General features: G+C 44.7%; 1 protein-coding gene, 1 long non-coding RNA gene and 2 gene segments (V, D, J or C); 2 read left to right on the top strand and 2 right to left on the bottom strand.

Moving 5' to 3' along the window:
* Positions 1-14,944: 14,944 nt before the first annotated feature.
* On the top strand, positions 14,945-30,515 carry LOC129563264 (T cell receptor delta constant-like). The segment is given in 5 exon segments: positions 14,945-15,074; positions 27,232-27,510; positions 28,099-28,170; positions 28,537-28,650; positions 30,056-30,515. Coding segments are annotated over 4 exon segments (579 nt in total).
* A 1,576-nt stretch (positions 30,516-32,091) lies between these two features.
* Positions 32,092-34,929, bottom strand: LOC129563265 (uncharacterized). The gene is made up of 2 exons (XR_016038298.1): positions 33,914-34,929; positions 32,092-33,674 (listed from the first exon to the last, which is right to left on the bottom strand). It is a non-coding gene; the product is annotated as an uncharacterized LOC129563265 (long non-coding RNA).
* Positions 34,930-63,962: 29,033 nt separating this feature from the next.
* On the top strand, positions 63,963-119,150 carry LOC129563263 (T cell receptor alpha chain constant-like). The segment is given in 5 exon segments: positions 63,963-64,080; positions 114,077-114,349; positions 116,374-116,418; positions 117,839-117,946; positions 118,603-119,150. Coding segments are annotated over 4 exon segments (540 nt in total).
* A 12,074-nt stretch (positions 119,151-131,224) lies between these two features.
* Positions 131,225-144,179, bottom strand: part of DAD1 (defender against cell death 1) — a 22,723-nt gene continuing 9,768 nt past the window's right edge. The window contains exons 2-4 of one of the 2 annotated variants that reach the window (XR_016038297.1): positions 142,980-143,154; positions 134,206-142,161; positions 131,225-131,464 (exon numbers count right to left, since the gene is read on the bottom strand). Coding sequence is in view for 1 of the 2 variants with exons in the window: in XM_055436292.2 (XP_055292267.1) it covers positions 143,024-143,154 (131 nt within the window). In the remaining variant the exon portion in view is untranslated. The remainder of the gene's footprint in view (positions 131,465-134,205; positions 142,162-142,979; positions 143,155-144,179) is intronic. The other variant, XM_055436292.2, reaches the window with a different exon arrangement.

Raw genomic sequence — 144,179 nt, 5'->3', positions numbered from 1 at the left:
TGAATATATGAAGCTCCAAGACAAAGGCTGGGATACATGAGTTCTGTGGACTGTGATGAGAACTGTCCAGGTCATAGGTCTTCAGTGGTAGAAGGAAGCATTATCTCCTGAGAAACTTCAACTCTCTCATCTCCTTGTGTTGTCTGATACCACAGCTCATTCTATGATAGATCGCATCTACCCAAAAATAGCCTGCAAGTGAACACAGTCTTCATTACTCTCCAGGCTCAACGTGAAGTAAATGAACCTGACTGCAGAGTGAAATCTCTCCCTCTCTGCAATGCAGACTCAAGAGCTATGTGTAAGGCAGGTCTCTAATCGTCCCATTTTTGCATTTGGACATATTTCTCCCGCTTCCTGTACATAGTTTCCGCACACACATAATTCTGTGATGAAAATTGAGACTCCATCCTACATACACTAATCAACTCAATTATCAGTGCAGATCGAGTGTATGGAGGGAGGACAATATTGTACTGAAATTATTTAACCTCTATTTACAGAAGAAAAATCATACACACCTTCTTCCTACAATGGCTTTCTCTCTGAGAGAGGTTTTGCCATAAGGGGTTAATGGATGGTTCTCCCATTGGTTTTTGGCTCCACACCCCAAGCCATCTGGTCTCCACCACATCTGGAGGAAGATCTCCTTGTTCAGCATTTTTTATGCCATCACATTGATCCCAGAAGTCAGACTGTACACACTGGCTAATAATCCTCGAAAAACCTATATTCTACGAGAGAAGTGGAAAGTAATAGGATGCATGGGACCTGGATGCTGAGAAATTCCTCAAGTCCCCTGATGACTCAGGCTTCTAACCAACCACCTAACCCAACAGATGAGTCTTCCTGATGAGGCACCAGAGACCCAGACTGTCCACATTCTGCGGTTCTTGTACTCCCTAACACCCCACATTTGAGTTCCTTTCCTCTTCAGAGAAGAAAAGCTGCTGGCTTTCAGCCAGTTCACAACAGATGTGGGGCACAACCACCAACTACCCAGGAAGCATGCCCCAGGGCAGGGCATGAGAATCTGCTTCTCAGAAATTCCCATACTTCTGATCCCATCCATTATCTGACACCTGCCCAAAGAGAGATGCTGGGAAACTTGCTCCTGAGCATCTTCAGGGATTTAATGCTTCTTGTTGGGAACGGAGACATCTGAGTTAGAGCTAAGTTTTTAAGAGAATGGGAGTTAAGGAAATTATTAAAAAGGAAGTGTTACAACTTTACATGTACTTTAGGCATGCCGGCAAATCTATCCAAAACTTGGACAGAATGCCTTCCTAAATCACTGACCTTGCCCATCTTACTCTCTGAATCCAAATAGTCATCACACACTGGACAGGCTTTCAAAGCCGTGAGCAGCAGGACCTTTCCTTTCTCCACATGGAGGACAGTGGGGCTGGGGATTCTGCTCATCAGACTGTTACTACTAGTTTGTGTCCTATCTTGCAAGGATGTCCTTGAACCCCAACTGTCTGTGATAGATGGTTCACTGGCTTTCCCTAAGTCCACAGATTTCTTTTGCTACCTTTGTGACCTAAGAAAGTGGTCCCTTCTGCGCACTGCCTACGTGGTAGAGCTAAGGAAAATAGGAAGCACGGGGCCGAAGTACAAGGCAAGACACAAAGACATGAGCACCAAGGAAAACACTGACGTGAACTCAGAGTGCTCATCACTTCAACGGACATTAACCTGAGCTTCCTAGAAAAGAAAATTGTCAATATTACAACGCATATTTTCTTAGTGTCTCTGAAAGAAAGTCTGAGAGTTCAAGGAATCCTTGAACCCCCAAATCCTGCAGATATTACAAAAGAAGTGTTAAGCTGTGGCTGGAATAATCCAAAGTCTAAAGTAGGTCATCCATGGCTCCCCATTCTCATCTTTCTGGGCCCTTTGGACCCTCCCTACAACATCCTTCATATGATTTTATTCTGTTCCCATCAAAACCTGGTATCAAGAAATTACCAGAACCCAGTTCACACTAATTTAATGAACAATGGAAACAGCTGGAGGCTTTAGGTTTTCTGAGGTTGGGGTGAGAGGGAGCATTGTATTTAATAGAGATAAGAGCCATGAACGTGAAAGTCGCATCCAACTCTTTGCGACCCCATGAACTATACAGTCCATAGAATTCTCCAGGCCAGAATACTGGAGTGGGTAGCCTTTCCCTTCTCCTGGGGATCTTCCCAATCCAGGGATCGAACTCTGATCTCCCGTGTTGCAGGCGGATTCTTTACCAGCTAAGCCACTGGGGAAGCCCAGGAATACTGGAGTGGGTAGCCTATCCCTTCTCCAGTGGATCTTCTTGATCCAGGAGTCGAACTGGGGTCTCTGCATTGCAGATGGATTCTTTACCAGCTGAGCCCTAAGAATCATGAGCTAAAGACTAAAGCAACCATGGCAGAATTTTCAAAGCTTTGGGTACTGTCCAAAATGAAAGATTGAAGTTTGTTCCCTCTTATTTGGAGACTCAGCATGGATCAGACAAGGAGGGTCTAAAGTCTTCAAGCAGGCAATTCTCTTCTTATATTCATGAGGAAGCCCAGAATTGAGACCAATTAAAAAAACAAAATTTAAATGTGTTATTTAATTTAATAGCAGGAATATGTTTGCATAGTTGCCATTTTTCAACCGTGAAAGAAACATCCACGTCAGAGAGTAAATTCAGGTGGGCAGATTGTCTGTGTGGTTGGGAGCAAGAACTCAATGACCTGGGTTCTTCCTTTCCTAAAATTCATTACAGTATCCATATTGAAAAAACTCAACTGACACCAAAAAACAACTACAGTTACTATTTAGGTATATTCCTTCCTAGTTTTCTTTTTTGATGTATAGATTATTACATACTGTGTATATGGAATCATACTCCATATACACATGTCATCATTTTTTACATTATAAAATCAGTTCTATGTTATTAGATACTTATACTGATCACTATCTTTAATGATCTACATTAATACTATACTTAGAAACTTGCTATATAGCAATCAGTTCCTGTATGATGGAGAATTTGGGCAACTTCTACATTTCTCCAATGGTAAAAATTGTTTTAAGGACTATATCCATATGTAACATTTCCATTACTTAAAATTGTGATATGTAATATGAGGTACACTTTATATATATGTAACTACATACACACAACTATATTATTTACAAATGCATACATATACAGTATATATATATGAAGTAAGTTCCCACTTTTCCTCAATTAGAAGATTTAAATAAAGTTTAAAATAAACCTGAATATATAAATATATTAAGGTTGTAAATAAAATTGTGAAATTTTACTTTAAATGTTTAATATGTCAATTCAATTACACTACTTAATTTAAATCCCATATTACATAGTTTATTGATTTTGAAATAAACTTTTTTCCATTCTTAGTTCATAAAATTTGTTTTAATTTCTTTAGTAGCAACTTAAGCTGATGTATTTATCATCACTAGAACTGTTTTTTATCTTCAAACATTTTCCAAGCATATCATGTGTCTACATGTGCCTACAATGTACCTGCTGCTGCTGCTAAGTCACTCAGTCATGTCCGACTCTGTGCGACCCCATAGATGGCAGCCCACCAGGCTCCCCCGTCCCTGGGATTCTCCAGGCAAGAACATTGGAGTGGGTTGCCATTTCCTTCTCCAATGCATGAAAGTGAAAAGTGAAAGTGAAGTCGCTTAGTCGTGTCCAACTCTTAGCGTCCCCATGGACTGCAGCCTACACGGCTCCTCCGTCCATGGGATTTTCCAGGCAAGAGTACTGGAGTGGGGTGCCATTGCCTTCTCCAACAATGTACCTACATTATTTAAATTAAGCACATTGGGAATCCATGTATGAAGTCATCACTAAAACATTTCTAAACCACAGAACTAATTCACAAAATATTACAACTATTGCTTTTCCACTTAGCCTGTAATTGAGTATTCATGATCTCAGTAACAAAACATTCATTTTAAAAGATTTGTTTAAACAATATTGAACACATAATTTAAAAAGCATAATCCCAAGAAAAGCAGTTAAGTTTTACTAAATTATATCTATCTTTTTCACTAACCTCTTCAGTTGACTTCCAGAGTATTGTAGAACCTGCCTTGATGAAGATCATTCCTGGCAAAAGGATCTTCACTAAACTGTACTTAACTGTGCAAAATCAAACAATTGTGTGAAAGCATTATAATATTGCTTTTTGTAATTTATGCAAAGAATCAAATATAAGGGGACTCTCCCTTCTCTGAGAATAATGAGTTTGACTTTTCATTTAAACATATATGGTATTTTCTCACAGGGAATTTCCCAAAGTGAAGATATTTGTTCAAACTAGTATTAGTATCTTCACCCTTTTGATATTAACTAATCGGCCTCCAATAAATATATAGCAATTTATAGTGTTACCAACATCTTACCAGCATTGGGAACATAACTTTTTCTAAGAAAACATAGCTTAAATTAAAATATTAATTCTGTTTTTAAAAATTGTTCAATTGATGCTTTATTTACCCAATGAGTGACTTTCTTCATTTGTCCTTTGCCAATTTATCTTTTAGCTTCATACTGTATTACTTATGAATTTGTATGATTATAACAGTTTTTACATGAGTTTCATAGCATTCAACACAATAACAACATTGGAGAAAGGATATTTCAAAGATATTCTAGATGGCAGAGGGTGGTGATGGCAAGATGCCAAGGAAAAGATAAAAGGAAGAGGAGGGTTATTGTAAAGTTATGCTTCACTGTGACTACGTACCACAGAGGTTGAAGTGTATTAAATCCTTGTTCAAAAACCACAGTTATGCTCCGCTACATATGTCTCAGCATCAGGAACCAACCTCTGAGTGTCAGGGGAAAATAATATAGGAGCTTAATACCCACTTGCCCCCGACTCCTTTCTTTAGAGATGTACCCCACATGTCTACTTGCAATAGTTCAGAATGTGAACAAGTATCACCAAAGTCATCAAAATAAATAATTTCCCCACATTTTAACAAAATTTATTAAACATATACTCATGGCCATATAAAAGAGAACATCACGGAAGAAGTATAGGATGTGGAATTAATAAAGACTCTGAGTCTGTGTGGGCTTCCCAGGTGGCACTAGTGATAAGGAGCCAGCCTGCCAATGCAGGAAACATAAGAGCCACAGGTTCAGTCCCTGGGTCAGGAAGATCCCCTGGAGGATATGACAACTTCTTGCCTGGAGAATCCCATGGACAGAAGAGCCTGGAAGGCTACCATCCATAGGGTCTCAAAAAGTCGGACACGACTGAAGCAACTTAGCAGCATGCATGCATGCACACACATTAGCCTGAGTACTGGGTCACTCAGGAGTATATGATGAGGCAAGAAGTTGAACCCACGTCTGTCTGATTTACATAATTCCTCTTTTCATAAGCTCAGTGTGAAACAAAGCGAGTATTTGCAAAGTGGTTGTTGTGAACTGAATTTTACTGATTGAAATAGACAGCTTTTGTAACACATTTCTAAAGTCCATAACTAAAAGCAGTTCTGCAAGGTGAAAATATAACACTAAATCCTCAAACCCTGACAGTTCATGTGTCTCGTTCTATAAGAAAACTGTCAAATGAGGGAGTAGAGATAGCAAGAAGGTAGTTATTAGATAACACTAGAGAAATGAAGAGTACAGACCCTTCAAAGGACAACCTGAGTTACCACAAGGTAAGTAAAGAGACGTGGCAGGTAAATTATTTTTTTGTGCAGAGTTTGCTGGGAAGAAATCTTGGAGATGAGCCTTAAATGGGTCCTTGAAGATTCCACAAGACCTACCCCGACTGGGAATGTTATTTCAGAGTGAAGGAATCTTCTTTCTCCTCATCCCAGAGCAAATGCACCACTTATCCCCACCCACTTACACTATGTGTTTTTGAAAGATATTTCTTGGGAACTCAGAAAAATTTCTGATCAGTCAGAAGATAAATCAATCAATGTGAATCCCATGGGTCTAAGAGCTGACTAGTCCTGTCCATCACTCTTCTGACCCTGCTAGTGTTTGATCCTAGAGCACAGGGATTAACCCTTTCATCCTGGGATTATAATACCCGTTACCATACCACTCTGCTCTTTGTGAGTTTATAACAGAAAAATAAATTCATGGAGGAAGGAAACTATACCTAGGCTTCCTCTTAGTTTGTTCAAAATGACTGAGCTCATGGCTTGCAGGGGTCCCCAGCTTCCAGGATCTAATGCCTGATGGTCTGAGGTAGAGCTGATATAATAATAGAAATTAAGTATGCAATAAATATAATGTGCTTTAATCATCCCTTAAACCATCTGCCCTTGTCCTAGGAAAAATTGTTTTCCATGAAACCAGTCTCAGGTGCCAAAAAAGCTGAGGACCCCTGCCTCAAAAAATACAATACATCAGCTCAATAAAAATTTTTAAAAGAACTTATTTGCAGTTCACAGATATCACACTTTTAATTAAATTCTCATTTATAGAGCAGATATGGAACATATCATCCTTGGGTTACAAATTCTGAAAAAGCAAACTCTTTTAGATATTAATGTTTCAGTATTTAGTGATGAGTTTATAACATCTCTTTCTGGTGTTATAGGGATTCACAGTTGTAGGAAGAAAAAACGTGAACTAACACCCTGCTTCACGCAAACGATCTTGCGGGAAAAATTATTTCAAGCCCAATAAAGAAAAAGTTTTAAAACCTTGTGATGTCTCAAATTATTTGCTGGTTGCAATGGGAATATAAAACTTTACAAAAGATAGATTTTTCTGCCACCATCTTATCCTAGTGATGGCTCTTAGCCTCATCAAGTCATTATGTCTATCCTGACATGATATCATACTCAGGACATGACCTCCCCTACACAGTATTCCTGCCAAAAATAAGAAAATAAATGAAGCTTAATCCAGCCTTTAGTTCTATCAGGAGGCAAGGGAGCCAGAAGAACAATAAGTCAGATTCCAAAAAAACAACTAGACAAGTCCAGAAAGTGAGATATTCTTCAGGACAAAAGGCCCAGCCCCTTCAAAAATCAATGTGATGGAACAAAACACAAGTACAGTGGAGGGAAAGCAATGGAAGGAGAATTATTACAGATTGAAGAAACTTAAGTTAGTAACCTAATTACATGCACAGTATTTGACTGAACTCTTGTTTCTAAAATCCATCCATAAAAGACAGAATCTGCCTTCCAATGCAGGGGTTGCAGTTTTGATCCTCAGTCTGGCTAAGATACCACATTGTTGTTTTCACAACCCATGGTCTGTAGCCCGCCAGGTTCCTCTGTCCATAGGATTTCTCAGGCAAGAATACAAGAATTCCACCTTGTAAATAAGTTCATTTGTACCCTTTTTTATTTTTTTTTTTTTTCTTTTTTTCTTTCTGGCTGCATCTAGCAGTATGTGGGACCTTGGTTGCCTGGCCAGGGAATGAACCTGGGCCCTCTGCAGTGGAAACATAGAGGCTTAACCACTGGGCTGTGGGGGAAGTCCCCATTTGTACCCTTTTTTAAAGCATGCTTTCTTAAAGAATACTGCTTGTCTCAAAGAAACCCTGAATCCAATGATGTTTCAAGAAACTGAAACTGTATGTTCATGTGACATATTTCTAAGACAACAAGGACTCTGTCAGTGAATACACAGGTAAAATTAATGAGAAAACTGCCAGGGATGATGTTGCAGATCTTGAATCATTCTAATTCAAGAAATAGGCATAAATGCTGCTGCTGCTGCTGCTGCTAAGTCGCTTCAGTCGTATCCGACTCTGTGCGACCCCGTAGACGGCAGCCCACCAGGCTCCCCCGTCCCTGGGATTCTCCAGGCAAGAACACTGGAGTGGGTTGCCATTTCCTTCTCCAATGCATGAAAGTGAAAAGTGAAAGTGAAGTCGCCCAGTCGTGTCTGACTCTTAGCGACCCCATGGACTACAGCCCACCAGGCTCCTCCATCCATGGGATTTTCCAGGCAAGAACACTGGAGTGGGTTGCCATTGCCTTCTCCAATAGGCATAAATAGTATATCTTAAAATCACTGTCTTTCAAGATCTGAGATAATGACTATAGCTCAAATCCAGTCTTCCACTTGCGTGGGGGTGGGGCAGTGCCAGGCCTCTACAGATGCCCCAAGGACTCCAAGCAGTGGACTCTCAAGCTTACTTCCCTGCACAAGGTGGGCGTCACAGAGAAGGTAGGCGAAGATAAAGTGTGTTGGGGGCTCCCTGACTGAGGAGAACTTGACCAGGTTTATCCATTCTGGGGACTTCCGATGGGTCTCAGTTCAAAACCCTGGCCCTTTTTATTTGCTGTCCAGCTGCCAAGTGTGTTGCTTGATCCATTGACCATGAAAGCCAATTCAGGATATTCCTCCCCTTTAAGGTTTTGCCAAAAATTCAAGTTGCCATCCTAACTACCTGTCATTTAAAGACATAAATAACGTTGTTAATGGAAAGTTTGAAATATTGCTGCAGACATGTAGTATGGGTACTGAAAGCCTGGGTTACAGTTGATAGGCTAATCGCCAGTAAGCAAGTTAGAGAGTGGCGAAGCAGTAGAGGAAGCCTGGGTTGACTGCTGCCATCGCAGCTTTGGCAGCACAGACCACGTAGACTAGGGGAGTGGTTCTCAAAGGGTATTCCATGAACCACAAAACACCCAAAGACCTTTTCAGGGATTCCATGAGGTCAGACCAAGTTTCATAATAATATCAAAACAATATTTGCCTTTTTCTCTGTCTTGACATTTGCCCTAATGGTGCAAAAGCAATGGTGGATAAAACTCCTGGTCCCTCAACATGAAACAAGACAGAAGTCTTAATTCTATATTGGAGGTCATTGTATCCTTCATTTCTATATTTGCGGGGGAGGGGGTGATGCTAAAGCTGAAACTCCAATACTTTGGCCACCTTATGCGATGAGTTGACTCACTGGAAAAGAGTCTGATGCTGGGAGGGATTGGGGGTGGGAGGAGACGGGGACGACAGAGAATGAGATGGCTGGATGGCATCACCAACTCGATGGACATGAGTTTGAGTGAACTCTGGGAGTTGGTGATGGACAGGGAGGCCTGGCCTGCTGTGATTCATGGGGTCACGAAGAGTCGGACACGACTGAGCAACTGAACTGAACTGAACTGAAAAAGCTAGTTTCACTTTAAAATGTTATTGACTATATTAATTGACTAGGTTGCCATAACAAAATTCCACAGACTTGGTGGTTTAAACAATAGAAACTTATTTTCTCACAGTTCTGAGGCTAGAAATCCAGGATCAACACAGTTGGCTTCTCCTGAATCCTCCTTTCTTGACTTGGAGATGGCCACCTTCTCCCTGTGTCCCCATATGGACTTTCCTCTGTGCATGCAAATCCCTTGTGTCTCTTCTCTTTGTTTGCTCAAATTTCCTCATTGTACACCAGTCAGACTGGATTAGGGTCCACTCTAATCCAGTGTAAATGGCCCATTTTACCTTATTTTTAAAGGCCTTATCTCTAAAGGCCTTATCTCCAAAGAAGGATACATTCTGAGGTATGAGGGATAAGGACTTCAGTATATGAATTTGGGAAGGGTACAGTTCAGGCTGTAACGTTGAAAAACTATTAGTTCTATTAAATCTCCACTCTTGAGTATACGTCTTTTTAGTATTATGTGTGACAAAAGTGGAAGCACACACAGAGCACTTCTACTGCATTCCAAATTATTAGATTGTTTCAAGGGAAAACATGTGAGCAATTGTTTTAGTCACAAGCCGAACTAGCCACTTTTTCATGGCTGAACAAGCTATTTTGCTTGACAGAATAACTGGCAGAGAAACCATGGTTAATCAGATCTTGGTAGTTGTCAGGTATTTTCTTGGAAATGAATTGAGCCTGCACATCAAGAAAAACAATGGACCGTTGTTGCTGATGATAAAAATCTAAGTGTTCAGGCAAAAATTATAATTTGAGGGCTTCCCTGGTGGCTCAGCGGAGAAGGCAATGGCAAGCCACTCCAGTACTCTTGCCTAGAAAATCCCATGGACGGTAGAGCCTGGTAGGCTGCAGTCCGTGGGGTCGCTAAGGGTCGGACACGACTGAGCGACTTCACTTTCACTTTTCACTTTCACACATTGGAGAAGGAAATGGCAACCCACTCCAGTGTTCTTGCCTGGAGAATCCCAAGGACGGGGGAGCCTGGTGGGCTTCCGTCTATGGGGTCACACAGAGTCGGACACGACTGAAGTGACTCAGCAGCAGCAGCAGCAGCAGCTGGTGGCTCAGTGGTAAAGAATCTGCCTGCCAATGCAGGAGACACAGGTTCTATCCCTGATCTGGGAGCTCCCACATGCCGCAGAGCAACTAGGCCCAGAGTGCTACAACTATTGAGCCTGTGCTCAAGAGCCCAGGAGCTGCAACTACTGTAGATGGAACACCTAGAACCCACACTCTGCAACGAGAAGTCACTGAAATGAGAAGTCCGCACACCACAACTAGAAGCTAGCCCCACTCTCCACAACTCACAAAAAGCTGGCACAATAAACAAAGATCCAGCATAGCCAAAAATAAATAACTAAATAAAAAATTTTTAATATATATATAAAAACAGAATTTGGGAAACTTGTATCTGCCATATGAGCTGTATGGTTCCCTAGTGTTAAACACTGTTCTGATTTTAAAATATTGGTGGTCATATTAACTACTGTGATACATTTGATATTGTATAATGAAATATGCCAACATGCAGAAATCGCCTAACTCAGTGAACCAATTATATTGCAAAAAGACTAATGGATAATGTTACAAAACCATGCATGGGTGAAAGTTCCAACCAAAATGCAGGCTAGACCAGAGGATTTTAATGAAAGGAATAAGAAAAGTTCATTAGCACATTTTCAGATTTCAAATTGCAACTAACCTACTTTTTTGGACAACATGTTTGTCTGTATAGGGCCAAATTTGCTCATATACTTCAACCATACTAAAATATTGCAATAGATAGAAGGCATACGTATACAAGTAAACCCAGCTGTCTTCTAATAAGCCAGCTCTACCCTGATGGTTCTCTGAAGGACTATGATCAAACAAACACCTCCAGAATCTCCCAAGCTGTTCCTGTCTGTATGTGGTTGGAAGTCTTTTCAATAGCCTAGTATTCAGCTTTGAATACACTGCAGTTTGTCTATAACCTTCAAAGAGTACATGTCAATATCAGGAGCAGGGGGTGGAGATAAATAAAGCAAGTTCAGAGTCCGCAATTGCAAAATTAAAAGCTCTAGGATGCCCCAGTTCAATCCCCATTTCTTTTCTTGGCCCGGCACCTCATAAATTTTCTCCAAGTGCTCTGAGTCTCCAGCAGGAAACCTGATCCCACCCAGTACTGGAGAAACCGTGATAAACTCAGGACCCTCAGACCATCCCTGTCCTTTGATCCCCTCTGAGAATGCACTTCTCTGACAGTGAGAATGACCCAACCTCCTACCAGGAAGCGGAGGGTTCAGGATGAACCCACTCTGGGCCTGACCCTCTCCTTTCCCACAGAAGAGCATCTCCTCCAATAATGAAAAGCTACATAAAGAAAGAAAACACCAGGCTGCCCAGGCCATTCTAAGAGCACTCCAGGGAAAAAGATCAGCTGGAAGACTGAGCAGATGCTAAGACACTTTCAAATAACAAATGTCAGAATAAAAAACCAAAGACCAAAATAAAAGACCAAAGTTTAAGTGTACCAAAAACTATCACTGGACTAAGAATTGGGATACTTGATTTCTTGTACGTTCTTTTCAAGTTGAGTACCTTGGCCGGTTGTGAAACCTGTCTGTATCTTTCTAGATTCTTTCCTCTGAACACATAAGGAAGTGAACATACGATCCTTAAAGACTGTCTTATCTATGACATTCTCGGATGCTTCTCCAGAGGCACAGTTCGTCCTTGATTACTCATGTTAGTGGAAAGAAAATAATTTTAATACTCCAAATATGTAGACAACACAGAACTCATTTCTCTTTGGCTTTGCAATATATTTCATGAAGTGGAGCAAAGTACAACAAATTTATCTTCTCAGTGATGCCTGTGCTGTGCTGTGCTCAGTCGCTCAGTTGTGTCTGACTTCTTGCAACCCCATGGACTGTAAGGCTCTTCTCTCTGTGGAATTCTCCAGGCAACAAAACTGGAGTGGGTTGCCATGCCCTCCTCTAGGGGATCTTCCCAGCCCAGATATCGAATCCAGGTCTACTGCATTGCAAGCGGATTCTTTACTGTCTGAGCCACCAGAGAAGCCAATGATGCTTAACTCAGGCTAATGTTTAAAACCCAGATATTTACAACTAATGGTGAAAATAACTGGGCACAGTTATTTTCAGATAACTGTGCTCAGATAGACAAATGTAAGACAGTATTTCATCGAGCACCCAGGGTCAGAGAGAGCAGGGGACCAGGAGTGGGTTCTGGCCCTGGTTCTGTCACCTCAAGCTTATCCTTTCTCAATACAAGATACCACATCTCTAAAATAGTTTCTGAAGGCACTGTCAGAGCACTCAATCAGTAAGGCACTGTGCTGGAACAGAGGACACAGAGATGAGCCAGAGAAATCTCTTCTCTCAAGGGTCTTTACCTAATGAAGATGAAAGGAATGGGGTTTTGAGAGCAATGATAAGGATCAGCACTGGATGCAAGAAGATTCAGGGAAAGGGGTACATCTAACACAGTCCAGTCTTAAGCAGTCATTTAGGACTTCCCAGGGACATCCACAGCTAAGCTCAGACCAGCAACTCAATAGGATCTAAGGAAGTGAGTAAGGGACCAAACTGGAGAACTAAAAAAAGAAAGGGCATTTCAGACAAAAGCAATCACAGGGCAAAGCAAAGAAGAATGAAAGAACGTGGCCCTTTCAGGAGGCAAGTAGTCTGAGGCAGGTGAGTTTAAGGGAGCATGTGGTAAGGTATAAGATATAGGACTAAAAGGGTAAGCAAAAGCCTGTGTTCCAAACTATCTTATTCTGAACTAAGTGAGGAGCCACCATAAGTTCTGGAAGGCAATTTCATAATTGGGGTCCCTCCAAGGCTTAGCATCTATATTAATCAGCTCTTGGCCTAGGGGACAAGTAGGGTTAAAATTCAGCTTGAGTTCTGCCGGCTGAGCCAAGATCCTGGTGTGGAGCTGCATCAGCTGAAGAAAGGGAAGCCTTTAAGAAAGCTCACAAAGCAGCCCTCTGCTCACCACATTGAACCCAAGGGCTACCTCTGCATTCGCCTAGCAGGTCACCCTTTCCAAGTCACACGAAGTAGTATATGGGCTGCTGCTGCTGCTGCTGCTAAGTCGCTTCAGTCATGTCCGACCCTGTGCAACCCCATAGACAGTCGCCCACCAGGCCCCTCTGTCCCTGGGATTCTCCAGGCAAGAACACTGGAGTGGGTTGCCATTTCCTTCTCCAATGCATGAAAGTGGAAAGTGAAAATTGAAAGTGAAGTCACTCAGTCATGTCCGACTCTTAGCAACCCCATGGACTGCAGCCTACCAGGCTGCTCCGTCCATGGGATTTTCCAGGCAAGAGTACTGGAGTGGGGTGCCATTGCCTTCTCCAAGTATATGGGCTACTGGCCCTGAATTTAGCACCAGAGAGTCAATGGAGAAGATAAAATTCTAAGTTTATGTGAAAGTCCTTTGTCGGTTGTATGATCCTCCCCATGTGCAAAGTGGAGTAAAGAGAATTAATTTGAGAGCTGAGCAAGATAAAGAAGAAATCATATTAGCCACAGACAGTTTTTGCCTACCTACCGCTTGTAGAATCCACTTGAGACATTCAGGTCAGGCAAACTCTTCTGGGGAAACTGTCTAGAGTAGACTAGCCAGAAGGCATAGTGGGAGTAGACATCATGATTTAATCTGTTCTACTCACAAACTCCAAGACAGATCTAGCCAGGGGTTCAGAAGAGCCTCAGACAGAAGCAACCGGGGAGCCGGCCCTGACCTAAGCCAAATCCTTTTGATCTTGCTGGAGCATGCCTTGGAGAAAACACCTGGCCCTATAGTTCTAAGAGGCCACGTTGAGCAAAACCGTAGGGGAGGTTTTTGTAAAGGACTGTAGCATTGTGGGTGGGATACACACAGTGATACAAAACCCACAGTGACCTGTACAAAAACTGCAGGAGCCCAAAAGACGTTTCCCTGGGAAACCCATAGCCTGGTTACCCTGCCCTAGGGAAGTAACACAGCAAATAGCTGTCCTTCCTTCCTCTGTGACCCAGAAGGGATGCCAGAAAACTGTCCGAACCAGGAGAGGTGACACCCCAACTCCCACCCCCAACCCCCAACTGCCCCTGCCAGCTGCTACTGCTAGTCTCTCTCTCACTGCTGTTTTCTCTTGGATTTTCTCTTGGTATTTCACCATATTTGAGGAATACAAAAAAGGTGATCCTTGAAAACTATCCTTGTCTTGGTTTCTACTGTAAAAGAGTCATATGGAATTTCTGAACCCAAATTCCTAGAGACATTTGCCTGTGTGCTTTGCTATGCAGTTTGGAAAGATTAATTTAAAGACAGGGATTTGGTTTTAGGCCATCACCAGTAGTAGCTGCTCATTCTAACACTGAATATACTGTAAATCCCCAGTACAGGACTGGTGCTTCATGCTGTCACTGTTATCTGACTTAAAGCAACTCTGGTGTCTGTGCAGCCCTTGACTCTGGAATAGTTGTGGATCGAAGACCCAACCCCTGGGCAGCACTGATCTTCTAAGACTGAGAGTTAAGTGTGCAACTAGGAAATGAGAAAATTTTTAAATAACAGAAAGCAACCATTCCAAGAACTTCACAAAATGTCCTGTACAGGAAATGTCCACCATAAGGACTCTGTGTTCTTACCTTCTCTTCAGACAGTAACCTTCCAGAAGCAAACCCCAAAGCAACTGTGATTCTGCAATTGACTAAACGAGCATGAACCAGTTGGATGAGCATCAAGTGCCGTCTTTCAAAGAGCCAAACCCTTAAGATCTTCCCATCCTCAAGATGATAGGAAGAAGAAAGGTGGGAGCACTGCTGAGGTTTTTGGAAAGCCCTCAAGCTCTGTGTGAGACTGACAAGCTCATCTTCGGAAAAGGGACCCGCCTCATCGTGGAACCAAGTAAGTAATCCATTTATCTGTTCTTTGTAAGGTAATTCTCCATCTCGGGGTGGAAATATCAGGGACTGTGAAATGGGTAGTAATAGCAACAATATTGCGTCGAGGAGGGGTTTGGGGAAGATATGAACTACCGTTAAGTTCCTCCATAGGAATTGGGAGGGGGTTGTTTTTTAAAAAAGTAGATTAGGGGGTTGTAAAAGACCCTCACACAGCTCAGAGAGACTGAAAAAACTTCTGTCCAATGCTTGAGCTTTGGGTCAGGCTGTAGAAACCACACAATCACTGGCTCAACTCCTCCAGGAGAGTCTTAACTGACCAGGTACAAGGTTAGGCTGAGTCTGGGTGACTCTATCAAGCTGGCTCCAGATATAAAGAATTCTGATCTTTAAGCTAAATACTTGCTCTTAGGAGAGCTCAGAACTGCGTCAGCTTCCTGGGCACATAGGCTTAGGCCAGGGTAAGTGGGCTGGTGCCGCTCCATTTTTCTTCAGAAAAAGGGAACAAGTTCCAGAAATCTGTTTCTAATTGTTTGCAAATGGAAGTTAGATGACTAGTGAGGAAGAAAGTGGATGTGCTATGCTTTCTTTAAAGCCTATAGGACATAGCCAGGTGTATCTCCCTAAGGGCTCATGGCGTCCATCTTCCTTACTAAGGGTATGCAGTGCCACTCACTAATTAACTGTTATAAAGGAATCGATGCTAATGTTGTCAAAGGTCTATGTTCAACTCAGAAGGCATCTTCTCGTGTCATTTAAGTGACATTTTAATTCAATTGTGTCTTATTTAAAAAAAGAAAGACTGTAATCTCCAGTGGGCAGCAGCTTCCAATTAGAAAGTTAAGATTAATATTAAGCTAGAAAATGTAATAAACAACACAAAACCCCATTTCAAAGATCCTAGGGAAGTCTGGCAAGGGGGTCTCAAATTTGTTGGGGCCCCCTTGTCTGCAGGAGCTATCTGCTGGAAAAGTAACAGCACAACCTGGCCTGATGCCCTGGTGTTCGTATTGTGTTTTCGAAGGTAAAAGAAGACTACAGAGAAGTGGGGTGAAAGTGTGATGGAGTGGGCTCCTCTCACAGAATGGTTGGGGACAGGACTGTCCTGGGTGCATGAATTGAAGGAGGCATAGAATTGAGATCAGACGAAGGGAAGGGAGAAGTGCAGGCTGGGCACCCCCCAACCTCACACACAAAACGGAGAAGCAGGGCAGGGGCTTTGCATCCAGAAAAAGATGGAAAGCCAAAGCCAGCTAGAAGATTCAGAGCAGAGAAAATCATATATCTATTTTTTAAATCATAGTAAGATTTGAAAATTCAACTAATTAAGGTTCTTGCCTTTAGACCTTGTTGGCTCTAATTTTTCTCACTAAAATAACAGTTCGCCCACATTCCTGACAAAGCCAGCGACTGAGTTCCTTCATCTCCCTTTGCTCACCGAGTTCTTCCTAACGAATTGAGTTCTTCCGTTCACTGACTTACTTGAGCCAGTGTTGCCCTAAGTGTGGAGTGCATAATGTGATTTTCAGTGGTACATAGACAGACATTCTTTTCATTTGAATTGCATTATCTTTTAATGGTATCAGCATAGTACAACTAGGTTGTCAAACCTATGTGATTTAAAGTTTCCTCTTAATTGTATCTTAAGTTCAAATGTGAGTAAATTTAAAGAAAAGTATTAAGCAAATCTTATGACTAATGGAAATGACCCAAAATAAAAGCCCCGAAAGAGGTATGATTAATTGAAGTTTAAGAAACACTGAGCTGGTGCCTTCCATTGTCCTTTGAGATGAAAAGATAGCAGGCATCCAGAGAAAGCATATCTTTCAGTGTAGCCCAGATCCAGAATATCTTTGTACAGTGACTTCTTTTTAGCCAACACATATTGGTGAAAGAAGGATCACTGAAAACCCAGGTCCTTTATCTTCAGAAGCCTACTTTCTTTTGATGCTCTCTTTCCTCGGGAGCTCCTGTCAAGTTCTTACTTGCAGCATCCCTGGTTGGTTGCACCAAACTAACAGGTCTACACAGACCCACCGTCACAGGTCCACCATAGCTTTCAAGCCTCCAGATGGAAAAAACATAGGGTTGCCACTTAGCTTCATAAAACAGAACCAGAGTAAGGACAAAAGGGCAAGGAATGAAGTACTACAATGTAAATATGTGCTACTGACCACAGCTATGACAGAAGCTTAGAGAGGGCAGTCAGGAACATTTTCATGCCAGTGGGCCACTGGATGGACTTGGAATTATATGCACTATTATATGCTATTCAAATATCATCATCATGTCAACTACCACTTTTTGAGGGCCTACTATGTATTGGGCCACTGGACTAGGCACTTTATTCATGAATGTCATTCTACTTGGTTCTCACATGATTATGCAAAAATTAAGCACTATTACTTGCACTTTTATAGATCAGGAGAGGTTCCCCAAGATCACACAGCTTAGCAAAGTTAAAATTGGTATCATCTGTCAATTCCAAACCCTGTACACTTAAAACACTCTGCTCTTCTAGGGACTTCAGTTGGACGGGGGTACCTGTGGAGGTTTTTTCTGCCTGGCTCTCCCACTCAGGCTCCTAATTAGCTTCTTTCCAAGCTGCCTACAAAGTCAGAAGCAACAGTTAAGCTATTTCCCTTCCAGCTGCCACCCCCACCACAATCCTTCACCAAGGCACAACTCCTGCCCCCCAAACAAAACCAGTTACCCAAAGAGGCATTCTCCAGGCAAGGCTCATCCCCCACATTACACCCCTCAGACTCGAGGGTCCCTAAACTCAGAAAGGTTCAGACAATGATCAGAGCATCACCCTTTCCTTCAAGAAAGAGAAGTCCTCAAAACCCTGGGCTCATCATCAAATGCCAAGAAACAACTTTCCCACTCCCGTCTTTGGCATTCGTTCCCTCTCACTCAGGAGGAGCATCTCCCAGCACAGAGCCTTGACCTGCTGTACTTTCTGCCAGGAACCATTTTCTCTCATGAACTCACCCTAGCCTTCTCCCTCACCTTCTCCAGGTCTTACTCAAACATCAAATCTAGTGAGGGCTTCCTCAACCAACCCCTGTCTTCTGCAGTCTTTGCTTTATTTTACCTTGCTTTATTTTTTTTTAATGTTATTTAATTTTTGGCTGCACTGGGGCTTCATTGCTGCTTGCAGGCTTTCTTTAGTTGTGGCAATCGGGGATACGCTCTAGCTGTGGTGTGTGGGCTCTTCATTGTAGAGCACGGGCTGCACACACCTCGGCTCAGTAGTTGAGGTGCAGAGGCTTATCTTCCTGGACCAGAGGTTGTACCCACGTCCCCTGCATTTTCAGGCGGATTCCTAACCACTGGACCACCAGGGAAGTCTACCTTGCCTTTTTCTTTAAGTGGCATTATTCGTGTTTTACAGGAGATCTTAACTGTCTATATTAGAGACTCTATGATAACCATTATTTAAGGTAAATGTTCCATGGGGTCACAAAGTCAGACACAACGGAGCTACTGAACACATACACGCATAGCTTCACAGGGCTGTCCTAACAAAGGACCACAACCTGGAGGGCTTAAGCCGGAAGCTCATCCTCTTGCAGTCTGGAGTCCACCTTGCTTTATTTTGTATAAAATACACCTGAAACTTTGAATGCTTATCTATCAGCTATCTTCCTTGTTCCACGAGGACAAGGGCTACATTGAAAGTAAATATTTGTTGAATGAATGAATGGATGAGAGAACAAGTCAGCAGTGGTACAAGGCACAAGGAGACAGAAATGTAAGCAAGCTAGGCACTTCGAGAGCCAAGCCTGATCCCAGTTCGCAACCTGTGACAGGTCGCTGGCACTATGCGCGGGGCACTCTTCTAGGTGCCAGGGAATCAGCATGAACAAAACAGACAGAAACCCATGCCTTGTTGGAGCTTGCAGTGTACTGTAAAAGACAGATGATAAACTCACCAAATAAAATATATAATATTTTAGGTGGTGATAAGCCCTGTGAAGGAAAATAAACCACAGAAGAGAAAGAGTATCAATAGAAGGGGGCAGTGTGCGGTTTTTAACAAAGAAGTTATAGAAGGCCTCATTGGAAAATTTACATTTGAGCAGAGACCTGAGGGGGTAACGGAATGAATTGTGCAGATTTCTGAAGGATGAGCACTTCCAGGCAGAGGGGACACAAGCCCTGCCCAGGGTACGTGAAGGATAGCAAGGAAGCCTGGGTGGCTGGAGGAGAATGAGTGACTGGGACAGAGTCTGCAAATGTAGTCAGGTTGATAATGTAGAAAAGATGGCTTGTAAGTCACTGTAAGGACCTGTACTTTTGGATTTAAGAGGAAAGGTTAGAAAAGGGAATGGTGGTCACACCTGACTCTGGTAAGAGACCAAAGAAGACAGAAACCTGAATTCCAGTCCTCACTTTTATCCCAAACACCAAAGAAACAGGATCGTCTCCTCTCTCAGCAACCTCTCCCTACAGGCCCTGGGGAACTCTGAGCTTAGTGTAATTACATTCTCCCGCTTCAAGTAAAACTTTTTACTGAATTTGACCCTAATAAGCATTCTAATACTTACACTGAACATTTACAGAATGCTTTATATATACACCCTTTCACTTAATCTTACAACCTCTCAATACAGAAGACAGTATCCTCATTTTATAAAGGAGGCAAATGAAGTTCAGTGACCTTAAGGAACTTAGCCAAGATTACACACTTAGTAAGTAAGAAACTGAGTGGAATTTGATTTCAGGTTCTCTGATTCCTTTCTACTTCACACAACTGAGAACCACTCTCCATTTTAGTGTTTCTCAAAGTATGATATGCAATCCTGTATGATCTGAAAAATCTGCATATTTTCTCCCTGGATTTTTGTGAGTAACATACAGCGATTTCATAGACTCTGGTTTTTACATATGACAGAAGCTATTTTAACTGTCATATCTTAGTGTAAGTATGCCATTAAAGTTTGCTCAAATTTGAAATTTATGAATATATTATTAAAATAGACTCTAGTTCTATTTTATAACAAGTCTGGCTGCTGCACAATGCTTGTCAATGATACAAAGCTCCGATTGGATAGGAAATGGAATTCTCCTAAACAGTTCTGAGTGAGGCTCATAACTTACTAGATCTTGCCCCACATAAGTATAGCCCAAGGGTTGAGAATCACTATTCTATGACCAACAGGATTCCCCAGTGGCTCAGTGGTAAAGAATCCACTGGCAATGCAGGAGCCACTGGAGATGCTGGTTCATTCTCAGGGTCAGGAAGATCCCCTGGAGGAGGGCATGGCAACCCACTCCAGTATTCTTGCCTGGAGAATCCCATGGACAGAGGAACTTAGCGGGCTACAGTTCATGGGGTCGCAAAGAGTTGGACACGACTGAAGCAACTTAGCATACCCTCATGCACTCTATGACCAATAGCCCACCTTTTTGGCTCCAGACTGGAAATTGTTTTTCAATCTCTTTTATTCAGACCACAAATTCAGACTATAACATGGCAAAAGTCTAGATTTCCATTTGACACAGGAATCACTTCTTGCTCCCAAGACAGAGGAAGAAAGAGGTTAAGCAGATGAGACAGAAAATCTCATCCAATGACTGTCACATGACTTGGCAACTGGGGCCAGGGTTGCGGTAAGGTAAAGGCCAGGCAGTTTTTAGACTGGGTTTATCAGCTGTGCAGAATCCACTAATATTTGGCAAAGGAACCTATCTGAACGTGGAACCAAGTAAGTAACTCGGTTTTCTTCTTTTTCTTCTTCTTCTTTTGCCTACTGTATCTGTCAGTTATCTTTGTTAAATATTTTCCCAATTCATCAGTTTAGGAAACACTTCTCAGGTTGTTGAAAGTCCCTCCAGCAAGTGATTTAGCAAGGGATGATGAAGGAGCAGGAACTGAGTTTCTGACAAAATCCAGGGTGGGAATGCATTGTAGTAGTCTTCTCGGTCCACTCTCTATCCTGGAGTGTCTTTGTGGCCTTCCCTCTACTGACTACCCTTAGAGAACCAGCTTACTTAACACCCACGCATTCGCCAATTTCAGATCTGGGCCATGGCCAGACCTGTATTATAGCACATCTAATAAATGTGAGGAGCAGTGGCAAGCATGTTAGGCCAAGAATTGAAAGACTGAGTTCGAATCCTTCTTTTTGACCAGCTCTATGACTTAACTTCACAGTACTTGAGTTTCCCTCTAGCTGATTCAAATGATTTCCAAGGTGTCTTCCAGCTTGGCATACTAAGATCCTGAATATCAGCCAGACCAATTCTAAGGGACAATATATTAGGAAAAGAAAGAAAGTCCAATGATGTGAATGTCTTATGATCCAGTGGAAATTCTGAGATTTAATGAAAAATGACGCTGAAAATGGAGTCCACTCTCTCTATATGCCCATTACTTAGCCTTTGTGTGGCCAAAGGAATTTTGACAAGTGGCAGCTGAAGCTCCTTTCAGTCCTGTCATCTATTACTCTGGTTCAGTGGATGGGAACTGGGGTCTGGAGACCTAAGAGTCAGACACAGCTCAGTTACTATCTTAACTGCTCTTTAGCTCCAATGACTTCATCTGTAAGACAGATCTAATAATATCACCTCATGGAGCTTGTTACAATAGTGTTTGTTGAGGAAGCGTAAACACAAGCCATCTGGAAGTAGTAAAATACTCACAAAAATGGCAGACATCTGAGAGTATTGGGGTCTTTTTAAAAGACCCCCAGTCTTTTGCAGAAATGACTTTTGGTCCAGCCATCATGTCCTTCCAACTCTGAGACATAGTCCTTTCTGACTGACTTGAACCTTACAACTGTGTTTCTGCTGAAAATAGCCATTTGACATTCTCAGCAAAACCAAATTAATTCCTTTCTCTCTGTGAAAATATGATTGTGAAGCAAGATCTTGGGGTAAGAGATGACAGGTTGAGGAGATAACAGCAGTAAACCCTGGGACTTCCCTAAATGCCAACACTCAGAAGATAACACACATCAAAGAAGCTGCCAAAACGAAAAGCTTAGATCTCAGAAACCCTTGTAGAGCTCTATGTATCCAGCTAACCCATCCACTTCCAAACAGTTGGACTAGGCAGGGAGAAAATAGGTAGTGAGGTTTGGGGTCATGATGTCTGAAATGGTGTGCTGATAACACAACTCTTCTTTGGAAATGAGACTCAACTCATCATGGAACCGAGTGAGTTATGCATTTTATTTAGTGTGTGTATTCCCTTGGAATCGTGGTACAGTCCTGAATAAGCAGAGCTCCTTGAGAAGTTAGGAGGTTCTAAATGGGAAATCCATTGTCATTGCTGTTGTTGCTGTAAAGAGTCAACGTAAAATTGGAGAATAAAATCATTAGATCTCTCTTAAGAACATATTCTGTGTATACTTGGAAACTCTCTTCTGAGGATTAGGATTGATAAATCTTCTGCAACTGCTTAAATAAAGCCCTGGTCATACTTCTGGCCCCTGGTCAGGGACAGGGACTAGGGAAAAGGCAAGCTCTGGATCTTTAGAGTCTTTCCACAGTTATGAGCGAAAAGAGTCATCGTCACAGCATAGGGAGAGGGAAGGTTAGAAGAAGAAATATATTATTAAAGAAGGAGTTACAGCAAAAGCATCTTCTCTGCCTCAGATGTCAATAACCAATCTGCCCTTGTCTCTTTTTTTGCTGAGAACTTGCATTAAATCATCATGCCTGACTCACACTAAATTATTTCCAAGGTCCCATCCTTGTTTGGGTCTGCTGAGAACTGTTTTGTGCTCACCTCCCTTGTTGACCCTGAATCTGAGGATTCTGTAAAAGGTCAGGAGCCTGCACCAAAAGTACAAACACAGCCCCCAACTTCAGGACAATGGGGAAGTAGTGGGCTCTCCTAGGGATATTATCCGTGGGCAGTCCGTTCCACTGTTTGGAAATCTAGGGGCCATTTTCAGGTAGTTTGGCTAGCTGCCAACCATCAGTCAACCGAGAGACCAACAATCTCTCGGAGGCTTTCCAAAATGCCGAGGCCAATGGGGCATTGGTTAGATTCTGATTTTACTTATTTCAGAGGCAATAAAGAAGTGGAGAAATGTACATGAATGTGAGGAGGCAATCTGACAGTCCTGAAAGGGACTGGTAGTGTCAACACAGTCTCTGCCTCTCAGAGGGTAATATAAACATACAGGCATTCTTGATTGCCTCGGGCTTCCAGGGAAATAGTGGAATTTGGTGAGTTTTCTTATCTTTAAGGAGAGGGAGACTAGAGCAATGAAAAGGAGAGAAAACAGATTCACATTGTAACTGATTGCAGTCTGATTGATGTTGGTCAAATTGCATCTGAGCAAAAAGTATTGTGTTTCATTTTCCCTTTAAATCATTTCCACTTGAAATTCAGAGTTATCTGCAGTGTTAGAATCAAATCTCTGAGGCTATGCCTTTGGGAGTCCTAAGGAAGAAGGAAAGAGATGAAACCGAAGCTTAGACCCTCTGCCAAGATGCTGACCCGTGCTCTCCAATGATATCCCAATCGCTTCTCCAGTTTTCTCTTCCTGCAGCGATTGAGTATAATATGATGACATGAGGCTCAGGTAGGGGGTTTAAGAATTTCAAATCAAGCCCCCAATCCTTAAAGTTCTGACAGCAAAGAATGGTCCTTCCCTTTCGCCTAGCTCTAACCCTGGACTCTTGATTTTTTGGTGATAAGACAAAGTAATCTATAGGGTTTTAAGCTCTATTTCACATGATTACCCTGTCCTCTGGAGGCTTGTATCTGGATCCAGAGTCAAGAGAAATTATAAAACAAAAATAACCAATCCAAAGCAAGCTCTGGTTTCCCTGACCTGTGTCCGTGACACGCAGCACCACTGGGTTCCTCTGTCAGCTACCAATTTCTTATTCAACCCTCGGGTCCTTAGAAAGTCTTTCCACGGGCTCAGGGAATCAGAAAGTAGATTTGTTGTTACTGTGAGACTCAGTCTGAGTGATGGGGGAGAAATTAGTTTCTAATCAAAAAGCAGGACTGTGACCCAAGAGAAGGGAAACAGGATATGAGAAAAAGAGCTGTGCCTAAAACTCTCCTCGGCCTAACATTCATTACAAGAAATGTCAATATTCAGTTCCCCATTCCTACTCCCAAGCTAGTGTGTTCTTAGAGAGTCCTTCCAACAGACGGGTGTTAAATCTTCCATCTTGGAGGCAGCTATTGGTCTGCCGTCACCCTCTTCTGCTGCTCTGTCTCAGCCCTGTCCCTTGTCCCAGTACTCCTGGGCTGGGGATTTCATGCTCACCTCCTTACCCAGCAGTTACACTATTCTTAGTTTCAAAGGGAACTGGGACTCTGTGTGCTCAGCCCCCTGATTTCATCAAGTGCAGCTTTGTAGCACTCTGAGCCATGGGGTCTCTAGGCTGGAACCCGAGCTGGGGAGACAGGACACAGATGTTGTAGCCCAGGCCCCAGAGCCGGCCCCAGGCTGGTTCCTTGTCAGGCAGTGTCACAATGTGCTCCTGGGACACCCGACAGATGTTTTTTGGAGCTGGCACCAAACTCTTCGTGGAACCCCGTAAGTTGATTTTTTTTCCATACATTTCTAGGGATAAGTTGACTGCTGGGACTAGGCTTGCCATCCAGTTTAACACCCGTCTGTTGGAAGGACTAGGAGATGGAGTAGTGCAGATGTGGAGTGGGGCACAGGAAAGACACTAGGCTGAGTAGCAAAGTGGCTCTGTAACTATTATTACTGAAAAAAAAAATTCTGAAAAAAGAGCAGCCCAGAAAGCACAGAGAAATCTAGTAGAAGAATTATACTGATATGTTGGAATATCAGATGCAGGAGGGGCAGAGGCCCAAATTCTCCAGGAGGTTGCTTCGTCCTTGCGCATCCCTTTGGCTAAGCTGACTGCTGTGCCTATCTTTGTGCCACCTGAAAAATGTCCTGCAGCTGGAAGACTTAGGAGAGAGACGGTTAACCTGGTGAGAGTAATCAGATAGAGTAAACTTATGTTTCAGTGTTCGAGTTAAAGGCCATCTTGGCAGAGATCTTTGAAATTGTGAGTGACATCTGTTATCCATGTTTCAATGCTTAGGGAACCTGTAAGATGCTCTATAAGAATCTAGAACATAGATGATTTCTAAGTTTATAAATAAAGGAAGACTGTTCAGAGAGGGTATACACTTCTTTTTGTATGTTTACCAGCACATAACCTTAGCATTAGATGGTACTCATTAAAAAAAGGAAGTCGGAAAATAACAATTGCGCAAACAAATAGTACTTTGAAACATGTGCCAAAATGTAGTTATATTTGTGGACCAAGAAGAAAGACTGGAAATTCTCAAAAGACAAGCAATTACATCTTTAAATTTTAGACTACAATGTAGTGCAAATTTTACACAACTTCAAATTTTGGTTTAGGCCTAATATAAAATAGACTGGGTTACATGTGACAACTGTACTGAATGCATTCTATTTTTTAAAAAAGGTTCGGTTCAGTCATATAGCCTTTTTTTTAGTTACCATGATACTAAAGAATGAGTTAAACCCTTTACCTTCAAACAACTGTTTTGAACAGATAGACATTAATTTAGAAAGAGGATCTGAGAAAAAATGTTTTTCAAACCAATGCATCATGCTCTATCTGAAATACTAACAGCTTCAGAGTTCAATGTCCTGAGTGTATGACCTTCTTCAGACATCTGTCTTGTTGGTTATATCAAATTGTTCAAATTATTCAAGCCAGGTCTCTCCATCCCAGAGTGATTATTAACAACTGCCTTTGAATTTAGATTTTTAAATCCCAAGCAAGGCTTAATTTTCCAACTAAATCAGACTAGGATTGGATCATATTTTTAAGTAATGAAGAAAATAGGGATGTTTTGGCTTTGTTTTTTAATAACTAGTTTCCTTTCTCTATAACTCATAGCTCCCTTGAAAATCAACCAGATTCATCTCATCAAATCAGTATTGTGAGCGAGAAATGCCACAGTTCTGAAGGGAGGTGACTGAGCAGAATGTGTGGTTTCCAAGCCGTTACTGCTGGGCTTATCAGTGTCGGTTATCAGCGGCTTCAGCTATGCCAGGAAACAAAACAATAAAGCTTTTCTCATTTTAGGTTCCAGGAGAGCTCTTTGAGAAGAGCTCTCCCAACACCCCACACACACACACACACATTTCTGATTTTAAGGAAAGAAAAAGATGCATACACAGAGTAGCAGATAAATGATTGTCCAAGATGAGGCGTGAAAGGAGAGAAGGCCAGGAGGAGACCCAACTATTGTAACCCATATTCCACAGCTCCGCTTAGAACAAAACAAGATGAAATGGGCTTAAAATGCTTTCATGCTCTTAAGGACTTCTAAAAATGACAGTTATTATTCTCTGATTAAAGACTCAAAAGAAACTCTAGGGTAGTCCCTTACAAGAGAACAAGAGTTCACCTGAAGGCAGAGAGATGGACCATTTAATTTTAGCAGATCCCTTCCAGTCCAAAAAATAGGAATGACACCCTGAAGTGATGTCAACACTAATACCTGCAGAGTGTTGGAACCACTATGGAGCCCTTTCAGACTCTGCTTTGATCTCACTCCAAGGGTTCATGCATTTAAAATAAACCAACTACAGCACAACTTAAGCTTGGTGCTCTGTTATGACCTGGAGGGGTGGGATGGAGGGCGGGTGGGGGTAGGGGGGTTGAGAGGGAAGCTAAGAGGGAGGGGGATATATGTATACTTATAGCCAGTTCAAATTGTTATACAGTAGAAACTAACACAAATTTGTACAGCAATTAACCCCAATTTAAAAATAAATTTAAAATAAATGAAAATGGAGGATATTAAGAAATTAAGAAATTAAATAATTGTACTGATTCAGATAGATATTCAGCCTAACTCAACTGTCCAGAGGATTAACTAATAAAACATAGATAACTGAAACTCAGTTGACCTAGACACTTCTTTGTATTTGTCATTGTCTATCTCTACTCCCAGTCATATCTCTTCACACCTCCTAACTAAGAGTCAAACTGCCTGCCTTTCATTTCTGCTTCCCTTGGTCATCCTTTCATGGAGACGCTAACGAGTTCAGATCACTAACAGGATGCAGGAAAGTCTGGATTGCAGTGACTGACGCCAGAGAAACTGAGGAAAACAGCATTGTTCAATTCCTACATGTGGATAATCATCTCACAAAATAAACTGATTATATTTGCAGAAAGTCAAGCTACTGCCAGTCCATCTGTTTTTGTCATGAAAAATGGGACAAACGTCGCTTGTTTGGTGAAGGAGTTCTACCCCAAAGATTTAACTATAAATCTGCAATCATCCAAGAAAATAATAGAATATGACCCTGCTATTGTCATCTCACCTGGGGGGAAGTACAGTGCTGTCATGCTTGGTCAGTATGAAGATTCCGATTCAGTGACATGTTCGGTTGAACACAACAAAAAAATCTGGCACTCTACTGACTTTGAACCGAAGAAAAATATTTCAGGTAGGTCCTATCTGGCCTCAAGGGGCTGGGGTTGTGGGGAAGAAAAGTTGAGGGAAAGAGAAGTTGGAGATGTAAACTCTTGACCAGATCACATTCAATATGGCATCATGCTGGAAATAAGACTTAGGTTCAGATTTAAGGATTAGGCTTAATTCCCATCCCTGAACAGGAATTAAACTTGTTGCATCTCTGAGCTGGAATCTAGGATAAAATCCATCTTATTTCATCCCCATCTCTCCTCTTCACCAAACTCTGTCTCCTTCATACTAAAGACTCTAGGATTGAACGTTCATGTGGGATCTGATCTAGTCTGAATGCCCCAACCAAGGGCAGCCCAGCTTATCTTGGTGTTCATTATCCCAGTTCTTCCTACAAATTAAGGCATACCTAGATGTTGGCTTCATGGCCTAATGGAAAAAAACCTCAAGACAGGAAACATGCTGACTGTGTCAACAGGTGTAGGATCTTAACCAAGTCACTCCTCTGGTCCTTAGTTTACTTACTTAAAGTCACCTCCAGTTCTAGAACCTGAAAGCCCTTGAGCCTCTCAGTTTTCATTGTAACCCTGACCACTGCTGTTTGTTCCAGAAACTCTAAAACCGAAGGAATCTGAAAACAGGGCAAAACGTGAAGCTCCAGTGACCTGCTATGAGCCCCAAGGTTAGTTGAAGCCGAAGGGCCAACTTCAGAATTGAGGTTAAAGCAAACTCCGTCATTGTCAGATGGGGCCCAAAATCATTCTATTTCAAAAGAAAATAAAAACCATACTTGAGTCCAGTTGGCTCCCTCTAACTCTTCAAGCAGAGTCTTCCTGATATAGGAATGGGTTTTTCCAAAGCTTGCTTTGCTGACTGTGAACAGCAACTTCAGGTCTGTGAAGGCTGTCTGGCACCACGCTGGGCTTCAGACCAGGAAGAATAATGGTGATGCAGGGCAGGCTGGTGTCGGTGCTGTAAGCCAACATCTGGCAGGAAATTTAGTCTCTTGCTAAGTGAGTGAACCATCTTCACTCTCGTTCATCCGCAGTGCAACCCGGGAAGGTGAACATGATGTCCCTCTCAGTGCTGGGGCTCCGAATGCTGTTTGCCAAGAGTGTCGCCGTCAATTTTCTCTTGACTGCCAAGTTATTTTTCTTTTAAGGTAAGAACTAGCTGCTTCTTATTTCTAACTCCACCCAAACTATGCTACACGTGGAACAAAGGAGTTTAGGACTGATAAGAAGCGTTGGGAAAGGAAAAAACACATAGAGACATATTACGATTCAATAAGGTGGACCCTTCTAGACACTTAGCATAACACTCTGTCTCCTGTTGGCCTTTTATTTCAAGTCAGACTCAAAATTCATGTAATGTAATACCAGTCAATAATCCTCACCTGCAACTGAGGAGCTAGAAAAACTGGACCTAAACAGGAAAAATCTTTTTCTTTATCGCTATTTTTGTGTATATGACCAAAGGACCATGGGCTTTTTGAGAGACCATCAGTAAAGGCTCACTTGAAGAATATTCAGGGGAGCAGAACTTGTCTTTGCCAGACAAAGCTGATGCCAGTTCTTGATCCTTAGTCATAGGACTCGATGTGTCGACCAGCCTATCTTTGGGATGAACCTACACTCCTATTCTTAGTGAACAGCTCTCTAATAACCACTCGGGATGCATGCAAATTGAGGATGAGATGTGAACTATTTGCCTGTTACTTGCATTCCCTCTTCTGGTTATCTTGTTATTGTTGTTCAGCCACTAAGTCATGTCTGACTCTTTGAGACTCCAAGGACTGCAGCACAGCCTGCTTCCCTGTCCTTCACTATCTCCCGGAGTTTGCTCAAATTCATGTCCATTGAGTCAATGATGTTATCTAACCATCTCATCCTCTGCCGCCATCTTCTTCTCTTGCCCTCAATCTTTCCCAGCATCAGGGTCTTTTCCAATGAATTAGCTCTTCGCATCAGGTGGCCTAAGTATCTTAGACATGAAATTTGAACCAGAACTTAGGTTTGCCTATAAAGCTCCTTCTCCAATGCCCCCAAACACCCCTCAGTCCCAGCTCCTGATCTAAGGACAATCCTACACTTAGTGCGTTGGACTTACCCAACCTAGTCTGCAAGCATCCTCAATTATTCCCCAACAGGTGAGGGTTTTACCAGCCGACCCAAGGACACAGGCCAAATGGCTACATGAAAAGGACCTTCTGACCTCAGTAGGAATCAGAAGCACTAGATTTTAGTTCCAACTTTGTCACTAACTCACTACATTACCTGAGCCAGTTTGCTCCACCCTGTTGGACCTGGGTTATCACATCTGTAATGCAAAGGGGTGAACAACTAAAGGAGAGCAGATGGGTTTCATGACTGGGGCCAACACCGATACACTGACAGTGACTAGCTGAGCGATCGCCCTGTGTGGAAGGGAAATGTGCCAGGATAGGTTAGTGATGTCTGCACTGGTACAACCACAGCAAGTACGGACCATCCCCATGACTGCTACAATTCCTTCCAGCACTGAAGGTCTATGATTCTATAGCTCTGACAGTTTTCCTTCATTTGCAGGCTGACTGGCATGAGAAGGCTGCATTCCCTGAAAGAAATCAAAAGCCTGCAGAGGAGCTACCTCCTAGGCTTTCAACTTTTTGGTGATTCAATTTGACCCGTCCCAGCCTTGCTTGAATGGCTGCTCCCCAAACTGGTTTTCCTTTAAAGGCAACAAACCCAGCTTATCCTTCAGGCCTGATGAAAGAAAGAAGTCCTGGGGAGTTGGGGCTTATGGCCCCAACTGTTTTATATGCTGCTTTATAAAGGGATAAGAGATATGAAGGTATATAGGACTCATTTTTTTTCCTATGACTGACAAACTTTGAAAGTGGTGTTTTGTTCCTTTGACTTTGCCTCCAGCACTAGAAAGTGGGACCCATCCAGTTCCCAGCTCCATCCTCCAAGAGGAAAAATAGATCCTGGGAAAAGGAGAGCAGGTGTCCTTCTACCTAAACGTAAAAGCCTCTGCTCAACCCAGCACTAGATTTGCCCAAACTAGCATTCTCATCCACAAAGGCATTTTCTGCTTTCCCTAGTACTTGAGAAACAAAACAACACTTGACTCCCTAATACTCTCTGTGTAGGCAATGGGGTTTCTAAAGTCTCATCTAGATACTCTCAGAGCTATTAGCAGAGATCAGAATAAAATGCAGAGGAAATGTGCTTTCCTCAACTTAACAAATGTGAATTATTGCAAGTTCCAGGCACTGTGCTGAGAGTGCAAAAATAAGTAAGACATGGGTCTTGCTTTCAAGCAAATCACTGTGCAAGTATTTTTGGAGGGAGGGATAGGAATGAGTCCCCAATATTTCCCTGTAAAACCAGAGTCTTCCTGACCCCTTGGCTGCCCATCTGTGCATGGGGAATTTGAGGGCATTGGATCTTTGGTGTTGATGGTTTTCTGCCATTCTTCTTTGTCTCTGTTGCATTTATTAAAGTGCATTGTATGTACCTTGCTTCTGGCTTTATTTATTGCGGACCACTGCAGGGGGAAAGTGGGGGGAGGGGGCTGTGAATTCACTAGTAGTCAGACAAAAACCAAACTGAGCTCATAGGTCACACCACAGATTCCTGGGCCCCTAGCCCAGCCCGGGGTTTCCTGCTGTTGTTGCTGCGGCTGCTACAACAAGAACAGCGCCCCTCCCCACATGTGGCCACTGACCTCTGCGCCTCTCACCTCGGCAAGGCAGGAACACAGGTAGCAGAGACCTAGAAACCCAGCACTGTGGGTGCTCAGCACCTATGTGGGGTGTCAGCTGGGGATTCATGAGGTTACAAGTGAAAGAGCAAGGCTCACCCACAACTCCCCCGCCTTTGCCATCTGCAGACTGCCACATCAGGTCCTCACACCCCAAACCAAAGAAAAAAGGCAGCTGCATTCTGAGTCAGCGAGTTTAGGACAATCTAGATGGATAAGTCAGGTCTATCTTGGAAAAACCACTAGAAGATTCCACACATCTTCACCCCATGGGCATCAGGAATGCCTGTTTCCAAAATATGTGCATCTGTTACCTTGGGCCATTCTTAGAATGTTTCTCTGAAGCTGCTAAAAACTAAAAGATCATAGACTCATTTTTCAGATAGAAAAAAAAATGCCCCCAAAAAAGTTGTGTACCTTGTCTGAAGTCATTCAGTGGGGCAGGGATATTTCTGGGAGCAGAACCAAGTTATCCGGGGTGCCAACTCCAAGTTCAAACAGTCCTGCACTTAGCATACGAATGAGCCACCCACTGGCCCACTTTGATCATCAGCAAAATGCAACCTAGCATTTTATAGGACTATGAATTTCTTTCACCAAAAGGACCCTCCAGAAAAGATTTAAGGCTGGAGCCAGAGGGGCCTGTGGCTGCCTTCAGGTGTGGGGACCTTGCTACCACGGATTATAGGTTTCCAGAGCTTTCACATGCAGAATCTCAAGTCCCACAAGGACCCAAAAGGAGTTTACAGAAGAGTGTTACACACACTCAGTAGATGTCAGAATAGAAGCCCCAGAGGCTGAGTCATCTGCCTGAAACTTTGGCTCCCTCACCCACGTTCTTTCCTTCCCTCCCTATAGTGACTGCTCTCCACTTGCCTGTGCTGGAGCCCAGACAAACTACTGCCCAAGCTGCCTGCTGCTACAGCCTCCTAGGGTGCAGCTGCATGGGAGCACCCAGAAATGCAGCCCCGCTCCCTTGGCTCAGTCATTAACCAGCTCAGTGATCTTCTGATTGTCCATCACTTCTCTGGGCTTTCCCTATAAAATAACATCTAACGCTTCTACTAGGGCTTCCTTAGTGGCTCAGCCATAAACAATCCGCCTGCAATGCAGGAGACTGGTTCAATCCCTGGGTCAGGAAGATCTCCTGGAAAAGAAATGGCAACCCACTCCAGTATTCTCGCCTGGAGAATTCCATGGATGAAGGAGTCTGGTGGGCCACAGTCCACAGGATCACAAAAGAGTCCGATATGACTTAGAGACTCAACCACCACCACTAAGACTTCTACTATTTCTAAGGTTACACGCAAGAACTCCAATAGTTGAATTAAGGCAGAAACGTCAGTCGTAGAGGAAGGAGGGGTCCAGTCCCAGGGCTGAGGGTGTAAATATTTTTGACATCACATCTTGGTTTTGCCTGGAGGTAATTCTCTCCCCTGGGGATGCCACTGGGCTCCAGGGTCAGGAACTTTCAAGCTGCGATTCTGGTTTTCACAGACAGCTTTCTGGGAATATCTCAATGCTCTTTGGTGAAAGGAAAATACTCTCCAGTAAAAAGGATGTACCAAAGAACATCCCAGAGAAATAAGGTGACTGCACAAGAAGATGTGCATGAAAGGTAAACTGGGGAAATCTTTTAAAGTAAATAACTTTGTGTCTAATTTGAATCTTAAAAGGGAAACAGACCAGTTCCAACAATGAATATAAATGATGGAGATAAACACACTTCCTATGGGCTCTCCTTAGATTGGTCTCCCACCCACCCCATCTGACTATCCGCCCAGGGCACACAGCACATCCCTGTCAAGCCCTTCTCTGTATCAGACACAACCAGGGCACCAGGGTCCCTCAGACAGGCAGTCTCCCTTCCCCACCATGGGCACCAGGGCAGCAAGGGCCCTCTATGAAGTGGGGCGACATCTCCTCCATTGGAAGTCAGGGTGCTCCCCTGCAAGTGACCAGGCTTTTTCGTATTTGGCAGACATGTTAGGGCACCTCCCAAGGCCAGACTGGACCACAGGATGACGGGGAAGAAGGATGTTCAAGGACATGAGTTGCCCAGAGAAGCAGCTCTGCCAGGCTGTGCCCAGGGGTTTGTGTGCAGACTTCCTGGGTGCCTGCATCACCGTGGGAGCTCTAAAGCACAGTAGTAAGTGGCAGTGTCTTCAGGTCTCACGGAGGAGATCACCAAGTGGAAGGTTTTGTGGCTCACACTATGCTGCACAGTAAATCTACCCCGAGCAAAATCTGCATCACGGGATCTAGTGTTGTCCCTGTACAGGACAAACTGGAAGACACCATCTGGTCTTATTCGGTACCAGTATAAGTCTGGATCTGAATACGTGGTTTGGAAAGTGCAGAGCAATGTCACCTCACTGCCACTCGCCACTCTCTGCTCCAGGGAACTCTGGATCACTTGGTTACACAGCACGCCCTTGTCTGTGAAGACAAAAAATAAGGAAACAGTGAAGTGCTGCAGTCTGCAGGTCCTGGGTCCAGCACAGGCCCACCCAGGGGAACTCAATGGGCAGAGGCAGGGGAAGGACACAGAGAGGAAAATTAAAGGCAGAAACTAACTGGAAAATCTAGTGTGAATGGAAAAGAGCCCAAGCCTTGGAAAATCAGAGACAGGGAAACGGATGGTAGAGTAAGTGGGACATAACAGTGAGTGAACTTACAGAAAAGCAAAAGGCTGAAACCCACAGGGAGAAACATCTTCTTTTTATATCAGGGAGGAGGATATAGAATAAACCCAGGCTCCTTAAACCTCTAAGACCATCTCTGGGGCTTCTGAAGAGAAGGAGATGGGAGGGACATGAAGGGAGTGGAACAGCCCTGACGGTCACGTGCCTGAATTAGCTGTAACTCTCTGAGGCACATGCTTCCAACCCAGGAAACGTCGTTGTTGCTGTTTTTGTACTCCTCAACCCTCTTGAACTAATCCTTTTGTAAAACACAATGAAAATGAATTAGTTTTTTAAAAAGGAAAAAAATAGAAATTACAAGCCCAATGATCACATACTTTAATATCAAACTGCCTTGCATGCTGCATACCCCATTGCTTCAATCATGTCCAACTCTCTGCGACCCTATGGACTATAGTCCCCCAGGCTCCTCTGTCCCTGGGAATCTCCAGGAAAGAATACTGGAGTGGGCTGCTATGCCTTCCTCCAAGGGATCTTCCTGACCCAGGGTTCGAACCCGCATCTCCTATCTCTTCTACATTGCAGGCAGATTCTTTACCCACTGAGCCATCAGGGAAACCCTAAAACTGACTTCTCGTCCATTTCCACATCCTCTGGTCACAGACTGGGTGCCTGTCCAGTATCGCACTTTGAGTAGCACTGTCACACAGCACGAGCCCAGCTGGCCATACCCATGGCACTCGGTACAGGAATAAATGAATGGGGACCTGAACCCAGTATTACATCTTTGTGCAATGAGAAAAGGAAGAGGGTTGAATAAGGTCATTTCTAAAATCTGCTCTAGGGACTTCCCTGGTGCTCCAGTGGCTAAGACTCCATGCTCCCAATAGAGGAGGGGCTTGGGTTTGGCCCGTGGTTCAGGGAACTAGACCCCACATGCCACAACTAAAGGACCTGCATGCTGCAATGAAGGCAGAAGATTCCACATGCTGCGACTAAGACCCGATGCAGCCGAAGAAATAAATACTTTTTAGTAAATAAAATCTGCTCTAGCCCTGAATTCTAGAACTCTTATTTCTTTTGCTGCTATTGTTGTTTATTTATTTTTATACAAGTTTTTAATGTTACACTCTGTTCACGATTATCACAAAATATTGAACTCCTCTATTTATTTTTCCCCCAGTTTTATTTTTTCTTTTTTATTTTTTAAATTCTGAAAGTATGATAAAGTTACCAGAGACTCGTAAAATACAGAACAAAGTAACATATAGTTCCACTCTACATTACAATTATTTTCTTAAGAGCTAAATTAAGATTTTTTGTTGGAGTTTCAGTATCAAACTCTCAAAAATGAATAGAATGAATACACAGAAAAGCAGAAGGATCGATTTCTGATGAATCAGGAGGGCTGCAATTCTGAGATCATTCTTGGACTTCCCGTAGTCTGATTTCCATCTCTCCTGCAGCACACATTTGGCCCCAGCTGGAAAATTCTCCCCTGAAGCAGCACTTCCCAGTGGGTGAGCTGCTGTGAGCAGGTTACAAGGTTGCTGAGATAGTGCTCACAGTGGACCCTGGGACCTGGGGTAGCTGGAGCCTCCTGGGTCAGCCCTTCCTGGCCACACTCAAGTACAAATGTTATCTTCTGTATAAGCCAAGACATGACAACTGCTAGGAGGCGCTGCCCTAACAGAACAGATGACCAACTTGCTCCCCCAAACCTAGGAGTGTTTCTGGGAGTACTCTGGAGTCCCTCTGTTTCCCTGTCCCCCACCTTCGATTCATCAGGAAGGCCTGTCAGCTCCACCAAGAAGTGTGTCTCCAAGTGCCTCCACTTCTCTCCACCCCCAACCCCTCCTGCCGATACCACCCTCTCTTGTCAGGCCCATGGCAGTAACCCCCCAACCGGCCCCCTTGCCTCTGCCCCTGCCCCTGGACAATCCCTCTCCAGGTCTTCATAAAATGCAAGTCTAATGATGTCGGGGGGCCTCCTATCCTGGCCTGTGACCCGCTGCACATGGTGGGACCGCTGCTGTCTGCCAGCCTCCTCGCGTGCCCTCTCCTACACCCACCACTGCCCTGCAGCTGCTGTGGCCTTCCTTCTCCTCTCCCTGCCTCCTTCTTCTAGCTGCCTGAAGCTCTGCTTCCAGCTTTTTACCAGCCTCAGCTCTGAGTCTCTCCCTGGCAAATAAATTAGTCACTCACTTGGGTACCCAGAGTCACCCTCAATTTCATCTCTGTCTTATTTTCACATCTCATCAATGACTATATTTGACACCACTGGGCTTATACATGCTTATATTTGTCTTTCCCTTCTCACCCTGTATGGGCTTCCCTGATAGCTCAGTTGGTAAATAATCCGCCTGCAAAGCAGGAGACCCCAGTTTGATTCCTGGGTCAGGAAGATCCACTGGAGAAGGGATAGGCTACCCACTCCAGGATTCTTGGGCTTTCCGGGTGGCTCAGCTGGTGACAAATCTGCCTGCAATGCGGGAAACCAGGCTTTGATCCCTGGGGTGGGAAGATCCCCTGGAGAAGGGAAAGGCTACCCACTCCAGTACTCTGGCCTGGAGAATTCCATGGACTGTATAGTCCGTGGGGTCACAGAGAGTCAGACATGACTGAGCGACCTTCACTTCACTTTCTCACCCTGTCTACACATACACACACGGCGAGTCCCAGCCCCTAGGACTGTGTCTGCCACGTGTCTGGCAATCAACAAATACTTGCGAACAGCAGAATATAACTTTCTCCACTTAAAAACTCACCATCGGCATGGATAAGTTTGCCAGATTATTTTTATTGAACTATAGTTGATTTACAGTGTTGTATTAGTTTCTGGTGTACGATACAGTGATTGTCATTTATATGTATATATATATTCTTTTTCATATTCTTTTCCATTGTGGATTATTACAGGATATTGAATATAGTTCCCTGTGCTATACAGTAAGCCTTGTTGTTTATCTATTTTATATGTAGTACTTTACACAGTATTTGTCTTTCTCTTTCTAACTTTCTTCACTCAGTATGATAATCCATAGATCCATCTATGTTGCTGAAAATAGCATTATTTCATTCTTTTTTCTGGCTGAGTAGTATTCCATTGTGTATATATACCACATTTTCATTATCCATTCATCTGTTGATGAACATTTAGGTTACCTCCATATCTTGGCTATTGTACATAGTAAAGGTGCCAGATCTAACAAATAAAAATACAGGACACTCAGTTAAGTTTGCATTTCAATGAACAACAACAAAAAATTTTTAGTAATAATTGGGGCTTCCATGGTAGCTCAGCTAGTAAAGAATCCACCTGAAATGCAGGACACCCTGGTTCGATTCCTGGGTCAGGAAGATCCACTGGAGAGGAAAAGGCTACCCATTCCAGTATTCTTGGGCTTCCCTGGTGGCTCAGCTGGTAAAGAATCTGCCTTCAATGCGGGAGACCTGGGTTTGATCCCTGAGTTGGGAAGATCTCCTGGAGAAGAAAAAGACTACCCACTCCAGTATTCTGGCCTGGAGAATTCCATGGACTGTATAGTCCATGGGGTTGCAAAGAGTACGACACAACTGGGCAACTTTCACTAGTAATAATTGGGACATGCCGTATTTGGGATGTATTTATTCTAAAAAGATATTCATTGTTTTTCTGAAATTCACATTTCACTGGACATTTTGCATTTTATCTGGCAATCCTAGTCATGAAGACCACCAAAAGCATATCCCAGAAAGTCTGAAACCCCAATGTGAGCATCCCGGGCCTCCAGGTGTGGAAGAGGGAGGTTCAGCAACCAGGCTGCTTTGTTTGATCAGCTGCCACCAGGCCTGCACTGCCCCCTGCAGGTAGGGGGCCCCTCTCAAAGGCACCAGCCCCTCCGAGAGGGAAGGCCACTTCCAGCTCCTGGCTCTGAGATATTCACAGGCTCTGGCAGCCCCCACTCAGTCTTTGGGAGTCTGTCCCTGTTCTAAAAATGGTGCCAAGCATGATATTTGTGAGAACTGAGTGTTCCCTTCCTGACCTAGGCATTATAACAGTTCACAAATTAAACTGCTGCTCCTCTTCTGACAGCCCAACCTCAGTTACATCTGCCCACACACAAGAATAGAGGAGAGGGCTTCAGAGACCCTCACTCAGGGGCACCTGCCCTCTCCCTAAGCTTTCACATTGAGACATTCTCAGGGTGGCACAATCATAAAACAACCCCCTCCCCACCGTGGTATCCTTCCATCACTCCTTGAGAGGCATCGCTTCAACCAGGGCACTTAGAACAGCAGTGCAGTATCATGGTTAAGGAGTGGGGCTCTGGATTCACACTACTTGGGTTCCTATCAGCTCCAGCATCTACTTGCTGTGAGAACTTAAACACAACCTAACTCCTCCTCAAGCCTCAGTTTCTCCATCTATAAAATGGAGATGAAAATAATAATAGCTTTTTCATGGGACTGCTGGAAAATTAAACGAAATAACACAAGCAATACACCCAGCAAGTGATCTAAGAATGCTAGTTATTGCTGTTGCTACTGTCATTTTTGTGAAATAGACTGATGAATAAATTCCTGAGAGCTTGAGTCTCATCAAAGACATTCAGAGATAAAATGCTGAGTAAATCTAAAAAATAAAGTTGTGAGATCAGGCCAAAAAAATTTTAAAAACCATGTTGTATCGATGGTCAATAAAAAAGGGACTCTCATCTTTCATTTCTGTCACTGCTGTAAGTGTGTCATAGGGCTCTGTGTTCCCCTAAGACCTGAGCCAGCTATGCTTATCCCAAAACCTTAAGAGCACTGGGAGTATGAAATGAATCTGCTAGCTCACTGTCCTATGTCTTCCAAAGGTTTCAACAGGCTTGTTCATAGGTGACCACAATGTACACTAGAGAGTGACCCTCAAAGTTTAGAGCTAAGAGAGACTCAAGGTTTAATGACCTACTACGGACACATTGCCCTTGAACTTTCCTGCCCCATCTCCCTTAAACCTGTGCTTGTCTGCATCTGAGTCCAGGCAGGGAGTACCCTGGACTGCCTTTCTTTAACCCAAAACCACCACTCAACAGAGGCCTTCGGACCTGACGGGGCCCCAGGGATTTGATAAACAAGCCACTCTTGTCCCAGGTTTGGATTTGATCACTCAGTTCAGTTCAGTTCAGTCGCTCAGTTGTGTCTGACTCTTTGCGACCCCATGAATCACAGCACGCCAAGCCTCCCTGTCCATCACCAACTCCCGGAGTTCACTCAAACTCATGGGATTTGATCGCTGCTGCTGCTGCTTCTAAGTCGCTTCAGTCGTGTCCGACTCTGTGCGACCCCATAGACGGCAGCCGACCAGGCTCCGCCGTCCCTGGGATTCTCCAGGCAAGAACACTGGAGCGGGTTGCCATTTCCTTCTCCATCGCTACACTAGCTCAAAAATAGGGGTGATTTTCCTCCCCGCTTCCTTTGAGGCGGGCAGCTCTGTTTTTGACCTTATAGCGCCCTCTGCTGTTCTAATTAACCCATCTCCATAAGTAGGTCACACTGGAAGTTGGCAGAAAAGAGGTCAGGGGAGGAAAATATTCTTTGTTCAGAACTTAGTCAACGTTGCTGCTTCTGTTCCCCAATCCCCTTTCAACCCCGACACTGGCAGCTGCCTCTCTGTTGGGCCAAAGGGCCCATCCTCCCCAGTCACTCAGAGCACTGTCTTCAAGGACATGAGGCAGCACCCCACAAGGGTACACGGGCCATTTCCCTGCCAGACAAAAGTCGAGTGCAACAGTGAAGGACCCAGGGAAATGTCTTTCGATGGACATAGACAAACACATCGCTTTTTAAATGAAAAAACAGAAATGTGATTAAAAGGAAAAGCTTAGAAACATCTGACTGTGATGATGGGAGTGAGTGGTCTAGCGGAAGGGTTTCTGCATCACTTTCTTCCTGTGGCCCATTCCAGGACCCCCAGGACAGACGTGGGCGGATGGATAAGAGGAAGCATGCCAGGAAGGGACTGAGGTCCAGCATACGTCCTCTACCCCCAGGACCTCTGTTTGAGGGGAAGAGCTTGCTGAAGGCTCTTTGGGCCAGAGCAAGCACGAAGAACACTACCATGGTTTGCTGCCCAAGGCCTGTGTTTGAAGGAAAGCTGTGAGGAAGAAGCGACCCTCCATGGCATTACTGTCGTCACCTCTGCAGCAGCCTATGGAAGGAACAGTCTTGGTCCAACCAGGTCAGTGATATCTTTTGTGATGGCGCTGTGTGGGACCTGGCCTGACCCTGACCCAAGCACATCTCTCAAGACATTTGTGGGATCTTCTCTCCAGTTATCCCCCAGGCATGGAGGGCAAGCAGGTGATATCTCAATACTCTTGCCTAGAAAATCCCATGGATGGAGCAGCCTGGTAGGCTGCAGTCCGTGGGGTCGCTAAGGGTCAGACACGACTGAGCGACTTCACTTTCACACATTGGAGAAGGAAATGGCAACCCACTCCAGTGTTCTTGCTTGGAGAATCCCAGGGACGGGGGAGCCTGGTGGGCTTCCATCTATGGGGTCACACAGAGTCGGACACAACTGAAGTGACTTAGCAGCAGCAGCAGCAATTGGTAATAGTTATCTGGAGCACAGTTTTAAGGATTGTGAACTATATGTAACATAGATAAGCAACAAGGATATATTGTATAGCTGAGGGGAATATATTCAATATCTTGGAATAACCTATAATGAAAAATCAGAAATACATTTAATATATTTTATATATTAATAAATATATATATAACTGAATCACTTTGTCATACACCTGAAACTCACATAATATTTTAAATCAACTACACTTCAATTTTTTTTTAAAAAGGACTGAGGCTACACCTAGACCCAGAGGAGCAGAGTGATGTGTCTATTAGCAATACCTGCCACGGGAGCAGGAACAGGAGGTAACACCCCATGGCTTTGTGTTTGCCACCATCCCTGCTTAGATGTCAGTCCTGGTAATGAGTGCCTCAGAGAAAGACTAATCAGAGGCAACTCTCTGTTGGATTATCCTTTTGGTAAAGGGCAAATTTCTAAATCTCTGTCTTTCCCTTGGCTTCCCTGAGACCTCATGGGTCATTTCCCCCACTATCAATTGCTGTTGCCTGCAGCCTAAGAAATAAAATTTTAAAAATGAATTAAGATGCTCTATATCTCTCTTTAAAATTTTAAACCCTGTGCCAAAGCCAAACATCTCCCTTGAGTCACTTATCCACTGCTTAACAGAGATAATCATACCCAGGCTAGCCAGGAGAGCCCCAGAGATGGGGACTGCCAAGGGAAGGTCCCTGTTCTCTTGAGTCACAGGAAGGAAGAAGGCAGGAATGGGACTCAGGTGTTCTGATTTCTAGCCCCACCTCTGTCTGTATCTACTGATGTGACCTTAAGCAACTTTATCCCTCAGGGCTTGGGCTTCTTCATCTTCTGCTTGGTCCCAGCAGTTGCTAAGTTCCCTTCCAGGTCTTGTACTTTAAGATGCTAATGTATGAAGCTGAGAGCTGAACTAAGAGAATTATCGGTTTATATGCCCTGTGTGTGTGCTTAAACTCTGCCATGCCCAGCAAGGGAGGAAAGCAAAGCATGCTTCTTCACTGGAGGGTAGCATCATTTCTTGATTCTGTATGTGTGTGACTCATCAGAACCTGGAGGTTTGTGCCCTTATGCCAACTTGGAATCCAGTAACTATTGCATCTGGGAGAAAGAAAGTGCTGAAAACAGCCTTTGTGGGGAGGGGAAGGAGAAAAAGCATTAATTTGGCAAGAAAAAAAAAAGAAGTCTCTGCATCGTGTGATAACATTTTGATATCTTATTTACCATCTTCATCCCTGAAATCTCCTCAGCCACCTACTATCTCTGTCCTAACAGAGGGAAGAGGGCAGACCTTTCCCAGGAAAGAGGGGGCCCCTGGGGAGGACAGACAGCTATCTCTGTCTAGTGAGGAAGGGGAACAGAGGTGATGCCACATCCCTTTCAACCGTGCTGATGCTTCTAGTTTTTGTAAAGGTGTTCACTCCTGTGGGAATGGGGTTAATAGGAAACTGACATTTTGGAGCCAAGACTAGAGGAATCTTGAATCTCAGTACGTACTATCCGGCAGAATGAAATTTTTTTTCATCTGAAAATTGTCCGAGAGATATTCAAGTGTTCTTTGAGGAAGAGGAACAAAAGATGAATGATTAATACAATTCAATTTAACAAATGTTTATTAAGTGCCCACAGTTTTCCCCAGGGATCACCTGGGCCAGTTCTGGAGGAGGTGGTTTCATTGCCCTAAGGGAGGAAGGGTTTTGTCAATGGATGGACAATGACAACAGATTTACCTTTGAGACTCAGTTAACTGTGGCCCTGGGTGAGTAGCTTATCTTCAGGGGGAAAAAATATGTACACAACAGTATGGATAATCTAAAACATAAGATCATCAAAAGTGGTATCTTATAATTGGTTTTTAGCACACATTTCATCATTTTGTAGGGCCAGTTTCTCTCCCCAACTGTAAGTTTCCTTGATCTATTAAATATATGGGGGAAAAGCTTTTCAAGAATCATAGGTTTCTGAAATTAGGCTCACAGTCAACATAGGAAGAAGTGGTACCTTTTATCTTTCCAATAATGAGGAAGGGGACCTGACATCCCTCATATACTTGATGCCCACAGGGGTCTCCTTCCTGTTGTAGGTCAGAACCAATGGTGAACCACCAGGCAGTTATGATTTTATAGATCTGTACAAGATGGGAATAAGAAATAGCCTACAAGACGTTCAGGATACGGGAGTCTCAGCTGCGCAGGAAGCCAGAGAATTCTGGACCCCTTGACATGATTGGTCCCGGTGTCCTCAGGGCCTGAGTCCTGGGCTGCAAGATAACCCTAAGTGACCTTGCTCACCAAGCTGGCCCCCTAATCACCCCAGAGACAGGCTACATCTGAGAAGAGGAAGTCACAGCCCAGCAGTAAGAGGAAATTTTGGTAAAGGGCCCAGGCACTGTGTGAAGAGCACTGAGAAATTCACCTTTGGGAAAGGGACTCAGTTAATTGTAAGCCTGGGTGAGTACCTCTATTTCAGATGTAGTGTTAGAAAAACCCCCCTCAGCATCCAACACCTAGCAACCAGAGAGCTGGCACTGGTGGCTAGATGATGAATTTCCTTATCCATTGGGAATAGACTATAAATATCAAACCACCTTCCTGTGGATAAGCAAGAGCCTGTAGTTTATGTAAAGGTGTCTGCTCCTGTGGGAATCAAGGCAATTTACATTCAGAACCGAGACTCAAGTAAGAGTGAAACTTAGTAAGTACTAGCTTTAAACCAAAGGTGTCCGTTTATTTGGTTTGGCTTTTGAATTATCTGGAAGCTCCAAAGAAAGAACCCTGAGGATTTGGTTTCAAAATTCTGACTTCAACTTCTAAGAGATCTAACGTTAAGGCAGATGGTAGGCTTGAAAAACTCTATTTCCCTATGTGATAAGTAGAGACCTACCTTTCTTTTCTCTGCTTATTTGTTTTATTTTGTTTAGGAAATGGGGAGGAAGACTAGACACTCTGGGAAGCTGGGGAAATAGATTTGCACGGTATTTTTGGATAGATTAGGTCCAGAGAACCAAATCAAAGAGTAACAGCTCAGAAAGTCCTGAAAGACCACCTAACTCACTTCTTTAATTTTGCAAATGAGGACAGTGAAACTCAGAGAGGTTTGTGAACTTGCTCAAGGTCACACAGCTGAGCCTGGTCTGGGACTAAGCCAAGACACCTCACAGCTCTGACCAGGCCAGACCCAAGAGAAAGAAAACATCATGGTTCTTGACTAAGCAAGTTTATTTGCACCCCAGACATTCTTTTTCCAAGATTTAGTGAGCTCAGAACAGAACCCCAGCGTTCTAAAGAGAGATAAAATCATCACATGCCTGTTTTGTGGGGGAAAGTTGACTAAAGTCAAAACAGCTAAACTTGATCTTAGGGGAAATATTCAGCCATCTGCAAATGGAGGCAGGGATGCAAAAAAGCCCAAATGAAAATGCTGATCTTGTCTTCAGACAATTGACTGTGACCATCAAACACTACCTATAAATTCTGCAGTGCTAATTTCTCTCCCAGTGGGATTTTATATTCTATGATAAATTGCATCAGCTATGCAATTACTCTGGACCACAGAATATGTATATAGAATCGGCTTGCTGAGCCTTCCTGTGTCTTAAAAGTGGCAATCATATCTCTGGACATATCTCTCAGCCCTGAAGCTCTGGGCTACCACCAAGAAAGATACCATCACTTATCCTGTCTGAAAAGCTTGGAGGTTGAAGGAAATTTTTAATTCTTGCGAAGCTCAGCAAAGTTGGGTTCACTGAGTCGACCCCTCCGGTTTTTGCAAAGCCTCGGAGCATTGTGTTCAACAAACCAGTGGCTCTAAGATGATATTTGGGAAAGGCACTCAGCTCACAGTGCAACTCGGTAAGTGGAGAAAGCCCTGAACCCTCTTCTTGAAAATGGTATGAGACCCTTTTACAGCAATTCATAGGTATGTGACTTCTTGGCCCATCTCTGCTCATATGCAAGCTCTGTCTGGCTAAATGATACCCTCTCCATATCCTCCGAGATGGTCCAGTCATGAAGGTGCAGCCATGCAGCTAAATACAGCTTTTGCTAAATTCTCACAAAATCACTTACCCTCCTCATCAAACTGCGGGGTAGTTCTTCTGTTACCCTCATAGCCCTGCTGGTTTACCAATTAGAGGAAGAGAAGTACTCAAGGACTTGGAGATTTTTAGGGCATTGTGAAAACAGCATCACTGCCAGTGTGTTTGGCTTCTGGGGAGGAAAATAATGATGATTTTTAATTGCTTACTATGTGCTAGGCAATGGGCTGCATGTTTTCTATCCATTAGCACAGCAAATCCTTATACCGGCTATGTGGGTTAAGTATTATTATTATCATCATTCTATAGAAGAGAACTTTTTTCATTTTTATATTTTATATTCTTTTGGAAGCTCAGAAAGAGGTTGAATAACTTGTTCAAATTGATTGAGTGAGAAAGAGGAACTAGAATTTAATTCTTGGAACTCAGATTCCAGAGCTTAGTGTTTACTAGTGGGGGAGTAGATTATGTTTGGGGGGAAATCACTGATGCTTTGGTCTCTAAAGTTGCTAAAACAATCCCTAGAGAATTGTGCTCTCAGCTAAGCAAGCCAGGGATTGAGCCCCAGGGCCCGTGCAACACACATACAGATCCTAGTCCTTACAACAACATCACCACGCAGCATCATTCTCCCCGCCTTTCTTCCCACTTTACAGACAGGGAAAGTGGAGTGCAGCAGGTTAAGGAACTTGCCCTTGGTTCCAAACCCAAGTCTCTCTGACCCCAAAACTGAGCTCTTTCAAATTAATTGCAACTGCTGACCAGCTAGGTTAATTAATTCGTTAATGGCAACAATCTAATGTTAGGTAAAGACGGATTAAAGTGTTTCCTTAGCTCTTCCCCCTTTTCAGGAACGACTATACAGTTTCATGATCGAACAACATTGTGTTTCCACCTTTGTGCCCCCTGTGGGAGAGATAGAGGAGCCCCGCCCCCCAGCACCTGGTGGAAGGGTCTTGGCAGTATTTGTAAAGCAGTCTTGGGGGGTGTAACTCAGGGCGGATCTGAAAGACTCCTCTTTGGAAAGGGAACAAAACTGACAGTAAGCCCACGTAAGTTTGAGTAACTAATGCTTTCAGATTTCTCTCTGGAACCCTGATTCTTAAATTTCCCACTCTGTTTTGTAATCAAGTCCAAATCATGGCAGCCCCATTGATGGATTCCAGTTGAAGCAACCGATGATGCATACCTACTCATACGGGACTCTGCTGTTTACCCTCACATGCTAGTTTATCTAATAGACCAGAGTGGGACTGCTAGTGGAGCATTTAAACTAAGGAGTCAGACTGTTAGAAAGTTCAATTTCGTATTACAACTGGTGGAATTTTCCATGAGACTAAGAGAAAATCAGTTAACTCACAGAGCCTCTATTCTCTCCCTCTGTAAAATGTGGGAGGCTGTTCCTACTCCTGTTTTACCAGAGCAGACAGGCTAGGGGGGTGTTGGCACATTTCCAACCAAGTGACAATAGTGCAAGCAAGAAGGGCCCAGATAGTCCATAAACTCAACCACCAGACCCCCATCATAAAAAGCTGGTTTCATCAAGAGAATTCTTGGATGATAAGTAAACATTTAAATAGGTAGTAAAGGGAGTTCGAGCAACTGAGTTTTTGTAGAGTCTCGTGTCATTGTGTGGTACCTCATCCAATAATAAGCTGACATTTGGAAAAGGAACGATCCTGAGTGTTAGACCAGGTATGTTTCAAAGAAGATGACTTGTTTCTAAACATAAGCCTTCACTCTTAGAAATTCTGTGAAAGATCACTGAGTTACTCACTGAGCTACTAGCATCTTTGGGGACCTGGTGTCACCAGTCTTTCTGGCAAGATGCTAATGAGGGCAGCCTCATATGGAGACTCTTTAGGGCTGTTTCTTCTATACCTTTAAGCCCTTGGAGGTGCTATGCTGGTTTTGGTTGTTATTGGAGATGTGTGTGAAATCTGAACTGAAGTTTTTAGTGTGTGGGGCAGAAAGCAGTTAGGAAGAAAGGCCATATTTGACTAAAGCAATGTAGGGTGTGCAATGCAACCTGACCCAAGAAGACAGTGAGATGCAGCCTGTTGATATAAATGGCTGAATGACCACTCTCATTCCCATATCTCAGGTGAGATACTTGCCTTCCTAAGGCCGCCATGTTGGAGAAATTTGGAAAGAAATTGCCTAATCCCTATTATTCTCAAATTCTTGGAGCCACACCAGTTGGGTAAAACCATGTAGGATTTTCTGGTGCTGATATTAATCTCAAGCTGGTATTTAGGGAAGTGGTAAGATTGAAAGCAAATACTCAGATCACGAACTTCTGAAAACATGCCCCAGGATACTGTTAACCACAATGCGCTAACTGGAACTTTTTCATTCTCGCCTTGGCTGAGCTCAGCAGAGAAGCCCCTTTGAATACCCACTCATTTCTGTGCCCTTCAGTGAAAAGGGGCAAGTACGCTGGGAAGTGTGAGGGAAGGATTCTCTATCCCAACATAACAACTCTTCTCTCCATCTTGCAATACTCAGAGGGAGATTTTTGAGTGCTACTTACCACTCCTAAAATAAACCTAATTAATTGACTTGACTGTAGCTGAAATTTTGCTCCATGAGGGAATCTCTATCTACTGCAATAGAAGCTCATTCCAGACAATCGTTTGGGGTTTAATTTTTGCTTACAATTCATAAGAGATACCAACTACCCAGTGGATATCTCAAAGTAAAACTTCCACTTTCATGGCCAAATTCGTGTCCACGTTAGAAAGGCTAGAATCAGGAGGTCCTGATGACCTTCCTGAAGGCCCTTATGCCTAAAACAGCATAAGAATCAAAAAAATTCCCATGCTGACCTGTGCGTCCAACTGCTGACTAGAGCTCAAAACATGGACCACTTGGCTGCCATGTTTCCAAATTGGGTTGGATATTTAGAGTCCTCCAGACACTGGAAATGATAATCAGAAAAAGCACATGCTATTCCATTTTTATTTATAATTCTCATCTCTCCCAGAGAACTGTTATAAATTTTCTCCCAGAGGTGTTATATTCATCCTTCTTTTGGTTCTTTATTTGTAATGTGTACAGAGATGAAATATTGGTTGAGATTCAGAAAACATCTATGAGATTTACCTTAAGCTTTGCCTGTCAGAGAGATTCTAAGAGCTAAAAAGATGGGAAGCTGACATTTGGGAACTAGATTAAAAAGAAAACTCAAATTAATCCCAAGGAGCAACGTTCAGTAGATGGTTATTTAGACATCAGCCCCACAAGCCGAGTTGCTCAGATGGCTGCACTGTCCCTCTCTTGGGCTTGCCTAGAAGAGTAATAATAACGTGTTCACCCCCAGACCTGTTTTCAGAAGAGAGAAATGTCAGCCTCCAGCCTAAAAACTCCTGAATTGGTTCATTTCAATAGAGTTTATCATTACACATGTGTTCTGGAAGTAATAGAAAAAGTGCATTAGAAGCTTCACCAAATGGAAATGAAATGCAAATTTAGATTGTAAATATAGGACTGCAGTAAATAGATAGCAAGAAAAGAAGATGAAGAGATTAGAAACTTACCACATTTCTCTAACCCTAAAGGGGTTGTATCTATGAATAGTTTAAAACTACTGAAGAGGAGGGGGGAGGAGAAAGAGAACAGAAGCAAACAGATTTTCTCCTAATCTTTTTCACTTTGCAAAATCGGAAATTGTTTTTCAATCAAATTTCCCCAAGCAGAAGAAAGAAATGATGTCTGTTTTCAGAGTTCAGGGTGTGTGGGTGGGAGCCTTCTAGAACTGATGCTGAGCAGGGCTCCCTGTTGGTGATGAGAGCTGGCAATGTCCCGGTTGAAGAGAAAAAGAGAATAAGTCCAAAAATAAGTGCAAATAAGAGTGTGAAGACAGGAAGGGCTCACAGGCCAGGATTTCCCTTGGATTTTTCTGCCTTGACTTCTAACCTTTCCTGTCTTAGCCGATGGATCAGGTCCCTGACGAGCAGACCCTAGGATTCAAACCACCAGTTTCAAGGGGGAAGCCAGCTTAACTTCACTCAGGAGACCTTGTTTATTCTGACTTGAAAGATTCTTTTAATCCAGCTGAGTTTAGGGACAGCTCTGTAAAGGCGGAAGGATTTTTTTTTTTTTTAAGTTAAAATTCTATGAGGTGGAAATAAAGATGTGAAATATTTGACTGACAGGGAGAACAAAAATCTGGAACATGCCTGCAACTGCTAAAGGGGACACTGACAAGGAGGAAAAGGACAGCAAGGAGACTCTGTCCTCAAGCTCTCTGCTTTGTGCAATGCGGGGCCCAGCAGGCTGGGGCACTGAGGGCACAGCAGGCTCCTCTTCATGGGAGAGAGAGGGGCCTTGTGGGGAGAGGGGGGCCTTGCATACAGTGTGTGTAAAGCTCTTTGCTGGGGCGTGACTCTGAGAGGTGCAGGCCAGAAGCTGGTATTCGGGCAAGGAACCAGGCTGACCATCAACCCCAGTGAGTATGAACGGATGAAGCCACATAGGGCCCCTGACAGTTCTGTCCTCTCTAGACCACGTCCTGCAGGCTCTCCTGGACAGGCACTGCTTGTTTTGTCTGGTCCATTATAGGGAAGCAGATCGGGAAACACCAAAAAGCCCTCAAACTCCTACCTTTGAATACATCCCTGTAAAATTCCTTCACTCTCCTCCCCTTCTGCCAGGTGTTTCCAGTAAACCAGAGTCTGGGGGTTTGATGTGAACAATTTCCAAAAAACAGAGAAACAGTTAGCCTTGAAGTATAACAAAATAGAGACTGTGTGAGTGCCGACCAGGGTAGACAGTGGGGGAAGAAGAAAAAAAGATTGATTTATCCAAACTAAGGTGGCAGCTCAGACAAAAACTGAAAAAAATTTTAAATTTCTAATAAATAACATATATATTTATCGAGCCTCCCTTGCCCTCTGAAAGCCCAGCTCCCACCTGCAGCAACCAATTTGGGGTATGTTGTTAAATAACCCACAAGCCATGTTGTGGGATCGAGACTATATTGACCCCCGGGGCCCTGCTGCAAAGAACTGCTCCTGTTAGAGTTTTTGTAAAGCCTCCCCTGACTGTGAGACTAGAACTAGCAACAATAAACAGACATTTGGAAAAGGCACTCTCTTAATTGTGAATCCAAGTAAGTTTGAAGGGCCCGGTGGGGAGTGGGAGGGTTTCAAAACATATCTTTCTTCTGACTTAAATTACTTGTCCCCCCAAAAAAACATTCCAGGTTAGTTTCCAAATCTGATGCTTGTGTTGGGAAGATATGGGCCCCATCAGAGAGATTAGAACTCCGTTGTACAAAGACTAAATTACCTTCAGCCAAAACATTCCTATCATCCATCTTCAATGAGATTGTTGGTACAGGGAGAAAAATTGAATACAGGATCCTGAGGGATTCAGCTTAAGCCAGGAAATGTTTGCCAAAAAGATAGAGAGGAAATTGACATATTGTGACTATGCAAATTCAGTAGACCAAATATAAATCTTCCTGATGTAGATACTAAAACTCCCCTAAATTTATCTCCTGAAATAATGAGACCCAGAGATTTCATTAATGAATGCTGGAAATTCTACAGACAGATTTCTTTTCTTCTTTTACCTTCATTTTTCTCTCTCTTAAAGGAACTGTTCTCCATCCTCAGTCCAGTAACTGAGGTCTCTGTGAGTGGAACTGTCAGATTAACAGCTTTTAACCCAACCCCTCTTTTCCCTCTGTTACCAAAATTATTGATTAAGTCACCATCTGATTTAGCTCAACCCAGGAAGGGGTCAAAAATTCATTTGTCCTCTGAATCATAAGAATACAGCACTACATCCTCTCCTTCATATACGCACCCACACATTCATAAGGGTAATAACATGTGTTAAATACTTGGAAACGTTTTAAATGCTATATATGTAAAATACTGAGCAACTGCGGTAGCTACTGGCATTCCTTGAGAATCTGTGTTTCTGGTGGCTGCAGTGAGTGGTCAGAGAAGGCAATGGTAAGCCACTCCAGTACTCTTGCCTAGAAAATACCATGGACGGAGGAGCCTGGTAGGCTGCAGTCCATGGGGTCACTAAGAGTCAGGCACGACTGAGTGACTTCACTTTTCACTTTCACACATTGGAGAAGGAAATGGCAACCCACTCCAGTGTTCTTGCCTGGAGAATCCCAGGGATGGGTGAGCCTAGTAGGCTGCCATCTATGGGGTCACACAGAGTCAGACATGACTGAAGCGACTTAGCAGCAGCAGCAGCAGCAGCAGCAGTGAGTGTGCTTATAAACTAATGCCGGGAAGACTAACTTGTTATAAAATTGGGGTAAATAGGAAAAACATGTTGAAAGCACTCCCAGTCTCCTTTTGACATAAGCTAAGCTCCCTGGTTGCTGAGTTTTATTTATTCAGTTCTGTTTTCTATGATTAGGAGAGGATACAGCACTGGGAGAGGCATACTACAAAATACAGCCCAGGCGAAGCTCTTGCAAGACTGGCTGGGGGGTAGGGGGTGGGAGAGGAAGGGTATAAATGCTTAAGTGATACAGTACATGCAGTGCTAAAGGAGTTATTGCGGCCCTGGTAACAGCCAGCTTGGAATATTCTGGGCTAGGTCCTGCCTGAAAAATAGTCAGTGTGGTTAGCTCAGCGGTGAAGCTGTCACACGCAGAAGTGCCTTGCTCAGCAGGGGCAAAACCAGTACATGCCTGCAGCAACAGAAACAGTGAATAACGTGGAATCCCATGCATTCAGTAGTCTCTGAGGTCCTAGCTAATTAAAGCTTCAAGGGGATTCACATGAGCCTCCTCGGAGACTCAAGGACATCACTTTTCAAAGGGTGGGCAGCCAAAACTGGGGACCAGACTGGTTTCATCTTTGGTGTCTCACTGGAAACACTAGGGAGGGCTCTATGGCGGGTGTTCTAGAATGCACAGAGAAGCTGAGAGTTCCTCTCAGTACTTGGTGGGCCACTCAGGGAAATGAGAGCTGTAACCCCTACACAGTAAAATGTAGAAGCAGACAGCCTCACCTTGCAAAGAAAATACCTGTGCAGAGCGAGAATTTTTCCAAAGCTCCAGACAGTAATTGTAGGCCAAATTTTCCATACAATGGACTCGTCTTCTACAAGGGCTACCAAGGCAAGGCTGGAGTCCAAGGGACCGTAAATACTATTTTCCTTCAGTCATCAGAGGACAGAGATTATTGCTATAGCGACACTTTGGCACCGTCTGTTGGAGAACTTTCGCTGAGGGTAGGCATCTAATTTTGCTTAGGTTCTGAAATTTTAGCAGCTGAAGTATGGTGTGGGGAGCTCTGTAAACTGTGATGCTGGGAAGCAGGAAGAGATGAGAGGGTCATTTGGATCCCTGACTGCTGTCCTTAAAGCAGATGTCACTTCTTCTTTGCTAAATAATAGCCTTTTTTCCTCTCTCCCGTTTCATGCTTCATGTGGACACTTTGTTAATAAATGGTTGCTTGAAGAGATGACTAGAGAGAGTAGCACAAACTCAGTCAAAACAGTTGAAGAGTTTAAAAGTTGAATGCAGATAAGGAGCTAAAATATTTGTGTTTCATCTTCTTTGGGGACAGGGCTTGATCACAATGTGCCAAATAATGAGGTTGCCTGAATTTGGCTCCTCACACAGTCTGTGGCATCCACCAGACACAGCCAAGGAGATCCCAGGGCTTCCTATGGTGTGACTGTCAGCAGTGGAAGCTGTGTTTGATCAAAGGATGCAATTTACAGCAAATCCAAGTAAGCACAGAGCAACTCCAAGTAAACTCCAAGCAACCCTAAGAGAGGCCTCAACTGAACTCTCCCATTACGGCTGCTGGGCTGCTCTGAGGTCAGGACACCACAGATGAGCCTGTAGGGTGACCAGTTGTCCTGGTTTGTCTGCGATTGTAGCTTTCCCAAAACAAAGGTCTTTCTTTCCTGAATCCAAAAGAGTCCACAGGATGGTTGATCACATAACAAAGTTCAGATGTAAACTTTCTGTGAGATACTGCTCTCAGTAATGAGTAATTCAGGTTCAAGACTGACCGGAAGTTCAGTCAAATGTGCGCATCATTTTCATTCCTTATGCTGGGGCGTGAAGGGAAGCTCAGGAGATGGTGTTTCCTGAGGCTGGAGCCTAAACCTCATCAAATTCTAGTCAGCCTCCAGAAAGCTGAACACTCTCCTCCTGTCTCCTTGTAATCAATTCATTGTCATCAGAAATGTGTGACACCTCGAAGGGAGGAGAGGACATGTCTTGAAAACTGATCAGAGAAATTGTCCTGAAAATGATGCTGTAAAATGGAAATGAGACCTTTAGAAAGAGAAATGCTGAACATGAGAAATCAGTAAGCCTCAGGATGGAAACCAGAGGAAATGGACAGAGACAAAACACAGTCCCCCCACCGCCCACCGGGGGGTGGGAGGGATGCAGGAGGTCAGAGTCCCAGGACCAGACGTGCAAATGGTTTTCTGATCTTAGGTGGGAAGAATCTCAGCCTCACAGATTCGGACCCCTTTGGGTGAGTGTCTCCTCCCTGGTGTTCAAGAGGAAGTCGTCTGTGAGCCTTGGGGGTGCCCCCGGGGTTCTTGTAAAGGCTTTCATTACAGTGTTAATACTGGTGCTACTACCTATGGAAAGCTGATGTTTGGACAAGGAACCACTTTGACTGTCCATCCAAGTAAGTGTAATAGGACACAGAAACGTACTGGAAATTCTGGGATTTCAGCCCTGGTGTTAGTTTTGAGAGAAATGTGTGTTGCCTAGAAACCAGATTTTGCCTACACAGTAGCCTCCAGGTCCTGTCTCTTCTTTAATCTCAGCATTCATAGATTCCATTTTGGACTTTGAGTCTCTGGGTCTATCCCACTGCTGTGGAATAAAGCTGACCTTGACCTTGGAAAGACAGAAGTCTGCTGCTTGCAGAGCCTTCTCTAGAGGTGATATCCAACTTTAGGGGTGAGGGTGTCCCTTTTCCAATCGACTCCCCTGAGTAACCCATTCCAACCGTTAGTACCATTCCTCATCAGAAAGTTCTTCCTTATATCAGCCTTAAATTCTTCTTGGTGCAGCCGAGGCCATTTTCTCTGGTATCATCTACAGTGGAGCGGGATAATTGAGAGCAGAGGTTGAATAAGTCTGTGGCATTCAGTTCAGAATGAGTTTCAAATGAAAGCAGAGAGGGAAAAAATGAAAACTGAATGGGAATCTAGGGTCTTATTTCAAATCCCTTTCTGTTCCCTGCATGTCTCCTATGGCTTCTCTAGATGCAAAACTACAAAAAGACAGGAGAGGGGGGAAAGGGGCGGGAAAACACACATATCCACTGTTCCTATCACTGAAACCACCAGGCGAGGGATTACAATTAATTCCAAAGAGTTTCAGATACAAGGCTTAATACCTTTCTCCTCGTGGTGACTTGTATCCTTGCTGATAATTAGAGCAGATAGGAAGATTTGGCTTTGGTGTGTTTGCTGCTGCTCCCCGCTGGGAAGAGTGAGAAACTCTGTTTTTTTAAGATTCATAAAGTTCCTTCTGTCAGTTGTTGTAAAACTCTCCACTGCAGGGAGTAGCACAGCAGCTCTGAGTTAGAAAAAGAAAGAACTTGACTAACCATGACGCCAAGAAGCCAGAAAGACCCAAACTCACAGTGTCCCCCAGGTATTCTTGCATTTTAGGACTTTTGTCCCTTTCTTGCAAGGATGCTAATGGAGTCCAGTGGAAACAGATCATGGAGGCTGGGGTCCTGTGGGTGCTCAGAAACATAAATGGAAGGAATGAGCTATAGGAAGGGGGAAATGTTAAAATATTAAAATGCAGGGATATGTCTTTAACAGCAGCATGGTAAGACTGAGATGGGGAGGAGGCTGTCACGGAGAAGGGTGGCATCACTCTGACTGTTGCAGGCAGTGTTTTCCCAGGCTTTCCACTGAGGGCAAAGTCTTCTGAGGCTAAAGGGATGAGAATCCAGGTCTTGTCTTTGTGCAGGCATAGTCAATCAGGCAGACAGCATGGTCCCTGCTCTGTGTGACGGAGAGGGGAGTGGGGATGGAGGGTTGGGGTTTTCTGATATCATGGTCTCTATCTGCTCTACTGAGGGGCAGCATCAATTCACACCGGGTGGATGTGGCACTACAAGTGCCGCTCTAAAGCTGAATCTTGGCTTGTTATGACCATCTTGAACATCCAAGATGCCTCCAAGAAGAGCCTGGGTCTACTGAACAGGGGGCAGGTTGGACCAGTATTGCCCAATTTTTGTTGAATTTCTCCAAGCCTAGTGTTGTGGGAGCTGAAACTGAGAGGATGACATTTGAGCCTGGGAACCTTTGACTGAAATATGCCAAAGGGGTCTGAAAGGGCAACACTGCCTTCAGAGCTCTGCTTTTGTTGTTAGCTCTTTGGCAGTTGTCATTTCAGCAAAAAAGCATCCACTTAGAAAGGTCAGCTCTTCATTAGCCAGACAAATGAGGAGAACATATTGACCAGCGATCAAGAGTGAGGGGCCCAGATCTCAGCTTCTGAGAGGCTGGCATTTCCAGTCCTTTAATCACGGCCGCCTGTGAATATATGCTGTCTCGGAGAAGGCAGATCAATGGTGCCTGAGGACCTGGAGTCACCAAACAAGGGCTTGGAGATGGAAATGAGATGCAGATGGGGACATGGTGTGGATGGGTGACAACAGAGAAGGGAGAAGACGACAAGGGAACTCACTGGTGTTTTTAAAATCAGCAGCATGTCAGAAGCTGCAATGACCCCAAGGTGAAGAAGCACATGTTCCTAGCAAGTTTTCTACCATCCCCCAAAGAATCTGACCTAACTGTGGTCCCATACTCTCAGATCTGAAGTTACCCGAGATGCCTTTTGAAGTGGCATCAAGAAAGACTGGGATCTGAGATCACAGAGTCACCTGTCAGTTATTGCAAAGTGTTCGATGGCTGTGTGACAACTCCTACAAGTTGATGTTTGGGCAAGGGACAAGCTTATCAGTCATTCCAAGTAAGTTTGCCTGTGACTCTGCCTGTGGAGGGTGGCGGGGATAATTACCACAGGCACGGGGCTCAGATGGCTGTGCTGGTGGCATGGTGGTTGAAAACACAAAGCTAAGGAAATCAAGATGTATTAACTGTGATCAGAAAAGGAGGTCAGAGAATGGCAGATGTGGGTTTAGTGCCTAAAAGTTATTGTAGCGAGCTTGGACCTGAGCATGGCAATTCGAAAAACAAGTCACTAACCTGTGCTCTCCTCACGCCACCCTCTCCTTGCTCATGGGGTACAAGCTCAGGTGGGTGAACAATGGACACTGTAGCAGGGTGTGAGGGAAGTGAGGTAGGTTGGAAAGGAGCAAGTGATCAGAGGCTCATCTGGGTTAATCCCAGGAAAAGGAACTGTTCCAAAAATTTCACAAAGAAATAAAATCCTTCCCAGAGTTAAAAGATGTAATAAAGAGACCCAATGAGAATGAGCTTCAGAATCATGTGATCATCAGGAGAGAAATTAAATCTTCAAAGAAAAAGAATTTTGTAAATATCCACACATAAAACAAATGGGCCCACAACTTTCACTAGACAGTAAGCAGCCCGCAAAGCACTTTAACCTTCCCTTTAACCCCCACTCAGAAGGACTCGGTCCCTCCAGCCACTCCTTGTGGTCACAGCTGCTCTAAGCCCTGAAGCTCCTTTCCATTAATGCCCTGGTCCCTGAGCCTGCACAGGACAAGAGATTGTCCGTCCGTCTGTCTGTCTGTTTTTCTGTCGGGTGGGCCTCCAGGTGTCTGCACCAGTTCTGTCTTCTGCCTGGTTTTTGTTCAGCTTCCTATCACAGTGGAACAGCTACGGCCAGAACTTCTATTTTGGGAGAGGGACAAGTTTGACAGTCATTCCAAGTAAGTCAAAGAAAATTTTCCATCCCCATTGTGTTGAGCAAACCCTTTAAATTCCAGAAAGAAATCATCAAGATTCTGCTACTCTGTTTCTCTAAACTCAGTTCAGTTCAGTCCCTCAGTCATGTCCGATTCTTTGCGACCCCATGGACTGCAGCAAGCCAGGCTTCCCTGTCCTAATTCTCTAAACTAGATAGAATTCTATCTGGAACAGAGCAGAGTCCCTTCCCCTCCACCCCCAAAAGTGATTCATGCTTGGGAACATAAATCCTCACCTGGAAACCCCTGGGAGGAGGGGGACAAATGGTGTCATCCGCAGCTGGGCCACCCCCACCAGCTGGCCCCTCACATCTGCACTGACCAGAGAAGCATGGCCTGTCATGGCACAGGCCACAGGAGCAGAGACTGAGGGGCAAGTTTCAACTGAAAGAAAATGGCCCAGAAGGCTAAAGGAGGGAAAAGAGGCGACTTCAGAGAAAACTGAAACATGGAATGGTTTGAAAAGATGAGAAAGATGGCAGGCTGTCCAGACTCACCCTATGTTTAGACCTGAGGGATTCGCTGATGGCACCTGGAGAGACAAAGAAGATGTCTAGTCCTCTCTCTGAAGAAAATTTGGCAGAAAAATCAAAACAGTTCTCATATGTCAAGCCTCTCCTAATTATAGCCTTTTTTCTACTTTCTCTCAGCTGATCCAGCAGGAAATGGTATGAAGGGGTCACTGACAGCTTTGATGGTGAAGTATTGGGAGAAGGAGGTTCAGAAGAATTGGAGGCGGCACAGTAGGGTTTGGATCACTTAGAGCCTTGGTTTTTGTAATGACTTAGAGCACTGTGTGTCTAACTACCAAGCCAATCAATTAAACTTTGGAACAGGAACTAGACTCACCATCACAGCCAGTAAGTACTTCATTCTTGGTCAGGAAATTAGCTATTCTTTAATTTTTAGGTCACCTAAAAAGAGATTCTGGAGGTCACACTAGATAGAACAGGCTTAGAAGAATTTCCACCTGTCCTTTCTCACAACTGGTAGGAATGGGTGTCAGTCAAATATCTGAGTTTTCTGGGGGGAGCTCCAGTTTTGAATATTTAATTCAAAGCTGAAAATATGATTCACAATTCTGTTTTTGCTGCTGCCATCATGTGCTAATGTGACATGTGAAGAGAATTCAGACAGAATAACTATATCTCCACTTTTATCTTGTATGATAATTTGAACGTTGAGTACTGCAGTCATTTGGAAGAAATGGTTGAAACATAGGCTATCAAAATGACAAGCAAACCATGAGACCCAGAGAAGCAAGCAGACAGAACGCTGGAGAGTATAATTTTACAAAGTTAGTCCCATGTGTTTCTCTTTGCAGATGGTGAAGGTATTTGGGAAGGTGCTAAGAACTGATGCCTTAGGTAGGGCAGAACAATGGGACACTGAGCACTGGTCCCAAGCAGAAGGTTAAACTTGGAAAACTTGGAGGGGGGCAGTCCCCCAGTGGAGTATAGCAGTGTGACAGCACATCTGAGTTTAGTACAGTTCAGTTGCTCAGTCATGTCTAACTCTTTGCCACCCCATGGACTGCAGCAGGCCAGGCTTTCCTGTCCGTCACCAATTCTCATAGTTGATAAATGAGAGAGAGAGAGAAAGAACGAGATAAATCCTGGATATATATACCCAGAGTACAGTAATGCAAAAAGCATGGGGCAAATAAATTTCTCGCATCTAAAATTTAAAGCTGTGGAAAATCTGAACATGTAGATTTTGTAACAAAAGACAACCTCGCAAATACTGGAAGGGCAAGAACTGGATAGATGGAACCTGCCCAAGTCTGGATTTCTCAACCGTCTTAACCACTCAGTTACCTAGAGGAATATTTTTCTCTTTTTTCTGCATTAGAAATTAAAGGCATGAGTATTGAGGACTTGGATGGCTCAGACTATTGTAGTGAAAATTATAAAGCACCTTCCAGCTAGGCTGGATAAAGCACCTTTAGGTTTCAAAGCCTTTTTCTTCTCTGTCTGGAGAAGGTAGGGGAGTGGTACTCTCTCCGCTCTATATCTAGGGAAACAGAGCTTTGAGAGTTACAAATCTAGACAGTGACAAGAGTTGAGCTGTGGGGACCCGTGATGGTCCGTAGCCAGAAGTGTTCAGGGGACTGTCCCCAGGTGAAAACATAACTCAGTCGTGAAAATGTCACTCTCCTCTGTGGCACCAAGAGCAACTCAGTAAAAGTATGCTTTCCCCAGCAGGGGACAGTCAGAGTGGTTCTAAACCAACTCAGAGCCCCGAATACTCAAAACTGTAGGTGGAAGCCAGCTGCGAAGAGTTTGTTTCCAATCAATGCATCTAGAAATTTTTACTAATTGGTGGTTGCTGTGGGTTTTGAAGTTGGAGGACATCACAACAGAGTAGAAATGTTTGTAACAGGGGAGTCTGTCTAGGATTAATGAGATGGAAGAAAATTCTGCTAGAGGGTTAGAAAAGCACCAAGAGAAAAGATGTACTGAATCTCTGGAGTGTCCGTTCCTTCTAGAGAAGAGTCATAGCATTTATCCTACTCGAAGAAGCAAAGAGCAGACACAGGGAAACGCCATACACAATCGAACTTTTCAACTTTGGAAGTTTCTGTGATAACTCCAATATCTTCGGCTTCTGGGCCAAAACCCAGCACATCCTACATGCAGAGAGGAAGAGTTCTGTTTACAAGACCAAGAGTTCTGTTTCCAACCCCACACCACCCCACACGCTAAGACCCACAAGCTGTTTTTGTAGAGGAGTTTGATGCTGTGTGAATTCTGGAAACACACTGATCTTTGGCTCAGGAACCACTTTGACAGTCAAGCCTCGTGAGTATAAAACACACTCTGGCCCACATTAATCCCAACCTGTGTTTCATAACAAGTCAAATAGACTAGTTTAGAAGGTGTTGTTTCTAAGGAAGAAAAAGTGGAATCTCAGTGCAACACAAACACTTTATTAATGTGATTCACTTAAGAAATTCCCATGCAGTTACAAGAAATGCAAGAGTACTCGGTCGGTTCTTTCCTTGTAGTTACTAGTTTGGGAATATTGAATGGTTTCCTAGTTTCCTCCAAAGGTAACCATGGGGTTTTATATAAATTTAATATTATTATAAACTGAAGATTTGTTAATTTTTCAAAGAATTCCCATGCATTGCCTTTGAGAGAGTTAAACACACCAATTAACTGATGTTAAAAGAGAACTTAAATTTTTTAAGGTTTGAAACAGAACTTAAATTTTTTTTAAGTGTCAGTGTCTCTGCGGGACCGCACTGCTTGCTGTTTGGGTGTCTAGACTTGTCAGATAGAAACCTTAGCCTGTTGTTTTGAGCTGAGAAATTTATCCTGAGCCTGTGACTTGGAGAGGTGTGAGGGAAGCTGCGCACTGCTTGGTTTGTAGGGCACTTTGGGATCGGTGTCAGGAGAAAGGCAGCCAGACAGGTTGGTGAGGTGACACTCGTGACAGATGTCTGCCCTGTTTCTGTAAAGCTTCTGACAACAGTGAGAAGAGTGGCAGCGGAGGCAGGCTGACTTTTGGGACCGGGACGCGTTTAGCAGTAAAGTCCAGTAAGTCTGAAAGGAAAGTGAAACATTTATGTCTCTTCCTATTATTTGTTCTAGCATAATTTTTGCATTGTCCTGTTTTACATGCCAGATGTACAAACCATAGCCCCTTTACATGTCTGTGGCTAAGAGCCTCTGTCCTCCCCATCTTCTCCTACGTGACAGGGGTGTGTTTTGTGACCTTGTCTGCTCTCATGAAGAAATCGACAGCAGTGCAGTTGGTAGCCATGTGTTGGCAGTCCCTGCCCTCATCTCCAGTCCCCTTATATCGTTATGTGTTTTGAGTTTTTACGACAGCAACAAGGGAGGGGAAGAAATGACCAGCAGCTTCAGCAGGACTGTGAGCTGTTCCTGGTGTTTGTGGGCTTTGGAGCAGCTGTAGCTAGAAGTTCTTGAGGTTCAGGGCATGGGTCTCTGGCAGAGAGATTTATGTAAAGGGTTGACATGGGGTGTGAATACAGGAGGAAGTAACAGACTCATCTTTGGAAAAGGGACTCAGCTCATCATCCAGCCCCGTAAGTGCTTCTGCCTGAGAGCTGGGGACCTCAGTGCAGACCGCATGGGAACATTCCCACACCCTGCTGATAAGCCTCTGGTCCCATGGGCATATCAGCAAGATCCCAAGCACACAGGCACTTTTGAGATGTGTAGATGTGGGAGGGGATAGTCTGGGGGGGCTCCTGGGTGCTTATTGTGAGCATACCCCCATTACTGGGGATTCTGGATTCTGGCAAACAAAGGATACCACTTGGGATGGAAGCATGAATATATAGCAACCGTTTTGTTATCAGCACCTTTGCAATGAAAATGACTCTCATGGGTGTTGTGGACATGGCTGTGTGGATAGAAGTTTGATTGTTTCTTCTTTTCTGTCTTCATGCCCTCTTCTCCACCTGACTTAGGGACCTTAAGTTAGAACAGTTATTAATCATTTGCTTTCTGAGTCCCATCTCTCATCAAATTCTGACAAGAGAGATTCATTAACATAAAAGCCAGAAAGGGAAAGGACAAGGAGTTCAATTCCCAGTGTCTGGGGAGTTGAACTTGACAACTTCTCAATCTTCATCAGCTATCCAGCACTCCATGATGAGCTGAGGTCAAAGAGGGCCACAACAGGTAGTATCTGGCCAGAGCCCCACCACCCTCCCAGGGTTAACGCTGCAGAGTCTGGGAGATGGATGAAAAGGGATCCCCAAGGGCTTGCCTGGGCAGCCTGCCCACGGGGAGAGCTCTGAGTAACAGAGACAGGATGGAGACCAGTGGCAGGTTTCTGTCATGGAGCATCTCACAGTGTAACACGGGCAGTGGCAGGAAAGTCATATTTGGGACTGGAACGAGACTTCAGGTCACCCTTGGTAGGTAACAGGAACCATAAGGTAACAACTGTGTGTGTGTGTGTTCAGTCGCTCAGTCGCGTCCGACTCTGCGACACTATGGACTGTAGCCTGCCAGGCTCCACTCTCCGTGGGATTTCCCAGACAAGAATACTGGAGTGGGTTGCTGTTTCCTTCTCCAGGGGATCTTCCCGACCCAGGGATCGAAACTGTGTCTTCCACATCTCCTGCATTGGCAGGCATATTCTTTACTGCTGACCCGCCAGGGAAACATTTGCAACAGGAGTGCTCTGGAGGGGATATCCTAGCTGGATGTAGTCCCACCTTTGTTCCAGGGGGAGGTGGTCTCACTGAGGGTACCAGTATTCCATCAGCATTTGTGCTAGTTTTTATTTCTACTACTGAGGCTTTCCTATCCACCAGTGAGAACAGACTTCTCCCTACTTGAAGCTTTTTCAGTCTTTGTTACTCTGTGTGTTTTCTTTGGAGCAGCAGGTTTGGGAAATTATCACCAGGATTATGTCACTCTGAGCAATAGAATGAAAAGGGTTCTCAAATAGAGAGTGGAGAGCTCTGCTCTTCCAGATAACTTTTCAAGGGTGACATGTGCAGACGGGAGGAAGTGGGTTAGAGTGACCTTCTGCTGCTGCTGCTGCTGCTAAGTCACTTCAGTCGTGTCCGACTCTGTGTGACCCCATAGACGGAAGCCCACCAGGCTCCCCCGTCCCTGGGATTCTCCAGGCAAGAACACTGGAGTGGGTTGCCATTTCCTTCTCCAATGTGTGAAAGTGAAAGTGAAGTCGCTCAGTCGTGTCCGACCCTTAGCGACCCCACGGACTGCAGCCTACCAGGCTCCTCCATCCATGGGATTTTCTAGGCAAGAGTACTGGAGTGGCTTGCCATTGCCTTCTCCGAGAGTGACCTTCTAATGACTGTTTTTGAGTGACTCTCAGAAAACTTGCTTAATGTCCTACACACTCAACTTCTGAGAGGAATTGTTTGGGTTAGACCCTTGGTGGAGTAAGACACTCGATCGTCTGAAAACCTAATGAAATGCCAACCCTCTCCCCCAACACACTGCTGTGTTTCATTATTTACCAATTATGAAATAACTACATGATAATTAACGTGAAATTATATAGATGAGCAGTTTGAGTATTTTGAACCCATAATTAAGATGCAAATTATCAACAATCTGGAGCATGCCACCAGGCAGTAACTCATATACAGTGGTCCCTGAAGACACACCATGTGTTTGGGCATGATTTGTTTGTGGCATGGGTTTATACCTAATTTGGGAACCTGTTAGAGAGCTGATTCTATGTCTCAGAGTGCCAATTTGGGTTCTGGATTAGCTGTGCTCAGTGCACTGAGAAGTGCCCACTTGTACAGCCTAGTAGCATGACAAATAGCTCCATTCCTGTGAGAGGAGAGAATGGGACAGTTGTGTTGTGGTCTTAGTTGGTGCCTCTGCTCCCTGCCCCTGCCACACTGGGAGCCTGGCTGCAAGCTTTCCTTGGGAGGTTTTTGTTAGAGGGTGTACTGCTGTGGCAATAATAACAACAACCTACGCTTTGGAGCAGGGACCAGACTGACAGTAAAACCAAGTAAGTGAGGGAAGCGGGTCAGTCTGAAAGGCAGCGCTGTTCTGTGCAATTCAGCAGGATTAGGACACTGCTCCGCCCAAGGGGGTCAATGCACCTGCTTTCTTTGTACCTGAGCTGGTTGGAGTCCGTTCCTTGATGAGTTCTGGCAATCCTAAGAATTAGGTCATGAAGAAGTAGAAATTTTCGTTGGTTTCTTCCTTGGCTCTAATGATAATACGCAAAACCAAATTTAAAAAAACCAAACAACTCAGAAATCAGGTTTTCCTCAAGAAGATCCCTCCTCCTCTCCGAGAGGAGCACAGCCAGCTCCTTTGTTGGGTTTTTATTGGATTTTATGGTTGTTATTCTTTGTAAGAACTATGAAAGTGGCATGGTCCCCAAAATAGCCACTCTCTGACCCCCGTGCTAGATGCCATATCTCTGCCTGACCTTGCAATTGTTCCACGTGTCTCAGGCATGAGTCAGCCATCAGAACTCAGTGTTCTGGGAGCAAAACTGGGGGTTTAAGATCAAGCTCAGATCTATCCGCACAGCCAGCTGTTATTATTAGAGAAATGTCCTATCCCTGCCAAGGTACTGGGAGTTGAGGCTGCAAAGCAGTGAGACTTTCACTATAGGGCAAGTGGTCTCCCTTATTCTGTCTCCCCCTGAATCCTTCCCACCCACTGATTATTGTAAGGTCCCATATGACTGTGTGAATGTTGGCAGCAGCCAAGGAAAGCTCATCTTTGGAAAAGGCACTATGGTCTCTGTTAAACCAAGTAAGTGTTGGGGGATTTCAGAGACTAATCAATGAGCGCAACTAAAGCACAATCCAGGGAGAATGAGAAGAAATGTACCCACCCTGCAGGATGAGCCCACAGAGCTGCCCCGGTCCAGGTGTCTGGCTGTCCTCAGTTCAGACAGGCCTGGCCTCTGCTGGACACAGGGTTTCACAACGTGTAACAGGGCCCCTCCCCAGGTTGGCACTTCTCAGGAGTGATCGCCCACCTCACTGTGGTGAGTGAGCCACCTTCTCAGCAATGGTCTCCTGGAAGGGGGCCCTGGGAGACCCATGGTCTGTGTGACTGCAGGGTGATGGGTGTTTAGACGTTAGATTTAATGGAGGGTCCCATGAGGAAGAGACGGGTTTTTGTTTGGGGAAGGTGCACTGTGGAACTCAACGCCGGCTATGTGCTCCACTTTGGCCAAGGCACCTCAGTGCTGGTCACACCCGGTGAGTTCTTGTGGTTCACTCCTTATCCTTTCTGGAGAGCCATCCAAAGGGACCTGTTGAAACGCAGCTGAACTTAATTGCTTTGTTTAGCATGCAGTTGTTAACTATGTAGGATGTGTGAGTAAGATATGAATACATGTTTCCCTGGAGGCTGGATTTAGTTATCAGTCCTGTGGGCAGTTTGATAAATTGTATTAATACCATAGTCAGTGTTTCTTGAAGGTCCACAAAGCACGTTGAGGCTTTGGGGAAAAAGCAGAGATAAGAGGCAGAGAAGCTCGGTGATAGAGACGGAAACAAACCAATGAAAAGGAAAGCTACCAAAGCAGCAGCGTGTGGCCACAGAAGCGTGTCCTTAACAGATAAGCACTGAGGAGCCGGTTGCACTTAGGCCGTGTCACCTGGTGGAATTGGAAAATCCAGCAGGTGGACTGAGGGCTTGTGTGAGGGGTGGGCAGCAGGAGTGACGAGCTTCTCGTGGCTTTCCTCTGCTGGGAGAACAGTGGAACAATCCAACTTTCTCTGGTGTGAGGGCGGCCCTCAATGGGTCATATCAGTGGACAGCCCCCTCCTTCACTCTGGGGACAAAGGAGTTCCCCACACAGACTTCTCCCATCCCCCAGCCTGGCTGAGTCTACTCTGCGGGAGGGACATAGAATCCCTGTACCCTGGAAGCCTCCCTGTCGCCACTGGATTGCCTGTGATAAAGCAGGGTGTTTATCTGAGTTGTGAAGCTGTCAGGGAGAAGGGAGGAGAGATGTATTACAACAAGCAGTATTGAAAATTTTTATGCTATCTCCACCCTTGCAGAGTTCAGTGCTCTGGGGTTTGGGTTTGGGTTTTTTCTGCTAGAATTATAGAAACTGAGGTGCTTTCCATGCAGGCACACTCTTTGCAGAAATGCCTGCCGTCTCACATTTCAGTTGTATTTTGTCAGCTACCCTCTGTGCCTGAACCAGGTGTGACAATAAGTAACCAGACTGATTTGTTAACAAATAGAGTTTGTACATTTAAATGAGTGGCCCAGTCAATCCACTCAGCCTGAAGTGACACACACTTCAGCCCCCACACACCCTACTATCCATTGCTCACCTCCTCCTTTGAATCTGCCCTCAAAGGGCCTGGAACATTCTTTCTGTAGCAGCCTTGATGGCTTTATCTTTTGAAGGTGAATTTTTATTAATAAGCAAGAGACTTTTGGAGCCATGACTTATAAATAAAGGAGGGATTCAAAATAATTACTGGTACTATCGTGGTTCCAAAAAAGGAGGTATGACTGTAAAATAAAGTCACTGTTATGTATGTGTGGCCCATAAACTGGTCCTAAAGGGAATACTTTGAAGGGTTCAACCATCATTTAGATGTTTAAATCCTGACATGTTTGTTAAAACAGCCTCTTTTCTTAATAAACATACAAGATAAACATAGCCTGAGACTGAGGAAGTTTTGCAAGCCCAGACATAACCAAAGCAAGAAGACGTCAGTATGAACTGAGATGTTATCCCGAGTAAATCCCTTTTAGAAAAACATGAGGGCAAAACCTTCCTATGGACAAAGCGCATACAATATCTTGCTAATTGACTCCAAAGCTACTGTAAGAAAAGGGGAACCCTATGTCGGTTTGTGTAGAGCCACGTAGCACTGTGACTCAGGAAACTACAAATACATCTTCGGAGCAGGCACTAGGCTGCAGGTTTTACCAAGTGAGTATTACAGGCAAGACAGATTATTTTAAATGTTGTTGGTATCTGAGAGGCAAAGGTAACATAAGAGAAATACTTGCCGTAAACTATGGAAGCAAAAATGGCAGCTGCCTGAAGTGGCCATTCTGGGTCCCTCCACTCTGGACGGGAGGGACGAAGGAGAGCTTGGGGCTCACCAACATGAACTTACCACCAATTTCATAAGAATTATATTAATTACTAGAAAATATTTATTGGCTTAAGACTTTGAGAGATTCCTCTAAACATGGGAATTCTTTTCAAAACTGTACTCTTGTTCCACATTTTTCACTTGCTTTTCCTACCCCTCTTTATACCTTTCTCCCTTATCCAATTCAATGCTTTATCTGGGCATTCATGTTTTGAGAAACCATCATGTTCACTTCTTAGCCTGTGACTTAAGTAATTAAGTGATAGTTGCTCAGCCATGTCCGACTCGTGCAACCCCAAAGACTGTAGCCCACCAGGTTCCTCTGTGCATGGAACTCCCCAGGCAAGAATACTGGAGTGGGGATCTTCTTGACCCAGGGATCAAACCTACATTACAGGCAGATTCTTTACTGTCTGAGTCACCAGGAAAGCAGGCTCTCTAAAACCTGGACCCTTTCTGTTCTCCAAATCTCTTTCCAGCTGTTCCCTTTCTCAAATGCTCTGCTCCAGGCAAACTGGACACCTGCTTCCCCTGAATGCTTACAATTGCCCACACCTGAACCTGGTGTCCATAGCTCAGACTCCACGGACCCACCAATGAAAGCAGACTTGCAGACATGAAACAAATTGTTTTTCAGCCAGGAGACCCAGCATAAGTGTCACCAGACTTCATTTCACAGGACAACTTGAGAAACTATATCCCTTCTTCAAAATGACGGAGGCTTGGGTAAGAGATCCAATAGGCAAGTAGCAAAGTAGGAAGGAAGGAGATGCTTCTGTAACAGGTGTGGAGAGGAGGGAAGACATTCTCTGGAGGAGAACAACACTGACTAAACCCAAGTAGGAATGTATAGGCTGTCATATTTCCTGCATGTTTCTTGTTTTCCCTCTGGAGGGGTCCATTCCGGTTTGTTGGTTGTTAAGCCCCCAGTGCCCCCGCCTGCTGCCCAGAGTTAGGGAAGAGGAGGGGACACTTTGCCCTATACTCAACAGTGGAAGTAAAAGGTAAAATCATTCTCAGATTTTCCTTCAAGCTACCTCAAAATTAAGAGAGGCTCAAAAGAATCTCCTTGGCGGAACAGGAGAAGCTACCTTTAAAAGAATGCTTTTAGGTTAGTCCTTGGCTTGTATTATCTCCTGGGAAAGGGACAGTAAGAAAGGAAAAGTCTCCACTAGGACAAAGATAGAAAGTAGTGAAAGTCCTTTTCCTGGTGATTGTCCAAGCTGGGGATGAAAGGTCTGGAGCTGGAGTCAAGGGGGAGCTCCAGGGCTGACCAGTGCCTGCAACTGTCTCTAGTTTGTTGGAATGAGAACAAGACAGGAATCCCCTTACACATTCGAGAGCCTGGGCACCGGAGCCAGGCTCCAGCATCCTGAAAGTGTGGACCAGCGTGCCCACCCCTCTTGCCGGGTGGGCAGTGGCAGCTGCCCTCAGTCTCTACCATTGCGATAACGGCATCTCTGACTGCTTTTGCTTTGGTGCCATCCATGGACAGGAACTGTTCCTGCTTTGTCCAAATGAGTTACATGATCTTCAGAACCTCAGGAAAATTATTATCTAAAGCACCAGAGGATAGCTAGGGTTTTGGCAGTCTGGGCTTTTGTGGGAAAGTATTCTGGGCTTTTGTGGGAAAATTCCTTCTTTAGAATATTTAGAAAGAATACCCTCCATTCATCCAATGTGGAAACAGTTCTGAACTCCAAGCTGGAGCTAGGATTCTGTGCCAGGTTATTACTGTGACAATTACTTAATATTCTCCATGCTCACGGTATCGCTTCTTCCAGAAGATCTTTAGGGAAAACTTAGTTCAGTTTCCAGGAGGTTTTTGCTGAGCTGAAGATCACTGTGTGAATAATAATGCAGGCGGCATGTTCACATTTGGAGGGGGAACAAGGTTAATGGTCAAACCTCGTGAGTATCTCTCCTGAATCCATAATGAATGTTCTGATTTCTAAAGGAAGCCATAGCACTAAACTTCATTTGAGGACTTTCTCCACCCAGTGTTTTTAAAGTTAATTCTAACCATTAATCCTAATGATGATAGAGCATACATATATGTCATATGTACATGTGAAAACGGGCGCATAGGTAATTCTCTGGAACAGAAACAAATAAGCTGGAGGATAACAGATTCTTTGTCCTTTTTGTCTTAACCATTTGCATCAGAGAGTCTGGGTTGAACTCAGGGACGGCGGAGCACTGGAGTGGGAGAAACTTCTCCAGCGACTTTGTGAGGATTTTACCATGCCTTGCTGGCCTGGTGAGAGGACAGCTTGGTCTGGAGCTTGGGAGAGGAAATATAGAACTTCAGAACAGCCTTTGTGTCCCAACCACGCTGTGAACTGGCCTTGATTATGAGCAGTCTTCCCCACTGCTTCTTTGGCCAGGATCCCAGCAGGAGAAGCACGCTGGCTAGATTTGGGGATTGAAAGGGATTTCCTGGTACACATTGGCCTGGTCGGTTTCTGTAAAGCTTTCTATGACTGAGTAATATTGGCAACAACCGTAAGCTCATTTGGGGACTGGGGACAAGTCTGACAGTAAATCCAAGTGAGTCTTCAAATTAACTCTCTCAAACCTGTCTCTGTAGTTTGAAGTATCTGAGAAACTGTCTCCTCTTTAGAGAGACAGTTTTAAATGTGCGGTAATGAGTAGTGTTCTTCTCTTGTCCACCCAAGCTGAGTCCTCACCTCCCTCTCAATCAAAATAACTAGATAGAACAGTTCAGATGTGCCTCTTGGGAAAGCAATTGGAGTGTTAGACTGTGGTCTTACAGAGCAAACAGGTGGCCCATTTCAAAATAGCCATCAGGAAGCATCAAAAGTTAGACAAGGTGAAACTACACATCATGTAGCACAGCCTCCTTAGTCTACACTGTACCAACGTCATCGCAGGCCATCAGTGAATCCTGTTAGACTCCAGCCAAAGATAACTCAAGTGCTGCTGGGAACTCTCAGAACTCAGGGCCCTCCCGGTGGCCTCCCTGGAGAGCATCTCCCTAGTATGGTTTATCCAGCATGACTCAAACCTACCATGTGATTTCTGCATCTCTCAGTTCTCTTTGGCTTACAGTCTTATGGTAGATTTACTAGAAGTAACAGGGAAAGAAGTTGGTTTCATCCTAATTCTGGTCTCTAGAAGAGTTCTTCTCTCCAAAACTCTTCAGAAACATCTTAGGGACCACCCACCCTGCTCAGAATTGTGCCTTGTACAACCAGACTGGTTCCCAGCAGTGTTTGCTGTGGCTTTGGCTAGCTCCCAGGGAATTTCTGGAGCTCTGGCTGAAGCTGTGGGGAGAGGAGTAGGGGTGATACAGTGAGCTCAGAGGATTTGGGAAAGACATCTTTGATAGAGGCGTTAATGAATTTCTAAATGAGCTTCTGTGTGTTAACTTGATAAGACTCTCCAGGGAGAAGGTCACCCTTACCTTTGCAACTCTAAATGTAAGTCATGGGTTGCAAGAAAAAATGGGAAATGTCAATTGCTATGCCAAAATGAAGGGAGTGGGTATAAATATTGAGCCAGTTTTAATGTTAAGTTTATGAAATGTAAGACTTTCAGGAGAACCTTCTCAGGGCACCTTTATTAGAATCGATGAGCTAACTATTTAGTCAGTGTTACGGGGATGCACACTTTAAAGGGGAACCCAGAATTTTTTTAAGGCCAATGAAAGGTTTAGCCACTATAGGTGAATTCTGGAATCAAACTGTCTTGGTAAACCCTAACTCTGCTACTTGCTGAATGTGTGACTTCAGGCAGGTAATCTAATCTCTTTATGCTTCATTTTTTCATCTGTTAAGTGGAAATAAGAACAGTATCTATATCACTGCATTGTTAGGAGATTAAGAGAGTTCATACTGACCAAGGGCCTTGCATGCAGTGACACATAGTAAGTCTCCAATAAATATTAGTTATTATTACTAGATCAGGTTGCTGAAGGGAGGAAAGGATCTCCTTTTACAGTTTTTGTAAAGTAGAGCATTACAGTGTGGCTCAGGAAACACAGGAAGACTCACCTTTGGGCAGGGGACAATGTTACAAGTAAAACCAGGTAGGTCTGATGTTCCGAACAGTCCAGAGTTACCCATTAAGCTCATTCTTTGGTTAATCTTCTCTGCCTTTTCAACTTATCAAAGACTCTTGTTTTTTAGATTTCATCTTTCGTTAACACTAGTAAGGAGAATGTGGGTAAAGCTTGGCTGGTACAGTCTTTTCTAACTCACTTGGTTTCAGTTAGTGGCGAGAAAAGGAGCAAGACTTGAGGTGAGTTAGGTCTGGAATTTCTAGGCAAGACCAAGAGAATATAATTTGATGGGAGACACAAAAACATCAAGTGAAAGAAGTGTACCAAAAATAAAGGTGATTTTACATAATAGCATACTGTAGTGAGAGCCACCCCAGCAGCCACGAGAATTCTCTTAAGAATTGTCTTTCAAGGGGAAGATGGGTAACATGAAAATGATAAGTTTTTGTGTGAAAAAAATGGGGAAGAAAAATGGGAGACTGTTGATAATTTGGATTTTTTTGTTAAGAAACGTGGAAAAGAACATTTTTTCCGTAGGATGGTTGGTAAAAGGCTATCATCAAGTAGGAGTCAAAAGAGCCAAAATGTGAAAGGTATCCCCCAGGTGAGCCCCACAGAGAAAGAGGAGGAAGAAAATGGCCCAGAGTAAAGTGTTTTTGTACTGGGCAGAAACACTGTGTTAACTTCTGGAGCAAAGCAGCTTGTCTTTGGGACAGGAACAAGCCTCACCATCCTCCCCCGTAAGTTCTTTGCCACTTGAGAAAAAGCCCTTAATCTATAATGACCAGCTCTCACATCCCAGACACCTAATGAATTTCTAAATGAGCTTCCGTGTATTAACCTGATAAGACTCTCCAGGGAGAAGGTCACCCTTACTTTCACAGCTCTAAATGTAAGACATGTTGTAAGAAAAAATGGGAAATGTCAATTGCAGTGCCAAAATGAAGAGAGTGGGTGTAAATATTGGGCCAGTTTTAATGTAAGTTTATAAAATGTAACCCTTTCGGGAGAACCATCTCAGGGCACATTTATTAGCTTGTGTCTGCACAGCACAATCATCCAGTTAATTTGATTAATGTCAGTAGCTGATCCAAATATTTAGGCATTTCCTTGAGAAACCTTTTTGGGGCTCAGAATGGCCTGAATTGACTGTCACATTACCTAAATAATTGCCAGATCTGTTTTACTTTGCGCTGTATAGACTCAGCCTAATAAAAACAAATGCTGCTCTGTTTTTTCCCCCGTCTGTCTTGTCTCCACGCAGCAAGTTTTCCTTCTATTCAACAGCAACTCTGCGCGCAAAGACACCCAGCAAGCCATTTGACTTATGGCTGCTGCTGTTTTGCATTTATATGACTCCTTTCCTTGGAAGAGATTAAGACACTTCATAGGAATTATTAGCTAAACAGATTGACAGCCTAATTAGAAAGAAAGAAACAGATTCAGAGGATCTTTTGTGGCTGCCATTCCTGCCCCTTCGTGTAGAACATTTGGTCAGATGGTTCTGCAAAACAGAGTAAGACGGGGGCTGGGCGGGGGGTGTCTCTGTTTGCAGTGGGCCCCTTCTTAGCTGCATACGAGAGGTTGTTACAGGAGGGAAAAAAAGCACTAAATATGTCAGGGTGACTGACAGAGCTGGGAACATGTTTTTCCTCTAGCACTCCTGCGTTCTCACAAATCAGAGCAGGACAGATTTTGACATCAGCTGTTGCTCTGTGGGTCTACCCTTCTGTTTTCAGTGCCTTCCTTCTCCCACTCCTCTGTCTAACTCCTTTCTCTCTCCTGTGATCCCTGAGTCTCACGCCCACCCCAGCACCAGCTCCACCACATACTCAAGAGGCTGCCAGCCTCTTTGGCCATCAGTGGTATTTTCCTCAGCTCCATGAGTGCCCCTCCAAAAGCTCAGGCACCTGAGGGGATCCTCCTGGCCACCCCGGGTACCGTATGCCTGTATCTAGGCTGGAGCTGGGCCTGGGATGAGGGAGAGCCTCTGGAGGAAGGTCAGTCAGAGAATGAGGACCACTGTGGCCTTCGTGATACATGTGTCTGAGCCCCCTCCTCCCTGGAAAACTGTAGCTTCCACCTTGATTCCACATGTGTGGCTCTGAAGGGGGGCAGGTTTCTGTAGTGGAGTCAGCCATTGTCGACAGTCAGCCTTTGGGAACGTGCTGCATTTGGGGTCTGGCACTCAAGTGATTGTTATACCTCGTAAGTATAAGCATCTCTTCTCATTTCTGTGGGTTAGTACGTCAATCAAATAAAGGAGTTATCCCCCCACCCCCGTTTCCCAGCTAGTCTCTGATGGGATACGATTTCTGGATCTAGCTGCACTGCTGGATTGACCATTAAGGCGATCAAATTCATTTTCAGATATAACTTCAACTGATTTCCGTTAATGCTGCCAACAGCAAAGGGAAATTAGAACGTGGTGGGAACCTAATCTATGCTCATCACTGCTGTGGGAGGGCAGTCATTTCTTCTTATCCCCCGGCAGTCAGACTTAAGAATTCAGCAGACCTTTTCCAGGCCTGTCTTCTCTGGCAGATTAAGTGACTGTGTCCACTAACTTTCTTGAGGGAAAACATACAAGATAGATACGTTCCCCTTCAGCTTTTCCTCAGAAAGCTTTTTGTTAGTTATTTTGGCAATATACTTTAGCTAACATATTCCCTCCTATTCGTGTTAATAATATCTTGGCTTAAACAAGCAATTCCCCCCCCCATTATTCAAAATGCATTGCTGCGTGTAACCCACTGCTCTCTCACCAGCCCTTTTGCCTTCACAACATTCTCTGAGAAAGTAAACAGGATCACACATCATCACACATAATTTCACAGAGAGAAAAGCCGAAGCGCAGACAAGTTGAATAATTTAAGTCAAACCCAAAAAGTCAGAACTGGGATTACAGCCTGAGATTCCTTGTTTTCTTATGCTGAATTATCTTGAGCTGTCACCTCAGTGAATTGAAAACATAATAAGCACCGGCCATTGGAATTTGCCCGGATTGGAACTTAACCAAAACAAAAACTGATTGTTTGATGATTGCATGGGTGTTTGAAATGTATGCCCAGATCTTCTTTGCCACTGGTAATTATTTGGTGTCAGAGACAGGGAGAAAGCCGAGGGGCCAGAGTTGGGCAGAGCGCCTTGCTAGGCTCAGGGGTTTTTGTAGGGCTTGGTATCACTGTGTCTCCAACAGCGACAAACTCATCTTTGGGGCTGGAACCAGATTACAAGTTTTTCCAAGTAAGTCCTAGAAACCAAGCAGAGATTTCAAAGGTGTTTTGTATAAACAGTCAACTGGCTTTGGTTCATCCTCAAGGTACTGTGGGCCACCCTTCCCAATGCCGTGCTCTGTAGGGCTTTCCCCAGAAAGCTGGCTGTCTGGTCCTCATTCCCCCAGGATACCATTTCTCACAGAGAGAAGGTTCTGTAAACCAAATCAGCTCAATCTATGTGTGAATACCATGGTACTGACTAGAATCTTATCTGCAGTGAAAATAAGACAGTAGAAAATCAGATGCATCGTGACTCCAGACAAACGATCTGTTTTTCTCGTTTGCATTTTTATTTAAAGTATCAGGGAAGGTGAAGCGAGTTCAGCTTCTCCCATTTGAAAACTGTTTATGAATTACTCTTCCCTTGTATGCAGAGAGACCGAGATTGACTTTAGATGTTTAGTCATTTGATTTCATCATCTGTGTCTGGAATCTGAAATGGGCGAAGGAATCAAATGTAATTAAATGAGCAAATAATCTTCAATAGTCAATATTCCTACATTGTTTTATGTGCTTGGCTCTGGACTTTTATCTGGGACTTATCTCTAATAGGCTCCCCAGAAGGACAGTGAAGGTTTTTGTTAAGGTTTTTGTCTCTGTGTGGATCGCAACTATCGGTTGATCTGGGGCTCTGGGACCAAGCTAATTATAAAGCCAGGTAAGTCTCAAAGATGTGACTGTAAGGGGGAGGAGACGTGGGTTGAATAACACAAAAGGCATAGCATGCAAATTATATTTTTAAGAACAATCCAACCTGCTGGAGACAAGGCACTTGATCCAAAAGGGCTTTTCACTCCCAGCAAGAAGCAGTGTTAGCCACCAACTCTCTTGTTTGATCTGCTTGCTTCCAGAGTGAACAGTGCTTAAGTCACCCTCCAAGAGAGCAGAGTTGGGTTGTTACAAAGGTTGATTCCCTCTAAGATGGTTGGAATGCTTTCCCAAGGATATAACCAGTCTCACTTTGTCAAAAGAGAAGGCCAGAGAAAAGGCCAAGAGCCACAATCAAAGGCCAGGGGATGAAAGCAGTATTTGCCACTTCCCCAACATCCTTGTCTCTGGCTGCTATCTTGCGTGGGGAAGAAGATGCCTGCAAAGCTTCTGGCCATTTGCTGGAGAACCCCCTGGGGTTCCGGACCTCAGCACAAGCCCCACAAGAATGTAGTATAAAAGGTCGTATAAGGGCATGTGAGGGGTATAAGGAGCCTAAAGGGATACGTGGCAAGTCAGTTCTCAAAGCAGTGGAACTCAGGAGTTCTTAACCTGGGAAGACTAAGCCCATTCGCCCCCACCCTGCCATGCCCCTTCCTGTGGGTTGTTGTAAGGCACTGAAAGGCTGTGTGAATTATGGGGGTGCTGCCAACCAGCTCATCTTTGGGAGTGGCACGCTGCTTTCTGTCAAGCCAAGTACGTGAGTAGTGGGATTCTGTGTCCCTAGCAAGTGGGAAGGAACAGCCACTCTTTGATGAAAGGGAAGGATGAAGGTACATTTCTTACCCCTCCATTATTCCTTATCTAGTCAGGCTCTCAAATGTCCTAATCTCCTCACAGCACCACAGAGTCAGAGAAGGGGAAATGGGCTAGTGGTAAGATAAATCCCAGGAAGAAAATCCCCTGTAGAAAAATCCTTCTCATCTAAATGCTACAGGCTTTCTGCTCAGTGAACTTGATTTCCAGGCCATTTATCAGCTCTGGTCCTACCTTTATCTAGACAGGTACAACCTCTCCTAGTCTGTTCGTGGAGTTGTATGTGAGCCAGTCCAAGCATCTTATTTTTCTTCCCAAAGAGACCTGAGAGCTATGGTTGGCGAGATTGCTAAGAAGGCAGACAAAATTGACCCAGGGTAGGGGAGGCCAAAGACAAGGCTTAGGGTTGGCTATGGTTGTTATTTAGACACTTAGTCATATCCAACTCTTTTGCAACCCCATGGACTGCAGCCCACAAGGCTCCTCTGTCCATGGGATTTCCCAGGCAAGAATGCTGAAGTGGGTTACCATTTCCTCCTCCTGGGGATCTTCCCAACCCAGGGATCAAACCCATGTCTCCTGCACTGGCAGGCAAATTCTTTACCAGTGAGCCACCAGGAAAACCCTAGGATAGGTTGCTGCTGCTAAGTCACCCCAGTCGTATCCGACTCTGCGTGACCCCACAGACGGTTAGGTCAGTATTAAAATGGTGATCCATGGAATACCTTCCCCATATGTCCTGCATTTGTTTCCCTTTTCATTTTCCCTAGAATACATCCTTTTGGCTTGTTCTTGGACACTCACTGCTCCCAAGCTAAAAGGAGAGAAAACTAGTATTTAACTCGCTTTTCAAATCTGAAGAGGCATCAAGTCACAGTTAAGTTGGGAATGAGATCTAGTCTCCTCTCTCCAAGTTTAAAATCCTGTCACCAAGGCCCCATTTTTAACCAAGATCTGGGGTCACCGTCTTGGCTGCTCACTCCTCTCTCTTCTCTTCAAGTCTCAGTGTATGTGTTAACATATATGTTAAGACTCAGCCAATGCTCAGCTTAATGAGAAAAGGGCTCTTGTGTGCCCTTATCCTTGTCTTTAGGATACAATCTTTCTTGTAACAGAAAATGTTCACTTTTTTCCTTTATTTCAGAACTGGACTTTCTTAAAGGGTAGTAGATTCTGTGTTATAACTCGCTTGTTCGTCTGAAACATCCTAAGAGCCCATGGTAGCACTTCTTTAGGAAAAGATAAGATGGTTTGCCACTTGTTATTCTTCCCTGGTGAAATATTTTCTTAGGCTACCACATGAACACTATTACGTAGTGAGAAAACTTGGAAATACCCTGATCAGTGAGTAGGGAACAGGAGCATGGCATTTGGGTGGAGTCTGGACAGGAATTCAGACAGCTCTGAAGCTGGAAAACATCCCTGTGGGTATAGGAAGGCATCATCCTTCCAGACCTGTCAGTCTAGGGCTGAGCTCACACGTATGAGAACAAGAGTTGTTAACAGATTAGTTGATTTGGCCATGGCAGATTGAAGCCTAACAATCCAAAAGGTCTTTAAAGCTCCTACAATTTGGTCTTTTTAAATAAAAGTATTTGCTTTTTGTAGCAGAACCAGTATTTTCTTCTTATCATAAAAGACCATTTTCCAGAAAGACAAGGAAGAAAAACATGGGGAATCCAATGCCCCTTCACTCCCGAGCCATGTGTGTGGTGGGGTTTCACTAGGGGTTTCAGTAAAAGCAGGTAATGCTGTGGGGACTAGAAATACCAGAATCTTCTTTGGAACTGGAACCCAGGTGGTGGTAAAGCCCAGTAAGTAGCCCTGTTCTGTTTATACTTGACCAAACAAATAAATCCTGTGAAGTTAGTAGAGATTTAATATATAGACAAATGTACCTTTTGAAAAATGACTTTTGCAAATGCATGAAACATTCATGGTTGTTGAGAATACAGCAATAATGATAAATGGATACAGAATGAGACCATCCCAAATTGCCTTTAATATGGTAGCTCAGCTCTTCTTCTTAAAGAGATACTGGAGTCATGAGTTATTTACAGCCCAGTATCTCTGAAACTATGCTCTGCAATGATTTGTGTTTTTACTGTGATGTTGCCCACAGAACTTGTCTTCCATTCTACTAAAAATGAGAATCTATCTCATTTTAAATGCTTCTCATGTGGATAAGGTAACTTCTTTGTCGCTCATGCCTGCATATGTATTTATTTCTAAAAAATCCAATATAAAACCCAAACATTATCCCAGTTTGACAAAGGTCCCCATCTAGTCCTATACATGTCAAATTTCACTAAAAGCATAGCTTTACTATTCAAATGCAATGGGAGAAAGAAACAACTGAGATAAATTGATGATCCCAGATGGCTTATTAACACCTGAAAGGGAATTCAGAGCGAAATAAAATGGCAGGCATGGTGACAGGATTTTTGTTTCATGATCAACTCCTCCATGGGGAGTAAAAACTTTTTGAACATGCCTCACTGGGGAGGAGGGAAATAATGAATTCAGGAACCTGGCATTCCTGGGGGTGCACCTGGGATGTCAGTTTCTCCACAATACATTTTGGAAACAAAGTGACTCATCCAAGTGTCAAGCCAAAAAAATAATAGTAAGAGGCAGGTGTTGTCAAGTTGACTGACTGAGTTATTAAACTCTCAGTTCAGTTCAGTTCAGTCGCTCAGTCGTGTCCGACTCTCCGCGACCCCATGAATCACAGCACGCCAGGCCTCCCTGTCCATCACCAACTCCCGGAGTTCACTCAAACTCATGTCCACAGAGTCGGTGATGCCATACATTAGGTTATAATTGAAACTATGGACTGACCAACTGACCAAAGAGCTTTGAAATAGAATGGCTTAATCTTTGAATGGTTTAACTGTGGGAAATGACCAAAGACAAATAAACAAACTAGAGGACTCCATAACTTTACTTTGCGCTGTGTGCTCTGCTATACTAAGTCACTTCAGTCGTGTCTGACTCTTTGCCACCCTATGGACTGAAGCCTGCCAGGGTCCTCTGTCCATGGGATTTCCCAGGCAAGACTACCAGAGTGGGTTGTCATGCCCTTCTCCAGGGGATCTTCCTGACCCAGGGATCAAAGTCCCGTCTCTCATGTCTCTTGCACTGGCAAGTGGGTTCTTTACCACTAGCACCACCTGGGAAGCCCAAGTTTGCTTTAGAGCTAGCAAATATGACCAATCCACGCTAATCCTTTTTTATAACTGTGATAAAGACACTTGGGGGGTCAGGTAGTCAATGAGGAGGAAACAGTGGGGTTTGTTTTTTTATGGGTCAAACGAGGGTTCAATCAGGACTGGTGGTAATGCCATCCAGTGTCCATCTCCTAGTGGTGAGAAAACATATGCATGGACTGTGAAAGAACAACATTCCCTGAAAGGCTAGAGTCCTTCTGGGCCAAGGGATGACCCGCACTACCACTCATAGGGCAGGTCTATAATCAATGTAGCAAACATGAGCTTGACCTCAGGTAAGGTATCTTCAGGGTTAGGTGGTACGACCCCTCCAGAACAGAGCCCAGGGTGAAGTGAGGGCTCTGTGAAACAGTTCTGTTTCAGGTGAAATTCAGATGTGTGTCTTGTGTAGCCCCTTCCTGCCCCCATCTTTCTTCAGACTCTGAGGAGTGGGCTTCTAGCTCGCTAGCTGTCTGCTCAGTCATTTTTCACCTGCTGCCACAGAACTGTGTTAGATATCACAAAGGAATTCACTGAATTGTTGCTTTTATCATTCACTCTCAGTGTCAAATGAGGTCGTCCAATTTCCCCTCTGCATGTTTGCAACAAGCAGCATAAAATTGAAGCAAAACAACCAGGAGACACAGAGAAAGATAACTGAAGAGATAACAAGGCCTGTTTACTATAGTAGAAAGGAAAATGCCCCTTGAAGGTGAGATAGCCATCAAGCTTTCCTGAAGAGTCACTGGGAGTTTTTGTTGTGGCCCCAAACACAGTGTGAACAAACCGCTGGAAACATTGTCTTTGGAAGAGGGACTCAGCTTCATGTTCTCCCCAGTAAGTGCTGTTCATGTGATTTTCTGATATTGACTCCCGTTGACTGAAAGTGGTTTGGTGTTGGGTGGGAAAAGCTTCTTCAGCTCTAAGACATGTGGGCAGCCTCTAATCCTGAGTCCTTCTGCTCTACAGAGAGGCCCAGTCCTTGACCCTTCCACAGCTTAGCCAGACATCAAATTCTTTCCCCTCTAGAGCTTGAAAAGTTGCTACCAGTGCTTTTGGTGCTTAAATATTAATTATCCTTTCCCCAGTTTATACATGTTAAGATTCAAAAATTGTGAAACTTGTGTGCAAGGGTCATTTTCAAGTTTCCCCTCAGGCTGCTCCCCACCCCCTCATGGACTTTGGACACATCATTAAATCCAGGATGATTTCTGACTTCAACAAAGTGGCTTTGGAAATGACCCCAGCCTTCCATTCTTCATAAAAGACCCACTTTCTCTGTTCAGCCTCTGCTAAAATTCCTGGCTCTGGTGCCCCACGCCTTCGCATTTCCTTTGTTCCAGGGATGAGTCGGAGATAACTTTTTTAAGAGCTACTTTAATGCCAGAGGCAACAAAGATGGTGTGTCAGCCAAGAACAACATCTTGTGTTGAGCCTTCTCACTCTATGCCATTTTCCAAATCCTTTTCTTCATTTAGGTAAAGCAGCCACTCCTATTTATTCCTAGCACAGCAAAGGGTTCATTATGAGGCCAGAGACAGGAGTTTCCTTTGGAATATATTTCACAGGCTAACAATAAGCTGGAAGTTTGCAGATAGTTCACAAATGCATTCTCAGGCTACAACTCCATGTATGGAAGCCAGTATGGGCTTCCAGGGAGAAGGAGGCAAAGACGTGCTAAGGGAAAACAAAAGCTATGGTTTAGTGGAGGAGATTTCTGGGTCATTCCACCCAGGGAAAAAAATTAACATGAAGAAACATTCAGTAAACACCCAAGGCCAGGCATTCAGAGTTTTTGTGATAAAGGCAATCACTGTGGGGATTCAGGAGACAGGCGACCTGTCTTTGGAAAAGGCACAAGACTTGTTGTGACTCCAAGTAAGTGTCCCTGGCCATCCCTGATTTTGATCAGCAATAGCATCCATACTTAAATAATTTTTCGGTGAACCTATGAATGCTTTTTTCCCCAGGAAAGGTCTAGTAGGAGCTGGGAAGTTAGTACTTGGCAGGGGGATGAACAGGTTACTCTGACATAAATCAAAAGCCAACCAGACAATCAGGGGCAAGCCCCATACCTCACCCCGGCCTCCACCCCTCCAACTGGCTCTGGCCACATATCCTGCCCAGTTCTCTCCCCTGATCCCAGGAACCCAAAACCCTAGAACAGAGAAACTGAGACTCCTTAGTCTAGGGAGCACAGGGAAGCTTTTCTGAGATCCAAGAGCCGCTTTTAAATATATTGTGGGTTTCTGTCTAATGTTGTTATTCATTTTAATTTGTCTAAGTAATATATGAAAATTTCTCATTATAAAAGCAATCCAAATCACAGATAAAGCCAATATTCACCCTGATCTCCTCTTCCTTCAGTATCGGTTTCCTCCCCAAAGGTGACCCTTGGGACTGGTTGGGTGAGTTGTGTTGAATTTCTGCTTGGAGCATGACATGAAATCTGTCTTCAGTGAAGGCAACTCAAGACATAAAGAACTCAGACTGCAGTTTGCAGATTTCAATTAGATATAAGGAACAGTTACATCCTTGAATGCAAAGGCTATTGGCAAAGGAGAGCTACCTTCCCAGGAGCTCTTGAAGAGTACGTTGTTCCTTGGCTGAAGACAGGAGGATGGACCAGGTGACCTCTGAAATCCAGCCAGGTCTCTATAGGACTCAGGGATGGTCCACCTCATGGCAAGTCTCTGTAACAGCCCTTCTCTTCTGCCTGTCCTCTGGTTATTGTTTTAGCCTGAGCTTTTGTCAGCACTGTTCCTATACTGTAAATGGTTTGATTTTTCTCAGCATCTGTGGGGTTTTTGCAAAGAAAGGAAACTCTGTGCCTACTCTGGGGTTGGGAGTTACCAACTTACCTTCGGGAAGGGCACCAAACTCTTGGTCATACCAAGTAAGTTCTTCTTTCTGGCTAATTATTCTTCCCCAAATGCCTGCCTTGCATCATGCAGAAGCTGTCAAAACACAGGTGGTATTTTCTTTGCTTGGTTTGTGTTGGGTGGTTCATGATATCAGTTGGAAAACAAGGTTATTAATGCACATATCCTCTGGGGCATTGTACTTGGCTTTTAAGAGCCATGTAGTTTCTCCCAGAGAAAATATGTGAACCTCCACAAAGAGGAAGGCCCAGGGAAAGCCAAGGGGAAGGGGGGAGGCAGGAATTGGATGTAAACAGATAAAGGGCTTGCAGGAACAACAAACCAGAGGGGATCCCAGGAGACCCTGCAGCAGCCACCTTGAGTGAACTTCCAGGAGTTGCTCCTGCCAAGGCTCATTCTCTCAAGGAAAATTACAGCAAATAGAATTGGACTGGGAAGTTGCTAGTTATTAGTATTCATCCCACATTCTAACCTAATTACAAGGAGATTGTTTTGGCCATGGGCAGTCATTTCAGGTTTTGTTTTCCTGTCTGCCTCCTCCACCTCCACCTGTCTTCCTAGAGGCCCAAGTCAAGGTTATTGCAATAGCACTGAACACTGTGTAACACCGGTACAGGCAAATTAACCTTTGGGGACGGGACCGCGCTAGCTGTGAAGCCAAGTAAGTTGTGTTCTTCTTTGGCTGTGCCTTCAGGGGCAATCAATCAAATCGTTAGTTTGAAAAATACTTTAATCCTGTGCATCTGCTTGGGCTCTTTATTAATGTTCTTTCCCCAGGCCAAAGAGAGTTGGTTTCTTTCTCTGCTTTAAAATGAGATGTGCATGTACACGTGTGCTCACGCACGCGCGCGCGCACACACACACACTTGCTCTGGCTCATGGTGAGGGGCTTTCAGGAGCATAGACAGCATTTTCAAAGAAATCGAGATATAAACAATAACTGAGCCAATGAGAAAGTTGGGAAGAACCTCCAGAGAAGACCCTCCACCCCGGTCTGGCTTCTCTGCACGTTCTCAGCCAAATAGGGGTCTTTGGCTCTGTCTGATGGTCTAGGGCAGGGAATTCCTCAGCTTCTTTCTGTAATCAATTCTAAAATTTCACAGCCTTTGCTGCCAGAAATAAAGTACATCTAACTTTGACTACCCATGTGTGCACTGCGATTTAAATCTCTGAAAAGAACCGCTAGAACTCTAGGCATCTAGTTTGAGAATAAAATTCCTACAGTTAAATATAAAATTCAGCTCTGAATCTCTTTTCTGTAGCATCTCTAAGATGCCATGTTTCCCTCAGGACATGAATCAAAATGAATAGGGATTAGGCATTCTAGTGAGGGCTTTGGAGACAGAAAAACCTAAATTCAAGTTCTGGCTCCACTACTTTACCAGCTGTGTGATTTGGGGCAAATTCATTAACCTCTCTGAGCCTCGGTTTCCTCATTCATAAAATGAGGATAAAAATATCTCTACCTCATTATGCTATTGAAAAGATCAAATAAAATAATAATAGCGAAAATATTTAGCATAGTGCCCAAAACACAGAAAGAGCTCATTAAACCCTAGCTATTAATAATAATGATAAACATAATCTCCAACACACAGTAGCACTTTTGTTTCACCCCTCAGGCTCTTCTGTCAAGGCTCTGTCATGCATCAGGAGAAGAGCTGGCAGGAGGGGAGGGTGGAGAATGTCAGCCTGCTCTATGAAATTCTTCACCTGGGATTGGAAAGTGTCTAAAGGGAAATAGAAAGAACCCTGGCTAATTTAAATACAAAATCATCCAAATGTCAGAGGCAGGGGAGAGATTTTTGCAGAGAGCTGCATGGCCCGAGATCCTGAGGCTATACAATAGCCCCTTAGAGCGGGGATGCAGCTCACAGTGTAGTTAGGTGAGGGCTGTAGCAGCTGAAACCTAGCACCATCCTCTCAGCAAGCTGACCCCAGCACAACTCCCTCCCAGACATGGGCTCCCCATGCGGAGGGCCAGAGACAGAGAGGATGGCAGCTTCACAGGGAAGAGCTACTTGCCCCCAGATTGTGTCTCTGCTCCTGTAGGTAGTAATGCTCATGAGAGAAACGATGCCTGAAGATAGCCCCTAAATGAAGCTCTCAGACCCAGGGATGGAGAATATCGAGTCTATAGAGGCAAATTGGGCCAGATAATATTGAAGAAAAGGGGTGGAGGATAAAGTGGGACTCTAGTCATAGCTAAATCTGGGAGAGGATGCATTAAACGAAAGCTGGAGGTGCTGTGTGCCCCAGCTCCCTGCCTGACCCCACCTTGGGACTCAAACCACAGGACATGGCTAATACTGCAAGAGGAAGCGAGTTAGGTTAGTAGTAAAACCTTCCTAATAGGTTTGTGAACAGTGAAAATGAGCTGTCAGGAGGAGTTGCCGGGCACTTTCTCTGGAGGGTTTTTGAAAGGAGATAGACACCCTCCTCAGGGCTGACTGAAGCGCAACCCTGCCTGGAGGCAGGAGGAGAAAGAGAGACACTCTCTAAGCCTCTTCCCAGCCCTGGAGCTGCTCTGTGAAAAAAGTTCTGGCTCATTAATGCAGAGCTGCCTCCTTTGGGGCACCAGGGTTGCTGGGTTAAGTTTGGGAACCCTTGCTTGTCATGTCCCAAACTCCCTTTGTACTCAGACTGAACAGGATAAGCATCCTAAAGCTAAAAGCACAGAGTCTGGGTCGTGGGTCATTGGCAGTGTTGTGAGATGTGTGAGTTGGGGGGGAGGGGGCTCTGGGGGGTTCTGAGGGGTTTTTGTAAAGCCCAGGGGCACTGTGGGAATAACTATGGCCAGGGTTTGATCTTCAGTGGAGGAACCAGATTGTCTGTGCAGCCCCGTAAGTATGGAGTGGTGGAGCAGAAACCAGCCTGTGCTTGAGGCCTGGGTCCACTGTGACCTTGCAGCCAGGATGGAAAGGAGAGTAAGGAGTGAGAGGGATGTTTATTCAGGGAGGAAGATCACAGGACCATATGAATAATACTGGGGGAAGTACATTGGAGGTTTCCCTTCTCAGGAGGACTTTGTCGGGGGAGAGCTGAGTTGGCAGGTTTTTGATGCTGAGATAATCACTGTGGGGAAGGACAAGGCTTCTCCCTCGTCTTTGGGAAGGGGACAAGGCTGCTTGTCAAGCCGAGTAAGTGGCATCCAATTTGACTTGTGCTCTGAATATGATAATCTCCAAGAGAAGACCTGCTCTATTTCCCACAGGGATCTCCTTGGGCCAGACAGACGTTCTAGGGGCTGAGCAGACCAAGGCCCAGGGCCTGGTCATCTTCCTTGTCTTTGAAGGAGCTCTGGGAGGTGCAGAGGGGGAGAAACTCACCAGGACCCCACCGACAGCCCAGACTTGGGGCACGTCCATGCTGTCACATTCCAATAAGTAAAAGCGTCTTGATGGCAAGTCTTCCTCAGGAGGAGATGCCAGTAGAGTTATGCCCATTTCATACACTTAAAAACTGAGGCCTCTCAGAGATTGGCATATTCTAACAGGAACGGAACTCAGCGAGAACAGTTTTTCCAGTAGACGGTTGGAGCTGAAGCAGCAGGTTATTTAAATGAGAGGGTAGCTGTGGTAACCAGCTTTCACCTGAGCTCCAGGTGCTGAGCGCTGGGTAGGGTTTTAGGTAAACTCCTCAACTCTGGGGTTTTATCACTGCAGAGCCCAGTCTTCCCTAAGCCTGGTCTTCATTAACCCAAGCAGTGCTACTCCCTGGCCCTGCAGCCTTGGAAGTGCAGCTCCTGGCAACATCATTCTTGGTGTCTTGTAATAAGAGAAATTAGAAGAGAAGCAGAGGAAAAGCTTATATCTCGGATCATGCAGTTCCCTCATTTTGTAGCAAGATTGTTTCCCCACGAGCCATTTGTCTTCATTTAGCGGCTGTCTTCTCTGGGGAAGCCATTTTGTAGAGGTGTTCGTCACAGTGTGACAACTGACGGCTGGGGGAAATTGAATTTTGGAGCGGGGACCCAGGCTGTGGTCACCCCAGGTAAGCCTGATTCCATGGAGCCTCAGCTGTCCTTAAGTCTAACCCGTGTGCCAAGTATTTCTAGCCGAGACCATGAGAGACATATTTGAAAGGAAGCCATTTTGCTGAACAGCAGTCCCCAGAGCCATTAAGCAAAAGTGAGAGACTGGTTTGGTGTTAAACAGTAACATTTTTGGATAAATAGGAACTCTCATTATTCCCTGTCAGTCCCCTGTATAGGTACCTGATTTCCCTTATAAGGAAAGAACTTACAGGAGAATGTAGAGCCGTGATTCATGCCGTGGTGTGGGAGAGATGGGCTGCGGATTCTGGAGGGGGAGATTAGAAATGTGTGCAGGAAGATTGGATGTGTTTTTGACAGGCTGTATAACACTGTGTGAATTATAACCAGGGAGGAAAGCTTATCTTTGGACAGGGAACCGAGTTATCTGTGAAGCCCAGTAAGTATAAATGTGTATCCCTGGATTAAGCAATGTCTATGGATTAAACGATGATTTAGACCCAATTATACACTATCGGAAGAATGTTTAGAAAGGGTGAATGAGCGTCAGATAGAAGGACAAAAGTCCCCTGGCGAGGATCTGACATCTTTGTGTAAAATGGGCCATGTTAGGGAGTGTCTGCGAATTGCTCCCAGAATATATTCGGTGAGACAGTGGTATGTGACTGATTACTTGAGGTGCTGACTAGGATCTGTGGCCCTAGATTTGTACCATCATCAGTGACAAGACTTCTTCCTTTCCAAGCCTCTAAGGCACTATTCTTTTTGGCTAAGATTATGTCAATTTATAGAAGGAACCTTGTAAATAGTGATCATTGACCAGAGTAACTGTGATTCACCTCTCCCAAGGTCTGAAAATCACTTTTAAAACAAAGTTTATTCATGAGTACTGTGTGAAGAAAGCTGATCGCCGAAGAATTGATGCTTTTGAACTGTGGTGCTGGAAAAGACTCTTGAGAGTCCCTTGGACTGCAAGGAGATCCAACCAGTCCATTCTAAGGGAGATCGATCCTGGGTGTTCTTTGGAAGGGCTGATGCTAAAGCTGAAACTCCAATACTTTGGCCACATCATGCGACAAGTTGACTCACTGGAAGAGTCTGATGCTGGGCGGGATAGGGGGTGGGAGGAGACGGGGACGACAGAGAATGAGATGGCTGGATGGCATCACCGACTTGATGGACATGAGTTTGAGTGAACTCCGGGAGTTGGTGATGGACAGGGAGGCCTGGCGTGCTGTGATTCATGGGGTCGCAAAGAGTCGGACACAACTGAGCGACTGAACTGACTGACTGACTGTTGGGACAATTTCTGTTTCTGAGAATTTAGGCCAAAAATGTGTATAGCATAGCCTCGTGGAGCAGAGAGAACCCTTAAAAATCATCTTTTCTGACTGTCCACATATAAGGAAACTGAGGCCCAGGGAAGAGACAGATCACGGCCCCACAGCCAGTCTATGGTTGAGCTCAGGCTAAAACTTAAGTCCCTATCATTAATTCTCCTGGATAGGGCAATTTCCTGGTGGTGTAACTCAGCGAAACTCAGAGCAGTGGAGAAATATTCTCTGTCCTGGCTTTGTGAGTCTTCTTAGATGAAAAGATGTAAATACTGGTTTGACCTACGAAATCAGAGAGGGCTTACCCTCTCTATATATTAAAAGCGTATGTTTGATACCTCGAACTCTGTAGTAGAAAGTGAGAAGCAAAGGTTCCCTAAAAGAAGGTGAGATTTTAAAGACAAAAAAGGCTTTCTTTATGATTTGTAGATAGACAATTTGGTCATTCCAGAGCAAACCTAGTTCGACAGGCCTAATTCGTAAAGTCATCGCCAGCTCTTTACTCTGTGCTCCAGCCAACCTGGGCCATTGGCTCTGGTTTTTGTTGTGGGGCTTATCACAGTGCTTCCTCTAGTTCAGGCTGGCAACTGACCTTTGGATCTGGGACCCAACTGACTGTTGTACCTGGTAGGCCATCACATTTAAGTAATACTTTCATGAATTTATTAATCTGTAAATGTATAGTATATATTTATGTAACATAATGCGGCTGCAGGTGGGGTGGGGAGAGAAACTGACAACACATACTTTAAAAGGTAACATAAGAAGAGAATTATTTATCAAAGACCAAAGAGAAAGAAGCCTTTTTGCCAAGTTTGGAATAGGAGTTGGTCAAAATGAGTAGAAAAGAAGCTGCCCTAACCTAGAAGAATAACAGATTTCATAATGGGAACCTCTGTTTCTCATAATATTTTCACTAGAATGGGTGAAATGCTACAAGATGGTTTTAACAGGAGTTATCTTAAACCAAGTCTAGTTGGCCAGCTATGTTGCTAGCTCATCCTGGCTTATTTCTACATAAGTCACTAAACACAAAAGTGCCTATTTAAGATATTTAAATGAAGCTCTATTTCTATAGCTTTCTGGTGCCCTTCCAGCAAAGCATTCCTGTAACACACTGCTTATCATTTCTACAAGTAAGAACAAGTAAGCCCTTTACCCTCCCAAACTGTGTAAGTATTATAATTACTTGCCTTAGACTGAAGTCACCTCTATTTTATTTCTCATAACTGTGTTCATTTGTTGAGATTTGTTTAAATCCAGTGTGGGTGTCTAACTGTTGGCACTGAGGTTTCCTTTCTCTTGAAAGTGTCAGCAAAATATTTTGCCCATAAATAATGTTTCATCTAGACTTGCAAATGACAGCCAAGTCTGCGGCCTCTTTTTTCCCCCTTCCTAAAGGGAATATGCAGGCAGAGAGCAGGGGAAAAAAGCCAAAACCTACAGTTTCATTGTGGGGGCTGGGTGGGGGCTGTTAAAGTACATTTGGTTATATAATGGAGGTACTTTGATGGACAGGACGCAGTGATCTTGTTTGATCATACACATAGAACACTTCTAGCTTGCTGGTGTGGTTCAGGGTGTCCTTGAAAAGAAGCTCAGGTCAGGTTGCCAAGCACGACACAGACCCAGGTCCAACTCAGGGAGCGAAGCTCCTGGATAGCCCTGGAACTAAAGGCAGAATCAGGATTCTCCTTACAATCTAGTCTATCTGAGGAGAACTTCCATTTATAATTAGGAAGAGAGAAAAGTAAAGAGCATTTATTTGCAGAGTCCTTATTTCAAATATTGTGTGTATGGAGCACAGAAGACACAAGAATGAATCCAAGCAGAAAACGAAAGAAAAGAAATCAATAAAACAATGAAGAAAATCAGATGCCCTTATCTTGCCTGTCTTTGATAATGAATGTGTCTTCTTGGTTCATTGCTCACTTTGGTTCTTGAATTTTCTAGTAAAGTAGCAAAAAAAGAAAAAGAAAACTCGTGGCCTTGGGTTAGTCTTGGCCCAGCTTGGTTAGTTATCTCTGGATAACACACCTTCCTTTCAGAAAGTCCAGGAGACTTTTTGTAATGGTAGTAAACATGGTGTACAACACCAACAGATTTTACTTCGGATCTGGGACAAAACTCAGTGTAAAGCCAAGTAAGTGACAGTTGTCTATAAGAAAAAGTCACCAGCACATTATCCTAAATTCCTCTTACCAGTCTGTATTGATTTTGAGTTCTTTTCTTGTTTTTTGGCCCTTGTTCATATGTCCCTTAAACTGACATAAAATGTAGTAAAAAAAAATCCTATGATTCAGCAAACATTTTGAAACTGCCAACCATACTCTTGGGATGATATCCTATATAAGGAAAATTCTCAGATTTTAACTATAGTTGCTTTTATTATTAGTTGGCTCAAAAAAAAAGCCTCTGGACATAATTTAAAAGGATTATGACTATCCAGGACCTCAGAAAGGAGATATGACAAATTAAAATTTTATTAAATTAAAATTGTTTATTATAATTATATTGATAATAATCTAATAACTATATTTACTGAACACTTGCTATGGTGTAAATGCCTCTCACACTTTAACTCACTTAATCTTCCTCACAATCCTGTGAAATAGTTGTTGCCATCCCCATTTCACAGATGAGGAAATTGTGAAAGTGAAAAATAAAACAAGAGGTTAAAAGTTACCAGAGAGCTCTACACAGGGGAGACCTCGGGGCAGCCTGCCTGTCCCCGCAGCCCCCTCTCTTATCCAAGAGAGAGTTTGCGTAGGAAGATGTAGCACTGTGACTCTAAATAACTACAAGTTCACCTTTGGATCAGGAGCCATAGTAACTGTGAGAGCAAGTAAGTAAAAAAGGAAGAAACAAGAATAACTTTAAAACAAAATGGTGGGCACGACTACAAGCAATTCCTCCTGGGGCGCACAGTGGTCAGTAATGAAATTCCAAAAAGCTGTCCCAGTTTGCATTAGGACAAAACCTGCCTGCCTCATGGTTGCCCTCACATCCTCCTCCATCCCAAAAGGCTCTCCTCAGGAGCACCTTCACAGGGATAAATTTGTCGAGAGCATTGGCTTTAACATCAGATGAAAACCAAGCTAGCTATCTGGAATTCTCTCAGATTCCTAAAAAAAGTAAGAGAGGATGTCAGTGGGCTGTATTAAGATGAGATATAGCTCTTTTCAAATATTTGAAGGACTGCCATTTAGACAAGGGAAGGGGTGAGGACAGGAGGCAAAATCAAAACCAGTGGATGAAAGGAGCTGTGTCTCGGCCTTCTGTGGAACCTTTCTGAACAAGGCCTGCAGTGGAAAGGCTGCTTTGTGAAGTGTGCGACCTTTCTTCCTTGGAGAACTCCACACTGGGTCCTGTAGCTGACTATCTGATGTTGTAGAAGGGGTTTCTGTGCCATTTTAGATATTGGACTGAATCATCTCTGGGCTCCCTTTCAACTCTAAGTGCTAAGATCTCATGACTCCAGCCTAGAGGATGAAAAGGTGAGCTCAGACGTGTTTCTTCTATTTTTATTGTTTTGATAGTCAAAGAAATATGTCATTGAATTATTCATGAGCTAAAGCCTATTTGGGCTTTTTATACCTAGGAGATGGTGGGATATGATTTCCCAGTGCCGTAAATGGGAAAATAAAGAGTGATATCAGGAAGGAAAAAAGAGGAAAAGAGAATGCCTGGAGGGACGACCAGAGGTCGAAGGAGGGGAATGGGGTGACTCCGCAAAGGACAGATTTAGTCTATCAGAGTTTTCACAAGTTCAGCTTTGGAAAAGGATCCAAACACAATGACAGTCCAACTAAGTGAACTGTCTTTTATATGGGGAAATAGGGCCCGGGAAGCCAAGTTCCTTCCAATTTAAACACTCTCAAAAGGACGTGTAATTGCTTTCTGATGGGAGGGTGCCTCTGCAGGTGGGAATGCTATTGTTAGCATAGACCATTTGTCCCCTGAGAGATAGCCTCTGAGATCTGACTGTCCCACTCAGACTGTCGACTGCACAAGGAAAGACTTAAAGCCACTTAAAGAGGATGAAGGTGGATTTTCAACCCTGGCCCCCAGGGCAGGAGAGACAGGGATGGGGAACATTAGGAGCAGGTTCATGTAAAGGGGGCTGGCACTGTGTCAATAGAGGCTCAAGTCTGGGGAGGTTCTACTTTGGAAGAGGAACCCGGCTAACTGTACAGCCTGGTGAGTGGGTTGTTATCTACTCCAGGGAAACATTTCTATGAAGAAACTGAAAAGGGAGATGAATGAATGCCCTTAGTTCTAAAACTAAGGGAATATCTGTATTGCTGTTCCTGGAAGACACTCACTCCTTCCTAGGTAGACTGGGATGGGGAAGCAGAAGAAAGATCAGGACCACCTAGGATCCCTTTCAGGAGCCTGAGACTCTTAGAGGAGGCTGTGCTTGTCCTCACTAAAGGCAAAGGAGAAGGGCATTCCCACTGGAGTGTGTGAGGCATCCCAAAACCCCCACTCTAGTCTACACCCAACACTTGGCTGGACGTGCCAGACTGAGGTACAGGGTTGCCAGGGTTATTTTTCTGGAGTCCAGAGGCCCTATCAACTTCTTTCTTATGAATGACCTCTCCATCATATTCTGTCAACTTTCCCCAGGAAGCCTCCTCCCTCCTCCTTAGTAGAAGCCTCCCCATTGAATGGGCTCTAGAATAACTGGAGGGAGTTAGGGTCTGCAACTTGGACCAAGGAAAGAAAAGCTGATCACAGTGTACAGCAGCTCGGAGGGCCTGAGTAGACCCAAGACTAAATATCCTTCCTCTCTTAGGGGTCTTCCCAGGGCACTAAATTGAATATAAAGAGGCTCATAATGTGCATGCCTATGTATAGGTGGGTTCATTAAGCTGTATGTATGAACAGCCTGATCCCAGAAGTCTTATAGAGCTTATAGGACTTCCTGTTCTCAGGTTCCTTTGTGGGTTACAAATGGTCAAATGGGCCCCTGAGTGAGGTTTTGTTGACAGCTATTATTCTCATTCACAGACCCAGGTCCAAACAGCCAAAGCAGAGAAGTAGGTTAATGTACGAAAGAATGAGACCCAAATATGTGCCACAGACAAGCATTTCAGCTCTACAAAGTGGGCACAGCGCTGGGAGCCAGGATTACCCTAACCATCACAAGCCCTCCACTTTCCTCCAGCCACAGGACAGGGGTCAGGCATCTAAAGAGTGTGAATTCTTTGGTCCCTGTGGTTTTTGCTGGGCCTCAAATCACTGTGTGACCACCACTGCAGGAAGCAAGCTAACCTTTGGAGGAGGAACCAGGGTGATAGTCAAGCTGAGTGAGTACCGGTACTTGACCCACAATTCTGTTTCCAACACTGAAGCAGGAACCTAGTCATCAATTTTAGATTGAGTGTGCTGTGTGGGCCCACATTAATCTATCTCAAACTTGCCTTAAAATTGTGTAGTGTTGTTCTTAGGCATGAGCATATAGGGATTCACAAATTCAGTGTGGAGAAAAATAACACTATATTGATATTTTCTAGGATCTGTCTTCTTAAGAAAAGGAAAATAGTTAAGGCCCTTTCCTTATTTCTTCACATCTTTGTCCCACAAAGTAGAAGAAAGAGGAAAGCAATGATTCTCTCGATTCAGAGCGGTTAAAGGATTTGACCGTGCTTACAATAGCAGGGCCAGCACCCACATGTTCTAGGGTGCAATATATTGCTGTCTGTACCAGGCTGCAATATATTGCTGTCTGTACCAGGCTGCACCCTCTATAACCATCACTCTGATTTATCTCCTCTGGCCCTCATTTTTCCCAATTAATGCAACTGAAATATTCGTAACTCTTATCTCCTGGCTCACAGAAAGCATGTGAGGATTAAAAGGACATTACTCTGAAAAAGTTGAGCTGGAGGTTTATTTAGAGAGGTTCTGTTTTGTTTTGGTTTTTTCTAAGGGAGGAAATGGATATTGTTTTTGTTGTTGAGGATACTGCCTTTTTCATTCAGTTCAGTTCAGTTCAGTCGCTCAGTCGTGTCCGACTCTCCGCGACCCCATGAATCACAGCACGCCAGGCCTCCCTGTCCATCACCAACTCCCGGAGTACACTCAAACTCATGTCCACAGAGTCGGTGATGCCATCCAGCCATCTCATTCTCCGTCGTCCCCTTCTCCTCCCGCCCCCAACCTTTCCCAGCATCAGAGTCTTTTCCAGTGAGTCAACTCGTCGCATGAGGTGGCCAAAGTATTGCAGTTTCAGCTTTAGCCTTTTTCATTAGGGAAGAGAAAAAAGAAGGGAGAGATCCTTGAAAGCCATGGTGATATGATCAATAAACATGTACAAATAAATCATTAAGGCATTCAACTCGGGGCCAAAAGACAGTGGATCTGTCTCAGTCACTCACCAGCCATGTGCCCATGGGAAGCCCTGTAAGCCTCAGTTCATCTATGACATGGAGATTATGATTCTAGCTCTGCCTAGCTCGAAGGATTTTGTTAGAATCAAGTAAGATAATGTATGTGAAATCTCTTTGAAAAGTATGGGCAGTCAGATGATTCATGAATTTTTTGAGAGTCAGATTTGATGAAAAATTCTGTTTGAGGGTAAACTTGGAAATCAAAAAGTTTCATGGATCTTGGTTATGGCAGAGAAAGGGTTGAACATGGATATAAGGTGAACCTTTCTAGCCATGAGAAACCAGAACATGAGAATTGGTAACTGAGACTGTCCCTGGAGACCATCAAGACCTGAGATCACTTGGGAGAGAAATGAGTGAGGTTGTGAGCTTGTAGGAAATGGTTTCGGAGGTTTCCTACCATGCCGAAGAATGTATGACTTTAAGACTTTTCTTGAGTTTACCTAAATGTGTGTTTAGTGTTGAACTGGGTGTCAACCAAGCAAGAGAACCTGGGAGAATTTCTGTGCTTGTAAATGAAGCTCACTTTGGTTTTTGTGGTGAAATAGATCACTGTGGGGTTTTCAAGTAGCCAGAAGTTGGTTTTTGGAAGTGGGACCGTGTTAAAGGTGAATCTTAGTAAGTATTGAATTTTGAATTCTATTAGTTACTGAGACATGTAACAGGCTTTTTTATAAATCTAAGGGAACTGCCAAATGTTTTCAGTTTATTCAGATTTAGTGGAGAACAGAGTTCTTCCCATGTCCTCCCCATCCTAACTATAAGAGCTCATTTCGTTAGGTAATGGTTTTCATTGTTTGACAGTTTACTGGAGAACCAGAATGGCAGAAGTCTCCCCATCTCAGGGGTCAGCTCCGTCAGAGACGTCATCTGAGAAACACTCTGAGAGGCTAATATCTTCTCTTCCAGTGGGCCTCCTCCTACAACCTTAATGCACTCAACAACCATTGCCACAGTTCCCAGTTCCTGTAGTGTCCCAGAATCACTTTGGGAGAACCTCAGTCTCATTTCATCTTTCCTAAGCAGGAATTTATGAGGTGGAACTGTATCTAGTATTTCAACAGAGAGAAGGCATGATCTAGGCATCCATGGCCATCCTTGCCACTGTGTGATTTGGAGCCAGGCTTTGATATTTCAGGCCCTCAAATTGCCGATCTGTAAATGGAGGTGACAACTCATTCTTCCATGCTTGGGTCTCACTTCAGACATCACCTTCTCAGAGAGACCTTTCCTGCCTAATCCATCCAACAAGCCACCAAACACAGACAGTGCCTGGTTCTCCATCCCATTATCCAGCCTGATCTGTTCCTGCACTTTCATCACTTGACAGTGCATTATCTATGGATTGGTTTCTGTGTGCTTCCTTCTAGACTGTAAGTGCCATGGGGACAGGGACAGTGTCCCAGTGGCTTTCAGCTATATCCTAGCACCTAGCACCGGGCCTCACACATGGAGGTGTTGGGTGAAGAGTTGTTAAGTGAGTGCAGGACCCACCACATCTACCTTCTTTCTCACAAAGTAACAGAGCTTTACTGTTGCATTCCCAAACCCTAAGAGTTCACTGAATTCCTTGCCAAAGGCAAGGACAGAATACAAGTGTCCCTTGTTAGGTGAGTGAGCAGGTACTCAAGGTATTTGCAGGGCCTTGTTTCACTGTGCCTACCAAGCAAGAAATGCATTGGTCTTTGGGAAAGGAACCACAGTATCAGTGCATCCCAGTAAGTACCTGGTTATTATTGATCATACACCTGAACTTATCCTGCAGACTTACATTGTACAGGGGACTAAATGTTTCATTCTTTTTTTCTAAATATGTCCCTGTGTGTTTCTGTGTATCTTCTTTTTTAAATATTTATTTATATGACTGTTCCGGGTCTTAGTAGTGGTATGCAAACTCTTAGTTGCAGCATGTGGGATCTAGTTCCCTGACCAGGGATTGAACTACAGCCCCCTACCTTGGGAGTGCAGAGCCTTAGCCACTGGACCACCAAGGAAGTCCCTATCTCCTTATTCTTTAACTCAAGGAATATTGGGGTTTGGTGATGAAAGACATTAAAACAAAATGAAAAACATATGTACTATCCCCCATGTCTAATACTCCAACCATACCCACCACATGCTCACAAATTTTTTTAAAAATAAACTAAAGTAAGTGATAAAAGAAAGATAGATTACCTACAGGGATGGGAGCAATTCACTAACCACTGGTGAAGGGAGCTTGTGTATAGAGGTTGGCGCCTAAGTAAACATGGGGACCAGAGCTGATGTCCTTTGGCTGGTAAAACGAGATGACTTGGTGAAATTTTGCAAATCTTTCTGAAGGAAATATGTCAGAATTGTCTAGAGACTATCACTTGGACTCTTCTCAGGCTTTCCCCTCCATCAGTTCTATTGTGCTCTAAAAAAGAAGCTTTCAGAGGCTTAACTCCATGGCTTAGTCTTTATTTCAATAATAAAAAGGGAGGAAATCCCAGCCAGAGTTCCCAGGAAGGAGGACAGATACACGCTAATCACACTAATCTATTATCAAGGTAGCTCAGGAATTATTGTCAGGCAGCACTGTGCTGTGATTTATAACACATTCATCTTTGCAAGTGGGACAAGATTATCAGTAAAACCCAGTAAGTAGACAATATGTCACTAAAGTAGGAGGCTTAATGTGGCCGTTGAACTTACTGCAGTATTTGTAGGGCCTGAGCGTCAAGAAATGGATGGTTTATGTGGACTAAAATCATTCTGATGTAGAAAGAAATGTTAAAGTAATGGCACAGAGGCTAGAAAGATCTAACTGTGGAGCAAAAATAGTCATGTCAATGAACCAAAAATAACAGACTGGAACAGTTCAGTCCGAGAGTGGATCATAAAGAAAAAGGCAGTTTGGCTAAACACTGCTAGTCCTTCTAATCCTGGCTAGATCAGTGCATCTGGGCCACAATTTCTTCACCTGTAAAATGAAAATACTTCATCTCACCTCAGAAGTTTTTTTAAAACTAAAATAAAGTTAATGGATATGAAACTACTTTTATAAACTAGCAAATGCTATGTACATGTAAAATATTATGATTGTTTTCAGAACATAAAGAAAAAGCGAGGATGGCTAGTATAATTCTACATAGAGAATATATAGGTTCTTAGTAAAAGAGCTATTTTCATGTTGATCTGTAGCCATAGACGGTGAAAACCACTTTCTCTTCTACTGAAGTACAGACACTTATACGTCACCCACATGAGAATGGCAGAAAGGAAGCCATTCTGCATAGGCCTGCATTGCAGCATGAATCCTAGGGGTGACCTAAGGCTGCCTTTGGAACTAGAACAACACTTCAAGTCACCCCAAGTAAGTCTAAATTCCTAAGCATTTCTCCTTCCTTGTGTTGTCATCTCACAGATTGTAACATTTGGAGCACATAATGGGGATGTAATAAGCCTTTTCTGGCCATTTTTGAAAGATTTAAATAAAGATATTTAGAAAGATCCCTCATCCAACCCTTAATGTTCTAATAGTTTTGTCTTATCCAAGTTGTGTTCTTTCTTAATAGAAAAGAAAGCCAAGACATTGCCCATGAGGCCAACTGAAACAGTAAATTTGCAGAGAATAAGAACCAAAGAGAAGGCAAGTGATTTTTTTTTTTTAACCAGACCTGAACCAGAATTGGAGAAGGAAATGGCAACCCACTCCAATACTCTTGCCTGGAGAATCCCATGGAGGGAGGAGCCTGGTAGGCTACAGTCCATGGGGTCGCAAAGAGTCGGATACGACTGAGCGACTTCACTTTTTTTCACTTTTTTGAACCAGAATGGATGCCCTTTAATCAGAGGCATGCCTGACTTTGGGGACAGAACAGAACTCAAGTAGGTAACCAAGGTGCCACTGAACCACTAAGTCTGCAAGATAAGGAGGTAGGAGCAGTAAGTTGTCACTCTGTGATCTGAAGGTTATTCCATGAAGTTTCAGATTGATTGAAGGTAAAATTGGGAGAGACACTATGGCAGGAATTTAAAGTTTGATAAGTGTAATGAAGACAAAAGAGCTAGATACATCTGCTGGATAAATAGAGTTGAAAATCAAGAGTTGGATGGTGATAGACCCAGGGCTGTGAGTAGATAAAGGCTTCATTTTAAGTGTTGCACAATAAATGCTCATATTTGAGTCAAACGGCCTGTGTTATGCAGAAGGTAAAAAGAAAGTTAAGATGAAGGGGCTGTATCTCTCAGTCTTGGGTATGAGAAGATATGTGGGCTTGCAGGTGTTTTTGACTGACAAAGAAACACTGTGGGAAGGGCGGAGGCTATACGTGGACCTTCGGAAGCGGCACTAGACTGCTGGTCAGGCCTGGTGAGTAGAGGATCAGAGGAACAGCAGGAAGGTTGCGGAACATGTTTTCATGTCTCAGGAAATGACTGTATGATAGGGGATGAGCTGGAGTTTGGGGATCACTGATACTAGTGTTCTAACATCTGGTTCTGGCAAAAGGATTAACTGCAACACAGCTGCAGTCTCATTCTCTTAGAAACAAAAAGGAGAGTCCTTCTCTCATAGCTCCTCCTAACATGTATCTGTCCTGCACTAAAAAGCCTCATGCATCCAGGGTACTTGTGTAGCAGGACTGGTTCCACGTGCTCAGCCCCACATCATCTGTTCTTCCTTGGTAAAATAAGGATAATAGTATCAGAGTTCATGGCATAGTTATGGCCCAAATAAGGCAAGGTTATATAGAGAGGTTGTTAACCCACTTGGCACATAACAGATTCGAGTGTTGGTCTTCTTTCCTTTCCTAAGTAGGTCAGAGGTTGAAGGGCCCAACACTACAGGCTATTTTTGTATGGGGGTTTGCTACAGTGTGAATTCAGGATTCAACACACTTACTTTTGGAAAGGGCACTGTTCTTCTCGTCCTTCCAGGTAAATGTTGACCCAATCCCACTCCTCTTTTCTCGTTCTCTGGTTTAAGGCTTCTACACGTAATTACTGTGTTTTACCCTTGTGACATCATCCTTGTTTTATCAGTTGACCTATGAATTTAAGGTTGAGCCTTCATGGAAGACTTTGAAAAAGGAAAGTAACCAACAGAAGAGTTGGATTAGTTGAATTAGTTGAACTAATTCACTAGATCAGGATGGAATAGAGACTAATACCCTAGGTGATTAAGACAAACCTGGGTTTCCCCAGAAATAGCTTGGCTTCTGCTTAAAGACTAGCCTGTGGTGTCTCCCCTGGCATCCCTCCCTTTCCTCTTCCTCGGTATCCTGTATCTAGCCGTGGACTACTGGACAGTCTGTGACACATGCAGCTACAGAACTCTTTCATTAGTGAGAAGATCTGCCTATTAAAACTGAAAGATCCTTAACAGCAGAGGCTCCTGTCATATACCACGAAGTATCTAATATGGTCCTTTTACAAAGTAATTGCTTGAAAATGAAAGTGAAGTCGGTCAGTCATGTCCGACTCTTTGCGACCCTATGGACTGCAGCCTCCCAGGCTCCTCCCTCCGTGGGATTCTCCAGGCAAGAGTATTGGAGTGGGTTGCCATTGCCTTGAAAAGCGCTTGTTTAATTGAAATCAAATACCCAGAGAAATCAAGTTTCCGGGTCACAGAGAAGAATAGAATACAGTAAGTGACACAGTACATACCAGTATGTGGTAGAGAGGGAAAAATACTAGATTGAGAGTCAAACAGACTCATGTTTTGATCTTTGCTACCAGCTAGCAGTGAAACCTGGAGCAGATCTCTTGCCTTTGGACCTCAGGTTTCTCATCCAAAAATGGGAGAGTAGGTCTAGATGCCTCTCTGGCCCCTTGGCACCAGCAGCCCGTGAATTTATTCTTCTTGGGCTGCGGGGAGTTTTTTCTCATATGAGTAAGTCAAATAGCTATATTAAGTGTGAGATATTTTCTAACTCATCAGGTAGATCAAGAAAATGGGTGAAGTGACAGAGGGAGTTTATCGTGAGGCATCAGACACTGTGGGAATTGGGGAGGAGGAAACAAACTCACCTTTGGGAAAGGCACCCATCTAAAAGTGAAGCTAAGTAAGTGTGCAATTCTATGGTAAATGCGAAATGTGTTTCAATGACAGTGACTGGAAGTTTCTCAAGGAGATGTCATTTTTGTCATTTGTATCTTATTTATAATTAACCACAATCTAGTGTTGAAGTATTAAGAATTGTGGCACTCAGATAAATTAGTGAAAATATTCAAACACTCTATGAGCATCCTTTCCTTATGTTGAAATTTAGCAAACTATTAAGACTTTTCCCAAGATGTGAGGCTGACAAACCTGGGTTTCTCCAGAAATCGCTTGGCTTCCTGCTTAAAGACTAGCCTGTGGTGTCTAGCCTGTTCTAGGCCCTGCTATAGGGCTCCATTTGTATACAGCTGGCCCAGTCATGGGGTACCATTTTGTATGGAGTTATGTCAGAGTGTGAACACAGGTTATCAGAAATTCGTATTTGGAACTGGCACCCAACTTTTGATCAACCCAAGTAAGTCAGATCTCCAGAAATGTGTAACCTCACTTCCAGTACTGGGTTTACATGTATCTATGTAGCGTTTGCTCTGGTCTAAATATAATATGATGATGATGACAATCGTTATTACTGTCATATCATTATTATTACCACATGAGTTTGATGAACTCCTGGAGTTGGTGATAGACAGGGAGGTCTGGCAGAGTCATGGGGTCGCAAAGAGTCAGACACGACTGAGCGACTGAACTGAACTGGTCTTGTTATTATTAATCATAATAATGCTGCTAACTTTGAATTTACTTTTCTGCCATGCTATTCATCTTACCCTTTAAGGAGAATCAGTTTGAAGGTAACAGGAGGAAAATGGACAGGACAAAAAGCTCTGTCCAGTATTAGAGTTTTTAGCACTAAAATTGAGCTAAATGCCAGAAAGAGGAAAAAAGATAAAAAGCAGGAAATTGCATGGCTATAATCTAATAGAATTTTTCTACCTCCACTGCCATTGACTCTGAGACTCACCATAGGAGGCTATTCAAGGTCACTTTACCTATGCCCCAGCTCATTCCAGAGGCTATGTCCCTTTGCACTAAGCATTATTCAAGAAGAGTCAGTGAAGTGCAGAGAAAGGAGCCCAGGGTTTCAGTCTAGAGTTCTAGATTTGATTGCACCCCAAATGACTGTGTCATTGCCCCTCTGTGTGCCTCAGACTCCTCCAGTGTGAGATGAGAGGGTTGAAGCACTCAAAATATGTGGTTCTAGGATCTTACTCCTATAGCACCCTAGAGTTTATATCACTACAACCCAAGGACATTGACTCTTACGGCTATTTCACAAATTCTCTAACGCTAAAAAAAAACCTTATTGATTAATAATTTAGCAACATAGAAATCATAACCACCATCTCAGTTTCTGTGATGGGTAGATATCATGTTAGGTGCATGACATACAGTATTGTGTATCTTCAACCAACTCTACGGATCAAGGAACAGTATTCCTATTTTACAGAAGAGAAAACTGAGGTTCAGAGAAGTATTGCCCAAGATCCCAGGGTTAGTGAGTAGAAGGGTCTACAGTCAAACCAGGATCTGCCTGCCTGATCTCAAAGACTTACTCTTTCTACTACTTTATGTCACGGACCCTGTGCCAGTGCTTACTTAGAAGTGAAAGAGGATGCCAGTCAGAATTACTAAGGGAATATATGGAATTTATCTTTTCTTTTCTTAGATACTGCCATGATTGAGAGATGGAGCCTTGAAAGATTTTGACTTGGGTGCTGCAAATCTAAAGGATTCTCTGCACCTTTTAATGAGAAATAAGAAATACAGGGGGCTGCTGAGAGTATTTCCCTCTGTGGAGACAGGAGAGAGAAGAGCTGGCAGCCACCACTTCCTTAACGCTGACTGTCCTTTCCTCTCAGTATTTGTTGTATTTTCCCCAGGCAGACAGTCTCCAGGGTAATCCATCTGTAAGTGCCTCACTCATGTGAACTATAGAAATATGCAATGGTGAGGGCACTTTGGGCACTGCTGGATCATAGAACTTTAGCTCTGAAAGGGAAATTTTTTTTCTATAAGGAAATTAAGATCCAGAGAAGTTCATTGAATTGTCCATTATCATAAATTCAGTAAGAACTAGGGCTCGGACTAAAATGTGGGGATCTTGGTCTCTGGGCCATATTCCATGACTGCTGTTTGGTGAACTAACACTTCTAACAGGAAAGATATATGAGATTGTTCATGAGCAGAAAAAAAAACTGGGTTTTATTGGGAGACTATTAAAAAAAAAATTGCTCCTTGCTTAAGAGTCTGTGCTTCTACTTCAAGGGGCACGGTTTTGATCTCTGGTCGAGGAAATTCCACATGGCCAAAAAAAAACAAAAAAGTGCTCCTTACCTTCCCCAAAATAAGGTTCCCTGAGCCAAATCCCCAGCTGTGGTATAAAAATGGAAGGAGAAGGAAGTGGTCCATTTTGTCACAGCACAAATCACTGTGGGAAATACTGGAGGCTTCAAATTTGTCTTTGGAACAGGAACAAAGCTATTTGTTGAAACAAGTAAGTTCCATGAAATAACCTGATTTTTATTATAGTTGAAGGATATGGATATCTGTTTTCATTGACTTTTTCCTTGTCTGCTCTTTAAATAAGATACATTGGCAATGGTAAAGTTGCATGATATATATATCCATGAGCATTATCCACATAGAAATATGTATTGAACACTTAGTAAGTGTGGATGGACATAGCTACCCTAGGTCCCATCTAGAACTAAAACTGTAATTATATGAATGACTTTTTAAACCTGAATATTCACACATTTTTAATATAATCTACTGTATACAGAGCAGGATTTTCTATTGAGTTGTGACTTATTTCTTGTCATCTTCCAATATTATTAGAAATGAAGGTTAAATAGTAAAATTATACACCTCTTCCCACTTTGATGATCACACACACTTAGTAACTAACTTGTGTGTAATTGAGGAATCCTACGCTATGGCACAGCTCTAGGGCTCATTTGTATACAGTTGGCCCAGTCATGGGGTACCATTTTGTATAGAGTTATGTCAGAGTGTGAACACAGGTTATCAGAAATTCATATTTGGAACTGGCACCCAACTTTTGATCAACCCAAGTAAGTCAGATCTCCAGAAACGTGTAACCTCACTTCAAGTATTGGGTTTACATGTATCTATGTAGCATTTGATCTGGTCTAAACATAATATGATGATGATGATAATAATCATTATTATTGTCATCTCATTATTATTATTACCACTACTGTTTTGTTATTATTAATCATAACAATGCTGCTAACTTTGAATTTACTTTTCTCCCATGTTATTCATTTTACCCTTTAAGGAGAATCAGTGTGAAGGTAACAGGAGAAAAACATCTGTGTTTCCTTTGGAATCAAGTACTTGTTCATTCCATTGCCCCCTCTCTACTGAGGGTCCATATTAACCTCATGATATTTTGGTTTCTATGCTGCCTCCTGACTACCTCTCTGAGAAATGCTTCCTTAGCTTTTCCTGCATAAGCACTTAGATATTGCAGCTCATATTTACCCAGAGTATACTTAGCTTTTAACCTCTCCCTAAACTGGCCTTCTTGTCCCAATAATTATGCACAGTAAAACCCAGTTCACCTCAGTAGGTGATAACTGAGTATCATCAACAAGCCAGGGACCATTTGTGATTTAAAAAGAAACAAACCAAGAAAAGAAGACACGTAAGATGCCGTTCTTGCTCTTGAGAACTTCCAGTCTTGTCAGAAAAACAAAACACCCATCTATTAAAAGTCTATTAACAATTTATAAGTGGGCACGCCAAGCAGCGTGCTGTGTGCGGTCATGCACAGGACCTGGGGCCCTACTGGCTGGAAACAGGACAGTGGATAGTCCGCATTCCCTGGCAGAGAGCAAGCAGGATTCCACCTCTGTGTTTCTGGAAAAGGACCTAAGACTGTTATCTGCTGAGATGCTTGACTTTCTTGACAACCCTTGACAGAAAGCAGCCTGACTGAGGGGAGGACAGAAACTGTAGAAGCAGGAATGAGTCAGGCGTGAGTCACCAGGAGTCTTGCTCAGCCCCGGGGAGGATGCGGTGACTCTGAGCCTCACCGAAGCATGTTTTTAGCTTGTGCCCCAGCACAGCTTACTGAAAATGCTCTTGCTCCCACTCTTTCTGGCAAAGTGAAACATACATTTTTGCAAGTGTCCCCAAGATGATGGTGCCTTCCTCTCAGTGGGGGCAGCTGAGGTGGGAAATGCCCGCTGCTGCCCGGTACCTTCAGAAACATGCACACCCACACAGCCGAGGTAGGAGACCAGTTTGTCACCAAGCGTTGTAAAGGCTCTGCTTCCCCCCGACCCCGTGCAGGAGAAGTAGCCAGAGGCTGTTTGTTGATGGCTGTGATGAGGAAAATGGAGGTGCTGGGTGGCAATGGGGCTGAAGCTGCTACAGCCATTAGGGAATCTCCCTCCAGCGCTCAGCGTACCCATCTCAGGAAGAAGGTTAGGGTCAGCCTTCCCAGGTTCCCAGCATTTAGAGCTCCTGGGAAGTATGTGTCTCCTCTGTGAGAGGGTGGGCAAATCCAGGACGTTTTTGTAATGCAGTTACCCAGAGTGTGATTATGGGAACAGAGTCACTTTTGGAAATGGGACTCGGGTGCTGGTCACACCAAGTAAGTGAGCTGGGATCCTCCTGGGCACGACCCTCTCCTCCACGCATCGATGCTCCTACCCCATAGGTGCTGGACAACTTATGTTCATGGGAGTAGGAAGGGCATGTCCTCCATCAATGCCGCACCTAACATTCTTAGAAGGTCACTCTAAGAACCTTTGTGTCTCACCTTTGTGTGCCCCTTGTTGCTTTCTCTCAGCGTCTCCACTGACAATATAATATAAAATCTCCTTTGCCTCCATTCCGGGAGCCCTTGTGTTTAACGAAAGAGTAACAGAGTTAGACTCCACTGTGGCCCCAGGCAAGCAGACAATGCTGGTGGTGCTGCTGCTACAAGGGAGTTGTTGCCTTGCTTCTCCCGACAGGAGCATGTGCATTCTCCTGAGTAAAGGAAGCATGGCGCTCTTCTAGTCCCATCACCGCCCCTAGGTTCAGGGGCCCTGCACAACTGTGGGAGATTCCTGCCACTCTGGGCATGTCGGCTAGTGTTTCCCTGGATTGTTGCCCCAACCACTGGGGCAACAGATAGAGGGAGGTCATGTGAGATGGGTTTTAGCAAGGGCTTTCCTTGCTGTGTGTATCAAGACGAAACTATGGACTTCTACTTGGAAGAGGGACCAAGCTTGTTGTTCACCCACGTGAGTATTATAGAAACAGTCAAGGGATATTCTGTAGACAGAGGACACATGTGGAAGGATACTGCAGTAATGAGGGAGTCTGAGATTGGTCTGCTCCGTCGTTAGAGAGCCCATTGTTGTCTGGGAGTAACCTACCATTGTGTCAGGTCTAATGAAATGATTGAGGTGCTGGACAAGGGTTTTGCATGGTGTGTGCAGAGCACACATCCCTGAGGGCTGAGATAAAAGGCTTCACTCTTGGTTAGGTTTCTGAAGCATAAGTATCTTCTTGGCGGCCAAGGGGTCCATCTTACCCCTCAACTCTCTGGCTGAGAATCTCTTACCACTTTATCTTGGATCCATGAGATATCTGTCCCAGGCAAGAGCATCCCAGTCAGACTGCTGAGGCACCCTGAGGTGTTGGAAAGGGCGGTGGAACAGGGACAGGTCTCCTCTGGCTGCAAAAAGCCTCATCCCTCCCTCAGTGGAAATCATTGCTGGGAACCATTGTATTACTAGCTGCTGCTGCTGCTGAGTCACTTCAGTCGTGTCCGACTCTGTGCGACCCCATAGACGGAAGCCCACCAGGCTCCCCCGTCCCTGGGATTCTCCAGGCAAGAACACTGGAGTGGGTTGCCATTTCCTTCCCCAATGTGTGAAAGTGAAAAGTGAAAGTGAAGCCGCTCAGTCGTGTCCGACCCTTAGCGACCCCACGGACTGCAGCCTACCAGGCTTCTCCATCCATGGGATTTTTCTAGGCAAGAGTACTGGAGTGGCTTGCCATTGCCTTCTCCAGTATTACTAGCTACTGTTTACTAACTGTCTGACATGTGCCAGTGACTACATCCTGTCCTTCACAGAATTTCTCATTCAATGCTCACATCTATCCTAATGCTAGGTAGCTAGTATTAGGCCCATTTTACAGATGAAGAAACAGAGGCTTGAAACAAATAACTTGCCCAACCCAACATCATACAGGGAGGAATGACAGAGCTAGATTTTAACTCTAATCTATTTGACACCAGGGCCTTACTATTAACCATGCCACCACACTGCTACCACTGTCCCTCCTGTATTCTCTGAAGGAAGATCACAGTAGCCTCAAAAGCTACTGGTCTGGTCCCTGGTTTGCCCAACCCAAGCCTTGTTGTCATGGCAACCATGGCAGCCTTGGTCCCAGGACTCATCATTTCTGAAGAGATGAGTAAAGTCATTGAACTGGGTTGGCAGAATGCAGGCATGGCAGGGAGAGGAGTAGAAACCTAGGGGGACTGGTTATTGGGCATAAAGTAACACAGAAAGAAATTTATCATCAAAACCTTGGAACAGACTGTTCGAAAGCTCAGTTTCCAAGAGTGAAGGCTGCATGGGGGAAGGAGGGGGCCAGGGCAGCCGCCCTGGGTGGCAGAGAGCAGTATTTGTACTGCACTGTAGCAGGGTGTGGACACAGGCAGCAGAACACTCACTTTTGGGAGTGGAACAAGACTCCGAGTGCATCCAAGTAAGTGCCCAACCTTAGACTCCAGCCAAAAGCACAGAAAGTCCCTATTCTGCTTTCTTGGATGTTGAGTCTGCACTTCCCGAACTAATTTCTCATGCTTCTTCATGAGGTTTGAAAGTTTTGAAATTTGAATTCCCAGCTGCAAGCTCAACAGTGGTTTATTTTCTAAACGTAGTAATTGCCAGTGGGGCCTGGCCTTTTCATCATTACAGAGGTAGACTCTTTTGCTATTTCTAGATTCCTTTGAGATAAAAGACCTTTATTAGAAAAGAAATCAGACTGATTATGCCAAAAAGTTTATTTTTGTTACCATTTAATTTTTATGAAGGGTGATAAGTTAAATTTCCCAAAGACCATGGGCATGGGATACACTCATGGAACTCTCAAAGTTCCATGTCGAATCAAGAGACATGGGAAGGATTTAAGGCCTAAATAATGCAGTAAAAATATTGAGTTTAGAAAATGGACCCATATAAAACTTAAAAGACAAACGAAACAGTCTTAATAAAAGAAGATAGCAGGATTGCATTTAAAATGAATTAAAATACTGAGAGGGCTTTCATTCAACAAATATTTACCAAATAACTATTATTGGGTTGACCAAAAGGCTCATTCAATGCAGGAGCCATAAGAGACGTGGGTTCTATCCTGGGTTAGGAAGATCCCCTGGAGTAGAAAATGGCAACCTGCTCCAGTATTCTTGCCTGGAAAATCCCATGGACAGACGAGCCTGGCAGGCTATAGTCCAAGGGGTCAAAAAAGGGTTGGACACAACTGAGCAACTGAGAACACACAAAAGGCTCATTCGGGTTTTTCCATAAAGATCTTACGGAAAAACCTGAACGAATTTTTTGGCCAACCCAATACATTCTAAGCACTATAGAAGAAAAGGAGGGAGGAAGGGAAGGATAGAAGGGAGAGAAGGAAGAAAGGAAAAGGCAGAGTCTCTGTCATCCAGTATCTCCCAGTGGATAGACATCCATACAAACAGACAGTTAAAGACAGTGTCACCACACTGCAGTGGAAGTGCACACGAGTTGAGATGGAATAGCAGGAGGGAAGGCATCCTGACCTCCTGTCCTAGCTGCTTGGTACTTTCATCCATCCTGTACTGCACCATAAGCCCTGTGAGGCTGAGACCCGCTCTCCTTCATCCTTACACCTCCACCCCCCAGCACCATGCCTGACACATAGGCATCACCAAACAAATGATTGTTGAAAAATGCCTTTAGCTAGAGAGTTGGGGAAGACTTCAGTGCAGAGGTAGTAACTGTTTAGAACCTATTGGTTTAGACAGTCGCAAGTATTCTCCAACAGAGTTGCTAGATTTCAAAACCAAGGGATTACAGAATCCATCTGAACATCCATTGGGGGGTGAGAGCCCGTTTCTCGAGGGAAAGCTTCCTCCATATTTGTGCACTCACCGAAGCCTCTTCCCTGCCCTGGGTCAGTTCAGGTTGTCTTTAGAAAGCCTGAAACCCCATCATAATTCTGAAGAACCAGAGTTCAGAGGTATAAGAATTGCACCACCCTCCTAGGGAAGTAACACAAGTGGAAAATCCTATGGAAGCAAAAAGGAAAGTGGTCTAGTGATAAATCCCTGAAGTATATGTCTCTACTTGAGACGCCACCCAGGACAGAAACTTTTCTCCTCCAGAACCTCCTCTGAAGCACCCAGCTCTAAGGTGTGTAGGAAGGTGTGTGGAAAGAAAACCAATAAATTCACACTTGGGCCAGGCTTTCAAGTTGCCATTGTTCCCAATAGGTAAACCCTGCAAAGTGTTGGGGTGATGTGGTCTTGCCTGATGACTGCGTTCATATCTGCCCTCGAGCCATTCCTGACAGCACCAAGAAGATTTGCTACATAGCTGACTGCTGTTCAGCAATTGCCCGAATAGAATGAAGCTGTTTCATAATGATTAGAAGGAAATAATCAGCGTCAATGAGACCCCTAATTGTGTCGGTAGGAGTTGGTAGGAGAACAAACAGACTCAGAACATGAAAGCTTAAGGATAAAATTAGGCTGAAATTTAGGATGAATTTTAAATTCTTTGAACTAGAAAAGGGACTTCCGGGGAATGTATATCTAAACCTGTACATGTTCCACAGAGGTTAATGGATGTTTTAAGAAAAAAACATTATTGGATCAAATAAGTTTAAGAAGCTCTAAATTTCTTTATTGTAAGACCTCTCAGAGCCTTTAAAATGCTAATATGCATTGTCAGGCTTCAGGACTGAAAATAGAGTATACAGCATTTTCCAAACTTCTTTGAGCTTAGAATCTTTTTTGCAGAGAAATTTAGGACTAGAGTTCTGTGAAATTCTCACTGAAAAGGACTTGTCTAAACCACTCTCAAACTGGAGACTTCTTTTTGTCCCCATATGAACGTTAACCCTAACCTTGGAACTTTCCAGAGAACTAGATTCCTGGGCCCCATCGGCAACTCACTCCTGATTCTCACAACCTTCACAATTAAGCAGTCCTGCTTGTGCACTTTATGGGACTATTCCTATGGCAATACTAGCCTGTGTCTGCCCTCAAGGAGTAATGGAACCGCTTTCTAATAGGAGCGCTCTCATAGGCCTCCCTTCCATGATTAAGTTGTACTCCAGGTTTTCCATCTGTTGCCAGTGCTGTGAATTTTCCCTCAAGATTCATTTCCCAATTAATCTCTGGTTTCTCTCCAGACTCTCAGTTTTCTTTCCTCACTTTCAGTGTGGAATCTAGAATGGGCATCCACCCTCCAGAAAGAGCCTGACCTGCTCAAGGCTGGCTGGAAGAGAAAGGTGTGTGAGGTTGTTACACAGAAAGCTCAGGAATCAGGAGTCAGTGAGCCGGACTTTTCTCTTGTGCGAGAGAAAGGGGGATTGTGAAGGAATCTGTAAAACAGACACAGGAGTCATTGCTAACTCTGCCAGGGGCTAGAGTTCTTGTAAAGCATCCTGCTAGTGTGTGTCATCTGGTGGCTACAATAAGCTGACCTTTGGAACTGGGACCAGGCTGACCGTACACTCACGTGAGTATGACGGTGTGAATGACCAAGGCAAACTGACTGACCATTTGTCTGTGAGAAAACCGGCAATGATCTATGGCAAACTTGAGGATATGTGAAACACTCGTTTCCATTTCTACAAACTCTCTGGTAACTTGAAAGGTTCCCATTTCTCATGTTAAAGATGCAAGTGCTAAGAGCCAGCTGGGTAAATGAAAATCTGAGCAGAACAATTTACAGAAACATAAGAAGAGTTGAAGATACTTGGTGCTTTCAAGCGAAACGGATCATATCAGCACCAGATAATCTGAGCATTCAGGAAATTAGCTAAATGCTCTTGGGGGAAAGAGATGAGTTAATGGCAAACACAAATTCTCTTTTATTGCAGCAGGTAGCTAAATTCCCTGGATGGACTAAGGAGCATAGTGTGGGGATAGCTACAGAATCTTCCTCTCTGAGTAGAATTTTGAACTGCTTCCAGGGTAAAAATGACCCAGACCCCTATGTGAATGGCAAATACGACAAGGTACGGAGGCAGGATGGTGTAGGGTTCACAGCATAGCTTAGGAGGCTGGCAGACCTTGGGGGGAGTCTGGATTTGTCCTCTCCAGCTAATTAAGTCCTCACTTTCTCAACAGAAAAATAAAAATTACCACATCGTAATATGAGATAATGCTCAGCATATAACAAGTAATCAATAAATGACAGCTTTTCTAAATAATACTAATTATCCTCATCGTGAAGGCTTTGTTATTCTAAAGCTTCATTATTGTTAAGGGAAAGGGGAACAATTTCCATGGGAAATAGGAAACCTAAGAAACAAAAGCCAGGGTCCCTTCTCAGATGGTGCCCTCGGAGCCTGGTAGGTTCCAGCAGGTTAATGTCAGGACGGTTATTGCAAAGACCTTACCCTTGGTGGAGATTCAGCACTGATAAGTTAAATTTTGGAGCAGGGACCAGACTGAGTGTCCAACCAAGTAAGTAATGTGGGGCAAAGATGGACATTGACAGCTAATTCTTCTTTGTCTGAGATGTCCAGTTGAGCCCAGGTGCTTTCTTCTGTTGAATCCCAAAATGTTCTTTCCACCCATCCCAGAACACCCTCTCATCTTGCACTGAATGCTCAGGAAACACCCTTGGGCCAGAACCTGAAAAATCATGAGTCAGATGATGGGCGAGGAGTCCTGGACCTTTCACGAGAGGATCCAAGACACTGTTGTCCTGAGCAAGGGGAGGTTGTCTACTAAATTCTGTGTTTATGGAAATCAGAACCTCCAATCCAGGGCACTATAGCAGGATGGGGCAGGAAGAAAAGGATTAAGAGACAAAGATTCAATACAGAAGAGCAGAAGGTCTAACTCTAAAGAGTGTGATCCTCCGTCCCCTCTGAGAGACCAGTGTTTCCCACTGAAGTAGGAGGCAGGGCCAGAGAGTTTCTGTAATGGTGTCCCCAGCAGTGTGAATACAGGAGTGATCAGTAAACTCACGTTTGGGAAAGGAACCCAGGTGTCCATAATATCTGGTGAGTCATTCCAGGTGGCACCATTTGCAACCCCATGGACCAGTGTCACTAACCTTTTCCCTGGGATCTTAGTATCACTATGGCAAGGCTATCTGTGAGTGCTATAACTGTCTTACAAAGGCCTCTGTGAATGGAAAAGGGAACACTATTGATCTTGAAAATCTGTGTTTCTCTAGGTCAAACACATTAAAATTTGACTTTAATCATTCAACAGATAACTTTAAATGCCTTCTCTGTGGCCATCACTCTATAAAATGTGAGACTGAGTATGAATATCTGAACTGTCTCCAAACAGTATAAAAACTAGTCAAAGGGACCAAGATATTATAAATTTAGCAACCTGAAAACCATTTTTTATATCAACCAGCTGATGATGTTAACAGGCACGTTAGAGATTCAGAGAAATGGGGTCCTGGCTGAAAAGTTGGCCTACTTGGAAAAGGTTTTATGAAGTAGAAAGAATTTGTTGAGGCTAAAGGATAAATTAAGATCTATTTGGGCAAAGCAAGGAGATGAGGGGACTTCCAGGCATAAGAAACACCAAGAAAGAGGGCATGATCTCAGGAATGAACAAGGCATGTGCATTTTGGCCAAGTAAACACTCTGATAATGAAGTTAGATGGAGAGAAAGTCAAAGATGTCTTCAGAGACAATGGAGAAAAGGAATGCTAGAGGCTTCAGGATAATATAGACCATTAGGCCCAAGGCCAGACACTGGGAAACAGGGAAACAATTCAGAAATGCAGACCAGAGGTGAAGATGAGAGAGGCCAGCTCTTCCCATGGACAGCTCATGGCCTAGACCACCCCCCTCTTTGTTGCTCAGTGGGCTGTAAGAGCCCATCCATCAGAGGAGGGGAAACCTAAGGCTTTCTGGAGTAAAGACAGTGAGAGTGAGATGGAGGTGTTGCTTCCCAGGTGCAGTTGGGCAAGGGAACCAGAGTCTCCATCACTCCAGGTATGTCTGTGAAGGTTCACTGCTTCCTGACACTCACAAGGGCCTCAGTGGGACTCAAACTCAAAGTCAGTACTGCTCACTCACATTTAGGGTTCCTGGTGCCCAACTTTCAAACACAGATTTGGTGGTAAGGGAGCTTTCCATCATTGCTGTGCCCTGGGGATCTTAGGCACTAGAGCCCTGAAACATATGCTTCTGTGGTTAATTCTGAATTTAAATGAATGGTGAGGATCTAGAAATCGCTGGACTTACACACTGAAAAGTTGATCCAGTCTTGCTAAGCCTACCTTCTGAGATGCCATCAGTGGTAGGAGGCATTTATCTTACTAAAGTGGAACAGGATGTTTCTCTCCCAGGGCTCTGGCAGATGGACCCCTAAAGACCTCCAAATTAATAATGACTCATTCTTAGTTTTCAGACCAAAATGTTGCGCTGAGGTACCTGGGGATAAAAGTAAAAAGGGGCTTTATTTTTTAAGGACTTCTTCTTTAGTATTTATTTGTATTTATTTATTTGACTGCACCAAGTCTTGGCTGTGGCACACAATATCTTTAGCTGTGCCATGCGAACCCTAAGTTGTGCCATGTGGGATCTAGCTCCCTGATCAGGGATCGAACCTGGACTCCCAGCACTGGGAGCTCATTCTTAGCCATTGGACCACCACGTAAGTCCCTAAAAGAGGGCTTTAAAAAGCCAAGTTTAGGGATCAATATCCAGGCTTTTTGACCAAAAAGTCTAATTAGTAGAAATTTTCCAAATCTGATGGTCACTAGGCTGCTTATTTATCCCACAATTATTTCTTGAGCACCTAGTACATGGCAAAGACTAGGGACACAGCAGTGATCTAGGGACACATCCTAGTTGTCACACAGCTTATATTCCAGGGAGCCAGGGTGAAGAGTTTTGTCCAGCTGTACTCATACAGGGCATATAAAGGACTTGAGAGAGGAAATTCAAGCACTCCAAATCATGGCAACTACCAAATGCTGTGCCACGAAGTATGGGCATTATCCTATAGGCAATAGGAGTCTCTGGAGTATTTTGAACAGAAAGTGACTCGATCAGCTCCATGTTTAAGACAGGTCATTTGGATGATGAGCTCAAAGAAAAGACTGAAGTGGGGGCAGCAGGAGAGGGTGAGTAAGAAGGAAACCAGGGGTAAGGAAGCTGGACAGGAGAAACAACAGCAAGAATGAACATGGGGAAAGCCCAAGGGTATCACCTGGTAAAAACAAGAATTGAGGGAGGCTAAAAATCACCTCAATTCTCTGACTTCACTAACTGCTCTTTCATTTTGATCTGTCACTAGCAAAGCTGAGCAACAATAAGCCTGCCCTGGTATCACCCTTCAAGGATCTCAGCTGGCTTTAAGTCTCACTCTTAGCCTCCTCAGCCTTTCCGTGTGGTCCATGGCATTGCACCCTCCAGACCAATGCCATCCGACAAAATTTTCGGTGACAATGGAAATATTCTGTCAACCTGCACTGTCCTACACTGTAGGCAGCAGCCACATGTGGCTACTGGGGTCTCAAAATGAAGGTTTAACTGCTAATTGGATTTTTAATTTTCCTTGATGTTTGTTGCTGTTCAGCCGCTCAGTCGTATCCAGCTCTTTGTGACCCCATGGCAGGCTCTTGCTTTTCAGGCCTAAGTCTGGACCCACCAGACTCCTCTTCTCCAGTTAGTGGCTCCTCTTGTTAATAGCAATGGCCCAAAACACTTAAGAAACACTCCATAACAAGCCCTTTCTCCCTCTGAGGTCAGCCTGTGTCAGGTGGCACTTTAGCCTCAGCTTTCTTGAGGCCGCATTCTCTCAGCACTTCCACACCCTTCCACATCACCCTCTCTGGTCCCACCCATGACTCCCACTAACGACTGACACATCCACTGGGGTGTGGTATTAGCTAATGGCTTCGCGTCTCTCCCCTCCCAGTAAAATATTTCTGCCGTAAATCCTTAACCCACAGTGACGTCGTCCTCTCAGGCACATGGAGATTGGAGGGGAGCAGGCAGAAGCCTTTGAAGACAGAGCTTTGGGTGTCGCTCACATGTGACCATCGACAACCCTACCCATAGGCAGCTCCGCCTTGATTCAGCATCCCAAGGCCATGCCAAGGGCTGACTCCCCTGGTTTTCATCCAGCTGGATATCTGCATTGCCAAGGCCACCCTGACTGGCTCAGCGTATGGGGTGCGTCATGTATCACTGGTCTGCAAAATTTTGCCTGTGTGGTGAGGAGCTAGGGGAGCAGAGAACCAGCCCCGGAAGCTGCCATCCCAGCCCTGCTGTAAACTTGCTGGGTGGCCCCAACGTGTTAATCATCCTAGTAAACCTCTGCTTCCTCCTCCAAACACAGGAGGTCTGAAAGAATAAACACTGAGGGTTGCTTTAAAAACACAGAATCCCATGAAAATCCTGAGGAGTCCTTCTCAGCACTAAAGAAAAGCCTCCAGCAGCTCCTGCTTTCCCGAGGCCAAAGAGTAGAAACTGTGTATTACTGGGTAGCGCAGTTATCATGCCAATCTCCTGGCAGTATCAAGAGCTGCAATTACTAAAATTATTTCAGTTTATTAAATATAACTTTATATGGAGAAACTCTCGTGGCTTCTCAGAAGAGCCTGCTCAGGAAAAAGGATGAGGCAATATCCCCATTTGACAGATGAAATTCCTGAGACTCAAGGAGCTGGTGTGAATTGCTCAAAGCCTTATAGCTAGTAAATAGGAGAGCCGGGGCTTAGACACAAGGGTTCTGATTTAGAGCCTAAAGCTTTTATCAGTGAGAGAAATCTCCTGGTGATGTGGCCTATCTTCCAAGTTCATGCCAGTCTATTACAAACATCACACTCCTGTCAACACCAGCCCAAGACGGGAGACCCTAGACTCTAAAACATGTGGTGTGCTTTGCTGGGTCTCTTTTTCTCTGCTTGCTTTGTCCTGCCAGAACTATGTTGTTGCTTCCTAGGCCTTCTGAGCTTTTGAAAAAGTTCCTATTAAGTAGAAAAATGGGCAGCATCCTTAAGTAGCCCTGCATTGCTGGTTTCCTTGAATGGTAGGCAGAGCCTGGCAGATTGTGTTCATTGAGAGCTTGGCCTCTTGGCCAGGACCCGTAGTTTGTGCCTGTCCCTGAGTCCCGTCCATTGTGAGCAGATGGTTTCTAGAATCTTCTTTTCCACCTAAAACCTGAGAATGTGACTTGCCAGCCCCATAGAGCCCTATTCTTGCCCATCACTGGCATCTGGACTCAGGCCTTGGTTGGAGCAAGGAGGAAAACAACCATCTCCTAACCTGGGTCCTTTTGGTCCACAGAAATCAAGGACCCCAACCCCACTGTGTACCAGCTGAGAAGCCCCGAATCCAGCCATACTTCTGTCTGCCTATTCACCGATTTTGACTCAAATCAAGTCGAGCTGACACAAATCACGGGGCCCAAGTGGAACGTGGTACACAAAACAAACAGCACCGTGCTCAGCATGGAGATCCTGGGATCCAAGAGCAACGGGATAGTGACTTGGGGAAACGCCAGCGACTCTGGATGCGCAGACACCTTCAACAAGACCATTCCCTTCGCCTCCAGCTCCGGTGAGTGCAGCCTGGGCTCTGCTCTAAGTCGTCTCCTCCATTGAGAGGCCCATTTGTGCCAGGGCTCAGGTTTGTGACATCTAAAAGCTGCTCTGATTGGTGGTCTCAACCTCATCAACGTCAGCAAAGACCCCTCCCTTCTCATTCCTGAGCATCAGTGAGCCCCATCCAGGCAGGTCACAGAATGTCCTAGACAAATAGCAGAGGGGGAAGAGGCCTGAGAGCGCCAGGGCCCTGAAGCTCACCCTCCCTGAGTCCCCACCCCCTGCCTCTGCTCAGCCCCTCACTGCTCCTCCAGGCTCCGGTGTGCTTCTCCCACATCCCTCCTTTTACTCCTCCCTCTCGGCCAAAGGGCTTTCCCAGCTCTAACCTCGTTCATTCATTCACTCAGCAATTGCTGATTGTGCCTGTACAACATGCCCGGTGCTGCCGTGGAGAAAGAAATGCAGCCAATGAGGGGTCTGCTCTGAGCAAGCCCCATTCCAGCTGGGGGAGACCAACCATCAACAAGCGGAAATCTAAAGAACTCCAGATTATCATACTTGCTTTAACTTGGAGTTAGGGAAACAGCCACCCTACGGACAAAAGTCAGAGAAGGGTCCTCTGGGGAAATGCTATCTGAGCTGAGATTTCAAGGCTAAGGAAGTACCAGCTATTAGAAGAGAAAGGACCTTATAGAGTCAGGAGCACAGTGAGAAAGGCAAAGGGCAGGAGGAGATGAGACGGAAGGGATAGGCCAGAACCAGATCACAGAGCCTTGCCCGTCACGAGAGGGAGACACTGTTTAGGTACAGTGAGGAGCTATTGGTTGCCTATAAGCAGGCGAACGACACCCAATTTACTTTAAAAAATAAAATCATTCTGGGGGGTTCCCCAGTGGCTCGGTGGTAAAGAATCTGCCTGCCAGTGCAAGGGACACAGGTTCGATCCCTGTTCAGGAAGTCCCACATGCCATGGAGCAACTAAGCCCCGTGTGCCACAGATACTGAGCCTATGCTCTAGAGCCCAGGAGCCAAAACTCCTGAGCCCATGTATTGCAACTATTAATTAAAGCCCGCGCACCCTAGAGCCCGTGCTCTGCACCAAGGAGCCACCACAGGGAGAAGCCTTGGCACCAAAACTAGAGAGGCGCTCCTGCTCACTGCAGCTAGAGAAAGACTGAACAGCAAGGAATGCCTGGCACAGCCAAAATAAAGAAATAATTTTTTTTTAATCACTCTGACTAGAGTGGAAAATGGATTGTAGGAGCCGAGAGTGGAAACAGAAAAGAAGCTCATGCAGCTGAGAGATGATGGAGACCAGGATGGGGTTGTGTCAGGGGAGTTGTTTATTTGATATTTTGTTTTTTATTTATTTAACTAAGGCACTGGGCCTTCGTTAGGACATTTGAACTCTTAGTTGCAGCTTGTGGAATCTAGTTCCCCAACCAGGGATGGAACCCAGGCCCCCTGCATTGGGAGCACAGAGTCTTGGACCATCAGGGAAGTCCCTGTGGCAGGGGAGTTAAAAGCTCAACACTATTTGGGATTCAAAGCTAGAACCATGCAGGATTGAAAAGGAAAAGAGGGAATTGAGGAAGGTGGCTGGATTTTCTTTCTGAGCAACTAGGTCAGTGATAATGCCATTTACTGAGTGAGAAAAAACAAGCAAACAGATTTGGGGTGCAGGCGTCAAACCTTGCGGAACAGGTGAAAGCACCTATACCCCTTATGGCACTTCTCACCGTGTCTGTCTTACTTCCTGTATCAGACTCCAGAGCGGAACTCACCCTGAGTCTTTGTGTCATGTAACATGCACTTAGCACAACCAGTATTAAGTGAATGAAATGGAGCCTAGAAGCCAGGGTGCTGGTCTTTCGAGGGTGAGTGGTGGCCTCAACAGGTGGTCCCATACGGGACAAGTTCCTTCCAGATCACTCCACGAGGAGGCATGGAACGGCTGGAAACACTCACCAGCCCAGCTTCTGGGGTGGGAGGTCAGAACGCTCAGGACTCTAAGAAAAATGTCTTTATTTCTCCTTTTAGGAATCTCCTGTAATGCCAAGCTGATAGAGAAAAGCTTTGAAACAGGTAAGGGAAGGGTCCATCGTGGCTTCACACAGGTCTGGGGAGACGATGAACCCACAATCGCCGAGATGGGATAGAGGCAGTATGAAGGAGCATGTGGATCTAGGAATGAAGTTCTAAGGAACAAGAACAGCGGTTCAAGCCCCATTCAAACTGCCTGGGGACATTCTTGAATCCCTAGATTCCTCTCACCATCTCTAATTTTCTTTTCCATTCTAAGAACTTCAAGGATAAGTCTAGTTTTTAGACCAATGACTCACTCCCGGGCCTCTGTATTCCTTTCTGTGGCTCCACTGTCCACAGAGATCAAGAGAGCTTCTGGGTGGCCCAGCTGGGAAATCTCTGACCAGCTCACATAAAGCCCTAGACTAATCAGGTCTTCCCATGGATGTTCTCCCTCCATAGCCTGGGGGTTTTGCCTTCTTTCAGAAGGAGCAGCAGAACTCATGTGGGAGGTGACCTTGGCTCTCAAAGATCCCCACCGCTCCTCACCACCTACTCTGGGCCCATGTTCATGTCCATTTGAGTCATTTGTACCGAGTCATCCCTCTTGGGCTTTCCTTGTGGCTCAGCTGGTAAAGAATCCACCTGCAATGCAGGAGACCTGGGTTCAATCCCTGGGTCAGGAAGATCCCCTGAAGAAGGAATAGGCTACCCACTCCAGTATTCTTGGGCTTCCCTTGTGGCTCAGCTGGTAAAGAATCCACCCGCAATGTGGGAGACTTGGGTTCAATCCCTGGGTTGAGAAGATCCCCTGGAGAAGGGAAAGGCAACCCACTCCAGTATTCTGGCCTGGAGAATTCCATGGACTGCATAGTCCATGGGGTCGCAAAGAGTTGGGCACGACTGAGCCACTTTCACTTTCATCCCTCTTGCGGTTCTGCCACTAGATTCTCACTAAGGGGCACCGACCCAGGGTGTTGCGTGTGCCAAGTTCTGAGCAGTCACCCTCCCCATCCACCGAGAGGCTCAGCCCTGAAACAGAGTAAGCGCTGTTAGTGTTTCCCTTTGGAAATGAAATGCTGTTGACCCTGGCGCGTGCGTGCTCAGTTACTAAGTGGTGTCCGACTCTTTGCGACCCCATGGACTGTAGCTCACCAGGCTTTTCTGTCCATGGAATTTTCCAGGCAAGAATACTGGAACGGGTTGCCATTTCTTACTCCAGGAGATCTTCCCAACTCAGGGATCGAACCCACTCTCTTGCGTCTCCTGCCCTGGCAGACAGTCTTTACCACTGTGCCACCTGGGAAGCCCTGTTGACCCTGGAGGGATGTACAGATATGTTTATGAGGGGATGTGCACCAAAGCTCAAAGGGAGAGGCAGATCCAGGCACTGAAGCCCACCATACTCCCCACCCTGTTTTGGTGTCGCGGGGGCTGTGCAGACCTGTGCCATGACTGCTGTGGCTCCTTGTTTTTGCAGATATGAACCTAAACTCCCAAAACCTGAAAGTGATCGGGTTCCGCATCCTCCTCCTGAAGGTGGTTGGGTTTAACCTGCTCATGACGCTGCGGCTGCGGTCCAGTTGAGGTGAGCTGACATCTCAGCCAGGTGGTGGGGCCCTGGGAACAGGTCCCCAAGCTCTGAAAAGGAACTTCCCCCAGGCTCTTGCTTTTCGGGCCTAAGTCTGGACCCACCAGGCTCCTCTTTTCCAGTTACTGGTTCCTCTTGTTAATAGCAATGGCCCAAAAGACTTAGGAAACACAATACACTCCTCAGGTGACATTGGTCACCTCCTTTGAGCCACGTCTCACCTACAAAGTATGAGGAACAGTTGCTATTATCCTCATTTTGGGAATTAAGAAACCGAGGCCAAGGAACATCAAGGCCACACAGCTAATGAGTGGAACTTAGGAGACACTTAGGACCCAGACTCACCATACCTACGCCTTCTACTGTACCCCATTCACTGCAAATCCTATGAGGCCCCACATTCCTTTACTCAGGCCTTCTGGCCCCAACGTGGTGAGGCAGTATTGTATTTGTTATCCACCCTAATTCTGACTAGAATCTCCAGACCCTTTCCCTCAGGGTCCCAGGTCATCCCACTGACAAGAGCATCTCATCAAAAAGAACTCTGGGTCCATCTGCCCCTAGAACTCTGCAAACAGAAGCATCCTCATCACACCCCTGACTGTCCTGGATCTCATCACTATGCAGCCTGACCCTGTTCTTCCTCATCCCAGGTCACCGACAACCTGAGAGCCCCTGGCTCCCCGCCGCCCTCCCTCTCCCTCTTCAAGCAGAGAGGCGCACCCTCTGCCCCCATGGATGAGAAGGCTCCCTCCTCCTCTCTGGCCTGGCTGGCCATACCACCAACTGGATCCTCCAGATTCTGGCGATCAAGATGCTGACAAGCTGCCCAGCATGGCTGCCACCCACTCTGTTCCTCACTGCTGCTTGTCACTGCCTGGCATTCTCGGCAAAGTTGGGGGGCTGCTGCAGCCTCTCCTGGCTGTGGGGACATTCCCTCCCCATCCCCACCCTCCAGAGACTGCCTCTGATGTCCCACTGGATGGTGGATCCCCAGTGGGTTCTCTTGGGCTCTAGCTCCCGGAGAATGTTGTGTGGTGATATTTTTTACATAGTGTTCATAAAAAAATATATATCACCCTTTTTCCCAAGATGTGGGGAAAAATTATCTTTTCATGATCTAGGCCCTGCTCTGCTGTGTATCTGAGCCACATTGTATATTCTGCTGCCACGGCTTCAATAAAAGCGATTTGGAAGAGACTGTGCTCCTGTTTGACTGAGTTTGGTCCGGGTCATTTTCAGCTTGCTGTGGATCACTAGTTGGGCAGAAAGAAACCAAGCCGTCCATCCATGAGGACATTCAGCAGGCCTAACTCAACAAGCTGCTTAAGCCCACCTCTTCCTGGAAAAACCTTTAAAAAATTCCACTGAGAAGGCTGTGCTGGGGGCCAAACAAACCCACTTAAAAGCCTGGGTCCCTGGTCTTCCTCTGGGCAACCCATAGCAGGATGCCCATGTACATGGGTGGTAATGACCTGAAGCTGAAATCTGGCAGACAGGGACCACACAGCAAGTGTCCCCAAAAGGCCACCCACTGTCTCTTGCCCTGAAGAAACATTTCCTTTGCCTTTCCTTTCAGACTGGATTCCCACTGAAACTGCATTACTCTACAAGTTCATGGCTGGGGACCACCTACCACTCCACTGCCCGGGTGCCCACCAGAGGCTCAGCCCCTTGGAGTGTCAGTCTAGGAGTGGGGGAAGTGGGGAAAAAGAGGGTGACCCTAGCCAGACTTTCTGCTCCCACCACCCTGGATGTGAGAGCAAGGAAAGCAGAGATGAGCTCTCTCCTCTCAAGCCCAGGGATTGGCCAAGGAGAGCAGGCATCTCAAGTCCTCACCTAGAAGACAGGAGACAGGGTCCCCTGGGATTCTCCTGAGCCTCCTGCTGCCTTAGCACCTTTCCTGGGGTGCTTAGGAAAAGGGCACCCCTCAGACACCACTCAGTCATCCACCTCACAATTACCACTCTCAAGACTAGAGCCCAGTGCTTACCGATTCCTGGTGTAGGAGTGGGAGGGGTTCTAGCCCCAAATACATCCACAGTTCACCTGTGTGTCTCTGACCACACAGCCAGAAACAAGCAAATCCTTCCAGCTACAATTCAGGTCTGCGGCTTTCTACAAGCTTGGAGCCACCCGCTCAATAGGTAACATCAGCATGTCCCTCCCGTCCGTGAGTTCCAGGGTCACCACCTATAAAACCTATGCCACCTAGGACTGGAGGCTGCCTCCAACTCCCCACATCTCTGATTCCATGGCTGCTATAGAGGTTAAGAACCATGTTCAATACTGGCAGCCCTACCAAGGATAGTCACAGAAACCCCAGTGGTCTCTGAGCAGCCTAAATACAAGTGCCGTTAAAGACCACTAAAGGGAAAGATCTCAGAGGAAATCCCATCATAGCAGGTCACTCTCACACCCAGAAGAAGAGTTACCACCTGCAGGGAATTCAAAACTGCCTCCTCATCAGTCTAACACAATGCCAGAGACTCCACCATTGGGAATTTCTTTTAATTAAAGCATTCTCTTCCCCATATTAAATGAAAATGCCTCTGGGAGGGTTAACAGAGCAGGCCTTTATCAACTGTTAAAAACTTTAGGCAAATTAGCCTTTTTTTTTTTCCTTCTAAAATAGTAATCCACTTTGGTCTGTATACATAAGATCCAGGCAAAAGACTGTGTGGGTGGCTGGGGAGGCAGGTCTGCTCCTGAGACTTGGCTGCGAAGATGCTGAGGATGAAGGGGAAATGGGGCTTGTGGCAGGGGACAGGGGCAGGGACCCTGAAAGGCAGTAAAGGGGCCAAAGACCGATCCCTCCGAGAACTACAGAGGAGGCCCAGGTGGAAGGAAACCAAGGGAGCCTGTGGAGTCATGTCAGCTCAGGGTCCTCAGATGGTAGGGCCCTGTGGCCACTGGACCCCTGAGGCCACCTGAGGAACTAGGAAGGGATGCGGCAGCAGTGCCCAGGGATCCTAAGGCCCACTCCTTCCAGGCCCAGACCAAGCTGAGAGTGACAAGGCCTCGGGCAGGTAAGAGGCCATCTGGAAAACAGGGTCAGCATCAGCTTGGGGTCGTTTTCCATCCCAAATCCAGATTCCTCTATCCCACCAAGAACCTTCTCTCAGGTCTGAGGCTGTTATGCCGACAGCCAGCTAAGCAAGAGTGCTGAAGGGGTGGTGCAGAGTCCTCGGCAGCTGTGTCCACTCTGTTCTCATGTCTGGCCCAGGCCACACCAGGGTGTGATTGAAGTGGCCTTGTGAGCAGGCCTGGGAAAGGTGCCTATGCCCACTAGGAGGGCGGCGCTGGGCCGAGGGCCACTGCGGCAGACCCCTCCGTGCAGTAAGGGACCAGACAGTGTTCAGCGTGGAGGGAAGAGGCTGCTGAGGAAACCTGGAGACATGATCACCAAGGCCCTGAGAAGGCCCAGCCTGAAGACCCCCGGCCCTCACCAGCAGGGGCCAGCCCCAGGGAGGGACAGCCATGCCATCCCAAGGGGGAATGTGCCCCCAAGGCCAGCTGCAGAACAGAATTCTTTGGACAGACATCCTACTGCCCCCAAAAGACTTCAGCTCAGGCCAACCCTGGAGGCAGAAAAATGGACCAAATGACTTCTCTGGACCCCAAGCCTAAGATTCTAGAGAATTCTCTGCCACTTCACCCAGAAATCTACCCTCTGAATCTAACTGGAATCATGAACCGGTCAGGAAAAGGGCAAGCTAAGTCAGTATGTGCTTCAGGAACGCTTGGGTGGGGTCTTAGCCCCAACAGAGCACCCCTCACCATGACCAACCATTGGAGGGGCAGCCATCTGAGTCTTGAAGAGTTGTTTTCTTCTTGGTTTGCCCATAAAATCTAACTCCCATGGGGTCACATGTAAAGCCTTTAACAGATATCACTTTAGTTATCAGGTAATATCTCAGCAAGAAAATCCATTCAGTTATGAGCTCCTTGGGATGGGAAGTATATGGTGTTCACCCATGTGTCTGCAACACCCAGCACAGTGCCTGGCACACAACTGATGGTTAATATACACTTAAGCAGCAAGTGAACAAATAAATGAGGCAGGGGGCTCATCAGACACTGGGGAAGAAGCGAAGACGTATATGTGTACAGGGGGGTGAGGAGCATAAAGAAAGGAAAACAGGGATTAACAGATGAAGTGGCCCAATGAGCCACATTTTCACAATTTGTGTATGTGTGGTTGCTCAATCTTGTCTGACTCTTTGCAACCTCACAGACTATAGTCTGCCACGCTGTCCATGGAATTTTCCAAGCAAGAATACTGGAGTGGGTTGCCATTTCCTACTCCAGGGGATTTTCCCAACCCAGAGACTGAACTCAAGTCTCCTGTGTCTCCTGCATGGGCAGGCAGATTCTTTACCGTTGAGCCTCCTGAGAAGGCATTTCATAATTTAGCCAAGAGCTAAGAGTAACCTGTCAAGAACTATCAGGGAAAGCAGAACCTGAGTGATGGTCCCTTGGCCAGAGCAGCCTCGGGTGGGCACTCATCAGTAGAGCCTGGGGGATGGGAAAGCACACAGGGCTTCTAGGAATCAGCCCTCCTGTTACTGGAGGCCCACACCCAGGTCCAGGGCCAACTTACCATTCACCTTACTTTCTCCACATGTCCTATCTTAAAACTCTCCATCTACCTGTGGGAAGAAGAGCTTCTGACTGATGGGTGGGTCTGGGGAGGTCTGCAAGCCCCGGTCACTATCACTGTTAATGAGTACACTGAGAAGCCAGGGGGCTGGCGGGCAGTGCCCTGACTCTGTGTAAGGCCACCTGGGATTCAGGCCTGGTTTCACCCAGACACACACATGAGTAAGGTTTCCCCTGAGTATCACACTGAGAGCCATATTTTGAAATTAATGAGCAGGTCAGACATTGAGTCAGTAGCCAGATGTAGGTCAGGAAGTGGAAAAAGCCTCCCACTTCCGTGCAGGTGTTTGGGGGGTGCTGGGGCGGCCCCTCCCATTTCCATGACGTCATGGCTGCCGCGAGGGGCGAGCGGGGCACCCTTTGAAGCTCTCCCGCAGGAGCCACATCCTCTGGAAAAACGAGTTAAAAATACCGAGTTAGAGATAGCATCACCCCAGGCCACGTGCCGGGGCCGGGAGGGCCGGGCCGTTACACCACCACGACCGCAGGTGCGACAGGAAGGCGGCGAGCTGGGGGGCCGGCGGCGCCCACGCCCACGGCGGGCAGCGGGGCTGCGCACCCCACGGCGGGAAGTCCCCCGGCCCGCCTGTCACCGCTCCCCCAGCCGAGGCCTAAGATCCAAGCTTGAGCACGCTCGATCACAGCGTCGCTCCACTCAGGGCAGGCCCGCCAGGCTTCCGTCCAGCCCGCCCTCCCCGGGAGGTGAGGGGCTGCATCCCCTCTCCTACGCACAGCTGGAGCTGGTTCTCCAAGGAGCCGCTCCAGGTCAGGGTTGAAGTGCAAGATGATGGCCTAGAGGGACATCTGGCTTTCAGAAGCCAAGGAGACCAGGATTCAGGGGCCCGGGAGATGGAGAGCCGCAGAAGGACCTTCTGAACCTGAGACCTAGGGTTTGGACGTCCGGCTCTGCGGTAGTGTCCCAGCCACCCACCTGGGGGCAGCAGAGCTCCACCAAAGATGCCTCTTCTCCCTTAATCCGCTTCTTTTGAGGAAGGAAAACCCCCCCAAACGCTTAAGAAAACGTCTTTTCTTTTTCAGAGAAAAATAAAAGGACAGGAGACTCCCTTCCAGGAGCCGAGCCCCTGCCCTTTGTCCATCACTGCCCTGGGCTTCTGCCCGGGTGATCCTGTCACATCCCTTGGAGAAGAGAGGGTGTAGGGTCTGGCCCCGTAGACAGCAGGGGGCGCTACCTGCCCAGGATCACCAGGCTCCTTCATCCAGAGCACTAGATAGGAGCCCCCAGGGAGGGGTTGGGGGAGCCCCCGAGAGACTGGAGAGAGCTTTGGATTCAGAATCAGGGAGCCTGGGCTGGCCACCAGGATCCACCACTACCTCCTGCCCTTTGGGCATCTCACTAACTACCCACAGTTTCAGCTTCCCAATGGGATCAGTGCTCTCTCACAGGGGAGTTTAAGAACCAAGGCTCCTCTCACAGTGCATAACTGCCAAGTGCAGACACAGGCCAGGCCCCAGGGATTGACTCCACACAGATGAAGCTCAAGAACAAACAAAACTAATCACCAGTGACAGAAATGGGAACAGTGGATGCCTCTGGGGTACAAGCACTGGCTGGAAAGGGGCCCCAGGGAAGCTTCCAGGTGGTGGAAATAGTCTGCATCTTGATTTGGGTGATTTACACAGGTGTATAGACACGTCAAAATAAGCCCAACTGTACACATAAGATTTGTGCATTTTAGCACAGGTAAATTATATCTCAATAAAGTACTGTTCCTATTAACACATGCACAGTTTCAGCATAGTAAACTGAATGCAAATTTTAAGGGAATGCCCAGAAAATTGAACGGAGACCCTGTCTGTGGGTCAGTAGAGCTGGGTCAGGCTGGACCACCACGCTGAGGGAAAAGTGGGGCTGCTGCTTCACTAGGCCAGCGCCCAAGTGAGCCTAGGGTTCTCAGCCCACCAGTGTGTCTCTGTTGCCCACAGTGGACAGGCATTTCTCCCCCATTATGGCCCCAGGAGCTTCTGGTTACACCATTGCATGCATTTTCTTTTCCCCTCCAGACAGTAAAGCATCTGCCTACAATTCAGGAGACCTGGGTTCGATCCCTGGGTCAGGAAGTTCCCCTGGAGAAGGAAATGGTAACCCACTCCAGTATTCTTGCCTGGAAAATCCCATGGATGGAGGAGACCGGAAGGCTACAGTCCACAGGTCGCAAAGAGTCGGACACGACTGAGCGACTTCAGTTCACTTCGCTTCACTTCCACGGCTTCCAGGACAGCTTGAGGGAGGGGAAATTACAGCACTGGGAGGCCCTGCAAGGCTGCAGCTGATTTTCAGAACAAAGCCAGCCCTCCTGGTCCCAGGGCACTCCAGGCTGCCCACTCCTCTCTTTGCAACATCCCTGAACACTCTTGCTTTTCATCTCCCCTCTTACCCTCTGGAACCCTCTCTGCTTTCTAAAGGGCCCCCTTGTGGATTCCCTGGCAGTCCAGCAGTTAGGACTCTGCACTTCCACTGCAGGGGGCACAGGTTCAATTCCTGATTGGGGAGCTAAGAATCCACATGCCACATGGTACAAGCCTCTCCCCCAAACTGGGCCCCCTTGAGCCCTGGCTAGACATAAAGTTTTAAGGAATGAAGGTGGAACCACCCCGCAGTGGGTCGTTTTACTGGGCAGCCATCGTCCCAAGCCAGAACACCCTACATCATCCCAGAGGGGTCTCACCACCTTGGGAAAAGGGCAGCCCATCCTCACTGTTTGTTTTGGAAATGTGGGCACACTCCCATTCCAGAGGCAATATGATCCAGGGGAGAGAGCCCTCGCATTGTCAGATTCTTTAAAAATCTCCCCGAGAAGCAGAAAGTGTGCTTGTCTACCCTTTTCCTGAGCCACCCACACAGAATTCAGCCAAGGAGAAAAAAAGGAACGATTAGGGGAAGAGCATATAAATGAGAGACATGGTTGGCAGGACTTCAGAGAGTTTGAGCAGATGAAGGACTGTGGTTCAGAGAGTGGTCAGCAACTGGTCTCCATTTCATGCTTCTAGCCTTGATGGGAGGAAACTGGGCTAACATGAAACAGGACTTTTTTTCCAGTGGAGACGGTGAGACACTATTTTTAGCAAACTCTAGGGAGGCCTTGCTTCTCCTTGCTGACCCAAGTTATTCCAGTGATATACCAGGAGACGTGGGTGAGGCAACATCCTTATCTGGAATCTTTATGAAGGATAGCGTGTCTGTGCAACACCAAAGCAAACATGATCTGGCTTTGACCTTCACAGGAAAGCTAAGCAGTAGGCAGCATATTTCACAAATGGAGAAAGGCAAAGTGGCTCACTTGCCATCACAGTGAATGAGGCCCACATCAGCGCTAGTGGACGCTCAAATCCCAGGTGTCTCCAGATACAGCCATCACAGAGGAAGGAGCAGGAAAAGATGGGATCTCAGAACCAACTGATCGCCCACTCCCACCCCCGCCCCAAGACTGGTGTCTTCTATTCTGTCTGGATTTCCCTTCCCTGTTCAGGACTCTTGATCATTCTCTAGGATTAGAGTAGAATTGCAAAACTGTTTGCTTAGGAGACACTCCTTCGGTAAATGTTGTTGATTAGTCATCTCCTGAGGCAATGCTTTCTGCAAAAGCAAACTCCAGGACTCAATCACAAGGCGACGAGAGTTAGTAAAGTAATACCTAGACACTCTCCGAGAGCTTCCCTGGCGGCTCAGAGGTTAAGGCGTCTGCCTCCAATGCGGGAGACCCGGGTTCGATCCCTGGGTCGGGAAGATCCCCTGGAGAAGGAAACGGTAACCCACTCCAGTATTCTTGCCTGGAGAATCCCATGGACCGAGAAGCCTGGTAGGCTACAGTCCACGGGGTCGCAAAGAGTCGGACACGACTGAGAGACGGAACGGAACAGACACTCTCCAGCTGCCAGTGCCATGACTGATGATAAATGTCTCCTGCTTAGAGAGGCTTTCCTGACCACCGTATCTTCTTAGCTCCCACCTCATCCCCATTCATGATCACTTCATACCATTTGTGTCCTTCACTCCACTTCCGGCAGTTCTATTCATGTGGTAATTTGGCCCTCTTCCTGACTAGAATATAAGGCTCAAAAAGGGAGTTACCTTGTCTGTTCTGATCACGTCTGCGTGTCCTGGAGAGTAGGCACGCAAATATTTTTTAACTCAATGATGGAGTCATAGAAAGAGCTTCCCCATCAGAAGTCTCTTATAGGATCTTGAAACTAGACGGAGTAGTGAAAATCGTTCAGTCGTGTCTGACTCTTTGGACTGTATAGTCCATGGAATTCTCCAGGCCAGAATACTGGAGTGGCTAGCCTTTCCCTTCTCCAGGGATCTTCCCAACCCATAGATCGAACCCAGGTCTCTCACATCGCAGGTGGATTCTTTACCAGCTGAGCCACAAGGGAAGTCCAGATGGGGTAAAAAAACATTGATAATCTTTGAAGCCAAATGTTGGGTATCTGTAAATTTATCTCTTGACATGCATCCATGTGTGTGCATTGTGTGTCTGTGACATTTTCAGTAATAAAAAGTTAAGAAACAAAGCTCTTCATCCTTGGGATTTAAAAAGGCAGAGCAGTTTCAAATAGCAGACCCCAGGAATGTCTCTAGGGACATCTAGGGACTCCCTCAGAAAGAGGAAGACCTGACCTTGGCCACCACAGTCCTTTAGCTGAAAGCCAGTAAAACTGGATGTGCAGCTGAGGGTGTATGTGTGGACAGTTTTCCGCATTTCTGACTACTGCTCTCAGGGTACCAATACATTTGTACAGCACTCGTATTAACAAGGTACTTTCACTTATATTTTGTTGCGACAACAGTGAGAAGTCCTATTAGCCCTATGCTATTCTATCATTTCCTCATAAAGTCTAACCCAAGTGCTTTGAAATCAGAAATAAGATTCAAACCCTCACACTGTCGTCTGAGTTTCCATTTCCTCATCTGAAGAAGAACACTACCTTCCCCTTCATGGGATTATTGCTGTTGTTCAGTCACTAAGTCATGTCCAACTCTTTGCAACCCCATGGACTGCAGCATGCCAGACTTCCCTGTCCGTCCCTATCTCCTAGAGTTTGCTCAAACTCATGTCCATGGAGTCCATTATGCCATCCAACCATCTCACAGGGAAACGCAAGTAACAGGACACTTAATACCACGGCAGACATACGGAGGGCGCTCAGTGGTAGCCACTCTTGGACAGCAAGGCTGTTATCTTGTCTCTGGTGATCCCATGTGCTATACAGCACCATGCCTGGGTGCCTAATTATTGGCTAAATTTGAGAGACAAAACAAAAGGTCTTCAGGTCAACAGACAGGAAGTGGCAGAACGTGTCCTTGAATCAACACCTTCAGGGCAAGCGAAGTACTTCTGGCAGTAGCTGGCTGCCCAACTAGGGTCTTGAAAATGCCTCTCCTTTTCATCCCATGAACAGGTCTGCATAAGCTTGAACCCGCCTATTAATTCAACCTAAGCAAGTATTTTTTTAATTCCTCAGAAGTCTTTTTTCCCCCCTCATTTCCTTATCTAAGATCCTTGTTCTGTGAAGTATTGTTTCCTCGTGCAGGAAAAATCCATTTATTTATTTTTCACTGAAGGATAATTGCTTTACAGTATTGTGTTGGGTTTCTACCAAAAGGAAAAATCCATTTTTTATATTCGTTAAGTTTTTAAAAGTTAAAGACAGGAAGTCATAGAAGCCCTGAGCCGCAAGCCAAGATGGGAGAGGACACGGTCAAACTGAGCCTGTACACAAGCGCCCCAGCCCCTGGTAACCACCAGGGCAAGTTTGCTGAGCCTCCAAAACCAGAGGGCGGGCCTCTCTGACCCCCACCCCCCAAGTACTTTCAACCATCATAACAAAAGTGTTTTGAAGACTAAGATGAAAGGATGTGATCAAAGAGGCCAAAGGTATTGGCTGCTAAGAGAAGAAAACAGAAACGATGGTTTCCATGTGATAGGCGGCAGGAAGTGTGTGGGCAGGAGGTGCTCAGGGCCGGGCTTCCCGCCAGTGCAAAGAATGGCAGGGAACAGACCATGTACAGTGCTTGTGGCCAATGGTTTCCGGCCCCACAGAAGAGCATAGAAAATAAAAATAAAGCCACTTTGTAAAGGTGTTGCACTGGAGACAGCAGAAAATGCTAGACTACAGCTCACTCTGTGGCATGATACTCAAAACCCACTGTTGAAGCACGCTTCTCTGGGCACCCACGTTTGAGGCCCATAGAGGGGCACCATCACAGCAGAGTTGATGGGCATCGAGGAAGACCCAGGCTGGAAGGCCCGCTGGATGAGAAAAATCACCCATCCTGGTTCAGTGCCTCTTAGCTAAAAAAAAAAAAAAAAAACACCTGAGAATCAGATATTCCATCGGGGAGAGGGGGAATGTACTTTTTAAACTTTTAAATAGTTTCACAGGTAAATTTTCTGCATCTCGAGTTGAGAACCACTCAACTATTAAAAAGAATGCCATTTGAATCAGTTCTAATGAGGTGGATGAAACTGGAGCCTATTATACAGAGCGAGGTAAGTCAGAAAAGCACCAATACAGTATATTAACGTATATATATGGAATTTAGAAAGATGGTAACAATGACCCTATATGCGAGACAGCAAAAGAGACACAGATATAAAGAACAGACTTTTGGACTCTGTGGGAGAAGGCGAGGGTGGGATGAGTTGAGAGAATAGCATTGAAACATGTATATTATCATATATGAAACAGATTGCCAATCCAGGTTCAATGCAGGAGACAGGGTGCTCAGGGCTGGTGCACTGGGATGACCCTGGGGGACGGGATGGGGAGGGAGGTGGGACGGGGGTTCAAGATGGGGAACACGTGTACACCCGTGGCGGATTCATGTCGATGTATGGCAAAAACCACAATATTGTAATTAGCCTTCTATTAAAATAGTTTTTTTTAAAACTAGAGTTGAGAACCACCGAACAAGTGAACAAAGCCCAAAAATGAAGTTTTATTAAACTGAATTTAAACTCAAGATTCTAAAAGCTGTCTATAGCCTTTTGCCCTACTGCAAACAGCGAGAAAACAACACAAGATGCATGTTTCCCACTGACGGATACCGGCTTGCTTAAATCACCTCTGAGACAACTAACCCAGTTAAGTGGGTGCTTGGTATCTGCCCCATATCTCAAGATCGTGGATAGACATTAAAATGTGTGTATTAGTGGCTCTGATAGTTGCAACGTCTTCCTTGATAAAATTAGTACTATTATTCCCAGTTTTTAGACCCATTTACACTGCTTTTCTTATTCAAAATACTGGTCTATCAATCTACACTAAAAATTGTTCAGAAGCCTCCTGATAAAGATACATAGCTGCACACAAGTTTGAAAGCATTATTAGTTATGAGTGAACTAATATCCCTCAGAATGGTAAACCCCAGGACCAACAGCCTGCCTTTGTGATAGTTATAGTGAAACACTGCCGGGTCATTCAGTGATGACGACTCCTGATCCAGAGCTATTCTCGAACCTCAGTGTGTGTCAGAGTTCCATGGAGAGCTAAAAACCAGAGGCCCAAGCTCATTACTAAGTTCCCAGAGAACTGTGAGATAAACCAAGATTTGAGAACCACTGGTCCGGATGGGTGCTTCTCAAAATTTTAATATGCACGTGATTCACACGCAGACCACGTTAAAACAGTTTTTGCTTCAGGAGGGAGTGAGGTGGGGCTGGGTAGTCTCCTTTTCAAACAGACTCCTAGGTGATGTCAATACTGCTGGTCAATGGGCTACATTTTGAGGAACAAGAATCCAGTGGTACTCCTCCAATCTGGCTGCACGTTAGAATCTCCTGGGTAGCTGTACAAAGTAAAGATGCCACCCCCAAAGATTTTTATTTAATTGGTCTGGGCTGTGCCCTGAGCATTGAGAGTGTAAGTTCCCTAAGCAATTCTAATGTGCAGCCAAGTTGGGGAACCTCTAGAGCCCAACATACCAAGGCAGCAGTCAGCTAAATTTAAACAGTGGAATCCTCAACATGGCTTATTTCCTATATACAGCCCCCAAGATGGAAATAAGGCTGCCACCACAATACATATAAATATGCCTAGACTTCAGCCAGCAGACCTATTGTTCCACCCAAGCATGTCATGAACTCTGATCAAGTTACAAATTGGAGCTTCGATTTCTTCATCTACCTAATGAGGACTGGAACCCCTGAGATAATAGTAAGAACAAAGTGAGAGTATTGGAGAGCATATACACAACTCCCACACTTTTTGTACTCGTCTTACACTAAGAGATACGTATTTCACTTTTCACCCCTAAATCACAGTAAAACAGATATAAATGGGGAAGCACACACGTAGCTCAATTTCTCACAAAGTGCTTAATGATGGAGTTCCAGGAATGCACTGTGTCATAAGAGCAGTACCACCTGCAACAATTGAAGGATTAGTAAGGGATTACCAGCTCCAGAGAAAAGACAAAGGGCTCTCCTTTCCCAGGGTTGTCAGAGCTGCCTTTTGTCATTAACTTCAAATACACTTAATGAAAACATGGAGGCAGATTCACAGTTGCAAGTTATCAACTCCTAAAGAAATTTGCACAAAGGACTGAACGAAAAGGATTTTTATACCAAAAAACACAGCCAGAGGCAGAGGAAGGAGTGGCATGGAGCTTTTTAATTTGGAAGGCAGAAAGGTTACACTTCACGGAAGGCAGAGGCTGTGCTAACAAATGCTTATTACGAAGTTGTTCTGGCTCGGAAGTCAGGGAACTTCTCTAGGCTCTCCACCTGCACCCCAAGGAGTTGGTAGTAAGCATAAATCTGAAGAAAATCCATGTGTCCAGCAAACTGCCATGTCAAAGAGCTCTTATCCAGGGGAAATTAAAAAGCGAACCTGAAAGAAAGAAGCAGAGAGGTAAGAAGAGATATTCCCGGTTTCTAAAATGTCCTGTGACACTACAGACAGGGCCTCAAATCCTTTAACCTAAATTCTAAACCCATATAGACAAAGGCAGTTACAGGGTTCCCCAATTCTGGAAAGTATTTAAACCAGGCTAGAACAACCAAATGGAGAAGGCAATGGCAACCCAATCCAGTACTCTTGCCTGGAAAATCCCATGGATGGAGGAGCCGGGTAGGCTGCAGTCCATGGGGTCGCTGAGTTGGACACAACTGAGCGACTTCACTTTCACTTTTCACTTTCATGCATTGGAGAAAGAAATGGCAACCCACTCCACTGTTCTTGCCTGGAGAATCTCAGGGACGGGGGATCCTGGTGGGCTATCGTCTATGGGGTCGTACAGAGTCGGACACGACCGAAGCGACTTAGCAGCAGCAGCAGCAGCACCAGCAGAACAACCAAAATAAAGCAAATATTTTTCACTGAACATTTTACAGAAGTATCCATAAAAACGAATGCTCAAATCTCAATTCCAAGACCTAACTGACTTGGAACTATAGACGCGGTTCTAACGCTGGCTCTACAATTCATCAGCTGTGTGACTTCATGTAAGTCACCCTGACCTCCCTGATCCACAAACCCTCTTTGCGGTGAGAGGGCTGCAACTTAACCTAAAGAACTTTTCTGGATTTAGAAAGCACTAACTTCAGAGTACATCATGAGGAACGCTGGGCTGGAAGAAGCACAAGCTGGAATCAAGATTGCTGGGAGAAATATCAATAACCTCAGATATGCAGATGGCACTACCCTTATGGCAGAAAGTGAAGAGGAACTCAAAAGCCTCTTGATGAAAGTGAAAGAGAAGAGTGAAAAGGTTGGCTTGAAGCTCAACATTCAGAAAACAAAGATCATGGCATCTGGTCCCATCACTTCATGGGAAATAGATGGAAAAACAGTGGAAACAGTGTCAGACTTTATTTTTTTGGGCTCCAAAATCACTGCAGATGCTGATTGCAGCCATGAAATTAAAAGACGCTTGCTCCTTGGAAGGAAAGTTATGACCAACCTTGATAATATATTAAAAAGCAGAGACATTACTTTGCCAACCAAGGTCTGTCTAGTCAAGGCAATGTTTTTTCCCGTGGTCATGTATGGATGTGAGAGTTGGACTCTGAAGAAAGCTGATCGCCGAAGAATCGATGCTTTTGAACTGTGGTGTTGGAGAAGACTCTTGAGAGTCCCTTATACTGCAAGGAGATCCAACCAGTCCATTCTAGAGGAGATCAATCCTGGATGTTCATTGGAGGGACTGATGCTAAAGCTGAAGCTGCAATACTGTGGCCACCTCATGCGACAAGTCGACTCACTGGAAAAGACTCTGATGCTGGGAAAGGTTGGGGGCGGGAGGAGAAGGGGACGACGGAGAATGAGATGGCTGGATGGCATCACCGACTCTGTGGATATGAGTTTGAGTGAACTCCGGGAGTTGGTGATGGACAGGGGGGCCTGGCGTGCTGTGATTCATGGGGTCGCAAAGAGTTGGACACGACTGAGCGACTGAACTGAACTGAACTTCTTGTTGGGTGGGAGGGGTGAGGAGTGAAAGAAAGAAGAATTCGAAAAACCTAGAAAAAGATCCCCAACCTCAGGTTTAACAAAGGACCAAAAGAGAAGGAATGGTTTTCATTTAAAGGTAAGACTACATTTGGCAAGAATGAGGTGGAGAATAACTCCAAGAGAAGTGGCTTTCTTTCTCACCCCTCTGGGAGGGCTACCCCCACAGTGTGCTCCAACTCAGTGTGGCCAGGGGTGACCCCTTGGCTCTAGGCACTCCAATGTCCCCAGCCACAAGCAGTCCATTTTCCTGCAGTGTGCCATTAAAATACTGTCATCTTCCATTTGTGTCGTGACTTGAGAAATGTTAGGAAATACTACCTTGCAGAAGAGGGAGCAACCCCCTACGTGAAAGGGCACCACCTTACTTTGTGTATTGGTTCAGGCAATCTGGAGATTCCAGCATCAGAGCTTAAAGGAAAGATCTTAAGACTCCTAGCCAGATTGTTATTTCACTAACAATGGCACTTACAGAAACACTACATAATTGCAGAATATTCCTACATCAGTGGCATTAGAAGAAATATGTAAAACAAAGAGCAAAAATTGGGGAGCAAAAATGATCATAGTGCCAAAAAAAGAACAAACAGATCTACTGAAACCCACCTATTCACTCCATCAAATTTCTTAAGCAAACTCTCTGACAACAGACTATGAACTAACACAACGCATCAGTGCTAACAGCCAAGGTGAGAGAGGACTAGAGCATAGGCCACTTCAGGGAAGAGCCTTGGCCCACTGAGAATGCTAAAAGAAACCCTCATTTATTAGCAAAGTCAAGCTTTGAGATCTTATGATATTAAAACATTTAAATCTAAGACATTGGGATGGTCCATCTAAAAGGCAAGAAAATGATTCATGAGAGTAAACTTCTTTGGTTTTCAGAAAATTCCTATTTACATAGATCTGCTCCTTTCTTTTAAGGCAAAAGTATATCTACCAGACAGTATTCTAAAAGCAGAGCTTCTAGGAGTCTTTGAATTATTAGCTCAACAAAACTGAACTATTCACCAGCTCAGAAGAATGGTTTCAACTGTTAACCAGGGGATAAAGGTTTCAGGAAACTGACTAATAAAATTTCCTCCCCTGATAACAAGATATGTACAGTGGAAGACACCTACTGAGAAGAGTAAGCACAGCTTCTCCAGTCTATCCACCCAAGCAGGACAGACAGCGCCATTCCATCGACCTGTTCCCGGCATCTCAAGAGAAAGCAAGGCACGACACAAAGAACTATGCAAAACAATTCTTCTCTGTGAAGCCACGAACGACGATGCTGGACAGGGTGGTTTCCATCTGGAGTGTCTGCTTCCTCGGCACCGCCTCTACTCAGACACCAGCGCTGAGCAGACACGCTCAGACGCCGAGCTTCCTTCAAAGCCCTCTCAGCCTAGAGTCCACTCACCCAGCCAACACTACAACTGGAGAAAACAGGAATCAAAACGCATCTCGTCTTCTCATCTAACAGATGAGGCAACTGCCACCTGAGAGTCTGACAGAGCTGTGCTGTACAACACCACAGCCACTGGCCACAGGTGACTATTCAAACTGAGTTAACATTAAATAAAATTAAAAATTCAGCGTCTGAGGCGTCCCTGGCGGCCCAGTGGTTAAGACTCTGTATTTCCAGTGCAAGGGGTGTGGGTTCAATCCCTGGTCAGGGCACTAAGAGTCCACATGCCGCAGGGTGTGGCCAAAAAGGAAAAAAAAAATAGTGCCTCAGTCACACAGCCACATTTCTAATGTTTAATAACCAACTATATGTGACCAGTAGCTACCATACTGGGCAGCTGCAGACTCAAGTTTGCCCAAAGCAAAGTTCTATTGGACAGCACTGGCCCAGGGTCACCCTCTTGAGATAAAGTCAGGTTTCCTGACGTGCGTTCGCCACCATTTCTTCCAGATCATATTAAAGATGACTTATTGTGCAGAAACATTTACCTCTAAGTTTCTCCCATTTAAAAAAGAGAAGCAACTTTAATACTGTTAAAGGAAACCTTCTAACAAGACATATATATTCATCATCCAAAAGCCTTTGAACACTAAAGAGAGGAAGGAATATAAAAGTTTGGAGTAAAAATGTCAGTTAACGAGTTCCTACTCAGTCACTTATTAGTTCCAGGCCCTGGACAAATCAAATTAAATTTCAAGGTTCCCTTACCTCATGTATAGAAAGGGATTGCTACTATTTGCCTACCTCCATCCCAGCGTGCTGAGTGCCAAAGAATTGATGCTTTTGAACTGGGGTGTTGAAGAAGACTCTTGAGAGTCCCTTGGACTGCAAGGAGAGCCAACGAGTTCATCCTAAAGGAAATCTGTCCTGAATATTCATTGGAAGGACTGATGCTGAAGCTGAAACTCCAATACTTTGGCCACCTGATGTGAAGAACTGACTCACTGGAAAAGACCCTGATGCTGGGAAAGACTGAAGTCAGGAGGAGAAGGGGCCGACAGAGGATGAGATGGCATCTCTGACTCGATGGATATGAGTTTAAGCTCCGGGAGTTGGTGATGGACAGGGAGGCCTGGTGTGCTGCAGTCCATGGGGTCGCAAAGAATCGGACATGACTGAGCGACTGAACTGAACTGATCCCAGCATGAGCTATGAGGATGACACAGGTTGATGTGTATAAAAGTGCACGTGGAATGTGTGAGTCCTGCAAACCTGGTAATGTGATAATGGCAAAACATTCAACAAATGTCTAATTTTGTAAAAGGTTATATACAAACATCATGCATTTTTAACTTTCCACCACCCTGATGGATGATGAAAACCTAGTAATGTATAAAAAGCAAAAACTAAAGGAAGAAAGCAAGGGGAAAAAAAGCAAAGCTCAGCTGAGGATCCACACAGTGTGATCCTCCCCAAACATGAATACTATTAATCAGAGGCTTCAACAACTGCAAGAGACTCTGATGACCAACCAGGCCAATTCCCTCCCTGTAACAATAGGGGAAATGAGGGCTCAGTGACAAGCGTATTTCTGCATCCAACCAGTTAACAGCATAGCAAAGTCTACAACACAGGTCTTCTGACTTTTAGTCTCATGCTCGTGCCCCACTCTACCACCCTTCATGTGGGTTGTTTCCCTGGCTTTGTTCTTCTACAGCACATTCGTCATCTCTGAGCACCCACATAACTAAGGATACAGCTGTTTCATACAGCATTTCTTGCTGTTGAAAACAATTTACACAACAAACATGCATTATGACTGTTAGCTCCGAGCTAAGCTCTGAGGTCCCCATTCCCTGGGCATTTAAGGGTCCAGTGGGAGAGACAGGAAAATGAATGCTTTCCTAAGTGTATGCTAAGTGCAGCATTAGGGGCAGGCACAGGGGACCATGAGAGCCCCAAGAGGCTCCTATGCAACCTGGGGGCAGAATGACTTGCAGCAGGAATCATCTGAGCTTCAAAGGTAGAGAAAATAAGGCAGGGACTTAATGAATACAAATCTGTAGGAGTCCCCTGACGGTCCAGCGGTTAGGATTCAGCACTTTCACTACCAGGGCCCAGGTTCCATCCCTAGTCAGGAACTAGGACTCCATAAGACACAAAGCTCAGCCAAATTTAAAAGACAGAACAAAATTAAAAAAAAAAAAAAACACACACACACAAATCTACCTGATAGTCCCTCTTTTTTTTTTGGTAGTTTTCAGTGAACCAAATACAAAATAGAGCAAAATCACCAATTAAAAGTCATCAGTTATCAGGGGTTTTTGTAAAAAAATAAAATAAAATAAGCAGATTCAAGGTTTTAAGAACAGGTAAAAACTAAGCTCACTCTCCAACCAAGGAAAAAAAGGGGGGTTGAAAAAAGGACTATGCTAACTCAAAATGTTTTCTACAAATTTAGAGTATTCCCCTTTTTCAGAACTTATCTGATGGCTAATTCAATATAAGGTGAAATGTCACAGAGAAAATGAAATAGACACAAACCCCTCACACACACACACACACACACACACACACACACACACACACACAAAGCTGGCGGCCAGGAGAAGAACAAAACCAGGTCTCAGTTCAGTTCAGTTCAGTCACTCAGTTGTGTTCGACTCTTTGCAACCCCATGGACTGTGACATGTCCATCACCAACTCCTGGAGCTTACTCAAACTCATGTCCATCAAGTCAGAAACAGGTCTAGAATAAGCCAAAATGGGAGCTCCTGAACTGACAAGGAAAAGAAATAAGAAGTACATCTGTGGGTCATTGTTCACCTGGTCTTCACATGTGACAAAATCCTAGGGTCACTGTAAGGTTGCATGCCCTTTTGTGCCTCACTCGACACTGCCCACTTCTGGTCGGAATGTAAAGCAACCCCCACCTAACATCTAGGCCCACCTGGACCTCTGCTGCCCTCCTGTGACTGGAAAGAAACTAGGTTTTATCACAAAGGTATTTGTGGTCTCTTCCCCTAAACTCAGTTTCTCTTTTGAGTTTGTAGTATATTCTCAGCAATGAAATGTACCAGCCACTAGGTGGCAGTAGAGCCTAAAAAATAACATTAAGATTCCCTTTAGAGGTAATTTTCTAAATTACTATAGTACTGATATTTACTGATGAATTCAAAAAGCCAATAGCAATTGTTTGTTGGAATATAGTTCCGTTAGTCAGAGTTATGTTCTGCCCAGCCTTGTAGCACCCTCGCTTCAGCCAGGATTAAACACTATGAATTTTTAAAGACCTGTAGAACAGCCTCCACCATAAAAACAACATAACACTAACAAGGTTTCAGCACAAGCTGGTAGCAAACTATCTCCCCCAGGCTAAGCACACTTCCTTTGTCAAAGCCCTGTTCACTCTTCCCTCTGATCCAGGGCCGAGTCATCGGGAACTTCCCTTCCCAAGCTCGGACCCAATGTAGCTAAGTCTCTCTTCCCTTCCGAACACTTGAGGTAGGCTGACATTTTCTGAAAAGAATTTCACAAGGAGACATGGAAAAACAAAACAGGAAATATTCACCTGTAGCTATGTAAATCTTTAAATATTCAAATCTACTGAATATGATGCATTCAAAATAGACTTACTGCCACCTAAGTGCCAAATACCATCACTTTAGAGGTGCATGGATTCTCCCAACTCAGAAGCTCACTAGGAGCATTTTTCCTTTTTATAATAATTTTTTAAATATTATGAAGTCTATTCTTGACCCCAAGAATAGCCACCTACACCAGTGTTGCCAACTGAACAGCTAACTCTTACCACAGGGTTCTCACTCTGCTATCTCTGGACATGCTTTCAGGAGGCCACAAAGTCTGAAGTGTGGATAAGGTTGTGTAACAGTAGTTTTTATATATTTGTAAACTTCAAGAAGACAGTAGTCTTACAGCAGAGGGAAACAATGGGGATTGGAGGGATTCAAAGGAACTTTAGCTTAGTGTCTGTTCAAAATCTGTTCATTGCAAGTAATGAACATGGGGGTGTTAAATTATTCTCTGTACTTTTTTGTATTTTTAACATTGTCATACAAGCAAAGAAAGTAAGTAATAAAGGAAAAGATTGTGGTAAAATAACTGTAGCCACATTTTAAATACATTTCTCTTACTGTACAATTGTCAAATACTTTATAATAAGCAATTTTTTTTAGAAGGAATGATTTTTTTTTTTAATATATATTTATCGACTGTCCCGGGTCTTGGTTGCAGCACACAGGATCTTCAATCTTCATTGCAGCATGCAGGATCTTTAGTTGCGGTACAGGAACTTCACTTATGGTAGAGGAACTCTTAGTTGAGGCATGTTGGATCTAATTCTCTGACCAGGGATCGAACCCAACCCCCTTCATTGGGAGCACAGAATCTTAGCCACTGGACCACCAGGGAAGTTCCTATAATAAGCAATTTTAAGCAAAACTTAGGGCTTCCCTGGTGGCTCAGATGGTAAAGAATCTGTCTGCAGTGCGGGAGACCCAGGTTTCCCTGTGTCAGGAAGATTCCCTGGAGAAGAAAATAGCTACCCACTACAGTTGCTAAAGCTGAAACTGCAATACTTTGGCCACCTCATGCGACGAGTTGACTCACTGGAAAAGACTCTGATGCTGGGAAAGGTTGGGGGCGGGAGGAGAAGGGGACGACCGAGAATGAGATGGCTGGATGGCATCACCGACTCTGTGGACATGAGTTTGAGTGTACTCCGGGAGTTGGTGATGGACAGGGAGGCCTGGCGTGCTGTGGTTCATGGGGTCGCGGAGAGTCGGACACGACTGAGCGACTGAACTGAACAGTACCCTTGCCTGAAGAATCCCTATGGACAGAGGAGCCTGACGGGCTACAGTCCGTGGAGTTGCAAAGAGTCAGACAAGATTGAGCAAGTAACACAAGTAAAAATAGAGATTAAAAACATTTTTTGACATCAGACTGGATTATCAGACTTAAAAAATTTCCAGTAAGGCTCTTTGAATCTCGGTTTCCCATTCATAAATGGAATTAGCAAGTTTATCCTCAAGGGGTTGTTCTGAAAATAAAATAAGACAGAATAAGAAGCACTTAAAACCTGGTCCATGTGAGCATTCACTATCTGCTAACTTCCTTACTTCTCCTTGAAAACATTTCTTTAACTCAATGCCATTTTCTTCTGATCTGCCTTTTTCAGAGTCGCTGCTGGTTTTAAATGCTACTCCAAAATTCACAAAGAGCAGTACCCTATAGATGTTTATTCTTTTTATACCCAACTCCCAACATACTTGGCAAATATGGAAAGCATTAAATTTTTGTTGTACCCTCTGATATAAATATTGAAAACTCACTTAAAAACCATTTTTAAAAGTGTTTTAGGACACTGCACATAAAACTGAATTAGAAACACAGAAAAAGAGCAGAAAAAGGTCTATTTGAAGATTGAGAGCAGGACGGCATACTGTATGTCAAATGAAAGATCTCTGGGAAAAAAAAAACCCTGATGAGTCCCCCACAGAAGAATTCTCTATGAATATACCCTCTATAGAATGATTTAACACTGCAATCTGGGATTGGAAGATTATGCTGTACCCCGGACTCGTAATTCCCAGCTGAACAGGTGGCCCTAGGTCGTTAATATGGTCTGCAGTATGCAGTTTCTGCTGAGCCTGCTTTTTTGTCTGTTTTTGTCATAATTTTGAAATACTAAGCTCTCTGCAACAGAGTCCTCTTCCAATCATGACAGCCCTAAGAAATAATTTTTCATGATTTGGTATCTCCCTGATCCTAGAGAATATCCTTGGACTGTATGCTCTGTCCCCTTGTTAAAGCCTACACCACCAAGACTCATTTAGAAAGAAGTAAGGCATTTACTTTTTAGAATAAGGCATTGCTCTAAAGTAAGGCACTGCTTTTAGAGTAAGGCAATCAGAAGACTTATGACCTTTCCAGCAAGTTTAGTATCAGAGCCCAAGGGTCACTCGGGATGTTCACAGGTCAGTGAAGGTCAGTGTTGTTGGCTAAGTTTTCCACCTGCACTGAAGAAGCTGTCACTGGTCAGACACCTCTCCTGCGGCCTCTGCTCCCAGATCACACGGCAGCCGCCTTCTGTCAGCCCCCACAGCACTTTGTTCAGGTCTTTTGCATGGCTCTAACTGCTGTGGGCATGAGGCTTCTCCATTAGACTGCTCACTTCTTGAAGGCAGGAACTATAGTTTCCTTTTCTTTGTATACACAGTATCAAGGCATTGACTGGCAGATGAGAGAACAATTCAAGTCCTGATCAGGTCTCCAAAAAATTCAACCGTATTAGGATACTCCAGTACTCTTGCCTAGAAAATCCCATGGATGGAGGAGCCTGGTAGGCTGCAGTCTGTGGGGTCGCTAAGAGTCGGACATGACTGAGCGACTTCACTTTCACTTTTCACTTTCACACATTGGAGAAGGAAATGGCAACCCACTCCAGTGTTCTTGCCTGGAGAATCCCAGGGAAGGGGGAGCCTGGTGGGCTTCCATCTATGGGGTCACACACAGTCGGACACGACTGAAGTGACTTAGCAGCAGCAGCAGCAGCAGGATAGCAGAAAGAAGTGGTTCTCAACCTCTTTCACTGATATAAACCACCTCTGTCAACTTAACTGTTGCCAAAAGTGACACTTCACCTGAACTAACAGAACCCCTTTTGAGACAATATAAAAAATGGAAAGGCTTTATGTAACACACCAAGTAACTGACTGACTTAGGACAGAAACTGAAGTATAGTCAGTCACATTAATACATCTACCTTGCCCATGGCTGTTGTAACTCACGTGTTAGGTTTCTGAGTAATACAAAAATGACAGCTTTCCAAGGACAACAGAAAGAGGTTGGGCCTCTTCCCCCAGAGAGGGTAACATTTCCTAAGGTTCTCTTTTCTCTACCCCAGTAATAGCAACATTTAATTCTGCAGGGGAAAGGCAGAGAATAGAGGCATTTACTCATCAGTAGGCAACGTAGGATACTGGAAGAGCACCACTGGACTAGGACACTGCTCTACTACCACTGAGCTACATGGCCAAGGAAAACCAGTAGACTGTTCTGGAACTCTCTTTCCTCATATATAAAATAAGTATTAATACAGAGTCAAGTGCTTCTCAGTGCTTTAGGATTCTGCTTAGGAGGGAAGGATGGAGGGGAAGGCATACTACACATGAGGGGAGCCGGAGCAAAGAGGGCTTTTCAACTCTGTCAATCAAAACAACCCTGGCTCCTCTGCCATTTTATATATTAAGAGTCTATGTTTTGGGCTCCAAAATCACTGTAGATGATGACTGCAGCCATGAAATTAAAAGGTACTTACTCCTTGGAAGGAAAGCTATGACCAACCTAGACAGCATATTAAAAAGCAGAGACATTACTTTGTCAACAGAGGTTCATCTAGTCAAGGCTATGGTTTTTCCAGTTGTCACGTATGGATGTGAGAGTTGGACTGTGAAGAAAGCTGAGCGCCGAAGAATTGATGCTTTTGAACTGTGGTGTTGGTGAAGACTCTTGAGAGTCCCTTGGGCTGCAAGGAGATCCAACCAGTCCATCCTAAAGGAGATCAGTCCTGGGTGCTCACTGGAAGGACTGATGTTGAAGCTGAAACCCATACTTTGGCCACCTCATGCGAAGAGCTGACTCATCTGAAAAGACCCTGATGCTGGGAAAGATTGAGGGCAGGAGAAGAAGCGGACAACAGAGGATGAGATGGTTGGATGGCATCACCGACTCAATGGACATAGGTTTGGGTGGACTCTGGGAGTTGGTGATGGATAGGGAGACCTGGCGTGCTATGGTTCATGGGGTCGCAAAGAGTCAAACATGACTGAGCGACTGAACTGAACTGATTGAGATACTTAGGGAAAAAAAGAGCTCTACTGCTAAAAAAAGGAAAACTGACAAATGAACCAAATAGCATCTCATCTTATATATTAAGGTGTTCTCCCAAGCTAATCCAATTTTCCCATTAATTTCAATTTAGCACATATATTAGCAAGAAGCTGTCATCATGAAGCTATCATTCACTTAGCATATACTATATGTGTATCAGGTGTAAGCACTATACTAGGTACTATGGGAACAATGGCCCAGCATTTGAAGTCATCTGAGATCAATATCAGAAAAAAAATTATAGAGCAAAACTAAAACCAAAATCTACAATTTATGTCTCTTCTAAGATCTCAGAGTTATTTTCATGGGGTTATTGGTGCAGAAATTAATGTATTAGCTACAAACAAACTTCCATTTTCTGCTATCTTAATGATTTCCAGAATAGTGAGAAGAGAAGGCAATGACCAAGATCAGCAGCACTGATTAATCATGATGATATTAATGCAAACTTTGCAGACAGATATGGAAAATTCTGCAAGCCTCTCATCAGCACTATGGGAACTCTGCCAACCATGATCAAAACCAACCCCCTCCAATCTCTATTCCTAAAATCAACATCATGTGATAAGCGCTAAGATCATCACTTACATTCTTCTAGTCTCCTCCTCCTCAGTGAAGTAAACAGCAATGATTCAGCCAACGAAGTTCATGACAACAAGGTGAAGGATGGTGCTGGCAAAGAGAAAATCAGCAAAGGCTCGCTCTGGGGAGATGCCTTGGAAATCCGCCTTGTTTTGTGGGTTGATCTGTATTCTCAGACAAACTGTACAAGAAGAAAAACACAAAAATGATTATCAAGTATGTAACATGTATGACTAATGCACATACTCAGACCCTCTGACCCAATAATTCTATTCCAACAGAAGTGATACATAAGTCCATCAAAAGACATGTACAGGAATGATACCGATGGTGGCACCCAAATGGATGCAATCTAATATCTATCAATGGTAAAATAGGGGGTATTCTCCAGCAGTCCAGTGGTTAGGACTCAGCACTTTCACTGACAGGGACCCAGATTCCCTCCCTGATTGGAGAACTAAGATCTCACAAGTTGAGCCACCAAAAAAAAAAAAACCCACAAACAAACAAAACAGTCAAGTGGGTAAATTATGGCATATGCATACAACAGATACCATATAACAATGAAAGAACTTCACAACATGGATTTCCACAAATATCATGACAAGCAATACAATCCAGACGCCAAAAAATACATTCTTACGATTCTACTTCTACAAAGCTTAAAACCGGCCAAAAACAATCTACAGTAATACAAGTCAGGATAGTGGTTTTTAATCTTTCACAAGAGAGATGACTTGGAAAGCATGCGGAGAGACCTTTAGGGTGCTGGTAATGTTCTATATCTTGATGTGGTAGTAGATAAAAGCGTAAATTTTTTAAAGTTCATCAAGTTGTACGCTTAATTTTCTGCTGCGGTTTGTTAAAGGGAACAATGTGACTTCTCAGAGTTAAACTAAAAATCAAAGACTTAATTAGAAAATATATATATGCAACCAGAAAATCTTGAGAACTCTATCTCCTGACTTAAGTTTATAAAATTTTAAGACTGAGATGTAGTTGAAGTAGTAACAAAGGAGGCAGGCTGAGACCAAGTTATAAAATTGTGAATTATTTCCAACAGAACATATATATTAGATAGCAGAGATGCGTATCCACGAGGACCTCACAGTTATAGATAATCTTTGATCTCCCAAAAATGGCAAGAGATCTAAGTTACGCTCTGACAGAGAACTCTCCATTGCCACCTTCTGTACCCTTGAAGAT

The sequence above is a fragment of the Moschus berezovskii genome, chromosome 9 (assembly GCF_049115385.1).
Source record: "Moschus berezovskii isolate FMDL1 chromosome 9, NW_MosBer_1.0, whole genome shotgun sequence".
Lineage (NCBI taxonomy): Eukaryota > Metazoa > Chordata > Mammalia > Artiodactyla > Moschidae > Moschus > Moschus berezovskii.
The sequence above is the reverse complement of the archived record's forward strand: the minus strand, read 5'-3'. Positions and strand labels throughout refer to the sequence as shown.